Genomic DNA, 144,179 nt, shown 5'->3' with positions numbered 1-144,179 from the left:
TAAAGAGTGGGCGACACACATGAACAGAAACTTTTCAAAAGAAGACAAACTAATGGCCAAGAAACATATGAAAAAATACTCAACATCTCTAATCATCAGGGAAAGGCAAATCAAAATTACAATGAGATGTCACTGAACTCCACTAAGAATGGTTTTTATCAAAAAATCCCAAAACAACATATGTTGGCATGGATGTGGAGAGATAGGAACATTCATACACTGCTAGTGGGACTGAAAACTAGTACAACCTCTATGGAAAGTAGTATGGAGATACCTCAAAGAACTAAAAGTAGAACTACCATTAAATCCAGCAGGCCCACTACTGGGTATCTACCCAAAGGAAAAAAAGACATCTGCACTTGAATGTTTATAGCAGCACAATTCACAATTGCAAAGATGTGGAAGCAACCCAAGTGCCCCTCAATACATTAGTAGATTAACAAAATATGGTATATGTATATCATAGGTTACTACTCAGCCATAAAAAATGATGAACTACCTATTGTATTATCCTGGATGATGGCGCTGGAGCCCGTTCTTCCAAGCGAAGTATCAAAAGTATGGAAAAACAAACACCACATGTACTCACCATTAAACTGGTACTAATTGATCAACACTAATGTGCACATATGGGAAGTAACATTCATAGCATGTCGGGCAGGTGAGGGGGGCGGAGGGGATGGGGAAATCCACACCTAACAGATGCAGTGTGCGCTGTCTGGGGTATGGGCATGCCTCACAGGTGGCACAAAGGCAATTTATGTAACCAAACGTTTGTACCCCTGTAATACTCTGAAAATTTTTTAAAAATAGTCCACTTAACCAGATAATATCCCTTCTCTGTCAAAGCCAGTGACAAAGTGGCCCTCTCCTTTCTTAACTTTCTGATGTCTTCCATATCATCAAGACTCTCCCATGAGGAGAGTTGTTTTCTTTGAAAGATTAGAGAAGTTTTCAAAGGGATTTATACCATGGGAAAAGGGCCAAAGTGCTTTCTAACTAGGACTTTGCCAGAGTTCTACAGGAAGCATCAAAGGCTGGCAGGCCTTTCACAGAGAGGGGTCTTCTCCTGTATGTCCCCCATTCCAAAGATCTTAGTGCATGGTCTTTCCAGGTCAATCTCAACCATCTCTCAGGCAGCCAGCCCCTACCGCTATGAGCAGTCATAAATCCTAGATCCATTCTCATCCCCACCATGCATTTTGCCTAAGCCTGAGTCATTTAGTCTGGAGGAGTTCCAGGGACTGGGCAAGGCTGTCAGTGGTGGTGTACTCAGCTCACACTGCAAGGACCAGCCAAGGATCACTGCTGCTCTAGCTATTGAGGTCTGCTGTGGGGTTGTGTTCTAATTTGCTTCTCAGTATTCTCTCCTATATGACCTGTTAGCATAGATGTTCTTTAAGCATGAAACCTATTAGAATAAGTGTTGAGCCTAAGAATACTGAGTTATAGAAATGCCCCCTGTATTTCTGGAGACAAGATTTGATTTCAGAAGTCACATAAGGCTTTGCCTTAAAGAAAAAATAAATGTGTTAGTTCAAAAGCTGCCTCATCTCAGGAGGGTGTCTCGTCTTGTTGGTCAGTAATAGCTGCACTTCAAAGAGACAGCTGTAAACTGGGCCTATGGTTCTCACCTGTTTTGAAAGACAAGGCAGGCCTCCCTTAGAACCAAAGGTTGCTGGATGAGAGCTAATCAGATAGATATGCTAATGCCCAAGCTGGGCCCAAATGGAACTATGCGGTCAAAGTAATCAACACAAAGCACAGCCCATGTTGACTTCTGGGATCATCTTTGTCTCCAAGAACACAATTACCAGAGCCAAGATGTCTCTGTTTTTTGCTAAAGTAATAGCCTTATCATAAAACTTAGAAGTTTGCCCCAAGACGATTTTATAACTCATTGTTCCCCTAGTTAGAGTTAGTTAAAGGATCTGTAGTAGCCTTTTAGGAGACTTTGACCCTAAAGCAAACTGCCTGTTACTATGTAAATCTCGTTGCCCTTGGCAACTGGAGCCTGTATCTACCCTATATAATACCTGTGTGGAGTTTCAGTTGGGGATATATTTTATGTGGATAAAAATATATCCATCTGGATACCTTCCTTTATCTATTTTCATAAACCTTTACTTTATAAACTATATCTTTGGCTCTGTGTATTATTATTGCCATTACTTTATTTTTTATTTCTGTTTCCTACTATTTTTTTCATCCTTTGCAATGACCCCTGCCTGAGAGACCTGATTGGAAGAAAAAACCTCTTTGTGGGGAGCGTAGCTAACTCCCTGCAAACTGGTGTAGTCAACTTAGAGACCTGATCGAAACAAAGAGAAAAAAACCTCTTTGCGGGAAGCGTAGCTAACTCCCCGCAGAATAAGTACATGCATAATTTTCATAGACAGCCATTACTTTTCAGAGAAGAGATTAAAAGAGGAACTATTTCCTTACTGTTATAGGTTGAATTATGTCTCCCCCAAATTTCATATGTGGAAGTCCTAACCCCCAGTACTTCTGAATTTTCTATTTGGAAATAGGGTCATTGCAGACATAATTAGATAAGATGAGGTCATACTGGAGTAGGGTGGGCCCCGAATCCAATATGACTGGGGTCCTTATAAAGGAATGCTGTGAGAGGAGACAGACGCACACACAGGGAGAATGCCATCTGAACAGGCAGGTAGAAATCTGGATGATGCATCTACAAACCAAGGAACACTAAAGATTTCCAGCAAACCACTAGAAGCTAGCAGACAGGCATGGAACAGATTCTCTTACAGAGCCCGCTGAAGAAACCAACTCTGCAGACACCTTGATCTCAAGCTTCTAGTCTCCAGAACTGTGAGACAATACCTTTCTATTGTTTAAGCCATCCAGTGTGTGGTACTTTGTAATGGCAGCCCTAGCAAACTAGTACACTGTTATTCTCCTCTGAAGTTAGGAACCCCATTGTTATGTTGGGTTTCTTCCCCCTACTGCATTGGGGCCCACCATAATAACATTAGCTGAAATGCCCTTTAACAATGAGTCTGTTACCTGTGTCACCTAAAATGGGCTCTGGACTGACCATTGTTGCAAGGAGTCCATTGAATTTTTGGTTCTATGAAGTCTTCTTTTGGGAGAGACTTGGAGTGAAAGGTGGGGTAGCACCTGGCCAGTACTTCCTACAATGCTAGATGATGTGTGCACTTGAGGCTGCTTTGTTTCTTTCTAAAAAGCCAGTGGCCAGGAACAACTTGTAAAAGAGATTGATGGAAATTATTAACTCTGTAGCCAACACTCCCACCTACCTTTGACCCTGTCGATGGGGCTGAATTTGGTCAGTGGAATTAAGATCTCTTGAGGAGAGGCTAATCCCAGCAAGGGCTTCCTCCAAGGGGAGCCAGCTGGCATGCAGTGCTCCTTGTGTGCCAGAAGGTGTTGCTCCATCACAGCCGGCACTTGAAGGAGTGATCAACTGCTCCTCCCTGAATCCATTTCTTTTAGATCCACAACCAAGTAGTTACCAGGCTGTGGCCAAGGCACATATTTTCATCATGCCATTATCCAGAGAAGATTTGATCAGGTTTTTAAATTACTTTTAAATTTTTGAGGTAGTTTTAAAATTAATTTTACAGTCAGATATTTTAAGATTCTCAATGAATTAAGCATATATGCTAGTGCTAGAGTAGTGGACTAAAAGACAGGGCCAAGACCTGCTACAGGAGCTTGAAGATCAGGTGGAGGTATTAAAATAAATAACACTTAAAAAAAAAAAAAAGCAATAAAGTTAGAAAATTTACACTATGTGTAAGTTAAATGTGTTCCTAAACAAATAATAAGAGAAAGGAGAAATTAAAAATTAAACTTAAAAGAAAAAAATAAATAAATAAACAACACTTATGCAGGCAGGAACCAGCTTCAACCGGCTCGTCAGCTATCTCTGTCACCTTACATGAACTTTGGCTCATTATATAATTTACATTGTGGTTTTAAAATTTCCCCACCCTTGAAATCATCATGCCAGTTCCAAGACAACCATATGAAGTACAAAAATGGAAGGGAACCCAATTTTAGGAATTACTATCCAAATTCTTAGTAAAAGCCAACCCGTTGGCCTTGAATATTCCTCCCCTCCATTGGTAAGGCTACAAAAGATCTAAGACCACTTCCTCCCAGTGCAGCTGCTCTCTTTCTAGCCTACCCTCTTTCCTCCCCGAGAGTATACGTTCACTTTCAATAAAAAAGCTGTTGCTTCCTTGCCTTACACGGTTAGTCCTGAAATCCTTTTTCCAAAGAACAAGAACTTGTACAAACTTCCACTCGGAGGCTGGTAACACCAGGAGCTTTTCCAAGTGGTGGGGGACAATGTATGTTTTGCTTTCTTTCAGGATAGGGTCACTATGGCGAATCTAGTTTTAAAGAATAAATTTGTCAAAATGCTTTGAAAAGTAAAGCCAACACTTGGCATTAAAAGGACTGTTCCAGAAGCTGGGGCCACGTAGACTGACCACCTTTGCGTGGTGGTCTGATGTGGTGAAAGCAAAAGTGCACACAGGTGGACAGGCAACAGGCTGTCGAGGTACATTTGACTACTATTAATACGTAGATATGTGGCACATTTTTCCTCAGATTGTTTTCTTCCCCTGGGGGGAAAATGGTCAAAATGAATGGCCTTCATAAACTGTATAGAGATTATACACACAGAAAGAAAAACACACCTCTTTAGCCCAGCCCCTCTAGAGTATGCTCTGGACAGAGAGAAAATAATTATTTGAACTGCTCATCTTCTGCTTATAGAGACTAGTTTTTGATTTTGTTCCAAGTAAAGGCAAACTGACAATCAGTGCTTCTGCCTGGACTATACATAGCTAAAGAGTAGCCATCATTTGTTCTCTGTATTATTAGAAAGATACTAGAATGGGTCTGATTTTAAAAAATATATATTAAAACATTAATAGCTTCCTGGGCAAGGTCTAGAAACAAAGAATGAACAAAGAAGAAGGGATCTGGGTCTGCGCCGTGAAGTACCTTTCTGTCGAGGGAAGGGAAATCTGCCGGTGCGGCTGCACTTGGAGAAACGCTTCTCATCCTTCATATGGATGTAAATTCTACCATCCCGGATTGTTCATCATCAAGGGCTGTGCATATGGGGGTGGGGAAGAGATCTATTAGGAGCTTGCGGGAGGAATGAGGAAGAGGCACAGCCACACTTCCCACCTGTGACTTCTCAAAGGAGACCTCAAGACTGAGAGTGCCAAGGTCCACCTGGGGCCAGTCTGATAAGGCTCCTCCTCTCACTCCATGTTAAGCTTTGGGAAACGTTTTATGGCAAGTTATTGTCTTAAAATGTCCATTGGAGAAGGAATGGGAAAGAGAGCTTTACCTCTGCTGAAGAATAGTGTGATTTCCACTGTGATATACAGGAGAAACTGTTTTTCTCTCTTTCTGAAGACAGTGGACACCAAGACAGGGAAATGGATTGTGTCCAGGGAAGGGCTTAATTATTTTTTTTTAAAAAAAATCTATATTTTAGGCCGGGCATGGTGGCTCACGCCTGTAATCCTAGCACTCTGGGAGGCCGAGGTGGGCGGATCGTTTGAGCTCAGGAGTTCGAGACCAGCCTGAGCAAGAGCGAGACCCCATCTCTACCAAAAATAGAAAGAAATTATATGGACAGTTAAAAATATATATAGAAAAATTAGCCAGGCATGGTGGTGCATGCCTGTAGTCCCAGCTACTCGGGAGGCTGAGACAGGAGGATCGCTTGAGCTCAGGAGTTTGAGGTTGCTGTGAGCTAGGCTGACGCCACGGCACTCACTCTAGCCTGGGCAACAGAGAGAGACTCTGTCTAAAAAAAAAAAAAAAAAATCTATATTTTAGGGACAGTTATAATTAACATATAATTTAAGGTTTTCCCCTTACATTGAAATTTCCTTTAATCACTCATGGCTCTTCAGTAAAGTTCCTTACACGAGCAGTCTTCTGTTGGTGATATTACCATTACCCCTAATATTCAGAACACCTGAGAAATAAAGCATTACAAAAGGACAAGTGAAGATCAAATATCAGCTCTATTACTAAAAAACCAACCTGGAGAATGGGATTCCCCGGAAGAGCCCAATCAGACCACAGAATCATGAGAAATAATAACTTGTTGTTATATTATTATGAGAAATAATAATAACTTTATAATAATAAATCACTAAGTGCGGGGTACTTTGTTATAACAGCAGCAAGGGGTGACAGCTTGGGAGGAGGTGAAGTGGGAGGTGTGGAGCCAGCTGTTAAGCTGTATAAGCTTACTATGAGGAGAAATGGGTTTGGGCTGGACCCTGCTCTAAATATTTTTGAAATATTCTCTTAGGCAGGCAGGACAATGTGAAGACATTCTGATGTTACTGTTAGCTCGGGCTGGCCGTTGGCCCAGTGAGTGGTGAAGATCATGGAAATTTCCATGTTCCCTGTCATCATTCCTGGCAGACCAGGTGACCATTGTCCCTTTTGTAAATGAGGTCTCCCTGTTCTTCTGTGGTCATTCACTTTTAACCATCTTTATCATGTATGGTCACAAATAAACAATCCAGAACTTCACGTTCTGGGTCAAGCTCTGTTGCTTTCATCAGATGTACATTGCCAGGAATTTAGATTCTCACTGCATTAGTATGTACCTAGTCAGGGAGGCTACAACCCACCAGTATCACCATCCCCACTTCACAGGACACTGAATTTAAGTAAAGGATCCCACATTTTCCACAATTCTACACTATTTTTCATTTAGTAGCTCATTTATGTGCTCTTTTAAATGTCAATTCTGTAACTTAGATAGAAATCTGGTTTCTGAAAATTAAGTTTGGGGTTGAAATATTTCAGGGAAGTTCTTGTTTTAAACAAAATCTGTGGCAGTACTAAAAAATGTAGAAGGTTTTGTTAGTGGACCAGAGGCGTTTAGGAAATTCTAGAAAATATGAAGCAGAAGGGCTTGGAATGAGGACATGGCTGATGAACATTAAATTACCTGTGATTCCATACAAAGATGCTTAATAGAGCACTCAAAACCTGCTAACCTCGGAATTGCAGGGTCTGAGACCACGTTGGGCAGTTAATCCACAGTGGCTGGTTAAATGATTTCACCAGGCTTCCCTCACCAGACACCACGGACTGAAGGAAAGGGAGCTCTGCTGCCACAGGTAGGAGTCACCTGCCTAGCTGGAAGGGCCACCTACCCTTTTGCTGCAGACAACTCACTCAACAGGATCACTTCTCCCAGGATGAGACACAGGATCACTTCAGGCTTCACCTACCACCGCCACTCCTCCCACCCACAGGAAACAAACACCCGCTCCCAGCTGCTGTTGTTATTTATTTATCAGTCTAAACTGTTGCATAGAAATCACCTGGGCATTTTGTTAAAACGCAGATGCTGATTCAGTAGTTCTAGGGTGGGCCTTGAGAGTCTAATAAGCTACCATGTGACTGGACACACTTTGAGCAGCAAGGGTCTGCAACAGAATTTTGTTTCTTTCTTTTTTTTTCTTTTCTTTTTTTTTGAGACAGAGTTTCGCTCTTTTGCCCAGGTTATCGTGCCGTGGCATCAGCCTAGCTCACAGCAACCTCAAACTCCTGGGCTCAAGCGATCCTTCTGCCTCAGCCTCCCGAGTAGCTGGGACTACATGTAGGCATGCACCACCATGCCTGGCTAATTTTTTCTATATATATTTTTAGCTGTCCATATAATTTATTTCTACTTTTTAGTAGAGACGGGGTCTCGCTCTTGCTCAGGCTGGTCTCTAACTCCTGAGCTCAAGCGACCTTCCCGCCTCAGCCTCCCAGAGTGCTAGGATTACAGGCGTGAGCCACCGTGCCCAGCTCAGCAGCATTTTCTAAAATGGGTTCCCTGACACTTTTTAAAAACAACAACAAACATTTCATCAACTGCAAAAGTCATTCTGAAACCCTTCCTCAAAATATACTGTTAAAATTTTGAGGAAGCCTTATGTTAATATTAGCAATTACCTTTGAACACTACCCCTTAGTCCTTGGACTTCCCTTTCCATGGCTCTCTGAGGACTAAAAGTTTCTAAATTCTTAAATAAGAAGGTGAATCTAATTATAATTCTTTTTTTTTTCCCCCCCACTCTGGAAACAATGTTTACACTTTGTTTCCTGAGTTGTTATGAAGTTAGATTGGCTCCTCCTGGAGTCTTTGACGTGACAGAACACAAGTTTCATCTTGTGCTTTAATTGCCAAAGAGTTAACAATAGCTACAGAACCTGTTCATCAGTCAATTGCATTTGCTTTGCTCACCCAGTAAAAATCCAAATAATAACATCCTATTCATTCACCCTGGGTGCAACTAGAGGCACAAAGCTTACCCTGGAGGATAGGGCACTTTGGAAACTGGTAGACAGTTTAGAACCTTTCAACTCATGGCACATATGATTAATTAGAAAGGAAGGAAAAAGATGCAGTGAGGCAGGTGAGGACTGTTTCTATTCAGCAACCTCTTTAGATGTAGGAATGGCAAGCCCAGGCGGAGAGAAGCTCATTTAAATTCCTGACTGTCCTCAGTGCTCTCTGTTGAAGCTTAAGTAGGTGTCACCTCTGGATTTACTTTCCTTGATGGTCAGGGACAGCTGACAAAGCTGTATATCAAGGGTAGAAGCAGAGATTTGGGGGAAGACCAAATTAGACAGGAACTTTGGCTCTGATAGATGCTTTTTGGCAAGTTACTTTTCTAAGCCTTTACAATGAGGATAATAGTATCTTCTGCCTGGGACTACTGAGAGGATTATATGTAATGATGTATGTAAGATTCACTTGTGCAAGGACAGGGAAACTGTTCTTTGTATTAGTATTAATACTATCAGGTATTAATGAATGGTAGCTATTCTTTGTATTAGTATTCATACTATCAAGACCTGCTGATAGTATTCATACTATCAAGTCTTGGCAGCCAGATAGCCCAGTCTTGGGGTCTCTACTTTACCGCCCTCTTCCTATCTTATCAAGAAGCTTGGGTGGAGGTGGCCTGGCGGAGGGCAGGCTGGATGTCAAACCTCAGAGAACAGAGCCACAATGCAAGACCAGTGCTGCGTTAGGTCACAGAAAAAAATGTCAAATTGTAAATTTTTTTAAAGTTTTCAAAGTTTTAGTATATGTATATGTGCATGAGATCATCACCATAATCCAGATTATGAACATATTTATCTCCCCAAAGTTTTCTTTTCCTCATGTCCCTTTGTCATCCCTCCCTCTCACACCTCCCTGCGTACTTCCTCTGCCCCTCCCAGGCAGCCGCTGAACTTCTTTCTGTCTCTATAGGTTGGCTTGCATTTTCTGGAGTTTTATATAAATGAGATGATAAAGTATTACTGTTTTTGGTCTTGCTTCTTTCACTCAGCATAATTATTTTAAGATTCATATATGTTGTTTTTGCACATATCAATAGTTCTATTGCTCAATTGAATAGTATCCATTATATTAATACATCAAATTGTTTCTCCTCACCTGGTCTTTAAGCCTTTATTTTATAAGAATCCATTGAAGAATTTCAACATGCTAGGTTCATTAGCTTATAGTCTAGTAGGGCAGCGATTGTCCTGTGAAATAGGACTTGCTTGATTCCCAGAAGATTTTGTTAATTAGCATCGGCACACTAGATTTGTAGTGTTTATAGCTACTCCTTAACAAATTCTTTTATTTTTTCTTAAGGATATAGATATGACATTTAATCTATTAATGATAAAATTTAACCAATTAAAAATACATTAACCAGATGTAAAAATCAACAGCTTAAATGGACTTACATCAAGAACTCCAAAAGGTGTCTTTAAAAATGTGTGTGCATTTATTTTATTTTTTAACTTGTGACCAAAATAAGCAAAAACTTTCCCTAAAGGATTGGCAGCAGAGAACTAGCAATATCATCAACAACATGGTAAATGTCTTCTGCTAATTGCTCTTGGATTACCTTTCTCTTCCAGCATCTCTTATACTGGACGCTGGAGAAAGAAAAGGACAGGTCAGTAAATGCTAAGACCAAGATACACTACAGCTTTACAGTCTTCTATTAATGTTATATTACTACTTTAAAAGGAACTCAAATAATAATATTCACATCAGTTCAAGGAAAGTGCAAAATTGCCAATGAGATTTTGGTAAGATAAACTTATGAAGGTAAAACTGCCATGTGGAAATCGTTCTTAATTATTTTCTTTGTTGAAACATCTGCTTTTATTTAAAATACTCTGACAAATATATTCGCTTCTTATTTTCCAAAGAAAAGATTTACCCGTATATTCATTTACTCTCCCCAAATTAAGTCAGTGTGATAGTAAGATTTCTAGTGCTGTTTCTTGTCCTGTCCTCTTTTTCATATAACTCAATACATTTTTAAAACAAATATCACTTATTTATAATAGTTTAACTTTAAAATGCTTTATTATTGAAAATATAGAGAATACAGAAATAGAGAAAGAAAAAAATCACATATTGTTTTATCACTCAGTAACAATCATTGTTAATGTTCTGTACTAACTTTTTCCAGGTCTTTTTTCATAACGTGCTGTAGAAGTTGGCAGATGTGGAAACTCATACGTTTTTCTTCCATCGGCATTTAGGTAAGTGCTGCTGGCATTTCCATGCACTCATTTTCAATTTTTTCATCTGCTTCCTTCTTATTACTATCTCTTTTAAAATTGCATTCCTTTCCTCTCATTTTTTCTTACTGTTTTTTCTGTCTGCCTGTAAGTGACATCAACAGGCTTGAAGCATTATTTAGTCCCAATGTTATTTGAGGACCAATGTGTTGATCATCATGCTATCAGAAATCACTAATGTTTAATATATTTGCAAAATCAGGCTCAATAATTAGGTGAAGGTAGAAATAGACTACTTCAAGTAACCAACTATCTACTCCTAGTTGTTTTTTATTAATGTCATCTACAGAGATTAATGATACAAATCTCCTCTCTAGCCTTTCTCATTCAAATTTGGGACATTTGTTGAAGCTACCCTTCTTACCATAGAATGAATTTTTTCTCTCTCGTAATTCACCAAGCTGCCAATAGTAATAGTAATCCCTTTCAATTCTGTTCTATCACTAGACCATGATGGCAGCTCAGGTTAATATCTATGTGAACATTTTTCCCTGTTCTATTAATATTAGAATAAAATATTTCAAGGCTCTGTTGTAAACTGATTAACTTTATTTTTTTATTTTTATTTTTTTTGAATGACAACTGTGTTTATTTTCAAAGGTGGAATCCCTCCCTGAGCTTGTGATGGGACAGGCACCTTGGGCCCGAGCAGCGGAGCCATGCAGGGCAGGGGATGGGGCAGCTGGCCCAGGGGGCCGACAGGTCCTTGGGGACGACTCACACGGGCTCCTTCTGCAGCTCCTCCCCGTCCACGGGCTCCATCTGGTGGAAGGCAGAGTGGGAGCCGATGACCACCAGGGTGGCTCCCAACACCCAGAAGACAGCCGAGCCGGCACCAGCCAGCCAGAAGAAGGGGAAGGAGATGCCTCCGGCCAGAGCGTACTGATGGGCCGGGCTCACCTCTTGGCCAAAAAGCACAGGCCTGGACTGCAACGTGCGAAGATAGAGAATGTAACAGGCGCCAAAGAAGACGGCCAGAGCCACCAGCAACATGGGGGACGTCACCCGAGGTTGCGGGGCCGCGAGAAGCACCGCTGGTCCACGAAGGTGCCCCAGGGCCGGATGGTCGCGCGGCGCCGCTCCAGCCACTCACGGCCTGGCCGGATGCAATCAGCTTCGGCAGCAGGGTGGTGGCACTCAGCCCTTCAGCCTCGGCGTCCTTCTGCTGGTCTTTCTGGGCCGCCATGTCTGCCTTGTGAGGGGTAGAACTGCGGTGACGAGCCTCCGGCCCTGCGGGACCCCGGCCTCACCCCTAAACTGATTAACTTTAAATTAAATGTTCTTGTTAATCATTTAAGGAGAATCAGTAAGTTATGACTGCCCTTTGGAACATACATATTCCCTTGGGTTCAATACTCTTGTTTCCATAGACATAGGATTTCTATACTCTCAGAAGCATGTTTGGGGAAATGGTCTTACTTCCTTTATTTTTAAGCTTCCTTTTGGAATGAAAATTTGTTCCAACATAGATTCTAAATATTTAGCAAAAATTTTCATGGGCGACTGGTTTTAGAAGAATCCTTTGATATTTTAGAAATCTCTATTAATTAAATAGTAACTCTGGTCTCAGGGATATTCAAAATTGGTATTTTACATATTTTATAATATTCAAAATCTATAAAAATTACTTTATCTTTTTTTCTTGAAGAGATACAGGCTACTTCTTTCCTATTTTTTGAATATTCTTTCATTTTATTATCCTAAAATTTTTCTCTTGTCCACAAAAGGGGAACTTCATATTGAAATTGCATCCCCCTATAAATCAAATTGCTTATAAATACAGTTTTGAAATTCATCCAATTTAAATTTTCAATATTTTTATCCTATATTTTTAAAACTCAAAAATAAGAATGCTGTAAGAAAAAAAAGATTATACTTAATCATAATTTTTTTAATTTTAAAAGATTGAGATATAATTCACATATCATAGCATTTACCCTTTTAGTAACACAATTCAGTAGTTTTAAAAATATATTCACAAGGTTGTACAAAAATCACTGCTATCTAATTCCAGAATATTTTCATTACTCCAAAAAGAAACCACATATCCATTAGCAGTCATTCACCATTCCACTCTGCCCCCAGCTTTCTGTTCCTATGGATTTGTCTATTTTAGACATTTCATAGAAATGGAATCTTACAATATGTCACCTTCTGTGTTTGGCTGCTTTCACTTAGTGTAGTGGTTTCAGGGTTCGTCCATGTTGTAGCATAGATCAATTCTTTGTTCCCTTTTACGGCGTGAATAAGATTTCATGGTATGGGTATACCAAAAATTGTTTATCCATTCATCTCTTGGTGGACATCGGGTTGTTTCTACCTGTTGCCTATTGTGCGTGGTGCTGGAATGGACATTTGTGTGCAAGTACCTGTTTAACTCCTTGGGGATATAGACCTAGAAGTGGCCCATGTGAAAATGCTATGTTTAACATTTTGAAGAATTGCCAAACTATTTTCCACAGAAGCTGCACCATTTTACTTCCCGTCTGCAATATACAAGGATTCCAATTTCTTCAGATATATAACTTGACCATTCTCTCCCACATTTATTTTGCTTTTCTTTCTTTCTTAAATCGCCATCCTCATGAGTATGAAAGGGTATCTTATTGTGGGTTTTTTTTTTTTTTTTTTGAGACAGAGTCTCACTCTGTTGCCCAGGCTAGAGTGAGTGCCGTGGCGTCAGCCTAGCTCACAGCAACCTCAAACTCCTGAGCTCAAGGGATCCTCCTGTCTCAGCCTCCCGAGTAGCTGGGACTACAGGCATGCGCCACCATGCCCGGCTAATTTTTTCTATATATATATTTTTTTAGCTGTCCATATAATTTCTTTCTATTTTTAGTAGAGATGGGGTCTCGCTCTTGCTCAGGCTGGTCTTGAACTCCTGAGCTCCAACGATCCGTCCACCTCGGCCTCCCAGAGTGCTAGGATTACAGGCGTGAGCCACCGCGCCCGGCCTTATTGTGGTTTTGATCTGCATTTCTATAATGACAAATGATACTGAGCATCCTTCATCTGCTTCTTGGCCACTTATATATCTTATTTAGGAAAATGTCTTTTCAAATCCTTTGTCCATATTTTAATCGGTCTGTTTGTATTTTTGTTGTTGATTTGTAAGAGTTTTTTTTAATATATTCTGGATACTAGACCCTTATTTTATATATGATTTGAAAACATTTTTCCTCCGTTCTGTAAGTGGTATTTTTACTTTCTTGATAATGTTCTTTGATGCACAAAGGTTTTTAATTTTGATGAGATCCAATTTATCTACTTTTTCTTTTGTTGCTTGTACTTTTGTTGTCATATAACTAATCCATTGATAAATCTAAAAACTTTAAAAAATAAACCTCAATAAAAATCTTCTTTCTTCTTCCTCACCAATACCAGCAACTGTTCCAGTAGTACTTTAATGAAACCGTGACTCTTTGAAAAACATGTATGGATGAAATTGTGCCACCACCCCCAATTTATATGTTGAAGCCCTGACCCCCAGTACCTCAGAATGTGACAGTGTTTGGAGATAGGGCCTTTAAAGAGGCAATTAAGTTAAAATGAGGCCTTTAGGGCTAATCCAATCTGACTAGTATCCTTAGAGAAAGAGGAGGCTAGGATATATAGGGAGAAACCAGCGATGCACATGCACAGAGAAAAGGCCATGTGAAGACAGTGAGAAGGCCACCATCTGCAAGCCAAAGAGAGAGGCCTGATAAGAGACCAAACCTGCCAACACTTTGGTCTTATACATCTTATCTCAAGAACCATGAGAAATAAATTTCTGTTGTGTAAGCTACTCTGTTATATTTTTTTATGACAGTCCTAGAAAATTAATACATACATAGTGGGATGTATATCCCAATTCACTTGAAGATAATTATAATATTGGTAATGTCAAGGTGCACGTTTATTCTTTTCAGTGCTAATGACGTTTTGTGTCAATTTGCTCCTTTTTTGACAAAAGATTTGGAAAGTGACCAAAATTTCCCTTCCATTTCAAAATTTTCCCTCTAGACTTTGGATACTTTTTAACTTTGACGGCTTCTGACCTGGATGTGAACTGTGTGAGTTGGAACTCAATTGAAGTAAGTAATCATTGATTGTTTAAAATATTTTGAGAAGGCCGGGCGAGGTGGCTCACGCCTGTAATCCTAGCACTCTGGGAGGCCGAGGCGGGTGGATTGCTCAAGGTCAGGAGTTCGAGACCAGCCTGAGCGAGACCCCGTCTCTACTAAAAATAGAAAGACATTATATGGACAACTAAAAATCTATATAGAAAAAATTAGCCGGGCATAGTGGTGCATGCCTGTAGTCCCAGCTACTCGGGAGGCTGAGGCAGTAGGATCGCTTAAGCCGAGGAGTCTGAGGTTGCTGTGAGCTAAGCTGACGCCACGGCACTCACTCTAGCCTGGGCAACAAAGTGAGACTCTGTCTCAAAAAAAAAAAAAAAAAAAAAAAATATTTTGAGATAAGTAAATAAAATAAATTTGACAAATCAGCTGCAGCTAATCTGTAGTTCCATATAAGTCTTCAGATTGCCTACTCCTTTAGTCCATTTAGTGTTGCTCTAAAGGGATATCTGAGGCTGGGTAATTTGTAAAGAAAAGAGGTTTATTTGGCTCATGGTTCTGTTGGCTGTACAAGAAGCATGGCACCAGCATTTGCATTTGGTGAGTGCCTCAGGCTGATTCCCCTCGTGGCAGAAAAGGAAAAGGAGCCAGTGTGTGCAGAGATCACATGGCAAGAGGGGAAGAAAGAGAGAGAGTGAGAGAGGAGGTGCCTGGCTCCTTTTAACAACCAGCTCTTGCAGAAACTAATAGAGCGAAAACTTACTCATTACCATGAGGGTGGCACCAAGCCATTCATGAAGGATCTGTTTCAATCACCCAAATACCTCCCATTAGGCCCCACCTCCAACACTGTGGATCAGACTTCTTCGTGAGATCTGGGGGAAAAACATCCAAACTACTGCACCTACACAGACCCATTTGAGTTTGTGGCCACTTTTGGAGAAGGTGGATAGGTATTCCGGTGTGGGCAAAATAGCCAAGGAAAAACATCTACCTCAAAATATCTAAACTGTTCAGGTGGTAACTACATTTAAAGCATAAGTGTAATTTGTCTTAAATATAATCTTTTCCAGCAGGTTTTTTTTTTTTTAACGCAAATGCCTTCTGAGAGGCATATATTATTGACTTATTGATCTCGTCACTATTTCAGTGTCCTTGAGTTTAACAGATAGTTATACTACTGGGACACAGGATACTTAGCAGCATTAGATTCCAGGGATGGTAACAGAAGCGAGTTCCAGAGATTAAAAGGGGAGTTGGGGGCAGGTAAGGGGGTAAAAGCAAAGTTATTACAATTGTGCTGACATATTTGTATAGTATTTTATGTTTTACAAAGCATTTTTTGAGTCTTGGCTTCAACTAGGCTGTAAGTAATAATCCCCATCCTCTGCTACTCTAAACAAAGAAATATAAAAATGCTTAAATGTCTGCAATAAACCCAAAGTTCCAAAACTTCACTTACTTGAGAGTTTGACAATCCAAGCTATCTTTGGTTTGATTTTCGTAAAAAACAGTATTATACAGCTCATTCTAATAATGACAGGCTAGGTTATTCAGATCAATGCTCCTAATGAAAATTAAAAATATTGGATGAAATACAGAAAAATTTTCCTGAAAATAGTTAAGTGCCTAGCCACACAATTTGAGCTTTGGTTTTGAAGAATCACATAGCAAAAGAAACAGAAAGCGAAACTTGATCCTGCCCAAGTGCAAAGTCTTAGGATATCCTCTTCACATCAAACTGGGACCTCAAAAAACTATACCACAACAACAATAACAACAACAAAATAATTACTGCAGATTTTTAAAGAGATCACTTCAGGGAGCGACATCAAAATGGCAAAGCAGCCAGCTCCAAGCTCTCATCTGCCAACAGAAACTTAAAAAAACAAGCAGAAACTATTAGAAGCAACATTGTCAGAATTCTGGAAAACCATCCAAAGTTTACAGCACCCAAGCAAATGCTGAATGAAGAAAAACACAACCTAAAAACAATAGGAAAACAATGGTATTTTTACTTGCCTTTGCTCCACCTCTTTCTAGAGTGGTGGCAATCTTGAAGACAGCCGCCCTTATTCCCAATGTGGAATGTCGGCACCTGATTCTAAGGGAGCAGAGCAGCCTCATTTACCATTTATTGCTTAGTTCTGTTTTGACCTGTCTGGGGCTACCTGAAGAACTGAGGCAAGGTGTTTGTCTCTCTTTCACCTAATATGGAACTTACTCAGGCTAGAAAAACAGCAGGCATGGCTCAACATCAACGGTTGGTAGACAAGCAATCGACGGCTGCCTGGGGCAAAAGATTATGGTTGAGGCACACAGTAGGCAGTAGAAGAATGGCTAAGTGTTGGAGGACTGCCTCAGCACAGAGCCCATCTGTAAAGAGTGAGATTAGACTTGGCCAACGGTTTCTTAGATATGACACTAAAAGCATAGGCAGTAACAGAAACATGGATGGAACTGCAGGATGTTATGTTAAGTGAAATAAGCCAGGCAGAGAAAAACAAATATTGCATGGTTTCACTCATATATGGGAGTTAAAAAAAAATTGGTCTCATGATGGTAGTGAGTAGAACGGTGGTTACCAGAGGCTGGGAAGAGTAGGGGGACAGGGAATGAAGAGAGGTTGGTTAATGGGTACAAATACATAGGTAGAAGGAATAAGTTTTAGTGTTCAATAGCACAATAGGGCAACTATAGTAACAAGAATTTATAGCACAGTTGACCTTTGAACAACATGAGTTTAAACTGCACAGGTCCATTTACAAGTGGATCTTTATCAGTAAGAGTTACAGCAAGTGCTCCTGTCTCTCCTGCCTCCCCTTCTACTTCCTCCACCTCTGCCACCTGAGACAACAAGACCAACTCTTCTTCCTCCTCTTCCTCAGCCTACTCAGCATGAAGAAAATGAGGATGAACACCTTTATGATGATCCACTTCCACTTAGTGAATAGTAAATATATTTTCTCTTCCTTATGATTTTCTTAATAATATTCTCTTTTATCTAGCTTACTTTATTGTAAGAATATAGTATATAATAGATATGTACAAAATATGTGTTAATCAATTGTTTATGTTATTGATAAGACTCCTGGTCACCTAGTAGGCTATTAGTAGTTAAATTTTGAGGGAGTCAAAAGTTATACTTCTACTTTTGACCATTAATCCCCGCACTGGTCAAGAGTCTCCTGTGTATTTCAAAATAGCTAGAAGAGGCTGGGTGTGGTGGCTCACGCCTGTAATCCTAGCACTCTGGGAGGCCAAGGCGGGAGGATTGCTTGAGCTCAGGAGATTAAGACCAGCATGAGCAAGAGTGAGGCCTTGTCTCTGCTAAAAATAGAAATAAAATGTGGTGTATGTATATCATGGAGTACTACCCAGCCATAAAAAAAAAAATGGTGATCTAGTATCTTTTGTAACAACCTGGATGGAACTGGAGACCATTCTTCTAAGTGAAGTATCACAAGAATGGAAAAACAAACACCACATGTACTCAATACTAAACTGGAACTAATCAATCAACACTTACGTGCACATATGGAAGTAAAGCTGTATGGAAATCAAGCAGATGGTAGAGGGAGGAGCGGATGGGTAAATTCACAGCTAACAGGTACAATGCACACTATCTGGGTGAAGGGCACACTTATAACTCTGACTCAAACTGTACAAAAGCAAATTTTGTAAACAAAATGTGTGTTCCCCATAGTATTCTGAAAAAAAAAAAAAATATATAACCAGGAGTGGTGACTCACACCTATAGTCCCAGCTACTCGGGACGCTGAGGCAGGAGGATCACTTGAGCCCAGGAGTTTGAAGTTGCAATGAGCTATGATGCTGCTGCTGCATTCTACCCAGGGTGACAAAGAGAGACTCTGTCTCAATAATAAAAAAAAAAAAAGCTAGAAGAGATTTAGAATGTTCCCAACACAAAGAAATACTAAATGTTTGCAGTGATGGCTATTCCAATTACCCTGGTTTGATCATTGTACATTGTACGCATGTATCAAAATATCACATGTATGTCATAAATATGTACAACTATTATGGATCAATAAAAAAAAACCCCACACACAAACACATAAAAACACCTAAACAAAACTGACATAAGTTGTAATTGTATAAGACTTATTGGGAGTTGGAGAAGCAATGATGATCTTATGCGGTCCGGTCTTGTCTGGGTTTCCCCCTTAAATTCAGATTCTTTAAATTCACATGTGCTCTATTTCCTCTGAGGTTCTTTAAACTCCATGGCCTCTACCCACCTCTCCCTCTTCTGAACTTGTCTAAAACTTAACTGACTATTTACTTCTAAACATATGAATTTATTTTTGCCAAATCTTAATGTTTCAGGATAAAGAATTAACTCAAATGGATAACAGATTTAAATGTAAAATATAAAATTATAAGACTTTTAGAAAAAAAAAGAAGAAAATCTTTAGGATCTAGAACTTAATGAACAGTTCTTAGACTGGACACAAAAATATGATTCAAAAAAGAAAATGTGATAAATTGGACTTGATCAAAATTTAAAAATTTGGTTCTGCAAAAGACCCTATTATAAATATGAAAAGCTGGGCACCATGACACCAGTCCCAACTACTTGGGAGGCTGAAGTGGGAAGACTGCTTGAGCCCACGAGTTTGAGTCCAGCCTGGGCAACACAGTGAGACCCCATCTCTAAAAAAATAAATAAAAATTTTTAAAAAGATGAAAAGACAAGCACAGACTGGGTAAAATATTTGGAAATCATATATCTGACAACGAGTAATATGTAGAATATATAAAGAAGTCTCAAAATTCAAGAGTAAAACACCAAACAATCCCATTAGAAAATGAACAAAGTACACGAAGGGACATTTTCCTGAAGAGGATATATAGATGGCAAATAAACACATGAGAAGATGTTCAATATCTCCAATTATAAAGGAAAGAGAATAAGCTATCACTACATATCTATTATAATAGCCAAAATTTTAAAGATTGATAATACCAAATGTTGGTGAGGATGTAAAGGAACTCGATTTCTCATACATTGCTTGTGAGACTATAACATGATAAAACCACTCTGAAAAGTAGTTTGGTAATTTCTTGCAAAATTAAATATAAACTTACATACAACCCAGCAATCATACTCTTGGGCATTTATCCCAGAGAAATGAAAACTTACATTCAACAAAAACCTGTACATGAATGTTTATAGCAGCTTTATCTGTAGTATCCCTAAACATAAACAACCAAAATTTTTCTCAATAGGCGAATAGTTAAACACACTATGGTATATCTGAACCACGAAAATACTACTCTGCAATAAAAAGGAAAGAACTTTTGATATACATGAACACTTCGATGGATATCAAGAACATCTTGCTGAGTGTAGTAAACCAACCTCAAAAGGTCCCTTATATCATATTTTCGAAATGACAAAGTTATAGAGATGGAAAACAGATTTGTGGTTTCCAGGAATTAGGAATGGTGGAGGAGAGAGGGAGAATAGGTGACTATAAAAGGGCATTCTTTGTGGTGATGGAAGAGTTCTGTACCTTGACTGTAGTTGTGGTTATCCAAATGTATACATGTGATGAAATGACATAGAACTGTGTATACACATTGTTTCAATGCTAATTTACTGGTGTTGATATGAACTTTAGTTATGTTTAAAATGTAACCATTCAAGGAAACTAGGTAAAGGGTACAGGGGACCTTTCTGTACTACTTTTGCAACTTCATGTGAATCTGTGATTATTTCAAACTAAAAAGTTTTAAAAAACATCACACCATAAATATAAAAGTTTTTTTTTTTTTTTTTTTTTTTTTTGTTGAGACAGAGTCTCACTTTGTTGCCCAGGCTAGAGTGAGTGCCGTGGCGTCAGCTTAGCTCACAGCAACCTCAGACTCCTCGGCTTAAGCGATCCTACTGCCTCAGCCTCCCGAGTAGCTGGGACTACAGGCATGCGCCACTATGCCCGGCTAATTTTTTCTATATAGATTTTTAGTTGTCCATATAATGTCTTTCTATTTTTAGTAGAGACGGGGTCTCGCTCAGGCTGGTCTCGAACTCCTGACCTTGAGCAATCCACCCGCCTCGGCCTCCCAGAGTGCTAGGATTACAGGCGTGAGCCACCGCGCCCGGCCAATATAAAAGTTTTATCAATTTTAAATTTGTATAAACCTATAACTTAACCTCTAAAACAATAATATATAGAATTAAAACTCTAGGTCCAGAGGGTTTCTCTGGTGAATTCTAGCAAACATTAAAGGAACAAATAATACCTATTTTACAAGAATAGACAAAGAAGTAACACTATCTATCTCATTTTGTGAGGCTTGTATAACCTTGAGACCAAAAACTCACAGGGACATTACTGGAAATTAAATATTTAGGTCAACGTACTCATGAACATAAGTGGAAAAATCCTAAACAGTATATTAGCAAACCAAGTCTAGCAATATATAAAACAGATATTTTGCATTTATTTGGGTTACATCATGACCCAAATTCAAGCATTATAAATTGATAACTGGTCTTTTTTCATTTAGTCTGCCCCTTCACTTCCACTCCTTTCTTCTTTTGCCTTAAGGATTTCAGAAATGTGTTTACATCTTCCACCACTAGGGTACTTTCTACATTTCTATTCACTTGATTAGTGTATGTTGTCTTTTGTGTGTTCAGCACATACAAACCTTAGAAATCAGAAGGCATTCACAGAAAACCTGATTAAAAAAATAGTCAAAAACAGAACAAAAACAGACAGGGCTAAATATGTATCATGATGAAGACAGAGGTGTGGATTCAATAAACAAACTGGATCAGAGTAATGGGACTTTTTTTTTTTTTTTTTTTTTTTTGTCTTTGGAACCACAAAGCTGCAAAGGACTCAAGGCAGCCCCTTGTCAGAAAACTGTGGCCTAGACTGCATAAGGTAGTCCTGAGTAAATCATTATGGACTTCACAAGAATCATGTGAAAGACAAAGAGTTAATCACTTCTCACAGTTGGCAAGAAGGGAATTGAGATGGAGAAAGAGAGTGAATAAATACGAATGTTGCGGGCCCAATTACAGAATGGGGGATGAACACATAAACATACATATAGACACACAGAAAAAACACACGGACACACATAGACAGTAAAGACTGCAGTACGGAAAGCAGCAGTCGCTTTATTTTTATACTCCTTTTGTCCAGCAGCTACTTCCTGGTACACGACTATCTTTAGAGTCCTGAGGCGACATGTTCCATTTCTTATGGAAATTGCTCAAGGGAAAGCAAACGTTTGCATCTTAACCTTTGGACCTCATTACCTGTGTGCAGGACAATGAGACACATGTTGGCTATTTGCCATAGGAAACAGTTTGTCTATTTCAACAGGCCATTGACCTTTAGCTCCAAGAAGCATTCAGCAGTCAATGGGCCGAGTCCGGACCCATTGACTTCTGGCCTCAAGGAGCCTTCTGGACCCATTGACCTTTGGACCCAAGAAGCACATCCAGCTTCGCTGACTCTGAGCTCAAGCCAATTCTTGCTCAGGGACGATCCCTACATCTCCCCCTCTTAAGTTTAAGATCGAATATGCTCAAAGACCGTCATGATATTTTGATTACGTTGGTTGATTTTTATTTTTCAGTAGCGCCAGCATCTGTAGACTGAAAACAGGCAAAGAATAAAGACAATTAAAATTCTGGCATTAGTTCCTATGTTATTAAGGAAAGATTTAAAAGTTGTTAAACGATTAGCTTGTGACAGTCCATTTGCCAAACCTTGAAAGAAATCTTGTTCATTAAATTCTGGCAAATTTTCTTGGAATGTACTGGTTATTTCTTGTTCTAGGCTTTGTAAATCAGCCGTCAGGTTACGCCCTCCAGCTAGCAGTTGGCGTAGAACTCGCCAATGTTTGCTACTGTTAAAAGGAATGGGCGTAACACAAAACCTGGAAGAATTCCAATCGCAACGCAAAAATGACTGAGTGGTTAGGACTTGAATTTGATCTCCTAGCCATTGGACAGTACTTTTGTTAGAACCGGTTCCCCTTGGCCCCAGGAACAGAGAGGCAGAGTCACCGAGGCTGCAAAAGGCAAAGGAGTTTATTGGCTAGCTCGAGCTGGGGTCTAAGTCCCAGAGCGCCAACGCAGTGGCCTCTCCACGAACCAGGACCCCGCCCTGGGGTAAAGGTTAAGCTTTTATACATTTCTGTATGCTAGTTTTCACACGACAGGTTAGTCTGCACACGACACACTAGTCTGCACACGACACACTAGTCTGCACATGACATACTGGTCTGCACTCCATCCTCCTTTAGTTTATTTGTTCTTTTAGAAGTGGCTGATTGCGTTGGCTCCTGATTGGTTGACTCTAAGCTTTGGGCTTTTCGCGCTGGCGCCAGTTGTACTTAACCTCATTTAGGGGAAGAGGAGGGTCTCTGACGGGGGAGGGGGGCTGTTGTTGCATATCTTCTAGGTTTTGGTTACAAGCGATACTGGGAACACATGCCCTGCACAAGCCGTTCATGCGCTGATCATGTCTTGTCCTTCTTATCTACTTAGTTGTTTGGAGGGCCCCTGGACTCTCCAGCCCTTTATCAGGAAGTAACTTGTGGTTACCTCCCCGGGGCCTTGTTTTCCTTTACTTTAGTGAAGCCTGCTGTGGCTCCACTTACACTAAGCACCAAGCCAGCAAGCCATATATACAGAAGCAGAACTAGGCTGTTAGCTTCTCACATCCAGGAAGCCTAGCCTATCATGGAGTTATCCTTGCTCTTATACCTGTTTTTCATTCTGATTAACTATATTTATCAAACAACTAAAAGCAAGCACAGTCACAGAAGCGAATAGCATCAGTTAGAATCAAAGAGAGCACACATTTTTCTACTATCAATTCCTGTTCTTCATATGTTTTATTTCAGAAGATAAATGTAAAATGAATAAATCTGTGAAACTAAGTTAACCATATTATGATCTTCCTCTAGAACTTGCCTAGCTCCAGTCTGGTTAAAAATTACATTTCTTTCTTTCTTTTTTTTTTTTTTGAGACTTAAATATACAGTTTAGTGAATTACAAAAAGGCAAATACCTGTGTCATTATCATCCTGGTCAAGAAATAAAATTTTGCCAGCACCCCAGAAGCTTCCCATATGTTCCGTCCACATTACAAACCTCTCCCTTTCCCCTAAATTAATCACTAGCCTTATGGTAATCATCACTTCCTTGTGCCCGTGCCGCATTGTTTTAAGTCTTACGGATTTATAAAAAAATTACATTTCTTAGTGAGATAGTAAAAGACATCAGATCAGCCCCAAGCTTTTAGTGTAAGCATCCCTGGGGGCTTCAGGGCTTTGGGTAGCAGGGAGACCTGTAGAAGATCCAGGAGACCTGGGATGACGGGGAGTGCTGCAGCATATCTGAGTTGGGCAAATTTCAGCCTCAGGGGATGAAGGGAAAGAGGCCAAGGAGGGATCTGTGTGGTCACTGTTCTCTTGCCAGGACAATAAGATTCCTTCATAAAGCATTGGTATTTAAGTTCTTGCTTGGGGGCTGCAAAAAGCTTAATATCGGGAAGGGGGTTGGAGCTGGTGGTAAGCCGGAGCTGGTGGTAAGCCAGAGCTGGAGCGAGAACAGCAAGGGAAACAGGGCACCTAGTCATGCAGAAGTTGGGTGAAAACAGGGCTGAGCCATCTGTTCCTGCATCCATCCCTTCGTGGGCGGAGCCTCCTTCATGTCCCGGGTCTGGGCGCCTAGCTCCCCCAGCACCAGGCAGGAAGCTGCGGCCCCGCAGAGTTCGGACCGCTCTTGGGGAACAGAGCAAGCCTTTCCCAGGCCCACAGCCCGAAATGGAGACCCCAGCCCAGGACGTCCTGGAGAGGCGGGGCCGCATCCCGCCGTAGCGCAGGCCGGGCCTGTACTGGTGTGTGCCAATGCCGGCCTCAAGCACGGGGCGGGACTCTCGCGGCCTCCCGTCCAATCCGGTTCCCCGACGAGCGCGGGGCGGGCCCCTTGCGGCTTGGCGTCCAATTCCCGCTCCTTTGCGGCCGGGGGCGAGCGGGCAGACGCGGCTGTAGGCTGTAGCGGAGGCGGCGAGGCGCGGGCGGTGAGGACGGACTGGGCCGCTGAAATAGCACTCCCTCCCTCTCTCCCTCCCTGAACCCTCCAGCTCGCGGCGGGGGAAAGTTAAGCTGGGTAGAACAGAGTTAAATCGTGCAGAACCACGGAGGTGTGCGGATTTGGCGGCGGTGTGGGGTCTTTAAGCGTCTCGCCTGCGGGTCTCTGAGAGGTATCCCTGAGGTTGGGCCGCTAGGCTAGTCCGTCGTGGTGCTTGGCTGGATTTCTCTCACTTGGTGGCTGCTTGTGTGTGCAAAGCTGTCCTTGGGTTGGTGGGAGGAGTCTCCCAGCTCTCTTTCCCTTCTGCTTTGATCCCTTGTCAGTCTGCGACGGGTTGCCGGCACCGAAAGGTACTTTGTATCCCGTGGACCTCAGGGAAGGTGCGGTTGTCTGAAACCTAGGTAGTTAATCCTGTAATTTAATCCTGCTCTCTAGCAGATGGACTTTTTTTTGCGTGTGTTTGCAGTGATTCACAAAAGTTTAAGTATGGGGCCTCCCAGCTCCTAGATTGTTTGCTTTGCGCTTTCACCAGTTTTTGTTAATTTTCTTCTCTGAAATGTTTAAGCTTGTCTCTTCCTTCCCACAGTCACCAGCCTAGTTCAGTTCCCTGTGGTCTCAAAACAAAATTGTTACAACAGGCTCCTGACAGTCTTGAGTTCGTCTTCTTGGTGTACTGGTAGGTGACAGTCTATTCCTTCACTTACTGTTCCTGGTTCTTTTCCACTTTCTGTGAGTTCAAATTGTATTGCCCCAGGAATTCCACTCCAATTAAGTCCATTATCATTTTCTTATAGGGTGACAGTCTATTCCTTCACTTACTGTTCCTGGTTCTTTTCCACTTTCTGTGAGTTCAAATTGTATTGCCCCAGGAATTCCACTCCAATTAAGTCCATTATCATTTTCTTAATGTTATTGGAATTATATTGTTTAACTTAATCTTTGTAGTTGAGAATTCAAGACAACTCTTCGAGAAAGAATCTGATAATTCATATTTTAAAGGTGTACCATCGGTTGGTGAATTAAGCACTCTAGTGGGTATGGAATTAGTACTCTTGTTCCCAGTTTTCTAGAATCTATTAAGTGGCAGGGAGTTACACAGAGAATAGCTTATCTTTTCTGTGTGTATTAGTCTTCTATTGCTGCCATAACAAATTACTACAAACTTATCAGTTTAAACAACACAAATTTATTATCTCACAGCCTCTGTTGATCTGAAGTCCGGGTGGGTTTAGCTGAGTACTCTGCTTAGAATTTCACAGTGCTGAAATTAAGATTTCTGTAGGTCTGGGTTGTTTTCTGGAGGTTCTGAGGTAGAATCTACTTCCAGGCTTATTCAGGTTATTGGTAGAGTTCAGTTCCCAAACATGTGTAGGAAGGACTGCATGTCAGCTGGGGCCATTCTCAGTTCTTTAAGGCCACCTGCATCTTCAAAGCCAGCAACAGCACCAGGAATCTTTCTCATGCTTTAAAACTGACTTGTCTTCTGCCACCAACCAGAGAAAGCTAAAGCTCTCTGGTCCTAAGGACTCAAGTTATTAGATTAGATCCACCTGGACAATATCCCTATTTTAAGGTCAGTTCTGTGGTATGTAATCATAACCATAGGAATAATGATCTCATCTTCACAGGTTCTAGGGATTAGGGGTAGAATTTCGGGGGGGGGGCATTCATAGAAATTCTGCCTACCAGAATGTGATTGTTTCAGGCTGTATTATTTTATTTTTATATTGTGCTTTTGCAAGCATTAAAAAAAAACTTCTGACTTTAATTATGTGACTAGCCACTCTAAGATGAGGCAAATCACTTAAGTTACCTAGGGGCACATGGCTAGTATCTGTACTTTGACCCACATCTACATTTCCATTAGGTCCAAAGCCATGTTTATTGATGGTCAAAATTGAGAACAGCCAAAGTCATCAGATAAAAGCAGAAAAACAACGAGATCATTGTTATTCCTCATTTTTGGGCTGTTTATATTAGTATATAGACTAAGCTCTTCTCCCTAACAAAGAAAGCCCAAAATGCAATGGCATGAATAAAAGTTTTTTTTAAAACAGCTAGAGGTAGGAGACCAGGACTAGTAAGGAGATTCTAACAACCTCGATATATGGCTTCCATAAGTGGATCCAGGTGCTATTCCAGTTGGCACTATGTAGCAGACAGTGAAGAAGGAAAGTGCAGGGAGAATACATGTAGTCCTTTTTAGGGACATGACCTAGAAGTGACATATACATCACAAGACCATATGGAGCTCCAAGGACGGATAAGAAAGATACAGCCGTGGTTGTATACCCTGCTAACATTTGGGATCCTATTAAGAAAGCAGGGGGGAAAAGGTATTGGCTGAAAATGGTTTCTGCCATACCCTTATTTTTGATAATATTTAATTTTGTAACCTCTTATTTTTTTCTTTAAAATTTTGTTTTGATGTAATAATTTTGTAACCTATGAGTAGAATATTTTGTTTAGCTTTTCTGTTTTAAAAAGTAATATTTGAAAGGACAGGAATTTCTAATTCAGTATTAATGTTCCTTGATTTCTCAGTTGCTATTTTAATATATATATGTGTATATATATTTTAATATATATAAAGACTTCTTTGAGAAATCTCATTTTTCATTTAGCACTTGTATACCTTGTTCACATTTTGAATTAATTTCTTTGATGAAAATTAATACATGTGTGGAAAATGTTCAGGATTGCTTTGGGATACTTAAAATCATTCTGTTTAGGCCTTGCATCCTCTGTACAATTAGGTTTCAGCAGCTTCTCGTATGATTTATGTACTCTGTAGCTCTATGGTTGCATAACACTTCTATACCTCTTTGTACTTTGCTTTTCAGTTTTTCTCTCTAACCCATAATCCTTTTATACACATCCACTCTCACCTACCCATCAAGACTTCCTCCAGGTTCCCTCACCCTCTATCATGGTGCGTTTGTGTAGGGCAGAGGTTGTAGTCTTAACAGATGTGGGTTTGAGCCCTGGGTTTGACCTTAGGCAAATCACTAAATCTTTCTGAGTTTTGGTCTATTCATAAGTAAAATGGCTGAGAATGGCATTTTCAGAGATAACGTGAAGGTTAGGGTGGTAACATTTTCTGTATCACATACTGCAGCACCTGGCAAATAGTAGGTGTTCAATAAATGGTCCCACTTACCACTCTTTGACTTCTAGCACTTTGAGTCTACGTTCTCTCTCTCTGTTTAAGTTTGTTTTCCGTATCTGACAAGTTTATAAATTCCATAAGAACTAGGACCAAGTCCTGGATATACTGTGGTCCCTAAATATTGGTTTATTGAATTGGACCTAGCCTATATCAGAACATTAATGAGATTGAAGTTGCGAGGGTTGTCTCTCTTTTATTTAGTTTTCCTATTGTGATTGTATCATGGAAAACCAATTGGCTAAATCAACTGAAGAACGAACATTTCAGTACCAGGATACTCTTCCATCACTGCCTGTTCCTTCACTTGAAGAATCATTAAAAAAATACCTTGAATCAGGTATGTTCATAGTCTTTTGGTATGTGTTAATTTTGTTAGCTATTAGAAAGCTGTTACACTGTTAGAAGTTGATGAGGGTCTAATTGCTTCTTTCTCTAGGCTCATAATTAAAGTTGACCCTTAATGCAGAGGTTAGAGGTGCTGACCTCCACATAGTCAAAAATCTGTGTATGACTTTTGACTCCCCCAAAACTGGACTACTAATGGCCTACTATTGACTGGAAGCCTTACTGACAACATAAACAGTTGATTAACACATATTTTGTATGTTACATACTGTATTCTTACAATAAAATAAGCTAGAGAAAAAATGTTATTAAGAAAATCATAAAGAAGAGAATATATTTGCTATTCATTAAGTGCAAGTTGATCATCATAAAAGTCTTCATCGTCTTCACGCTGAGTAGATGGAGGAGACAGAGAGGGATTGGTGTTGCTGTCTCTGGGGTGGAAGAGGTAAGAGGTAGACAGGAACATACTTATATTCTTATATTACTATTTATTGGGTCTTTTAGTTGTAGATGTTATAAATTCCTAAAAAGATGTATATGTAGCTCTCTTATACCCCCTAACCCTCCCTGCCCCCAACATAAATAAATTCTAGCATACCTACATTTTCCCTCTCATTCTCTCAATCTAGTTGTACAAAATCACCATTTGGAATTAAATCGGTAGGCACCTGATTTAATTCAGGATTTCACCTGATTTTAATTATTTACCTGACTTAATTAACCTGACCAGGGTTTATGATTATGCAGTTATTCACAGGTGAACCATGCATTGTACTTTCATTACCTTTTGCTGCATTTTTTCCCCTTATTTTTCATTTGTTTTGTTTTCATAAATAGTTCATTCCCTAAAACTTCAATACACTGAAAACCCCTGAATACATTTAAATATGTAAGAGATTCTCTCAGTTTCTTTTCTTCTTGGAGACATCCTGGAGCTCTGTGCTCCTCCTCTAATCAGCGTTAGCTTTTCTGGAGCTTGCTGCACAGCTATTATCCTGGGGCTTTCACTTAGCGGTTCTGTCCACTGCTGTCTGATGTTGAAGTCTCTGCTTCCTGAAATTGGTGTCTTCCTCTTTCTTGGTTTACTCCCTTATTTTGATACATCTTCAATAGCTACCTGAGAAAGGATGTTTGAGAGAAAAAGAAATGTAAGACCTAAAAATATATTTACTTGATTGTTTAGGTAGGTATAGAATTCTGAGATGGAAATGATTTTTCTAAAGAGTTTTGAAGGCATTGTTTCTTACTCTTGAGAAGTCTGATGCCATTCTGATTTTTGATGCTTTATATGTGACCTATTTTTTACTTTAATCCTTTTTCTTTATTGCTAGCATTCTGAATTTCTCAGTGATGTCCCTTGGTGTGTAGTTTTTTTCATTTATTTCTCTGAGCACTCAGTGGGTTCTTTAATTTTTTTTAAAGTTGTGCTCTTCAGTTCTAGGGAATTTTAAAAATAATGTTTCTGGCCGGGTGCGGTGGCTCACGCCTGTAACCCTAGCACTCTGGGAGGCCGAGGCGGGTGGATCGCTCAAGGTCAGGAGTTGGAGACCAGCCTGAGCAAGAGCGAGACCCCGTCCCTACTAAAAATAGAAAGAAATTATCTGGCCAACTAAAATATATATAGAAAAAATTAGCTGGGCATGGTGGTGCATGCCTGTAGTCCTAGCTACTCGGGAGGCTGAGACAGTAGGATCGCTTAAGCCCAGGAGTCTGAGGTTGCTGTGAGCTAGGCTGATGCCACGGCACTCACTCTAGCCCGGGCAACAAAGTGAGACTCTGTCTCAAAAAAAAAAAAAAAAAAATGTTTCTTTGATAGTTCTCCCTTCTTTGCTCTCTCCTTTTGGGGCTGAGTCCTTTTGGTCTAAGCTTTTAATTAAAACATTTTCTTCCCTTTCATTATTAGTGACTTTCCTTTTGGGCTTTTTACTCTTTGATATCACCAATCTGTTTGTTTGTTCTCTGACTCACATGTGAAAGACTATCCTTAAATCCCTGGCAATCCTTAGTTATTCTTATTTAACACATTGACTGCCACACTAGAAAAAAATTTTTTTTCCTTGGGGCCACAGTGTTTTAGTACAAAAACAGAATAAACACTTTGAAAAAGAAAGGATCCTTTCTAATTTAATGAAAAAATTTTTTTTTATTGTTTTCTGTGAGTTATATGCAACTTGAAAAATAGTTCATGTGGCTCCCAAGGTAGAGTCGTGTGAGTTAACATATACTTCACAAGGCCCCAGACTCAAAACTGGTGTGAGTTAAATACAATTCACTTGGCAGTTAATGTGTTAGTGAGACTCTAAAAAACTGACTAGGAAGTCTGCATGCATGGGTAGGACCTGGGAACTAGTGGGCCTTATTGTTGGGTAATAGGGCAGAGACCTAGTGATTCCATTAGGGCATATCGAAATACCAGTGCCCCTTTCTCTGGAACTGAGCAGGTTCCCCAAATAGGAATCCTCTTATGTCTTGACTAGAGGGGCATAAGTCAGTGTTTTGGGAGCTGACCGGGGATACGGGACTGGAGGACTCCTCATTTAGGGTGTATACTTTTATTGTAATCCCCCTTTTTTTAGTATGGTCTGGAGTCCATGTGTTCTGTCTTGTCTGGTTCAACTTCTCCTATGAGTGAACCACCTGCTTTTTGCTGGCAGTGGGAAGAAATTGCCTGGCTTGATAGAGTAGAGGAAATCTACAAGGGGCAGTGTGGATGAGGTGGTTGCCTAATTGCCGCTTTTGAAGACTTTTAAGCAATTCTCTTGTCTGTAGAGGTACCATGTGTCTTGAATTCTTGAACCTCTCTTGGGTTCTAATGCAGGAATTGGCTTGCTACTTAATCTGCACCTAACCCTCCCCCTATCTCCCAGCACATTCCACTGCCCAGGTTTTATATATTAACTTTCTCTATTCTACAGAGGCAGTCACCATTTTCCTCCGTTTTCTAATTTGTAAAATACTAGCTTAACTTGTTGGCTGCCCTCTTTTCTTTCATTTTCTTTGTCCTTGTGGATTTTTGCCCTTTTTTTTTTAATCACTCAACTGTCATTTTAGTGGGTTTAGAAAGAATGGAGATAAATCTATATGTTTGATTCATTTTGTTTAACTGGAAGCCCTTTGATTTTTTTTTCTTTTTCCCCTGTTTTCTCTCGTGTACTTTCATCTTTCATCTGGGAATTCTAATTTCTTTTTTTTAATCACTGATTATTCACTCTTTTTGAGTATTCACTTGTACTGTCTCTGCATATGGCTATTTAAATTGACTTTTACAGATTGCCAAGATTTTGAGGAGGCACAAATCAAAGGAAGATATTAATGTCTCCTGATTTATTTTATAGTTTAATTTTCAGAAAATTTCTTTTTCATAAACAGGGACTTTGTATCCTCTTTTTTTGGAAGGAAACCATTATTGTCCATGAGGCGCCCTGGACTATTCTGAGTAGTACTTATATTTGCATACATATTGCATTTACATACATAATGTTCAAGGGTCTGATTTGAACATTAATTGAAAGTAGCTTTAATTTCTCTTAATTGTGGCTAAACAGGATTTACTTCTCCACTAGACTAATAGTTAGACAATAGTCCTGCCTCCATAATTTTAACTGTCATCTAGAATGATTTTAAAATAATTTTTTAGGAAATTGTTATCAGATTACATAGTATCCATTGTTTTATTTTTTACAGTGTTTTTCATTGTTGCTTTTCAACCATATTCTTTTTTTTTTTTTTTTTTTTTTGAGACAGAGTCTCACTCTGTTGCCCAGGCTAGAGTGAGTGCCGTGGCGTTAGCCTAGCTCACAGCAACCTCAAACTCCTGAGCTCAAGCGATCCTCCTGTCTCAGCCTCCCGAGTAGCTGGGACTACAGGCATGCACCACCATGCCCGGCTAATTTTTTCTATATATATATTTTTAGCTGTCCATATAATTTCTTTCTATTTTTAGTAGAGATGGGGTCTCGCTCTTGCTCAGGCTGGTCTCGAACTCCTGAGCTCAAACGATCCGCCCACCTCGGCCTCCCAGAGTGCTAGGATTACAGGCGTGAGCCACCGCGCCCGGCCTTCAACCATATTCTTGTTGTGAACTCTATTGTAATTTATTGTACTGCTGTGATGTTTAATATAGTACTACTGTGTTTTACCTATCTGATTCTTAAGGTTTGTGTAAGTAATAATAGTGATAGAAGTGACGTAGTGGTACTTGATGTCCAAATACCTTAATATGTATTTTTTCTTTATAGTAAAGCCATTTGCAAATGAAGAAGAATACAAGAAAACTGATGAAATAGTTCAAAAATTTCAAAATGGAATTGGAGAAAAATTGCACCAGAAATTACTTGAAAGAGCAAAAGGAAAAAGAAATTGGGTATTTGTTATTATACTTATGATTGACAAATTGATGATTAAAGAGTGAGAAGTAAAAATATACTTAGTTTTCATTTTTAAATTATTACTATAAAATTTTTTGTAGTCATTATTGTCTTTATCATCATTCAGAAGAATGAATGAATCACTTAACTCTGGGGAGTTTTGAGTGTTGTGGGTGGGTCCCTGTCTTATCGTATGGGAACTTAAGATGCAGATTTCCTGGGATCATTGATTCTGATTCAGTATGTATGGAATGGGGCTTAGAAATCCTTATTTTAAAATGCTGGCTAGGTTCCTGAACCGTCATAGAAAGTAACAAGCTGAAATGGAAAAACTAATAGCATTGTAATTCTCAGCATTGTAGGTCTGTGAGCATGTAATGGTTTAAGTGCAAAAAATAAAACATTATAAAAAAAAGAAAAATTCTTATTTTAACAACCACTCCATGTGGTTCTGATTGAGGTGATTTGTAGAACATGCTTAAGAGAAAGATTTTGTCCAGATGACTATAGCCTGAGAAAAACCCACTAAAATACACATCACATATGTGGCATAGAAATATTTAAACCGTAGAAAAGGGAGAAAAGGGGCCATTTAAAAAATTGGAGTGGAGAATGGTTATGAATATTTTGTGTTAGATAAATTGATGGAGAAGCTGTTATAACAATTATTGAGGGTCTAAATAATTTTCCACAAGGAATCTTTGAATTCTTTAGCTCAACCACTTCTGTACTTTGCTGTCATGAACCAGAGGATGAATTTTCATAATTAAAAAGCATTGGCTTAGTCTGTGAATAATAATTGTAACTATCTTTTAGTTTTAGAAATAAAAAGGAAGCTGATTTTTTTCCAGATTCCTTTGTTCTTAGTTTTGAGCCTTGAGTGATTTTAAAGTGAGGTAAAGGTACAGACATTGTTCTGCTTGTATCCTTTTTGCTTATGTCTTTTTCTGAATTACTAATTATAATTTACAACATCAATTTCTTCAAAAAAGGAACTGCAGGTAATTTGCTAAGATGAGCTTACTTACACATGAAATTCAGTTGCATATTGTAAAAGAGGGGCACATGGAAAACAGTGTCCGGGAAAAATGTAAATTGGTTTGAAGCCTACTAAAAAGTTTTTCTAATTTAGTATTTCAGTTTTTGTTTCGAAAAGGAAATTGTAAATGCATTAATAACTGCCATTATTAGGTAGGGATTTATAGGCTCCTATCCTACCTCAAGCACTCTGAGAAAACACCTAAGTACTTTGTTGGGTATTTTTGGTTCTGATGTAGGTGATGTGTAGACCATGCTTACAAGTCCTATTTATGACTTTAATATGATGATCTGTCTGAAGGTGCCTTTTAGTGCTTTCCTGTTTCATGCTTTGATAGTGTAGTTAAACCAAGTATCAATAATATCTAAGATCCTACAGTTCCCCACCCCCCAAAAAACAAAGAAATCACAATAGCATTTTTCAATATCTATGATGATTTAAAACAAGAGAACGTGTTTTTTAATTATTTATTTATTTATTTAGAGACAGCATCTTGCTCTGTCACCTAGGCTAGAGTGCAGTGGCATCATCATAGCTTACCTCAAACTCCTGGGCTCAAGTGATCCTCTTGCCTCAGCCTCCCAAGTAGCTGGGACTATAAGAAGTGCACCATGATGCCTGGCTAATTTTTCTATTTTTAGTAAAGATGAGATCCTGCACTTGCTCAGGCTGGTCTTGAACTCCTGAGCTCAAGCAATCCTCCGGCCTCAGCCTCCCAGAGTGCTAGGATTGTAGGTGTGAGCCAGTGCACCTGGCCTTACGTTTAAGTGTTGAAGAATAATTAAAGAACAAATGTAGCTTGCTTCTTTTATTGCCAGTGGTTACACATTCAGGTGTTATGAAGAACTTTAAGCTGATGTTCTCAATTTCTTTTAGCTGGAAGAGTGGTGGCTGAATGTTGCCTATCTGGATGTTCGTATACCATCACAACTGAACGTCAACTTTGCGGGTCCTGCAGCTCATTTTGAACACTACTGGCCTCCAAAGGAAGGCACTCATTTAGAAAGAGGAAGTATAATTCTTTGGCATAACCTGAACTACTGGCAGCTATTAAGAAAGTACGGACACTTACGTGAATTTATTATAATAACAGGTTTACCTGAAGTCTCAGGTAGCAACATGTGGAGAAGCTTAATTTACTTATTTGAGGATGAATACGAGAGTTGTGACTATTTGGTTTTTAAGTTTTACAATGACTTCTTGATCAAAATACCTTTTGTTTTTTTAAACAGAGAAAAAGTGCCTGTTCATAAAGTTGGAAATACTCCTCTAGATATGAATCAATTCCGAATGCTGTTTTCTACTTGCAAGGTTCCAGGAATTACTAGAGACTCAATTATGAGTTATTTTAGGACTGGTAAGTAAAAATGTGGGTATGTTTTTTAGTAAAGGCATTAGAATTTGGGTATTCTTGCTACCCAAATTTGGGTAGTTTTCTACTATGACAGTGTACAACACACAATTTTGAAGAATATTTCTGTTTGGGCTTTGACAGATCGAAGTCTTTCTGTGAATCTTATCTTTGAGTCATTCTGATTAGTTTGTATGTAATTTATGGGAATGGATTTTCTTTTTTTCTTTTCTTTTTTGTTTGTTTTCTTGAGACAGAGAGTCTGTGTTGCCAGGTTAGAGTACAGTGGCGTCATCAAGCATAAGCCACTGTCCTGGCTGGGAATAGATTTTCTAAACTATGTTTTGCATGGTTCAACACAAACCTGACGCTTATATTGTATCATTTGAGAAAATGTAGTTGGAAGAAAAGAATTATGAATCAGCATTAAGGAAATCCTAGAGCATGTGATCTGAATGTTTCTACTCTCATTTTTTATTATCCAAATTATCTTTTTGTTCACTTATATGTGCTCATGATGCCCCATTTCCCTTTGTGAGTATGCTTTTTTTTTCCTTCTTATATGGGGTTAAAGCCTGGAGTCACTCTTCTTGGGGGCACATCACTTCAAATTAACTCATCAAATTTTTGTTTTTACTGGCAGTTTAATGGCAATGTCTGCTTGGTGTCCTAGCATATTTTGAAACGGAAAATTCTATGGTAACTGCTGGGTTCCAGTTACTTCAGGAATTTTTACGTTTTATGAATTTAATCACAGTTTATAATTACTGCAGAGTATAATTATGAATGATTATTTTTCTTATATAAAATTTTCTGTAATGTAAAAATTTTGGCTCATGCCTGTAATCCGAGCACTTCGGGAGACCCAGGTGGTAGGATCATTTGAGGCCAGGAGTTCAAAACCAGCCTGGGCAATATAGTGAGACCCCATCTCTACAAAAAATGAAATTAGAAAATTGGCCAGACACGGTGGATCGTGGCTGTAATCCTAGCACTCTGGGAGGCTGAGGCAGGAGGGTCACTTGAGGTCAGGAGTTCATGACCAGCCTGAGCAAGAGTGACCCCGTCACTACAAAAAATAGAAAAAATTAGCCGGGCCTGCTGGCGAGTGCCTGTAGTCTCAGCTACTGGGGAGGCTGAGGCAGGAGGATGGCTTGAGCCCAGGAGTTTGAGGTTGCTGTGAGCTAGGCTGATGCTATTCTGTACTCTAGCCTAGGTGACAAAGCAAAACTCTGTCTCAAAAAATAAATAGTTAAAATTTAAAAAATATAAAATATTAGCCAGATACGGCAGCACGTGTCTGTAGTCCTAGCTACTCGGAAGGCTTAGGCAGGAGGATCACTTGAACCCAGGTGTTCAAGGTTACAGTGAGCTGTGATCATTGCTACTGCTGCACTCCAGCCTGGGTGATAGAGCAAGACCCTGTCTCTAAAAGAAAAAAAAAATTAAGAAAAAATTTATAGCCAATCATGCTCATATTGTGAGGGATATGAGTTTACTTTCATGTAGAACTCAATTCTTCTTTATAAACCTTTTTAGATGCTTGAGATATTTAGTGCCCTCAAGCCCACACACATTTACCTTGATGTTGTGAGTGAAAGAATTGAAGGGATTACAGAAACTGGTTTATTCATGGCAAAAAGTTTAATGCCCAAATATGAATGAACAAGATGAACAGTCATGCCTTTCGTCCCTGTTTACCTCATTTTGTCCAAAAAGTTCAGGCTTCCTCACACCATCCCTTGACATCCGGAGTTAGGGATTTGTGCCTATTCTCATTTAATCCAAGCTCCCCACTGCTCTGACCCACTCTTACCACTTCCCCAACCCCTTCTGCTATATTTTCTGGAGCTCATGATCTGCAAAATCCATTATATTCTCAACTTTTTCTCTGAAAAGTACTGTTACTGAAACTTTGTTATTTTTTAAGCTTGCTAGTTGCCCCGTAACCATCTCATGGGGTATTTTCTTTTTCCTTTATATGGCACTACAGGGCTTGTGGGAGGTGTTGGTATCCTCTTTGTTCCCCTTTGCCCTTTCCATTTTCCCTTCTTCCTTAACAACTGAGCCTTTTTTTATGGGAGTCGGGGCGGGGGGGGGGGGGTGGGGGGAGAAATACCGTCAAATTATATCACTTTTTGCCGTGACTTTCCTGCTGATCATTCCCCTTCATCCATAGCACTGGTCTCACTGTCATTCTTTCCATTACCAACTCAGTCACATTCTTGGTAACTTTAGCTTTCAATTGTAGATGATTCATGGCCTCTCATTTCCTTCAGTTTCTAGCTCTAGGAAACTGTACATCCTTGGTACTCCAACTCAGCTACCTCTTTGGCCACGTAGTGATTTACAGTTCAGTGATGCTATCGCTCTTCGCAGGTGCATTCCTCCTTCCCCCACCCCCAATCTTCACTTCTTTCTGTGGTTCTTCACCATAATCATTCCTTTGCATGCACATTTAAATCTTTGTCCCTCTCCCTCAATAATAATAATTTTAACATTGTTTAAAATTTAATCTCTTTCCTCTACATACCAAAGATACCTATCCTAGCAATTTACTTTGCCAGAAAAAAACACAAAACCTCACTGATCTCAGTTAAATCTCAAGTGGGCCCACAGCACTATTTTGTTATGGTCCCTTAGCTTATTCTTTTACTTCCAGAGAAGACTATTTCATGCCTTTCTCCCTCCTTATTCTCAGCTAACAAACACTTTTCTTATTTTCAACAAACATAAGCAATCTTTTCATCACAAGATTTATCAGCCTATCTGTGGTAGTCAGAATAATGGCCCTCTAAAGGTGTCACTTTCTAATCCCTAGAACTGTGAATATGTTACATTACACGGTAAAGGGGAATTAAGGTTGCTGATCAGTTGACCTTGAGATGGAGACATTATCCTGGATTATTCCCATGGGCCCAAAGTATGTAATCTCAACGGCTCTTGTTAGTGGAAGAGGGAGGCAAAAGACAACCAAAGAGATGGCAGCATGAGAAAGCCATCTTGTTCCCTTGATGGCTTTTAAGATGGAGGAATGGGTTCGTAAGCCAAGGAATGTGGGAAGCCTCGAAAAGCTGGAAAAAGGAAGGAAACATATTCTCTCCTGGAGCCTCCAGGAGGAACAGAACCCTGCTGACACCTTCATTTTAGCCCAATAAGACACATTTCAGACTTCTGGCCCTCAGACCAGTAAGAAATTTGTGTTGTCTTAAGCCACTAAATTAGTGGTAATTTGTTATGGCAGCCATAGAAAACATACTTATTAAAATATTTGCCCTTCCTACTATCCCCTTGCAGTATATATCATTACACATTCATATACTTTTCCTTCCCTTTTTAAAATTAAATGAACTGTTACGACTTCTAAGGACTACTCTATGTGTGATTTGAATCCCATTTCCTCTTGCCTAGTCAAGGACCTTGCTTCTGCCTTATCCTCTTTGCTGCTGATCAGTTTTTTCTCTTTACTGGGTCATTCCAATCTATATATAGTATCTCCCATCTTAAAAGAAAAAAAAAAAATCACCCCTTGCCTCCTTCAAGTGTCACACCCAGTCAAAGCTAGAAAGCCCTGCAGTACTTTGGGATTTAAATGATTCTCAGGGTGTACAGATATTTGAAACTCTCATGGATTTCTAGATGTCTCACAATGGACAAGTTTCAAAAGTATGTGTTTATATCATAGTAACTGAAATTCCATTAGTTTAAGTTGTTTTTGTTCGTGTAATATATTTGATGAATATATGGTAAAATTTTGGAGGAATGATTATTTTTTTCTGTTGGATGTATGCAGCTTTACTCCTGTTTATCTTTGGGAGATTTGAGTCTTGTTTTTTCTGTTTCTTTTTTCAGAGAGTGAAGGGTGTTGCCCAAATCACATTGCAGTGCTATGTCGAGGCCGAGTTTTTGTCTTTGATGTAATACATGAAGGATGTTTGATGACCCCACCAGAGCTGCTCAGGTTTTCACACGACTTTTTTAGTCTCATTAGGTCTTAAGCTTTTGCTTGAGTTAAAACGTAAATGTTTAGGATTGCCTTTCTATAAGGTGACGATAAGCTGGAAAATAAGAATTTTATACGTGCTTATTTAAAAATATATATTTGTATTTTATTTTTAATTTAAATTAATTTTTAATTTTACTAGATATATCTGAATATGTTCTACTTGGAGAAAAGGAAAACATTACAGTTATTACCAATTCCATGCCCTCCCCAGAATTGTTAGTAGTTTGGTGTGTTCCACATTTCCAGATATTTTGCAGTGAATTTACATGCACATACAGCTTAAAATATATATATATTTTTCATATATAGTATGTATTCCATGTATGGGTATGTATGGTATTTATTATTTTGAATATATATATTTTTAAAGTGTATTATGAAAAATTAAAAATGTACAAGGAATTATATAATGAAGAGCCCCTGTGTACCCATCCTCTAGCTTCAACAGTTACCAACTACCAGCTTCAGCAGTTACTAACTCATAGTCAGTGTTGTTTCAACTATATGTCTTGTGCCCCTCCCCTCACTCCCCCATGGATATTTTGAAGCAAATCTCATACATAATATCCTTTCACTGTAAATATTTTAGGATGTATAATATCTCTAAAATATAAGGACTCTTAAAAAAATATACAGTACCATTATCATATGTAAAGACTTCTAAGACATTCAGGCTGGGCGCAGTGGCTCATGCCTGTAATCCTAGCACCCTGGGAGGCCAAGACAGGAGGATTGTTTGAGCTCAGGAGTTCGCCCAGCCTGAGCAAGAGCGAGACCCCGTCTCTACTAAAAATAGAAAGAAATTATATGGACCGCTAAAAATACATATAGAAAAATTAGCCGGGCATGGTGGCACATGGCTGTATTCCCAGCTACTTGGGAGGCTGAGGCAGAAGAATTGCTTGAGCCCAGGAGTTTGAGGTTGCTGTGAGCTAGGCTGACACCATGGCACTCTAGCCCGGGCAACAGAGTGAGACTCTGTCTCAAAAAAAAAAAAAAGGAGTGAAAAAGACATCTAAGACATTAATAATTCTTTCATATCATTAATATGCAATCAATTGTTCTGATTTCCTAGATTATTTTATAATTATCGAGTTGTATATATCTATTTATAACTTAAATTATTTTTATTAAATATTACAAACATATACAAAAGTGCACACAGAAGTGTGCAGCTAAATACTCACGTAACCACCACCCCCGTCAAAAAATAAAACATTTCTACTATTCCAGAAGTCCCCTCTCATGCCTCTTCTGTGCTTTCACTCCTTCCCAAGGGTAATCATTTCAGTTGTTTACAGTTTTTATTATGAAAAAAAGGTGCAGTGGAAATCTACGTGCAAGTCTTTAGTGCACATGTACATGCGTTTCTATCTGGATTATACCCAAGAGAGGATTTGCTGGGTTGTAAGGTATGTGTACAGTCAGCTTCAATAGATAATGCTAGTTTTCCAAAGTACTTGTACTAATAAGTCCTTCCTCTAGCGTATGAGTATTGTAGGAGTTCTGTACACATTCTGGGTAAGAGCTCTTTCTTGGTAGTGTGTGTTTCAGTACACAGAATTGGGGATGTTTCCAATTGCCCTTTCATTCTATTAAAGGCATCTGCTTGATGAACAGAAGTTTTTATTTTGAATGTAGTCCAGTTTATTGATCTTTTACTTTATGGATTGTACTTTTTGTGTTCTGTGTTAAAAAATTTTCTCTAACCCAGTACCAAGAAGATATTTTCTTATGTTCTAGAATTTTGTTTCGCCTTTCACATTTATAGTCTGCCTAAAATTGATTTTTGCATGTGGCACAAGGTAGGGCTAGTTGTACATTAAAAAAGTGGCGGTAATTTAGATTTATTTATTTATTTTTTTTTGAGACAGGGTCTTTCTGTGTTGCCCAACTAGAGTACAGTTGCATCATCATAGCTCACTGCAGCCTCCAACTCCTAGGCTTCAGCAATCCTCCTGCCTCAGCCTCCCAAGTAGCTGAGACTATAAGCGCATACCATCACACCTGGCTAATTTTTTCTATTTTTTGTTGAGACGAGGTCTCGCTATTATCCATGTTGGTCTTGAAATCCTGGGTTCAAACAATCCTCCTCCCTTGACCTCCCAAAGTGCTAGAATTATGGGTGTGTGTCACTGCGCCAGGCCTATTTTAGGTAATTTTTTAAACTTTTAATCAACAATAAGATGGATATTTTCATATGGTGCAGGTACATCTACCTTATTCTTTTAAACTTGCATGGAGTTCCATCAAATGGACATTCTATAGTTTATTTGATCATTTCTCTATCAGTACACATTGAAGTTGTTTCCATTTGTTGCTGTAACAAATAATGAACACTGTCAAACATGCCTCTGTGTATTTGGAGAAAATATCTATGGTTTGCTGTTGGAAGTGAAATTTCTGTGGCATCAGGTATATACATTTAAAATTTTTAACTAAGTCAAATTGTCGTTCAAAGTAGCATTATTTTTTCTGCTAGTATTGTGTAAAGACACCGACTTCCCCACATTTTTGCTGACATGGTGTTATTAAACTTAAAACATATCTGGGGAACTGACAGTTGAAAAATGGTTTCCATTATTTAAATTTGTATATCCCTCATTACTAGTGAGGTTGAGCATTTTTATATATGTTTATAGGCCATTTATTTGTATTTTCTGTGAGTTGCTTTTGCATATTTTTCTATTGGCTATTTTATGTTTTTCTTACTGATTTATGGTAGTTGTTTATATGGTCTCTACACTAATCCTTTATTGATTATATGTGTTGTAAACATTTTCCTCTAGTTAAATTAAAAAAAATTTTGGAAATTGTACATTGTTAATGTTGATGCAGGCAAATTTATCTTTTCTTTTAAATCTTTTCCTAAAAAAAAAAAAAAAAAAAAAATCTTTTCCTTAGATAATATTTGTGTATCTTTCAGCTGTATTTTAAAATTTGTTTTAAAATTTACATGTAAGTATTAGATCGGGCTTATTAATTGGATTACTCAAAGCCACTCTTCCAGAAATTGAATACATGTGTTGCATAGGCTAAATTCAGCCTATGACCTATTTTGCTTGGATAATAGAATTTGAAACATTATTTAAAAATCAGGAGAATTCTCATAAAAATTGGTGAATCTGTGAAATCTGTGAAAAATCTTTTTAAAAAAAATAAAAGTTCTAACATCAGGCTGCATTCTGGCACAGCAACAATGGTCTGGATCTGGGGAGTCTAAAAGTTGTCCATTTTAGACTGCATGTTCTTCTTTCAGCTTGCCACCAGCCTTAGCACTTGCTACACTAAGGCCACATATTACCTCCACTTATTATTTCAGTTACACTGGTTTATTTTTGTAGTTGCTTAGTTTTAATAGAAAAATATTAATATTTCTCTATTTCCTTGTCTCTTTCAAAAGAGGGGTAACAGTAACTTACATTGTGAACATGGTAGGCTTCTTTTCCCATCTGTTTACTTCCTCTTATATTTTTATCTTCCTCTGTGGTACAAGTGTCTATCCAGTCATCCAAATCTGAGAACTTACTGGAGTGACACTCAGCATTTCCCACGTTAATCAGAAACAAAGCCTTCTCCATTTTACTTCTTAAAGATTTCTTAGGCCGGGCACGGTGGCTCACGTCTGTAATCCTAGCACTCTGGAAGGCCGAGGCAGGAGGATTGCTCGAGCTCAGGAGTTTGAGACCAGCCTTAGCAAGAGCAAGACCCCGTCTCTACTAGAAAAAAAATAGAAAGAAATTAGCTGGACAACTAAAAATGTGTGTGTGTGTGTGTATAGCTGGGCATGGTGGCGCATGCCTGTAGTCCCAGCTACTTGGGAGGCTGAGGCTGTAGGATCACTTGAGCCCAGGAGTTTGAGGTTGCTGTGAGCTAGGCTGATGTCATGGCACTCTAGCCTGGGCAAGAGAGTGAGACTCTGTCTTTTTTTTTTTTTTTTTGAGACAGAGTTTCACTCTGTTGCCCAGGCTAGAATGAGTGCCGTGGCATCAGCCTAGCTCACAGCAACCTCAAACTCCTGAGCTCAAGCGATCCTCCTGTCTCAGCCTCCCGAGTAGCTGGGACTACAGGCATGCACCACCATGCCCGGCTAATTTTTTCTATATATATATTTTTAGCTGTCCATATCATTTCTTTCTATTTTTTTAGTAGAGATGGGGTCTCGCTCTTGCTCAGGCTGGTCTCGAACTCCTGAGCTCAAACGATCCGCCCACCTCGGCCTCCCAGAGTGCTAGGATTACAGGCGTGAGCCACTGCGCCCGGCCAAGACTCTGTCTTAAAAAAAAAAAAAAAAAAAAAAAAGATTTCTCAAATGCTTCACCACCTCTGTTGTCTTTCTTCAACTTTTCATTACCTCTCTGCTTGGACTGTTAACTCAAACTCCATAATGATTTTCTTGTCTCCACACATCCTCCACATTGTCCTCAGTCTTATGGCTTTGAAATTCAAATTTAAATGTATCTCATCTTTTAATTCTTAGATGGTTCTTTGTAGTCTAGGATAAAGTCCAAATTCCTTAGCAGTAGTCTATATTTGACCCTTGCCTATCACTTCAGCTTCTCTGTGCATCCTGTACTTCTACCCCATTGCTCTGCTAGCAGTCCTGGCCAGATTATCTCCTGATTTCTGCACATACTAATGCTTTCTATTTGGAGTGCCCTCTCCTGCCTCGTCCACCTAGTGAATTCTTACTCATGCTTTATGTCTCTGTTCACATGTTAACTACAAGGTCAACTATTTGCTATTTCCTTCTCCCTTTCCTCAGCCCAAACTCCAATGAGTTAGCCTGCTTTAGGGTTTTTGTATACCTTGTACCCCATTGTGCTTATCTCTGTTATGTTGATTATAATGTTGTATTGAAATCATTTATTTCTGTTTTCACATGTAGCTGGAACTCTTAAGAGATTAGTTACCAGGTCTTTTTGTTTTTTTAATTCCTCGTTGCTTAATACAGTGCTTAGCACCACAGTAGGATTTCACTCTGTATGTGTGTGTATATATGTGTTTGTATTTAAAATGTATAAGTGTGTGTATATGAATTAGGTGATCAGGCCAGACCTGTGCAGTATGAATTTTTCTCTACAAACATAAGATACATATTAGAAGATAGATTGGTCAGATTCTGAACCTTAGTGAATTAGAGTCTCAAAAGAGATGTATGTATTAAAAGGTACTGCAGTAATTCAGTTAAGAAGTAAGAGACTGGCGTTTTAGAAGAAGAGACAAATGCAGGAAATGTTTTGGAGATAAAAATAATAAGAATTGGTGGCTAGATTTAGAAAGAAAGGAAGGAATTAAATATGACTGAGGTTTTTCAACTTGCATGGGTAGGCTGATAGTACTATAACAGGAGGAGGCAACAGGAGAGGTAGAACCATTTCAATTCTTTTTTTCTTGTTTTTAGTCACAGCTTTATTGATAGATGATTCACATACCATACCATTTACCCATTTATTTATTTTTATTTACTTATTTGTGGAGATGGCGTTTCACTATGTTGCTCATGCTGGTCTCGAACTCCTGGCATCAAGCAATGCTTCTGTCTTGGCCTCCCAAAGTGCTGGGATTACAGGAATGAGCAACCATGCCCGGCCATCCATTTACCCATTGAAAATGTACAATCCAGTGTGTTTTTTAGTATTTTCACAGAATTGTGCAATCATCACCATAATCAATTTTAGAACATTTTTGTCACCTTCAAAAGTAACCCTGTACCCATAAACAGTCACTCCCCATTGTTCCCCAATTCTCTTCCCTACCCCTTCACACATCTCCCAAACATTCTTACTCCACCAGCCCTAGGCAACCACCAGTCTACTTTTGTCTCTAAATTTCCTGTTCTGTACATTTTATATAAGTGGAATCTTACAACATGTGGCCGTTTGTGTCTGGCTTCTTTTACTTAGCATAATTTTTCAAAGTTCAGCCATGGTTTAGCATGTGTGGGTATTTTATTTCTTTTTATGGCTGAATAATATTCTCTTGTATGGATATGCCACATTTTATTTAACCATTCATCAGTTGATGGACATTTGGGTTGTTTCCACTTTTTGTCTATTATGAATAGTGCTGCCATGAACATTGTGTACATGTTTTTATATGGACATGTGTTTCTATTTCTCTCGGGTATATTTTAGGAATGGAATTGCTGGTTCATATGGTAACTGTGTTTAACCATTTGAGAAACTACCAGACTTATTTTCCAAAATAGCTGCACAATTTTTACATTCCCATCAGCAGTGTGTGAGGGTTCCAATTTCTCCACATCTTCACCAACACGTATTGTTTGCCTTTTTGATTATAGCCACCCTAGTAAGGGTGAAGTGGGATCTCATTGTGGTTTATATTTGATAATGATGTTAAATATTTTTTTATATGCCTTTTGGCCATATGTATATATCTTCCTTGGAGAAATGTCTAATCAAATACTTTACCCATTTTTTAATTGAGTTGTCTTTTTATTATTGTGTTGTAAGAGCTCTTTATATATTCTAGATAGAAGTCCCTTATCAGATATGTAATTTGCAAATTATATCTCCCATTCTGGGGTTGTCATTTCACTTTCTTGATTGCCTCTTTTGAAGTACAAAAGTTTTAATTTTGGCAAAGTATAGTTTTATCAATTTTATTCTTTGGTTACATGTGCTTTTGGTGTCCTATCTAAGAAACCATTGCCTAATGCAGGGATGTGATGATTTATACTTTTGTTTTCTTCTAAGACCCTTTTAAAAAAATTTTGTGAGAAGGGGGAAGATAATTTTTAAAAGTATGCTTAGTTTGAAATGTTGGCAGAAATTGAGGTAGAGGTATCCAACAAGCATTTGGAACTTTGGTAACAGATTTAGAGAGAAAATGGGGTGAAGTTAGACATTTGATTGCCTCTTACATAAAGGTAATGATTAAGGACTATGGCATTTCAGACAAGAGTCTCCATCCTCCTCATTTGCTGGCAAATTAATAAACTCCTCTTTCCTTCTTCTCAAACCACTTGTCTTCTTTCTTCTGATGTGGCCTCAAAGATAAGTGCTGAGTTTTCGGTAACAGATTTGGTGTTCTTAGGTAGGCCCATTGGCACCCTGCTCACCCAGGGAGCAGCTCTGGGTCAAGCTTTGGGCAGGAGTATTGCCTTTCTGGGTAAAAAAGAAAGGGATTCTTCTAGCAGTTGCTGGGGCTCGTTTAGCTCTAGGGAAGTCACATCTCTTTCTCCCCGAATGGATGCAGCTGCAACCAACCTGAACTGAGTTGAGGGAAAGGAAACAGATTTGGGAAATGTCCAGACACCATGGCCATTTGTTTGTTTGGTAAATTCCCTGGGGTGCACCCCAAGACCGTGATTTCACCCATTTGGGAGGTTTTTACATCTTCCTGTGGGTTTGTTTGTTTGGAGCTGTGCCGTTTTGGTGGTGAAATTGTGAGGTTGAGTGGAACTAGGGAACCTGGTTTGAATTTGGAGCTCATTTGTAGTTCCCAGGGAATGGGGGGACTAAACCACCATGTAGGGTGGGTCTTGAACCTTCCAGCCCCATAGCAGGGCATTTTGGGGTGGCATCTGAACCCTTTGGGTTCTCATTTGTTTGATAGTCTTGACATTTTGTGTTGGGGATTCTCTGTGTGTGTGTGTTTGAAAAGTTTTGTAGCAACATAAGAAAGTTCCATCTAAAAGTCCCTTGGGAAAAATTTTGGCTCAATGGTCAACTTGTATCTATGAACTTATGTCTAAAGAGAATGGTTTTATTGTAATCCATTGTATGTGCTGAAGCATGAGGAAAAAGTGGCTATTAAATGAAACCTTGAATTATACTGTCTTATAACTGGAGTTATTTTGTCAAAGGTCAGGTAAATGGGACAAGATCACATACGTGTTGGGTTACTGGGTAGGAAATGTCCTGTTTATTGGAGGTCAGACATTCTGTGTTCAATAACCTAATATGATCTCAAAGGCCTAGGATAAAGTTAATGGTACAAGAAAAATAAAATGATAATTAAAGCTATTAAAGAAGTGGATGAGCTTAGCAAGGGAGAAACTTGTAAGAGGATTCAGGGAGGCTAGTGAAAGAAATTTGGGGAAAGACACATTTGGCAGTGGAAGGAGGACAAATAGTCAATGAAAAAGACTGAGTAGTCAGTGAGGTAAGAAGACCACAATGGAACAGTGCAAAAAAGTCAAGGCAGAAGATAATTTTAAGAAGATTTATACCTGGGTGTCAAACATTCTATAATGAGGAAAATAAGACTGAGATAAAGCTACTAAGTTTCTTTTATGTGATGTTACTGGTGACTTTCAGAAAAGCAGTTTCAAAATAATCACTGGAGGACAAACCAGATTATAGTAAATTGAAGAGTGAGTGGGAAGCAATGAAGGCAGAAACTAGACTGTGTGGAGACATCGTGTAGAATATTTTAAAAAATGTATGATTCTGTAATGCTGATATTTTTAATACAAATCTTTGTGTTTTGAAATATAAAAAACTGAATGTATAGCCGAAAAACAGGTGCATAGATAGCCAAGTTAAAGGAAAAGAAGGATTATGCTAGTGACTGTATGTGTTCCTCTTACTGAAGATTTGGGCATTATGTGACCTTTTACTGTCAGACTTAAAATGTCATTTCAGGTTTAACACATTTTGCCTTGTAATTTCTCCCTAACAATGACCACCTTGTAAAATGAGTGTGAAAATGGTCATTTCAGGGAGCAGGGAGAAGTTTCATAGTCAAAACTGGTGCATGCAGATGGTAAGGAAAGGGTAGTAATAAGTAGCATATGGGAAAAAACAGTGAGGTAGATTTTATTTGGAAATTCAGAATTTGTGCTAGTTACTATGTCCACCAAGTAGCCAAAAACTGCAAGGGCTTTATAACTGGAGTAAAATCAGTAGTTAGCAAAGACAAGTAAGTAGGAAGAGAGGCAAGGCAAGTTGTTCTCACCACAGATGCAGATTGGTGAAGAAACCCTCATCTGTTCCACAGGACACCATTAATTTGCAAATAAAAGGGGCTGATTTTGCAGCAAGGAAATTTCTTCATCAGTGTTACAGATATAATTAACAAATATACAAATTTGTACAAATCGATAGCTGTGTTTTTTCCAAGTTTGAATGATGAAACCACAAATAAGGGATGGCTACTAGTGATGTTTTTTGACCATTTATTAAGCTACCTTAGTTTGCTTTCCAAGGAATCTTTGGAAGCTTTTAAATTGAAGTAATTTCTTAGTGTGTGCCATGAATAAGTAGGGCTAAAACTAAAGCTCTGTGGATTTTTGACTGATGAAAATTTATTTCTTTATGGAAGAACCCTGCTATTTAGCTGCTGTATGTTTAAAGAGACATGAAACTCATCAGACTGGGACCATAGAATGATATGGGAGGCAATAGTTTATCCTCAGCTAATAGTGTCTTTAAAATATAATGGTTAGAGGTAAAAAAAAAAAAAAGGCCCATGTGAAAACATTTAACACATGATACTTGTGTTTTTTGAGTAAAACATATTGATTGGGTATGCAAAAAGTCCTCTCATTAAGTATATATGCACATAGTTTTTAGTTAGATATGATGTACATAATATTTGTGAGATTGATTACTGGGATATTTTCCAAGTTCTCCATTGTAAAGGGTATTTACTTGGAATCTGGAAGTGCATGCACATTTTCAAAGTATAAATAAATATCAGACAAACTCAAATTTATTTACTTAAGTTATTGTCTGGTATACTTTTTGTGTTAATAAAACACATAATCATCTTTCTAAAAAAAAAAGATGTGATATAGGAACTCTATTGCTGTTGAGGTCATAATTGATTTCTTTGGGTATATATCAAAACATTTAAATACTGATCAATGTTATAACCTGTTAAAGTCCAAGGTAGCTCCTATCTGCATATGCATTCTTTGAATCCTCTTTCTTTAATCTTTCATAAGACAGTTGACGTACATCCACAAGAAGTGCCACAGTGAACCTGATGGACCTGGGATAGCAGCATTAACTAGCGAGGAGCGAACTCAGTGGGCTAAGGTTATGATTTACACTTTTCTTAATGAATCTTTTCTCTAACAAACTCTTTTTGAGATTTTTCTGGATATATTGTATTTAAATTGTAACATGTAATCATTATCTTCTTACCCTTTAGGCACGAGAGCATCTGATTGGTCTTGATCCAGAGAACTTCATTTCATTGGAAAAAATTCAGAGCAGCTTACTGGTATATTCCATGGAGGATAGCAGTCCACATGTAACATCAGAAGATTATTCTCAGGTACTCAACTATCTTGTTCTGTTTTTTTTCTCGTAAATTTTTCTGGAGGACTCTTATGTGTAATGAACATGAAATTTTTTTCTTTTTTTATATTCAGGATCCTAAAACTTTTACTTATGAAATATATATGTACCAAATTGAAGCTTATACATAGATAGTGCTTTGTAAATACTTGCCACATTGTTTAGGATTATTTAGATATATTTTTTACTTTGTTTAAAGAAATATAACCATTGTTTATGTATCCCATGTCAGAGTTTCTCAACCTTTTCATTGATGGTCTACATAGAAAATTTGTACAGAACACTGGGTTAAATTAACTTTTCTTGCCAAAGGTGACATGAGAATCTACGTATAACCCACACCAGTGTATCTTGATATCTTGGTTGGGAGGGTGTGCCCTACCAATTGTATCACCCTAGTACGTAATTTATTATATCATTTGATTTTATCAAACACACTGACTTCAGTGAGTTTAAGGGTAAATGTGGCCTTACTTTTGTGTTCTTCCCCCCACCCCTGGGTCATATTTCCTTTCCTGGGAAATAAAAAAAGGTAGTAATTATATTAATAGAAGTCACATAGTCTTTTGGAAACACTTAAATTGTTTTATAATGCATTCATCAATATTAAATAATAAGAAAAAATTATCCAGGATAATTTTTTTCAAGGATTGAAAAGCCTTGTAGCTAGAAAACAACTTTATTTATTTTTTTGGGATGGGAAGAGAATCACCAAACTTCTTAAGGAAGAACATGTTTTAATGCAGTGTTGTTCAAACTGTTTTGACCATAATCTGTAGTTACAAATATATTTAGATTGCAGCCCACTATATATACACACATGTGCGTGCATGTATACACACATATATATAACAGAAGTTTCACAAAACAGTAATTACTTTTACTCTCTGTGATGCATTCTGATATTGCTATTCTATTTTTATTCTAATTTTTTTGGTAAAGAATATTGATTATGATGCACTAATTAATTTTATGACTCACTGATAGGCCAAAACCTATAGTTTGAAAAACAAGTTTAGTGGAATATGAATTCTTAAAATATTCTCCCCCTAACTAGACTTTAATGTACTTATCAAGATCTCTCATATTATCCAAGTTACAAAAGTTTTGTTCTTTCATTTGTATGTTTTCTAAACATTCATGAATATTGTCCCAGTATTCTCATTTCTATTAATAGTAGAATTTTCTGAACTTGAGATTTTGAGAAACAGCTAAAGTCAGGGCCAGAATTACTCTCTTGAATATAACTATATTATCATTTTATTAAATCTGGTTCACCTGAAGAAGAAAGGTGATATGATCTATATGTGTTTAAGATGTAAATACTTTACAAACCAATGTTAAAAATCCTTTTAATTTGGAAAAATTAAATTTATTTTAGATAACTGCAATGGCCCTTATTGGAGATCCAACAGTACGCTGGGGTGACAAATCCTATAACTTGATTTCATTTTCTAATGGAGTATTTGGTAGTTGTTGTGATGTAAGTAAACTGTTCAAGTTTTTTTTTTTTCCTTTTAATCTTTTAGCTTAATTTAATGCCAGTAAACCACAAATAGTTATGCTGTGCTGTAGTGTAGTATAAATAAACACTAATTTAGTTTTATGGCCTTATAATAAAAAACTTGAGTTATGAATTCTCAGTAAAAGTAGAATGTTATTTTCTTCTGTAGTAAGCTCAACAGTTTGGTGTGTACTGTATCTGCAAAATGGAATTTCCCTGTAATATTTATATAGTATAGGCTCTTAAAACCCACTGTTAACCTGCTTGCTGAGAATACCTATTTTAAAAGATATTCTGTGGCATTACACGTAAGTTCTGTGCACAGGGAAATGTATATGGATATATTTCTAGATTTCAAGGTTTATCTAGTAACTATTTTCTTAAAATTTCATGTGCTCTTTGGAACTGTGGTTATTAAAATGTCTGGCAGTTACTATCATTGGTGACCTTCCTCATAAAAAATAAACAGGCCGGGTGTGGTGGCTCACGCCAATCCTAGCACTCTGGGAGGCCAAGGCGGGTGGATCACTCGAGGTCAGGAGTTCGAGACCAGAAAGAGTGAGACCCCGTCTCTACTAAAAATAGAAAGAAATTAGCTGGCCAACTAAAATATATATAGAAAAAAAAATTAGCCGGGCATGGTGGCGCATGCCTGTAGTCCCAGCTACTCGGGAGGCCGAGGCAGTAGGATTGCTTAAGCCCAGGAGTTTGAGGTTGCTGTGAGCTAGGCTGACGCCACGGCACTCACTCTAGCCCGGACAACAAAGCGAGACTCTGTCTCAAAAAAATAAATAAATAAAAATAAAAAACAACTTTTCTTGTTTCTCTTCTGTTTTCCTCCATGGTCATCTTTACTAGCTGCATCTTGTAACTTTCTGGTAGGCATTCAGGAGGTCTGTGAACCAAGAACACTTTAAAAACAAAAGTTCATGGGGGTGGGGAAAAAAAATACAACAAAAGTTCAGTAGTTACATTAATCAGTGTTCAGTTTTAGGTGATAGTAACTTAAATAAAATTGGCATAAACTTAATGAGATACTTATTGGCATAGGGTTACAGCTAAATTTGCGTAAGGCTGACTTCCATTGTCCAAATGCTTTCATTAGCAATCTCTCTGTCCCCATTTTTTTTATATTACTTTCCTCTGTTTGGCTTCACTTTCAGATAGACTGCCCAATGTGATTGTTGTACCTACAGTCAGTCTCATGTCTTCATAGCTTAGTGACTGCCATGGAAATAGCCAGCTTCTTTTTCCAATGGTTCCAGCAAAAGGCCTGGGAATAATGCTTGGTTGTGATTGGCCTATGTGAATCATGTGCCCATCTGGGAACCTAGTGGGTAGAATCAGTCTCATTCAGACCACTACAGAGTGGTGTGGTGGTTGCCTGAAGAACAACAAAGTAGCTGTTATTTCAGAAGGTGGATTGGTTGATGAGCAGGTGCTAAAACTAAATGTCTATTATAGTAGCTCACCAGAACTACAGTGAAAGGTTACCATGAGTCATTTTGAAGATTTGTGTTCTTTACTCTTCCTTTGAGTCTACTGTTGACTATTTGTTAATTTTCTAGTTTTCTTCTTTCCAGCTCCTTATTTGATTCTCTTTGACCTTCTTCAGTCTAATTTATATCTTTCCTATTCCATGTAAACTATCCTTTGTAAGGTACTTAGCTGCCTCCTGTCTTCTTCCCTCAATTTCTCTTTGACCTGTCAGCTGCAGACACTCTTTTTTTAATTTAAAAATTTTTTTAGAGACAGGGGCTTGCACTTTCACCCAGGTTGGAGTGCAGTGGCCATAACACAGCTGCAGGAAGCCCTCCTGTGGCCTCAGGAAAGGCTGTACCCGGTGTTTGCCACAGCCAGTTGGCTGGAGGTCAAATCAGCCTAGTGACTTCTTGTACCTTGGGGCTACACTTGACTCCTTGCTCTGTCCCTGCTCACCAGGTGACCAGGCAGAGCGACTGCATCTCACAATAGGATATAATAGTAGCCCCTCTCAGAGGATCTGTGAGGCTTAAGAGAAATGTGTGCAAAAAAGTACTAACTAACCAAAAGCCTCATACAAGTGTCTGTTAATCAGAAGAATGTACCAGTCATAGCAGGAAAATCCCAAATGAGCTTTCTGTCTACTGCCACTGCTGAGCCTTTATAGAAACACATTGTGGCAGCTAATGAAGAGAAAAAAGGCTAAAAATGCAGAAAACTGCAGTGAAAGGAAAATATATAAGTGGATTATCTAATTTATAATATCTAATTGTTAAAAAAGTTCAACTCATAAAGTAGTTAATTATGCTGGCTTTGAGATAGTGTTTAAAAGTTAAATCTGTTGATCTTTGAACACATTCAGTCTTCCACTCTACCTACCATGTTTATTGCTGGTTAACTTTCAACATCAAAAGAATGAAAAAAAAGAGATAGTGTTTAAAAGTTAAATCTGTTGATCTTTGAACACATTCAGTCTTCCACTCTACCTACCATGTTTGTTGCTGGTTAACTTTCAACATCAAAAGAATGAAAAAAAATTCCCCCATTCATATACATATGAATTATATCTAACAAATTTAGCTGATATAGTTCTAGTCTTATAAACTACCATAGTGGAGAGATTTCAAAAGCAGTTTTTAAAAAGGACATTTAATTTTGTTTCATAGAAATAGCCATAGAATGAGAAATAAACACACACACATTCACATGTGTTTAGTTGTTGCCCAGTACATCTTAGCCAATGAACTGCCTCTCATAATTAAAAAATGAACCTATAAAAATTCATGCATATCCATGATGGGATTACAGTCAAGCAAACATCATGTTGCCAGGTCCTGGTTTCCATATGAATCCAAAAGATTGAGCAGAAAGGCAGAATTTTCCCCAACACACTGCATGATTGACTTTATATATGCTCTGGATAACTCTGGAGACAAGACAACATCTCTTGAGTGGGTCTGCCTTCATAGCAGATCTGATATACTACAGTAAAGAATAGAAACTTGTTCACCAGTCCCTTCTGCTTGAGGATGCGGTACACTTTAGTGGAAGTCTGAGGTCCGTGCAGCTTCTGCCGGTTCAGCATGTCCTTCTCTAATTCTTCAATGGTCTTCGCAATTCTGGCAAATGCCTCACGTACCCTGTGGCTCTGCCCTCTGTAGCAGGTGGTGATCAGGTCAGCCACCCCGCAGCTGTCTAGGACTCTAGGAAGGTGGCTGTGGACACCTGGCCCTTGCAGGAGATCCTGGCAAAAGCAATCATTTGTAAAGGAATTTTTTACCATTGCACAGCTAGGAAGTGGTGGGGTTTGGATTCAGAACCAAAGCCTACATTCTTAAACACTATGTTACACATATTGCCTCCTTATTAGTGAAGAAAAGGAAAGGTAAAAATTATTTGAACAAAGAAAGCATGAGGAAAGCATTGGAGTTTTTCAGATTTCCTAACTTTTTAAAGGAATTATTAGCTTTCTATCAGGGGATAGGTGGATAGAATTATAAGTCAGAGACTTATATCCTTCATTCTTGCTATTTCTTACTGGTTCCAGTAGAATAGTTAGAAATCGATACTGTTGTCTTAAATAAATATATGTGATAATATATGAAAATTCTATGTAAAATTACTACACAGTTGTGAGATGTGGTTAGAAAATGGATTTATAGTGACCTTTGAGTCTTGTTATATGTGCTGTTGCTGGTGGATGAACTGCTTGTACATCTTATAGCGACCTCTCCCAAGAGTCTTCCCTGATGATGTAGCTGCTACATAGTTGGTAACAATAAACTGTGCTTCTAGGCTTCATTGGGCCATGATTTAGGGCAGCAGTGCTATAGTGTTAGGGTTACATTTAAGATACCGAGTTACTCCTCTGAAATTGGGCCCATATCTCCAGCCTTTCCTTCTTTCCCTCCAAGACTTGCAGTAGTAATACATTCAGTTCATGAATGACAACTGTATATAATGTAAAGTAGTAGCTGTAAGAGAAGGAACCAGCTGATATAATTGTTGTCAAAGGAACATGGGGAAAATAAGGGCAAAAAAAGGTTGTCCTCCAAAATAAATCATGGAAAAATCCACTAACTGCATTTCCTTTCTCCAAATATAGCTGTCAAATCTGTAATACCCCTGTAATATTAGCCCGTCTTTCTCACATTTCTTAAACAGTGACAATTATTTATGCCATATCTGGACACTCTTGTGGAGATATATACACAAAATAGTTATGCCTTCTAACCATTCTCTAGTAGCCTATGTCTTTATCTAAAGAAGTTTGTGCCCATCCTAAATGCCTTCGGATGGTCTCCCATCCCAGTCTGCTTTTCCACGCTGTTCTTCAAATTCCTGAACACCCTAGCACTGCATACACTTGCTTTGACTTCTAGTAAAAATAGCAATTTCTGTAGATTGTTCATGTTTACTTTACACACCCACAATGACCCCAAGAGCCTCAATTAGATGCTTCCAACTTCAAACATTTTTTCTTTTTTCAAAATATAAAACACAGCAGTTACACTATATACTGTAGGGTATCCTATATCTTTATCAGTAGGAGGTGAGTGATTTGAGGGTTCTATACTGTATTATCTGTTAAGAGTGGAAGCAAAGTGAAAATAAAATATGGGATCAGGTTTTAAGTTGACATAAAGTCTTCAAAATCTTGTGTATTTTCGTTTTAGCATGCTCCTTTTGATGCAATGGTTTTGGTGAATGTCACCTATTATGTGGATGAGAACATTTTGGAGAATGAAGGAAGATGGAAGGTAGAATAAATACTTCATCTTTTTTCCCCTAAAAAGACTTTTATAGATAAAATATTGTTAAGTCTTTCCTGTTTTCAGGGTTCAGAAAAAGTACGGGACATACCACTTCCAGAGGAGCTTGTTTTCACTGTGGATGAGAAAGTATTAAATGACATCAACCAAGCTAAAGCCCAGTATCTCAAAGAGGTAGATTTTTCACTTTTCTCTTAAATAATAATGCTTTCTCTTTTAATAAAATTTATAAAAATTTGTCCGTCATTCAAACGTGTCAGCATAAAACATTTTAAAATTATAGCTTTAGTGCCTTTAATTCCTTATGTCTGATGGTTACTTTAATGCAGATAATAATTTGGTTCTGTTTGGTGTATCCTTTTTAGTTGATTTTTCACTATTCCCATTTAATTCTCTTTGTTAGGCATCTGATGTACAAATTGTGGCATATGCTTTTACATCTTTTGGCAAAAAGCTTATCAAGAAGCAGCAGCTTCACCCTGATACGTTTATTCAGCTTGCACTTCAGCTGGCCTATTACAGACTTCATGGACGGTAAGGACCATTCATTTTCTGTTTCCAGAATCTTGAAGTCCAAGGGTCAATAGCTATTCGATCCTAACTCCTCAGTGTTTTTGGTTACTTCTTTTCCAACTGCACTGTGTCCTACTTTGTACTTCTATCAAAAGTATATTGGAGTTTTGATCCGTGACAGTGTCACAGTTTTTTCTTGATACCTTATCACAGTATTCACTTGATACTTATGAGATGCCTGTTCTCTTCTATGAGATGGTTTGTCATTTTTTGGCATTCAAATGACTTGGTTTTCTTGTAACCTCAGTTTTCCTATGAGTTTCATGAAAAGTTAAGATTTTGTAGATTATTTAGCCTTTACTCATTTTTAGGATAGGAGAGACATTATGTTGTGACTTTCTAATACATCTTAAGCAGAAATGAAAGCCCTTCAATCTTGTTTTTTTCCTAAATTGATATATAAATAATAATTGTACGTATTTATGGGGTACATATGATATTTTTAATGCATGCATACAATGTGTAATGTTCAAATCAAGGTGATTGGGATATCAACTACTGCAATCATTTAACATTTCTTCATGTAGGGAATGTTCCAAAATCTAGCTGTTTTGAAATATATAATAAATTGTTAACTATAGTCACCCTACTGTGCTGTCAAACACTAGAACTTATTCCTTCTACGTAACTGTAGTATTATACCCATTAACCAATCTCTCTTCGTTCTCCCCTCACCCCTACCCTTGCCAACCTCTATTAGCCACCATTCTACCTTTCACCTCCTCCATGAGATCAATTTTTTTAACTCCCACATATAAGTGAGAACATGAGATATTTGTCTTTATGTGCCTGGCTTATTTTACTTAATATAGTGTCCTCCAGGCTCATCCATGTTGCTGTAAATGACAGGATTTCATTCTTTTTTTTTTTTATGGCTGAATAATGCATTTATCCATTCATCCATTTATGGACACTTAGGTTGGTTCTATATCTGGGCTATTGTGAATAGTGCTACAATAAACATGTGAGTGCAGCTATCTCTTTGACATACTGATTTCCTTTCTTTTGAATATATACTAAGCAGTGGGATTGCAGAATCATACAGCATTTCTATTGCTGGTTTCTGAAGGAAACTCCATACTGTTTTCCATAATGGCTATACGGATTTTTATATTCCCACCAACAGTATATGAGAGTTCCCTTTCCTCTGCATCCTTGTCAGCATTTGTTTTTGGTAATAGCCATTTTAACTGGAGAGAGATGATATGTCATTGTAGTTTTGATGTGCATTTCCCTGATCATTAGTGATGTTGAGCATTTATTCATTTATCTGTTGGCTATTTGTATGTCTTCTTTTGAAAAATATCTACTCAGATCATTTGCCCATTTTTTAAATTGGGTTATTGTCTTTTGCTATTGAATTGTTTGAGTTCCTTACATATTCTTATTACTAATCCCTTGTCAGATGGATAGTTTGCAAATATTATCTTCCATTCTGTAGTTGTCCCTTCACTCTGTTGATTGTTTCTTTTGCTATGCAGAAGCTTTTGAACTTGATATAATCCCATTTGTCTATTTTTGCTTTTGTTGCCTATGCTTTTGATGTCACCCAAAAACTCCTTGCCCAATGTCCTGAAGCATTTCCCCAGTGTTTTCCTTCTATTAGTTTCATAGTTTCAGGTCTTATATTTAAGTCTTAATCCATTTTGATTTGATTTTTGTATATGGTGAGAGATAAGGATCTAGGTTTATTCTTTTGCATGTGGACATCCAGTTTTCCCAGGATCAGTTATTTAAGAGACTCTTGTTTCCCCAGTGTATATTCTTCATGCCTTTGTCTAAAAGGAGTTGGCTATAAATATGTGTATTTATCTCTGAGTTTTCTGTTCTGTTCCATTGGTCTGTATGTCTGTTTTTATGCCAGTACCATGCTGTTCTGGTTACTATAGCTTTGTTTACATATATAGATATATATATTGAACTCGGGTAATGTGATGCCTCCAACTTTGTTCTTTTTTTTTCAGGATTTCTTTTGGCTATTCTGGGTCTTTTATGGTTTCATGTGAGTTTTTGGATTGTTTTTTTGTATTTCTGTGAAGAGTGTCATTGGTGTTTTGATGGGGATTGTGTTGAATCTACAGATTGCTCTGGGTAGTATGGACATTTTAACAATAGTAATTCTTCTAGTCAATGACCATGGGATTTCATTCCATTTTTTTTTTTTTTTTTGTATTGTCTTCAATTTCTTTTATCAGTGTTTTATAGTTTTCCTTATATAGATCTTTTACTACTTTGGTTAAATTAATTCCTAGGTAGTCTATTTTACTTGTAGCTATTGTAAATGGGATTGCCTTTTTTGATTTTTTTTTTTTCAGCTAATTTGATGTTGGCATGTAGAAATGCTGCTGATTTTTGCATGTTGATTTTGTATCCTGAAACTTTACTGAATTCATTTATCACTTCTAACAGTTTTTGGTGGCATCTTTAGGCTTTTTAAAATATAAGGTCATGTTATTTGCAAACAAGGACAATTTCACTTCTTCCTTTCCAATTTGGATCCTCTTTATTTCTTTCTCTTGCCTAATTGCTTTGGCTAGGACTTCTAGTGCTATGTTGCATAAAAGTGCTAAAAGTGGGCTGCTTTGGCTTGATCCAGATCTGAAAGGAAAGGCTTTCAACTTTTCCACATTCAGTATGATGTTAGCTGTAGGTTTGTCTTATATGGCCATTGATATTTGGAGGTATAATTCCTTCTTTACCCAGTTTATTGATATATTTTATCATGAAAGATGATGAATTTTATCACATGGTTTTCCATAATGTGTTGAAGTGATCATATGGTTTTTGTCCTTCATTCTGTTGATATGATAAATTAAGCTTATTGATTTGTATATGTTGAACCATCTTTGCATCACTGGGATGAATCCAACTTGATCGTAGTGATTGATCTTTTTAATATGTTGTTTAATTAAGTTTGCTAGTATTGTTGAGGATTTTTGCATCTATGTTCATCAAAGATACTGGCCTGTAGTTTACTTTTTTGTTGTGTCCTCATCTGTTTTTGGAATCAGGATAATGCTGGCCTCGTAGAATGAGTTTGGAAGTATTCCCTTCTCTTCAATTTTTTAGAATAGTTTGAGTAGAATTGGTATTAGTTCTTTAAATGTTTGGTAGAATTCAGCAGTGAAGGCATCAGGTCTTATTAAGCTTTTCCTTGATAAGAGCCATTTTATTGCTTTGATTTCATTACTTGTTATTGGTTTGTTAAGGTTTTCTGTTTCTTTATGGTTCAATCTTAGTAGGTTGTATGTGTCTAGGAATTTATCCATTTATTCCAGGTTTTCCATTTTGTTGGCATATAGGTATAATAGTCTATGATTATCCTTTGTATTTCTGTGGTATTAGTTGTAATGTCATCTTTCTGTCTCTTATTTATTTTGCTTATTTAGGCATTTTGCTTTTTTCTTATTCCAGCTAAAGGTTTGTAAATTTTGCTTACCTTTTCAAAAAACCAACTTTTCCATTATTGATATTTTCTATTTTTTTTTTTCTTGAGTCAGATTTGGTAGTTTGTGTCTCAAAATATATCCCTTTCATTTAGGTTATATAATTTATTGGCATACAGTTTCTTACAGTATTCTTTTATAATCCTTTTTATTTCTGTAAAGTCAGTATTACTGTCTTCTTATTCATAACTGATTTTAGTAATTGGAGTCTTCTCTTTTTTTTCCTTAGTGTAGCTAAATATTTGCCAATTTTGTTGATAATTTTAAAAAAAACAAATTTTTGTTTCATTGATTTTTCTCAATTTTTCTACTCTATTTTGTTTGTCCCCACTCCAATCTTTATCATTTTCTTCCTTCTGTTAGCTTTTGATTTAGTTTGAATTTCTTTTTTCTAGTTCCTTAATATGGTCACTTAGCTTATTGATTGAGATTTTTCTTCTTTTTTTCATGTAAGCATTTAAAGCTATAAATTTTCTTCTGAATACTACTTTTGCTGCAACTCATACCTTTGGGTATGTTGTATTTTTGTTTTTGTTCATCTCAAGGAATTTTCTAGTGTCACTTGTGATTTCTTAGTTGACCAATTGGTTGTTTAAGAGTGTGTTATTTAATTTCTACGTATTTGTGAATTTTCCAGTTTTTCTTTTATTGATTTCTAGCTTCATTCCATTTTCACTGAAGAAGATACTTTGTATGATTTCAATCTTTGTAAATTTATTGACTTGTTTTGAGGCCTAATATATAATCTATCCTGAAGAATGTTTCATTTTCACTTGAGAAAGTGAAAATTCACTTCACTTCATTTTCACTTTGTATTCTACAGTAGTTGGGTGGCATGTTCTATGTTTGTTGGGTCTAATTATTTATTGCTTTGTTCAAGTTCCCTATTTAATTATTAATCTTCTGTAGAGATTATTCTACCATTATTGAAAGTTGGATGTTGAAGTTTCCAACTATTTTTGAAGCTATATTTCTCCCTTCAATTCTGTCAATGCCCATAGAAGGTAGCAAACTAAATTGATAAATGTGGGTGTTCTGACAGCACCGCCAACCAGCCGTTCCCAGGCCTTCCTACTCATTGAGACACAATAGTATTGAAATTAGGCCAAGTAATAATCCCTACAATCTGTTAGTCTTTTTTTAAAGAAGAAGTGAAAATAATTTTAATAATATATTTAATGCAATTGTCTTAGTTCATTTTCTGCTGCCATAACTGAGTGCCTGAGACTGGGTAATTTATAAAGAAAAGAAATTTATTTCTTACAGTTCTGGAGGCTGGAAAGTCTAAGAGCATGACATTAGCATCTGCTTGGCTTCTCATGAGGGCCTTCTTGCTGCTTCATAACATGGCAGGAGACATCACATGGTGAGAGGGCAAAAGCATTCCAGCTCAGATCTCTCTTCCTCTTTTTATAAAGCTACCACTCCCATCATGGGGGTCATACTCTGATGACCTTGTCTAAACCTAATTACTCCCCAAAGGCCCCATGTCCAAATGCCATCAACATTATTCTAGGGATTAAGTTTCCAACATATGACATGTTCAAACAGTAGCACCAGCATATCGAAATATTACTTCAATTTATAAACAATATAAAAATTAATGAGATATTTTCCCTTTTTTGCAATAAATCTTCAAAATCCAGTGTCCATTTTATACTTATAGTACACCTCAAATTGGACTAGCTACATTTCATATGTTAATATATATGGTTAATAACTACAGTATTAGCACATTCATTGTCTTTTAAAGGGCACAGTTGCCCCCAGTTGAGATTTGGCAATGTCTGGAGACATGTTTTGTTGTCACAACTTGGGGAGAAGGTGCTATTGGCATTTAGCGAGTGGAGACCAGGGATGTTGATAACCATCTTACAGTGTGCTGGACAGTCTCCCAACAAAAAAATTTAGTCTAAATGTCACTAGTGCCAAGAAGATTTTCTTTATCTTATGGTGGGCAGTTAGAGTATTTTATTTTATTTTATTTTATCTTAATCCAGTCAGGGATTGTATTGGTTCTAGGCTGAATTTTAGAGTCTTTTAGTCTGATCTATTTCTATTTGTCATAAAGTCCTAGGGTGTTTAACAGGGTCCTCCTACTGTAACTCTTAATTTTTATCTTCTTAAAACCATGAAACAACTGATTGCTTCAGTTATCTTCGGAGCCTGTAAGCAACCTTGGTCTCTCCCCCTTGCATCCTGCTCCATTTGCCAGTCAGCAAATGCCTGAGGGAAGAGCAGCTCAGACTGTCAGGCTCATATCTCTGGGCTTCCCTCTTTATCTGAGATCCTGGCCTCTCACATCCTGGTTGCCAGTGTTAGCCCTAAACTCTAACTTTTCTTTCAACAGCTTCATGAAATTACTGAAAGCCCTGTTCAATGTCTTTGGCTCTTGGCAGTAATTTTCTGTTCAGTTTCTCAGCCTTTCTGCTTACGGATCTTACGAAACATCAGATTCCCCGAGGGGGGAAAAGCTGCATTAAATGAGGTGCCTCACTTCAAAGAGTTGCTCTTCTCACTGGATCTTGGCCCTTACATCTTGAATGCCTTGACAAGTCTGCAAAGCTTTCAAATAGATAGTTTTTTAATCCAGTTTTCCTTGTTTCTAACTGGACTGGCTTGCTGCTAGCTAGCTCATCATAGCTAGCAGGCATTGCAAATTTCACATAATATTTTTTTTTTTAGACAGGAGGTATGTTTAGATTAGATTCTAAATAAATTTCACACATTGCATTTTATTGATATGTCTCTTAAGTCTTTTTTAACTTTAAGAATCTTTTCCCTCCCTTTTTCTAATTGCATTTTATTTGATGAAGAAACTGGGTCATTTATCCTGTAGAGTTTTCTAAATTTTCCTGATTGTATACCATATTTAACATGTTGTTCAGTCTCCTGTATTTCCTGCCACTTGGTAGAGGTAAAGACTTGGTAAGGATCAATTCTTATTTTTGTTATTTTTTACAACAATAAATCAAACAGTTAATGCTGTTTGCTTTCTATTTCATCTCTTTAGGATTGAGAGTGGGCTCACTCCTCAGCCTGCATCCATTATAAAGTTTCTCCCCAGAATTTTTTTACCTAGTGTTTTAGTAGTCATTGAGGGTTATCGCCAAGATCTATTATTTCATTAAAGGTTACAGAATGGGGATATTTTATTACTCATTTTTATTTTAATTTTTTTTTTAAAGAATGTTATTTTAGTGCCATTTATAAATGTTATTTGCGTTTTCTCCTTCAGGCTTTGAAAGGATACTTTTTCACCCCAGAGTGACAGCAACACTGAGTAGAAGAGGCTCAGTAACTGCTGAGTCCTCCTGGTGCCCGAGTTCAGACCTTTTATTCTCACGCCATTTGATCTCTTTACTTTAAATTCTAACCACCAGGAAAGGAAGAGTGTTTTGCATCTAAAATTGTTATATCATTGTCTAGCCTGGGAAGACAGATATCCCTCTGGGGAACTTCTTAAATAATGCTTCTACTTAATTCTAGTCATTCATGTTCTCTATAAAGGAACTTAAAGGCCAAGGACTCTGTATTATCTATTGCTGTGGAACAAATTACCCCAAAACTCAGTAGCTTAAAACACAAACATTTATGTCACATTTTCTGTGGATCAGTAAATCAGGTGCAGCTTAGCAGGGTACCTCAGACTTAAGGTTTTTCAGGAGGTTGTAGTCAGAGTGTCAGCCAGGGCTGTGTTTTCATCCAAAGGCTCTCCTGAGGGTGGATCTGCTCCCAAGCTCACTCCCATGGTTCTAGGCAGGATTTAGTTCCTCCCTAGCTGGAATCCAGACGGCCTCTATCAGTTTTTTGCCACCTGGGCTTCTCCATAGGGCAGCCTCCAGTATGGTAGCTGGCTTTCCTCAGAGGAGGTAAGAGAGCAAGAGAGAGCTCTCTTTGTAACCTAATTTCAGATGTGACATCCCATCACTTGTGCTGTATGCTCTCCATTAGAAGCAAACCTGATTACAGAACCGGGGATGAACACATAAACATAAAGAAACAAACAGACACACAAAAAACACACACAGACGCGCGAAGACGGTTCAAGGCTGCAGCACTGTAATGTGCCAGTCGTTTTATTTTTGTACTCTCAGCCCGCAGCTACTTTCTGGTGCGTGACCTTCTTTGATGCCTTGATGTAACCTGTTCCATTCGTTAAGAGTGCTTGCTCAAGGGAGGTGAATGTTTGCATCTCAACCTCCTGACCTCATCACTGTGTGCAGACAATGAGACGCCTTGGCTTGTTTGCAAGACCACAGGCCCTTGGCCATCAGTCATAGGGAACAGGTTATATGATCAGCAGGCCATGTGTGGACCTACCGATCATCAACAGACCGTGTGCAGGACCTATTGATCTCTGGCCTCAAAAAGCACGTCCAGTTTCGCTGACTCTGGGCAAAAACCAATTTCCTGCCAACGGGCGAGGGGCTCCTACATAATTTCAGATGTGACATCCCATCACTTGTGCTGTATGCTCTCCATTAGAAGCAAATCGCTAAGTCCAGCCTGCACTCGAAGTGAGGGGTTCCACCAGAGCATAAATAGCAGGAGGCAGGGCTCACTGGGGGGCCATATTAGAGGCTTCCCACCACAGACTGCAGTGTATATACCTGGCAGCAGCCAAGCTTTTGAAACAGCCCGTATTATCAGTATTTTTTGCTCTTTGCTACTGAAATCAGCCTCTTTTTTTATTGAAAGTCTCAACTCTAGTCTGTATATTATAAGGCTTAGTCTCTGAACAAAGCTAGCTTTATTAAGAAACTGTATTTGTAACGACATTAGGACATTTTCTTTCTTATGATACACTCTTAATTTTTTTCTTGTAGCCCTGGTTGTTGCTATGAAACAGCTATGACAAGATACTTTTATCATGGCCGTACAGAGACCATGCGATCATGCACACTAGAAGCAGTCAGGTGGTGTCAGTCCATGCAGGATCCTTCTACTAGCGTGAGTATTGGAAAAGAAAAAACTCAAGAGATTTGTTTAAGTGTTCTAAAGGAACCCTGGCCCTTGAATAACTAACTTCTTTGCTTCAATTCCCCTGAATCATTAAGCTACTTTGAGATATCTTTTCTGAAGTTTTCAAAGCATTTGTTCATTTGCCAGAGAAGTAGGTACTTGGAAAGGCTAAGAAACAGGGAAGACCTAAAAAGAAGCCCATTTGTGTCATTTTCTAGGCAAAGTGTCTTCAGTGCTTTGGATATCCCAGTACTTCTGATCTACCTTTAGAACAACACCAGTAAAGTGCAGAACACCCAAAGTGCCTTTAAAAGGAAGCTTTCCTTGATGTGGTTAAATGTTTCTGAAATCAGATTCTTATTTCATATACTAGAACCAGAACAGTGGTATGTTTTTGTTTTATATCTCTATTTTGAAGAATTTAGACAACAGCATATTTCATTCCCACTGCTATTTTAGTATTACATTTGTTTCTTTAGTTTTGATAGACATAGTTTTGTATATGTTAACATTTTAATTTCATAGAACTGTTTCACTGTCATTTTTGGAGATATGCTTGGTTTTCAAATCCCAGTTGCTTTTGTCTTAACACTTAATGACACTTGAGTACTGTCAACAAGTCCTTATTTTCCTGTTCCAGGAAAGAAATAATCAAGAAGCAGGTATGTAGGGAAGAACAGGCAATAGAAGAATTAAGGAAAAGAGACATAGAAGTGTGGGTCACAGTTCTTCCTAGAGATCATCTTTTCTTTCCCAAATTACCCAAATCCTAATTACAATGAGCTCAGGTTTTTTTTTTTCAGGTGAGTTTTGTACATTTTGTTATTAAAGTGTTTCTTGATTTTTACAGCTTCATGAACGGTGGCAAAAAATGTTACAAGCTTTTACAAAGCATAATAAACTGATGAAAGATTGTTCAGTTGGAAAAGGTACTTATGTTAAAATTATTCTAACTTGGAAAAAAAGGTCTCTCATGTTGAAAACTTTTTTTCTAATTTCATATTTGGGGTTTCATTGCAGGATTTGACCGTCACCTTTTAGGTCTCTTACTCATAGCAAAAGAGGAAGGTCTCCCTGTTCCAGAACTCTTTACAGACCCACTTTTTGCCAAAAGGTAATATAGTGTAGTGTTTTGCAACTTCATTACTTTCTTTTTTCTGAATGTTAAAAGCTTTTCGGAAATAATATAAGCATCTGTAGGCCTAGTAAAATATCCTTTTATTGTGCTACACAGTGGAGGAGGTGGAAATTTTGTTCTCTCAACAAGTCTGCTTGGTTATTTACGAGTCCAAGGACTGGTGGTTCCCATGGTACACAATGGATATGGATTTTTCTACCACATCAGAGATGACAGGTGAGGCTTCTCTTTTTTATTCCTTACTGTGCTATAGAGTAAGAAAGGTATCAAAGTTTTGTTATTTAAATGCCTTCCTACATTATGATTCTGATTATGTTTCATCTATCACTTGCTACATATAACTATTTTTTACCACTGAGGCACTTAATGTGTATTTATGTTTCTCTGTCCTGCTTTTGAGACACATGGCAAATCAGTCCCTAGATGTTTTTGTGCACAACACTGTATCAGGATGACTCACTGATCATATCATCATAATCCCCAAAATTAGTATACTCTTTAACATATTAGTCTATACAAGATATTTTATAGTTTAATTTCAGATAAAATTTTTAAATATATAGTGGTTCATATAGTCATAGACAATACTACTAAGACAAACAAAAGAGACTGGGGAAATCCATTTATATTAAAAAGGAGAGAGTGTTTTACCAATTCATCATTATATACTGGGCCAGCGCATATTTTTATTTTATTCTGCTTAACCTAAAGCACACGTGGAAGATACAACTTACTGTCTTTTTTTAGTGATGTGAAAATTGCATGGTTGTCCAGAAACATTGTATTGCACATTTCAATTTTGAGCCTAATTCATGTGTTGCTGTAGGAACTTGTGAAGGTCTGGAAAGAGGGAGACTAGTTCTAAGAAAGTTATTAGCCCAGTTTCTGCTCTGAGCCCACCAGAAGCCAGGCTTCTCGTCCATTTCCTTCAGCTTCCTGGGGCCACTTTTTTCACTTGCCAGATCTGGGATTTCTTCATCAGGGGGCTCTAGAAGGAGATGGCATGACTTGGTCCCAAGAGTTTCTTTCGTTGACTCTTCTAGAAAAAGCTTTTCTCACCTCTTTTCCTTTTCCTTTTTTTTTTTTTTTTGTGCTATACTTTTCTTTAAAAATAGTTCAAATTTCACTGCAAACAGTAGCATGAATTCATATTCCAACTCCAGTGGCACTTTAGGAAGGAGGTTTTTGTTTTGTTCTGTTTTGAACATAATAGACCTTTCTCCAGAGCATTCTTGGGATCTAGTTAATTTTTTGTTCCCTTTTGTCCCCAGGCTCTAGCCATCTAGCAAATGAGGGGTTCCTATCTATAAATAGACTTTACCTTCAACTGTGTCAGGTTATATTTACATAATGCTAGCAAGAATTGACATTTCATGTATGAACAACGAGATGGAATAAAGGCTCTGGCTCTATTCACCATCATTATTTAGAGCCATTTGTGTAATCTTAACATTTATTATTTATGCTTCACAGGTTTGTTGTGGCCTGTTCAGCCTGGAAATCATGTCTGGAGACTGATGCAGAAAAGCTAGTTCAGCTGACTTTTCGTGCTTTCCATGATATGATACAGCTCATGAACTCTGCTCATCTTTAGAGACTAATCATTTATTAATCACGTACCAAAATATATCATTGAACTGGGTGCTGGGAGTGGGTTGGTGATATGAGATGGGAAGGAATGTTGACTAGTAAACATTACTTTAACAAGTTAAAGGAAACTTAAGTGTAGGAATTAGTGGAATCATGTGCTCTAAATTGATTCTGCCATAGAAGGTAGGAATATTTTTAAGCTTCCTCTGATGCAGCATCAGTGCACATTAAGATATATTGAATATAGAACTATGCACTGTTTAAGCCTCAACAGTGCAAACCTACAAATTTTAATAATGCAAGTCTTACTCTAATTTTTAAATATTTTGTTGGTACTTATATAGGTTATAAATCCTCTCTGAACATCATTGTAGAGTTCATATTTGAGCACTTTAACGTTTTCTAGTTGCCAAAGGGTATGAAATACACGATTGGATGCTAATTTCCCTGAAATCGATGCCTTCTACATTTACCGCAGGGATACAAGCCTATTATGTTTGATGGGAAAGACCACCTCAATTTAATGGTGATCTAAAATAATACTCTTGGACAGAAGAATTAGGTTGTAGGGAGATTGACACCCTCTAATGAATACAAAAACGACTCTAACAACCCATTATAGTATACTGTTGCAATTAGTTTTGTGAATATAAAAGCACTTATATTTAAAATTGTTATAGTAATTTTTTAAAGAGTTAATGTTGAATCAGATTCTCAGAATTTTAGAGTTTTTTCTTCTTGCTGTTCAATTTTGTAGTTTCTACTCAAAAAATAAAATGCCCAAAATCATATAGCTCATTTTGTTTGAATACTGTTTGCTTTCCTTGTACTTTCTGATCTTAATCATATTTTGGTATATAATAACCACCCAAAACCTAGTGTCTTATAAGAATTTATTATTTCTCATGATTTTGGCAGTTGATTATGCCCAGCTAGACAGTTCTGCTGGTCTTGCCTGAGTTTGTTTATATAACTGTAATCATCAGGGTGCTAGGACTGAGGCTAGAAAGTCTACTCCAGTCCTGCTGTCTGGGGAGTTGGTGGCTGGGACTCTTGCTCCTCACATGATCTCTGATTATTCAGTATTCAAGTCTGGGCTTCCTTACTTGACAGTAAGAATGTTCTAAGTCAAAGTGCAAACTGCAAGGTCACTTGAGGCCTAGGTTCTGAAGTCACATGTTACTTCTGCTGCATTCTGTTGGTTAAAACGAGTCGAGGGAAGTCCAGAGTCAAGGGGTGGGGGAAAAGCTACATCTCTCGATAAGAGGAACAAAGTCACTTTATAAAAGAGTGGGCACAGGGAACATAATTTATTTGGGACCATTTTATAGCAATCTACTGCACATTTTAATATAAAGATTATACTTACTGTACTGGTTGTACACATCTTTCTAAAAACATTTTCATATGTTGTGAATATGGTAAGACTAGTTTTTTAATCATTGTTTATACTAACACTTAAGCTCTTTTACACTGTGCCAGGCTCTATCCTGCCAAGTACCAGTACTATTTCTTTGTGAAAACATCCAGAGCTGGCTTCTATGACTTTTGATGCATGCTTCACAGTTGCTATAGAAAAGGAAGATGAAATCTGACCTAAGGACCTTTTTTCCTTACTAGTACAGTTTTGTAAACTAGATAGCCAGGGCACTTAAAATTATTTGGTTTGATTTTGTTTGTTTTTGTTTTTCCTATCTCAGAATATTATGAGGGTACAAATATTTATTACATGGTTGACTCAAGCAGTACAAAAGCAATATGCTGCTTTTGTACTGCTTGAATCAAAGTTATAAGTATGCCCATCATCCAGATAGTGTACATTGTACCTGTTAGGTATGATTTCACCAATCCCCTCCTCCCCCTCCCACCTGCACAATTTCCATTGAGTTTTACTTTCATCTGTGCACTTGAGTGCTCATCAGTTCCAATTTAGTAGTACATGTGGTGTTTGTTTTTCTATTCTTTAGATGTTTCACTTAGGAGAATAGTCTCCGGTTCCATCCAGATTGTTGCAAAAGGTATTAATTCATTTTTATTATGTTTGAGTAGTACTCCATGGTATACATACACCACATTTTATTAATTTACTCATGAATTGATGTGAATTTGGGTTGATTCCACATTTTTGTGATTGTGAATTGTGCTGCAACAAATATTCAAGTACAGGTGTCTTTTTGACAAAATGACTTTTTTTCCTCTGGGTAAATACCCAGTAGTGGGATTGCTGGATCAAATGGTAAGTCTACTTTTAGTTCTTTGAAGAATCTCCATACTATTTTCCATAGAGGATACAGTATTTTGCAGTACCACCAACAGTGTGTGAGTGTTCCTATCTCTCCACATCCATGCCAGCAATTGTTGTTTTGGAACTCTGATAAAAGCCATTCTCACTGGGGTTAGGTAATATCTCATTGTGGTTTTTATTTGCATTTTCCTGATGATCAGTGATGTGTTGAACATTTTTCATATGTTTATTGGCCATTAGTCTATCTTTTTAAAAGTTTCTGTTCATATCTTTTGCCCATTCTCTATTTAATGGGGTGGTTTGATATTTTTCTTGCTGATTTGCTTGAGCTCTTTGTAGATTCTGGCTATTAGTCCTTTATTGGCAGTATAGCATGCAGATATTTTCTCCCATTCTGTAGGTTGCCTGTTTGCTCTGTCGATTATTTCCTTGGCTGTGCAGAAGCTTTTTAATTTAATCAAGTCCCATTTATTTATTTTTCTTGTTGCTGTACTTGCCCTTGGGTTCTTCATAAATTCTTTTCATAGGCCAATATCTAGAAGAGTTTTTCCAACATTTTCTTATAGAATTCCTGTGGTTTCATATCTTAGATTTAAGTCTGTTATCCATCTTGAAATAATTTTTGTTAGTGAGAGATATAGATCCTGTTTCAATCTACATATGGCTATCCCATTTTCCCAGCACCATTTATTAAATAGGGGTTCTTTTCCCCAGTGTATATTGCTGTCTACTTTGTCAAAGATCAGATGGCAATATATGGAAGGTTTTATATCTGGGTACTCTGTTCCATTTCCTTGGTCTATGTCTCTATTTTTGTGCCAATACCATGCTCTTTTGGTTACTATTGCCTTGTAGTATGTACTAGCTTGAAGTCAAGTAAAGTGATGCCTCCAGGTTTGTTCCTTTTGTTTAAGTTTATTATGGCTATTCGTGTTCTTTTCTGGTTCCATACAAAGCGTAGAATTATTTTTTTTCTAGGTCTTCCAAAAACGATGTTGGTATTTTGATGGGGATTACATTGACTCTGTAAATCATTTTGGGTACTATGGACATTTTAACAATGCTGATTCTAATGATCCATGAGCATGATGTGTTTTCCCATTTGTTTACATCATCTGTGATTTCCTTCCTCAGTGTTTCATACTTCTCTTTTAGAGATCTTTCACCTCCTTTGTTAAATATAGTCCTAGGTATTTGATTTTCTTTGTAGCTGTTGTGAAAGTTATTGAGTCTTTGATTTGATTCTCAGCTTGGTGTATAGGAATGCTACTGACTTGTGTACATTGACTATGTAACCTGAGACTTTGCTAAGTGTATTTAGCAATTCCAGGAATCTCTTGGCGGAATCTTTGGGGTTTTCTAGATATAAGATCAGATCATCAGCAAAGAGCAATAGTTTGACCTCCTATTTCCCAATTTGGATACATTTGCTTTTCTTCTCTTGCCTCATTGGTCTGGCTAGGACTTCCAGCACTTTGTTGAATAAAAGTAGTGTCAGTGGGCACCCTTGTCTTGTTCCAGTTCTGAGTGGGAATGCTTTCAACTTTTCCCCATTTAGTACAATTTTGGCTGTGGGTTTGTCATATATGGCTTTTACAATTTTGAGGTATGTTCCATCTATGCCTATTTTTTTTTTACGAGTTTTTATCATAAAAGGGTGCTGAATTTCGTCAAATGCTTTTTCTGCATCTATTGAGATTGATCACATGATCTTTGTTTTTGCTTCTGTTTATGTGGTGAATCACATTTATGGATTTATGTATGTTGAACCACCCTTGTATCCCTGGGATAAAGCCCACTTGGTGGTAGTAGATTATTTTTTTGATGTGCTGCTAAGGTCAGTTTGCTAAAATTTTATTGAGGATTTTTGCATCTGTATTCTTGAGGGATATTGATCTATAGTTTTCTTTTTTTATTGTGTCCTTTCTTGGTTTGGGTATTAAGGTGATACTGTCTTTATCAAATGAGTTGGGGAGGATTCTTTCTCTTCGATATTATGAAATAATTTCTGCAATATGGGTACCAATTCTTTGTAGGTCTGATAAAATTTGGCTGTGAAACCATCTGGTTCGGGACATTTTTTATTGGAATTTTTTTTTTTTATTGCTGCTTCAATGCCATTGCTCGTAATTGGTCTGTTCAGTTCTATTTCTTCCTGAGTGAGCCTTGGGAGGTTGTATGTTTCCAGGAATTTGTCCATTTTCTCAATGTTTTCGAAGTTATGTGCATAGAGATTTTTATAGTATTCACAGACGATATTTTGTATTTCTGAGGTTATCAGTTGTAATATCTCCTTTTTCATTTCCAATTGAGCTTTTTTGGGTCCTTTTCTAATTGTTGTTAATCTAGTGAGAGTTTGTGAATGTTTATCTTTTCAAAGAACCAACTTTTAGTTTCATTAATCTTCTGTATTTTGTTTCGATTTAATTTAATTCTGCTCTGACCATAGTTATTTCTTTCCTTCTTCTGGGTTTGATTTGCTCTTTCGTTTTTAGCTCCTTGAGACAATTCATTAGGTTCTTAATTGGTGATCTTTCTGTCCTTTGAAATGGCATTTAAGGCTATTTCCCCTTAGGACTGCTTTTGCTGAATCCCACAGATTTTGATAACTTGTGTCCCCTTTGTCATTTAATTTGAGGAATCTTTTGATTTCCACCTTAATTTCCTCCTTGACCCAATATTCATTCAACAGGAGGTTAATTTCCATGACTTTGTGTAGAATTGAGCATTTCTATTGGGGTTGATTTCTAATTTTATTACACTGTGATCTGAGAAGATACATAATGTAATTTCTGTATTTTTGAGTTTTTTGAGACATGTTTTGAGGCCTAAGATGTGATCTGTCTTAGAGAATGTTCCATGTGCTGATGAGAAAAATGTCTATTTGGTAGTTTGTGGGTAGAATGTTCTGTAAATATCTATCAGGCCTATTTGCTCTAGAGTCCCATGCAAGTCCAGTGTTTGCTTATTTTCTGCTTGGAGGATCTGTCCAGTTATGTAAGTGGGGTGTTGAAGTCTCTAGCACTTACAATGTTGCTGTTTATCTCTGTTTAAATCTAGTAAGGTTTACTTTATGAATCTGGATGTACTTACCTTAGATGCACAAATATTTAGGATTGTTATGTTGTCTTGATAAATTGTTCCCTTTACCATTATATAATGACTCTCCTGTCTTTGCTATTACGAGAATGGCTATACCTGCTTTCTTTTGATTTCCATTTGCATGGAATATTTTTTTCCATCCCTTCACCTTGAGTCTGAATGAGTCCTTGTGGGTAAGATGTGTTTCCCAGAGACAGCAGATAATTGGCTTGTATTTTTTTTTTTTTTTAATCCATTCACCCAGCCTATGTCTCTTGATTAGGGAATGCAAGCTGTTTGTGTTTATTAAAAGGACTGGTAAGTGGGATGCACTTCTGTTCATCCTTTCGGGTAGGACTTTGTTTCACCTCTTGAGCCATTATTTTATCATGGGCTGTGAGCTTTAGTTTTTGGGTAATTTTACACTGGTGCGTTTCTACTGTGATCAACATATAATGCAGATCTGAGTACTTCCTCCAGGGCAGGTCTGGTCTTGACAAATTCCCTCAGCGTTTGCTTGTCTGAAAAAGTCTTTATTTTTCCCTCATATAAAAAAAAACTTAGCTTTGCAGGATACAAAATTCTAGGCTGGCCATTATTCTGTTTAAGAAGACTAAAGATGGGGCCCCAATCCCTTCTGGCTTGTTAGGTCTCAGTTTAAGAGGTCTGCAGTTAGCCTCATGGGTTTTCCTTTGTAAGTTACCTGATGTTTTTGCCTTATAGTTCACAGGAGTTCCTCCTTTGTGTTAACTTTGGCCAGTCTGATGACTGTGTGTCATGGTGAATTGCCTCTTTGTGATGAATCTCCCAGGTGTCTCTTGAGCTTCTTGTACCCAGATATCTAAATTTCTAGCAAGACCAGGGAAATTTTCCTTTATTACTCCTTCCAATAGTTTTTCCAACCCTTGTGTGATTTCTTCTTCCCCCTCAGGTATGCCTGTAATTCTTAATGTTTGGCTTCTTTACATCATCCCGTATTTCTTGTAGGCTTTGTTCCCTTCTCTTAACTCTCTGTTCTTTGACTTAATTCTAAGGTGTTATCCTCACAATCTCTGAGATTCTTCTGTCTGGTCTAGCCTATTCTTAAGGCCTTTCCACCATCTTTTGTATTTCCTTGAAAGAATTTTTCATTTCCAGAAGTTCTATTTGATTTTTGTTGTTATTGTTAATTCTATTTCTTTAGTGAATTTTTCTCTTGTATTTCACTGAGCTTACTTATAATCCATGTTTGAAATTCTTTATCTGTCATTTCAACATTCTGATTTTGGTTGATAACCATTGCTAGAGAGCTGGTGTTCCCTTTGGGGGGGTGACCTTTTGCTCTCATTCTTCATACTTCTTTAGTTCTTTTGCTGATTCCTTCTCATCTGGAACAGCTATTGCTTCTTATTTTTGGATTTTCTTTTGTTTGGATAATGTCATGCTCAGTTAAATCTGAGCCAGTAGGTGGTGCTTGTGGGTGAGAATCAACCCCACCCTATATGATTGAGTTAGAATATGCTATAAAGGGCAAGCAAATTGATCTCCCTGTCAGCAGATGTCACTTGCCAGAAGGAATAAGCTGCAGTATTGTTTTGGGTCCTGTCATTAGCTCTAGTCCTTCAGGAGCAGCACTCAAATGCCCCAGGTGGTGGGGAGGGGTCCTGGAACTTCAGGTGAGTCCTAATTCTCTGCCACAGCAGAGGCAGGTAGGGCTGGGTTGGTTGGGTGAGCTTGCCTTCAGTCCACAAAAGCTGGCAAGGTATCTGTTTCACCAGGGGTCAGAGATCGCCCAGTTTCTGGACAAAGCTGCCAGGGAGGGGCTGAAGTGTGCCCACCCAACCAGTCTGCTTGTAGAGGTGGGACCATCTGAGATTCACAATCTGCCAGTCTGGAGCAGGCCTCCCTCTTCTCTGCCCTCACCCGGTCTCAAGGTGCCCATAGGATGCCCAAGCAGGTTCAATGTCCCTCTGCCTCAGGGTGTGCTGCACTCTGATGGAGTCATTGGGCAAGCAGCACCGGGGAGAGCTGGTTGGGCAGGGAGCTCAGTCTGAGCACCCGTCAGTCTGCTGTAGGACCCCAAGAGGAAAGGTCTGAGCCTCTCTCTGTGGAAGCCTTGGTGTGGTGGCTCAATTGCCTCTCTCAGCAACCACAGGTGGGAGAGGGGTGGGGAGAAAAAGCCTGGATGGAGGAAATTAGCACTCTGGTGGTGCCTGTCCCTCCCTCGGGGAGGGCACCCACCCAAAACGTCTATGCACTAGAGTCACACAGGTCACCCAGAACCCACTGGACCCCCGTGGCTCCTACAGTCTGTGCTGGAGTTAGAAGATGTCTATGTGGGAACAAGATGAAACCTGAGGCGTTGAAGCTCCTGCGGATGACAAAGGTGCATGGTGGATAGAGAAGCAATATGGTACCTGCCATCCCAGGTTGGGTCTGTGGGGCGGGAAGCACCGCAGTGGGGCTGGGATCCTGGGGCCCTGTCCACAAAAAGCTGCCAGCTCACTGATGGTGGCAGCCTCTGGGCTCGTGTGGGTAGGTTTCTCCAGAAGCTCAGGAATCCACTGTCCATTAGAGACATGAGGGGGAGAAACAAACCACTCCAACCTACCCTTCTCACAGGACTCCAAGGCGCTTAGGGGTTGATCTCCGACACCTTGCTCCTTCCTGTTCTCTGCAACTTCTTCCCATGGAGTCTGTGGTAGGTTCTGCCATGTTTCCATCGAAATTGTACCTGATCTATGTTTGTTTCTTTTCATCTAAAACTTTTCCTTCTTTCTGAGACCATCTGGCAGCTGGTGTCTCTGGTCTGCCATCTTGATTCCATTCCCACTTGGTTAGTTTTAAATACAGATTGAACATCCCAAATCTGAAAATCCAAAATCTGAAACTTTTTGAGTGCTGACATGATGCTTAAAGGAAATGTTCACTGGAGCATTTTAGATGTCAGATTTTCAGATTTGAGATGCTCAACTGGTAAATATAACGCAAATGTTAAGTCTGAAACTCACTTCTGGTCCCAGGCATTCAAATAAGGGATACTCAACCTGTAATATAACAAGTTGGACATTTTGGAAAACTGTATCACGTGCAGAGAGATTTCACTAACACTTTCCCTAACTTGCCTGAAGTGAAGAATCATACAGTGTTTTCTAAAAACAGATTCCTGGGCCTCAACCCAGACCTACTGAATCAGTTTTCAGGAGCAGATGCCCCATGATCCTTATCAAGCATGTTAGGAATAATTATACAGGAATAAGTTGAATACTGCCCACTTTGGATCACTGCAATAATGTACTCTTTTCAGATTGTCTTAATTAATCTAAAATTCAGTCCACTTTGAAAAGTTCTTTGGTTATATATGGTTTATTACAGGTAGAAGAACTCAGTTTGGACGGTTTACTGACCTAAACCTGTTATAGCAATGAGAATTGATACTGTTGTGAAAAATTATGGAGAAAAATGGAAAATTATGAAAAACATTTCAGTGTGGTTAGCTCCCAAGAGTTGCCTGGGATATTTTTTACTTTTCACCTAAACACATCTTTCCTTGTCAAAAAAACAAAACAAAACAAAAAAACCCCCCAAAAACATGTCTTCCCCTGTTGTAAGAAAAATGGATTTTCTGGGAAAAGTAGTATGTTTAGAAAAGCATCAATGCAGTTGCTATAGAAACTCAGCATTTTATCATCAATATGTCCAGGGTTTCAAATCATATTGAGAGAACTGTATATTTTAAATTAATGAGTTTTGATGGGGTGGCTCACACCTGTAATCCTAGCACTCTGGTAGGCCAAGGTGGGAGGATGGCTTGAGTTCAGGATTTGGAGACCAGCAGAGCAACACCCTGTCTCTACTAAAAATAGAAAAATTAGCCAGACAGACGTCATGACATTTGCCTATACTCCCAGCTACTCTGGAGGCTGAGGCAGGAGGATTGCTTGAGGCCAGAACTTTGAGGCTGCAGTACCCAGACCAACAGAGCGAGATTCTGTCTCAAAAAATAGTTTTAAACTTTTTGTAAAAGAAATACTTGCTTTAGGGAACAAATACATGCTTGAAAAATTATCTAGTCTAAGTGTGATTTCATTTTCTCCTGAACTTGGATGATAAACCAGGCAATGTATTAACTTAAAAAACTTCATTTCCACAATAGAATAATTTAGAAATTTACCAAGGCAGATATTAGGCTATTGAGACGTGTTTTTTTCTTTGTACTTGGGAAAATTATTCCTAAACCATCCTGTCACATACTCACCTCTTCAGGACCTTAAGAATTTTTCCTGTGACTTATATTAATTCTATACCTGTTTATATCCTGAACTTCACTGTTCTTTCTCTAGATGTTTCTAATAACTCAAGGAGAGCGAGGCTGCTGTTTTTGTACTTTATCAAGACAGCAGGTGTCACTTCTAACTCTCGAAGTTGAAACACCAAATTGGATCTCTTAAATTAATCTGGAATAAGATATATTCTGATAACAAACTAGAAACTTCTTTGACAAGTCAGGTAATGATGTAAAATTATTTGAATTTATTTTTAAGATATACCATAACAAGAGTTCATAAGTTCTGTATCCCAGCCTGGACACTGACCATTGAAAAATAGATGCCTTTCTGCGCCAGCAGCTGCTGGTGCGTGCCGTGCTCCTTCACTTTGCCGTTCTGAAACACCACTATCAAGTCTGCGCTCTGGATGGTGGACAGGCGGTGAGCGATCACGATGCAGGTGCGGCCTTCTCTGGCTTTGTCCAGGGCTTCTTGGACAACCTATTGATAAATCAAACAGAATTCTTATCCTAAAAATTGTATAAATAAGCTTTAACATTAAAGAAATTTGAAAGTTTTACCATTCTAATAAATCAACTTTTCATTTCTTTTCTAAACTCTTTGAATCGTTGGCTTTATACACGTACATATTTTGCATATTCGACAATCTACAGTTATGTTCTACTTTATAATACAAATGGATTCTCATGCTGCAAAAAATTTTCACAAGTACTTAAAATGATATGGTGATTAGAAACTCTAACTCCTTTTTGAGTATTCAGTTTTTTACTGTTATTGTTAATGTGCTAAAAATGTGACTTATGCAGTTTTCTTTTGAATGATTTAACTTTTTTCTGTTTATAAAAGTAATACGTGGGCCGGGCGCGGTGGCTCACGCCTGTAATCCTAGCACTCTGGGAGGCCGAGGCGGGCGGATTGTTTGAGCTCAGGTGTTCGAGACCAGCCTGAGCAAGAGCGAGACCCTGTCTCTACTAAAAATAGAAAGAAATTATATGGATGGCTAAAAATATATATATATAGAAAAATTAGCTGGGCATGGTGGCACATGCCTGTAGTCCCAGCTATTCGGGAGGCTGAGGCAGAAGGATCGCTTAAGCCCAGGAGTTTGAGGTTGCTGTGAGCTAGGCTGACGCCACGGCACTCTAGCCCGGGCAACAGAGTGAGACTCTGTCTCAAAAAAAATAAACAAAATAAAATAAAAGTAATACATGATCCTTTTAGAAAAGTTAGATTAAAATATTCTATTACCTCAAAATAAATACTGTCTTAATTTCTGTGTTTACCTTTTCCCCTCTGTGCTTACATGTTTCTCTTCTTACTGTTGACAGCAAAAAAAAAAAAAACCAACAACAACAAAAAAAAAAACCAAAACAAAACCCTTCTATAAATTAAATAGGACATAAGGTGAGAGGGCACACCTTTTCACTTTCAGTATCCAGAGCTGATGTGGCTTCATCCAGCAGTAGGATTCGAGGTTGTCTGATGAGGGCTCGGGCAATAGCAATCCTCTGTTTTTGACCTCCTGAGAGCTGAGTGCCCTTATCTCCCACTCTTGTTTCATATTTCTGCGAGTTAATAAAGTTCTTTTACTTAGTATTCGACAGTTCTATTTATAAGGAAAATGTTTAGGATCAATAAAAGTTTCTATAACAAGATAGTTGTCCACTTAATATTTTTCAACTTAACAGAATGTTCATTTTTCAAAACCAAACTAGAAAGCTAGTGACTTTAGTTCTCACTAGTATTCTATGATAGAAAGTTGAGCAACAAGTTCTTTCATTCTTGCTATTAGCGTAGTACCAGTTTATCTGATGTCACTGGAGTCCTCTAAAAGTTAAATGCTGATACTTTCAAAGGTTTTTTTAAAATCTGAAATACTCATATGACCCACCTGGAGACTAGTTTATTCTCTTTTAAACTCATATAGTCACTTAAACATTTACTGAGCATCTGCTATGCCTAGAACTGTGAGAAAAAACGAATTCAGCTTTGTTCTTGCCCTAGAAAGAAAAAAATATAGAGCAAGCACTCAATAGAAGGTTAAGTACCAAATTACAGTCATGTGTCACTTAATGGCCAGGAGATATTCTGAGAAATGCATCGTCAGGCAATTTTGTCACTGTGTGAACATGAGAGTATACTGACACAAACCTAGATGGTATGGTCTGCCACACATCTGTACAGCATGTCACTGCACTTAATACTATAGGCAATTGTAACAATGGTAAGTATTGTGTATCTCAAGATAGAAAAGGGACAGTAAAAAATACAGTATAAAAGTTAAACAGTATACCTATATATAGGACACTAGCCGCGAATGGAGCATATAGGACTGGAAGTTGCTGGGTGACTGAGTGGTGGGTGAATGTGAAGCTGTAGGACGTTACACTTCTGTGGACTTTATAAACACTTAATAAATCTTTCTTCATTAATTTAGCTTACTGTAACATTTTTTACTTTATAAACTTTATAATTTTTTAAAATCATTGACTTTTGAAATAACATTTAGCTTAAAACACATTGTACAGCTGTATACAATTTTTTTCTTTCTTTCTTTTTTTTTTTTTGAGACAGAGTCTCACTCTGTTGCCCAGGCTAGAGTGAGTGCCGTGGCGTCAGCCTAGCTCACAGCAACCTCAAACTCCTGAGCTCAGGGGATCCTCCTGTCTCAGCCTCCCGAGTAGCTGGGACTACAGGCATGCACCACCATGCCCGGCTAATTTTCTCTCTATATATTTTTAGCTGTCCATATAATTTCTTTCTATTTTTAGTAGAGGTGGGGTCTCGCTCTTGCTCAGGCTGGTCTCGAACTCCTGAGCTCAAACGATCCGCCCACCTCGGCCTCCCAGAGTGCTAGGATTACAGGCGTGAGCCACCAGGCCCGGCCCAATTTTTTTCTTTATATCCTTATTCTATAAGTTTTCTATTCAAAATGTTTTACTTAAGTTTTTTGTGATAAACAAAGACACAAACACACACAGGGTCAGGATCATCAATCTCACTGCCTTCCACCTCCACATCTTGTCCCCCTGGAAGGTCTTCGGAGGCAATATTACATGCATGGAGCTATCATCTCCTGTGATAATACCTTCTTCCGGAATACCTCCAGAAGGACCTATCTGAGACTATTTTACGGTTAATTTTTTTAAATAAGTAGGAATACACTTTAACATATAAAAGTACAGAATAAATACATAAACCAATAACAGTTTATCAAGTATTTTGTACTGTCCATATTTGCATGTGCTATACTTTTATAGGACTGGCAGTAGTTTTGTTTATACCAGCATCACCACAAACACATGAGTAATGGTACTGTGGTATGATGTTATGATGGCTGTCACTAGGCAATAGGAATTTTTCAGCTCCATTATACTCTTATGGGACCATTGTAGTATATGTGGTCCATTTTTTACCAAAACATTATGTGGCATATGACTGTAGTATATACAACATGCTATGAAAGATCAGAAGAGGGAGAAAGAAATTGGGGGGACAAGGAGAGAAAAGGGGAGATAAATGAAGGAGAGAAACCTTTGTAGAGAAGTTTGGGAAGCTGGATTTTGTGAGAATATTCTAGGCAGAGAAAGACCATAGAATGAAGAGATGCAAATTGAGTCAGTTCAGTTTTCAGAGCTTAGGCAGTAATGTACAACATGTGAATGAATTTCCTAAATTCCAATGTCATACTAGAAGCTGAAGCTTTAAAGTTTTTCTATTCATAGTCCAATCCAAATATTTGATTCAAGTCAATGCCCAAGACTTGAAAGTTTTTAAAATTTTATTTGTGTGAGTAATTTCTAATTATAGCAGAATATAAAGGCAAAAGTAATTAAGCTCTACTTCAGTTTAGTCCAGTGGAACCTCAAATGCTGGAAGAATGCCATAAAATGAATTGCCCCTACCATCAATTTTAGAGACTTCAAGCATCTTTCCAAGACTACAGGTGTTTAAAATGGACTCCAAATGGATCATGGACTTAATTGTAAAATCATAAAACTTTCAGGAAAAAAAAAAAACAGTGGAGAAAATCTTTGGGGCCTAGGACCAGGCAATGAGTTCTTAGACTTGACACCAAAAACAAGAGCCATAAAAGGAAAAACTGATGAACTGGATCTTATCAAAATTAAAACTTGCTCTGCCAAAGACCTTGTTAGAAGGATGAAAAAACAAGCTACAAACTGGGAAAAAATATTTGTAAACTACATTTCTGACAATAATGAGAATATGTATAAAGAAAACTCAAAACTCAATAGTAAAAAGCCAATTAGAAAATTGGCAAAAAACATGAGACATTTCACCAAAGTAAATATTCAGGTAGCAAATAATTACATGAAAAGACTCTGGGTCAGCATCATTTGCCATTGGGAAATGCAAATTAAAACCACAATGATATATCACTACACTCCTGTCATAATGGTAAAAATAAATAATGACAGTAAATGCTGGCGAAGATTCAGAGAAACTGCATCACTCATACACTGCTGGTAGGGATGTAAAGTGGTCAAACCACTCTGGAAAATAGCAGCGTCTTATAAAACTAAACATGAAATTACCATATGGCCCAGCAATATCACTCCTAGGCGTTCATCCCAGAGAAATAAAATCCTGGGTTTGTACACAAATCTCTATAGAAGTATTTATAGCAGCTTTATTTGTAATAGCCTAAAACTGGACATAACCCAGATGTCCTTCAACAGGTGAATAGTTAAACTGTGGTACATCCATACCAGGGAACACTACCCAGCAGTAAAAAGAAATGATCTAGGAATACACGCAAGTTCAGGGAATCATGCTGAGTGACAAAAAGTTGATCCCAAAAGTTTACATACTGTATGTATTTTTATATAACATTCTTAAAATAGAAAATCATACAAATGGAGAAGAGATTATTGTTTGCCGAAGGTTGGGAGGAGTGAGGGAGTGAGGAAGGGGTGTGTGGCAATACGAGGCCAACATGAGAGACCTCAATGGTGATGGAAATGTTCTGTATCTTGACTGTGGTGGTGGATACAGGACTGTATGCCTGCAATGCAACTGCACAGAACTAAATACACTCATGTACAAAGGAGTACGAGTAAAACTGGGGAAGCATGAATAAGACCAGTGGATTGTGTCAAAGTCGATGTCCTGGTTGTGATATTGTATTAACGGTTTTGCAGGATGTTGTCACTGGGGGAAACTAGGTAAAGGGTACATAAGCTCTCTGTATTCCTCACAACTACATGTGACTCTATAATCTCAAAATAAAAAGCTTAATTTTTTAAAAAGTACAAGAGCTAAACCAAACATGACTGCAGTCTACACGTAGCCCACAAGGCAACCTGAGGTATGGTGCTTTGGACTTAATATCACCTCGTTTGCTTTTCGCTGTGTTTGTACGAGGTAGGCATGATGTATTCCCCTTTAAAAGATAAGGGCACTTGCTATCCTCAAGTGTCTTGGTTCAAGGTCACAATGCTGGTAAACCAAAACATTTTTTACAACACTTTGTTAGTGTATCTTTGGGAACTGTTTTGGGGATTGAAAACTGTAGTCTATTCTGATTTCAGCTAAGAAGTGACCAGTTAACTCACTTGGGGCAACGTCTCGATGAAAGGATGTATGTTGGCTGCTTTAGCTGCAGTCACAATTTCATCCTGTGACACAGTCCGGCTGTTGTCTCCGTAGGCAATATTCTCCGCAATGCTGCAGTCAAACAGGATGGGCTCCTGGGACACAATTCCGAGTTGAGCTCTGAGCCACTGGACATTGAGTTTCTTTGCTTGTTGACCATCTAGGAGCTGAAAACCAAAGTCCACAAACTATAAAAGGGCTCAAAAAGGAAAAGAAAAAAGACTAAACAGTTACCAGATGGTTTATTTGGAGGACTGTTGCATGTGGGCATCAGCAGTTGCTAAACACCAAGCCTCAGGCCTCTAAGACTTACACTGCAGAAGGCCAACATGGGCGACTTATGGTGATTATGCCATCCCTATCTTATTTTGATCTAACTGGCAAAAAGAAGCACATTTGGCCCTGTTTTTTTCCATAATCCTCTCTGTCCTTATCTGCCCTCCTTCAGGGCTCTGTGCCATCCTCTACCTTTAAGAAGCCTGCATCAACATGTCCCATTCAGATCTGCTGTCCCCAGAATGACCCCAACCCTTCAACTTGACTTAATAAAAGCCAAATATGAAAGGGCTGCGGGTTGAGGATCTAGGTCAAAGTTAGAGAGCCTAGGATCAGGGTTTGAGAGAGAAGGCACAGCGGAAGGAATAAGCAGGCACAGGCCTGTCCTGGGAGTCTGCTTTTAATGCTGGAGGAGTTTGTGGTTCACCTTTATATCCCAGTGAGTGAGTGAGCAGGAAAATCAGGCTGGCTGAAAGGCCCAAGGCAAGGTAGAGGTTAATCTATAGTCAGTATTTTCTGAGCTACACCAAGTTCCAGACACTCTGCTCTACTGTTCCCATATGTTTGTCTGACATGGGTGCCTCTTTGAGGTTTGTAGAATGGGGTCATTCTATCAAACAGGGTTATAGTCTTCACTTGTCCAGTTTTTTCCATTATAACAATATTGGTTTGGCCACTTAAAATACAGCCTTAAATCAGGTTACTAACTAAGAAAGTGTGCTCACCACTGTCCCAGACAATGGGTCGTAGAACCGCTCCAGGAGCTGGACCACTGTGCTCTTCCCACAGCCACTGCTGCCCACCAGGGCCAGCGTCTGGCCCTTCTTCACCTCGAGGCTCAGCCGCTGAAGCACTGGCACTTTTGGTCGAGAAGGATAGTTGAACACGACTTCATTAAATGTCACATTTCCTTCAAACTTATCCTAAAAAAATTTTTACATGTCGCTCTTATAATTGATCTGATAATTATTGGAATAAGTAGTATCATTTCAAGGAAACTTTACCCAAGACTATAGTAGAGAAACATAAAATTCATATTCAGTGTAGTTCTGATACCAGGTAATATCGATACCAAGTTGTTATGTAAAATGAAGATGGGAGATGGGGGTGTAAGTTAGACAAGAAAGTCATCATAGAGAGTTGTCATCTAAACTCGATTTCTGATTCACTTGAGACATTGATTTAGCTTTCCCACTGCTGATTCTGAGGCTAGAGTCAAGCCAGAGTTCAAAGGCTCAAAGGCTTGGGAATTTAGCAACAGTTTCTACCTGCAGTTTCAGTGGACAGCCTTGTCTCAAACCCTGGCAGCTTCTTAAGCTTTCTTTATTTCAACTGGGCACAGCAACTTTCTCAGAATGTGAAACACCTGGTAAAGTCCTAGAAAGATGGTGGGAGTCCCAATCTCTTTACCTACGAGCTTCGTGTACCTGATGTGCAGCAGCTGTGTAGTACAAAGAACACTCAGATCCAAGTTTGAGTTAACTTTGTAGATGATAAAGTATAGGATTATTTCTCTCATTGTGAATAAAATTATCTTCTTACCAATGATAACTTAGCCATTACAAAATGTGATTAAAGCCAAATTGCCAATTGCATTAACATGACAGAATTATAGGCATATACCTTTTATGTAGAAATGACTAAATTTTCATGGAAATTATTTAGTTCTAGTACATCAGGTTTTACTTTTTTAAAAATTTTGGTTTGGTAATCTTTAGAATCCTTGAAATTGCCTGTGGAATTTTAAAATGCCAAAAAAGACGGTCAAATATTAGCCATGTAAGTATCACAAAGCAAGCTAAATATAAGTCAGTGTAATCACCACACGTTTATCCTGTAGCTACAATCCAGCAGAGAGCAAACCGAATTAATCAAGCATTCGTCAGGCAGCAAAGAACTCACAGGCCTCAGCCCCTCTTCACTGTAGCTGTCAATCAAAGGTTGTCTTTCAAACAGCATGAATAGGTGGGCTGCAGACAGCTTGGCTTTAGCATAATCTGGAGCAAATGAACTAGCATGTCCAAGGGCCACTGCACCAAACACAATTGCAGAAAATACCCTAGGCAGAAGTAGAGAATTCAAACCATTAGCTTATATAGTTAGCTCCACAATGTTGGAAAGTCTAAAGGCATACTGCATACCAGTATCTATCTTTATTCCCGTAATCATCCCCTTCCCCCACCCACCCACACTTCCAAGAAATTCCAGTAACAGAAGAAACTTAGGAGAGGCAAGATCCCCTGCCTGAGGGTTTGCCTTTTCTCTACTCCCCTTCTGGCTTCCCTTCCTCTAATTAGGGAGCCCTAATTTCCTAGAGGTAAAGTAACTTTCAGGAAGTGGCTTATAATTGAATCTTTGATCGCAACCAAATTTAATGCTGGATATGCGCTTTTTAGAGTTTAGGGAACTGAAACACAAAGCGCTTAAGGGGCTTGATCAGGTCCAGACGAGCAGTGATATTTCCTATTAAATTTATATCCCTGACTTTCAGTTCTGTGGTTTCTTCTATACTGACACACAAATGATAATAATCACCACTGTAAAGAATTTTTATTAGGGAAAATAAGCCTTTACCAGAAATGGCTTTTCTTTTACAATTAAAACAACTACTAATACTACACTGAAAAAACAGGTGTTCTAAAGGTCTGTTTGGTAATTATATGTTATTTAAAGGATGGATATTGACTACGGCAACTTTTAGGACGGGCTAAATACCCTGAGATCTTGGGAGGCTGAGGCGAGAGGATTGCTTGAGCCCAGGAATTCGAGGTTACAATGAGCTGTTACTGCACCACTGTATTCCAGCCTGGTGACAGAGCAAGACCCTGTCTTTAAAAAAAGAAAAAAAAAATTCCCGAGATCTACATCTCCACAAAGCAATTTACTTCTGACACCAGCGCTCCCCGCCAGAGAAAAGGACAGCGGGATCTCCATCTAGTAATAAATAATAAAGTTCTTTAAGTTTTCATCTCCCAAGCTTCTCAATCTATTACAATGTGTTTTTAATGCCCTGGGGGCCAAGATTGTACACTTGACAGTAAAGTTACCAAAAATTAAGTTTTAAAATAGTGATGAACAACCCCTATGTGGCTGCCTAGATTCCCTATACATCCTGTTATCTAGTTTTAGCATAAAAGATTTAAAAAAGTTGTCTTCCAGTCATCCCAAATTTAATATTTCAATGATTTAAAGAAAAAATAGCAGGGCCAATTTTCTCAATGATATTTCTGTGGACAATACAAGTTGTACTCTAAGTTGTAATTCTCAGCTGATATTTCCATTTGTCCCTCCAAAACTACTTCTCACTCTATCCATCTCTACCTTGTACCAGCCTAGTCTATGTTCTGCCTGGGAAGCTGACCGTCTTAAATTGCACCAAAAGGTTTTCTTGTTCTCTGGCTTCAGGTGGGGTTTGGCCAGTGAAAGGTGCTAGGAGAAGTTGGGTGGGGTGGAATTCCGGGCAATCTTTCCCTCTTCTTGCCTCTAGTCTTAGGGTGGTAGCAGCTCCTCGCTGGATACTGCTTCCCTTGACACACCTTAGTAAATGAACCCTTTAGCAAACTCTTCAGTTACCCTGCTGGCAGTGCCATTTGTTTCCTGCTGGGATCCTGACTTATACAAAGGTTTTCTATATTTTTTTATGGTAATCTTTTTTTATTTTTGCGACAGAGTCTCACTCTGTCACTTGGGCTACAGTGCCCTGGCGTCAGCCTAGTTCACAGCAACCTCAAACTCCTGGGTTCAAGTGATCCTCCTGCCTGTAGCTAGGACTACAGGTGTGCATTACCACCCCCAGCTATTTTTTTCTATTTTTAGTAGAGACCAGGGTTTCACTCTTACTCAGGCTGGTCTCGAACTCCTGACCTCAAGCAATCCTCCCACCTCAGCCTCCCAGAGTGCTAGGATTACAGGCGTGAGCCACCGCAGCAGCCTTTCATGGTAATTTTAATTTTGAATGAAAACCAAAAAACTGCTCTTAAACACTTTCACTTTTTTTTGTCTTGACCCCGTTTCAAAAAACCTCATTCCCCCACAGCTTTAAAATCATCCCATCAGAGCACAAATACACCAAATGACTTAAAAAAGAATGGCCGACTCTTTCAAGCCTAGATTGCAGCCTAAACGAAGGTACCTAGCATACTTTGAAAAGGATAATCCATCAATCAGAAAACCACTGGCTAGCCTTGGAAACCAAGAAAAACAGGAGAGGCTAAAAAGGCAAATGTTGGCAGGACCCTCTCAGGCCTGGTTAGAGGGAAGAGTGCCTTTGCCAGACTTCAGTCAAGCACTCCCGTCCCATTGCCAAGGCCATGTTGTGGTTGCAGATAAACAGCAAGCTATTTAACCCTCTGTTTTGAGTCCGTGGTCACCAGCAACTTTCCAGTTATGATTTGTGTCTATATTCTACAATGAGAAAATTTGCTGTCCTCCTGGACTGGGGTTATAAAGGTAACTAAAATTATACTTTATGACCATTTTCATGAGCTTGGTTAGTATTAGTCCACTCTCTGATTAAAGTGATTTTGGACAAGATCAGATTTCTTTGCCTGCCAGGGTGAAGACTGGTAAATTTACCTCCCTGACCTCATCTTCAAACAAATGAGTAGTTTTTTCCTACTCCAAACTCTTATATAAACCTATTGAAACCTTATTACAGAGTAACCTTAATATTTTTCAGGCTACTTACAGAATAACATCTCTGAAGCGCGTATGTCCATTCACAATGAGATAGGCACCAAATCGAAAACAACCGGCATAGGAAAAATACATAAATGCTTGTGAGACACTAAAAGTAATTCCATAGACGTGTGCCTTCTGCACTGAATTCCTGAAAAGCAAATTGGTATACTCATAACCATCTCTTCAGTCCCTCTTAGCTGTATAGTGGAAAGATCATGGCTTTTAAGTCTGGCCAACCTGGGTTTAAATTTTGCCTCCTATTATATTAATATTAGTTTGAGTAAATGACTTACCCTCATGAAGCATCAGCTAATTTCTACCATGCAGATAATCACTCCAATACAGAATTGTTTTGAGAACTAAATACAAATGTCTCATTATAGTGCCTAGTTCATAATTGCTCAAATAATAGCTGCTATTATTATATGTTAATACTTGATGTCTCAGATGTTCAAACACTATTATGTAAACATGGTTGTTGTCAAAAATACCCAGGATGTCAAAGTTAGGACTGAAGTTTGATTTATCTGAATGTGGTTTCTTAGTATTCTTTATTATCTTGTCTCTTAACTGGCTGTAGTCTCTTAGGTCCAAATTCATGTTTCAGATGAATTATGAAAAGTTTACATAGACACACACAAGAAGTCCTTCCCCGTGCTAGAGCCTACCAGCCCCATATATAATTCATTTTGCACCATTTCTAATTAGACCTCATGTTATACTTTATTACTTTATACTTTATTAGGCTTCTAAAACTTCCTAAGAGCCATAATTTAGTCACTCTCAAATTAGAAGGAAGACATTTGGCAAGAGAAAAAATTCAAAATATCACCAATTTGGATTATGTGCTGTGAGCATAGTGTTACAATACTTAACATTACTGAACAATTTACAATTTATAACCAAATTAATGATTAGCTTTATCTTTCTATTCTTCCTTCATTCCCTTTGAAGTTCAAAATAAACCATAAGGTCATAGGTAATGGTGTGTATTTATATGTCAAATATCAAATAGACAGAAAAATGTAGTTGCATGTTCTTTAGTATCACATGAAGTATACATAACTCAGGAGATGGAATAAATTGAGAAATTTAAGGATCTCTGTTCAAATTTGCAAATGTTCAAAACTATTGTTCCAGTCTAACAAAGTTGTAATCTAAGCTGTGTTCAATATTGTTTGTGTTGAAAATATATTCATTTATAAGACCAGGCCATGGTAGAAACAAGTGGCAAATAGTGTCACTGGGAATTTCTTGAATTGCTCAACTGTAAACCAGTGAAATAGGCTGCACATCTTTGTCTTGACAATTGGTTGGATCTGGTCCCCATTCAGAGAACAAATGAAATACTTTTCTTTGGACTATACCAAATAACAAGTCTCATCTTTGGTTCAAGTCTACACACTCCAAAGAAAATAATGGCTTGAGCAATTCCCTAAAAGAATGTTTATCCTGAATCACCCAGGTGGGTTATCTGTGTTTCTTGCGCTAATGACTAAATACTTGCGCAATGCTCTGTACCTTTTAAGCTCTTGGAGACCTAATCTTATTGTTTTTATATGATGTAACAATCTAATGTTACCCAGTCACATCAAACAACTGCTTATTTGCAGTGAGATAATTATCGAAAAAGGGTCATCCTTATAGTTAATCATTGTTTAGAGCAACAGGGTTTTTATTAACTTTAATAATTCAGCCTTAGGACAGCACTAGGTTCTTAGTAGCAATTGTATGTTCATTACCTGTAAGGTCTGTACAATTTTTCAACATACATTGATTCAAATTTTCTTTCCTGGGTCAAAGACACAACTGTCCTAATATTTTCTATTGCCTCAGTCGCAATCTGTAATACAAAACAGATTTTCATCAGAAGTTGTGCTTTTACTTCCGAAATAATGAGGATTATAAGCTCCGGGGCTCTGTCAAAAGTATCCTGAAGGTTATGATGGGCTTTAAATTCCTTCAATTAAAAGCAAAATGCATAATGTATTCTTCAAGACCCACTTTATGACAAAACTGGTACCTCTGGTTGTGCTAAGTATGGTAGGCAAGTCCGTGTGTGCCCAGGGAAGTTGACCAGCTTAAGGCAAGAACAAGGACCTTGACGCCAAGGGTCTGGTTCTATTCCCAGCCCTGCCACCCGGCAGTTATATGACTGGCTTTAGTCATAAACCCTTTGTGGCCTTGCTTTCTTCATAGGGTTGGGTCCTAGAAGTAAAGGATTAGGCTGTGACATCTAAGGGCCTGTTAGAGGTGCCAATTATTTCCTCCCTGGATATACTATTTCTTAGAAAAGCTGTCTGCCCACAATTGGGAAAGAGATTCCAATTGTAAACAACATGACCCTGTTTTAAATCCCTGGTTAAATCAGGGATGGATACCTGACTAATCTGGGTTAATCAGATTGGGTTTCCTGGCCCTGGAAACAAGTGCTTGAACCGGGAAGCCATTCGGATTCAGAGGCTGATGTCATCGTTTGAAGAGTCCCACTGGGTATGTGTAGGAAGCCGGTCTGAATACTCAGCAATTGAGGAACGGAAGCACAGATGCATAGAGACTCAGAGACAACAGAGCTAATGGCTGTAAGAGCCAGTTAAACCACCTGTATTTCCCACACTACCCTGTGTCCTTATATCAAATCTCTTTTAGTCCAACCAGCTAAAGCAGTTTTCTGATTCTTGCAGCCAAACCACCCTCGACAAACGTATATTGTCTGTGACTTAGCTATTTAAATTATAGTTCTGCAGTTGAATCATCCAAACCACCAATGCAGGGAGCATAATATTTTATAAGTTTTTGTTTTATCAGCTTTAAGACTTTTACCTCAGTTCTCAGCTTCTGTAATCAGTTAAAAGCAAGACATTTGATACTTTATTATAAATGAAAAAAACTAACAGATAGTAATCATGGCAAGAATAGAATATATTTATTGAGTTTTGTCAATAAATACTTGTGCTAAGTATTACACCATTTTCTGATGTGATCTCATTTAGCCTCACAACAAACACTGTAAGGTAAATATTATCCTGTTTTCACAGATGAGAGAACATGAGACACAGAGAAGTTCAACGATCTGCCTAAAGCTCTGCAGTTAATACGCAGGAGACCAAGGATTCCATGCCAGGCTATTTGATGCCAAGTCTGTGTTCTTAACCCATTGTGCTATTCTGCTACCGCTGCTTTGTAATTTACACCAGGAGAAGCCAGTTGTTATGAATTTACACTCAACTCTTGATTTTCTGATCATGGATTAACTGCTTTGTGGGTTAGCTCGGGCACAGCAGGCCCTCATCTTAGTAACCAGCAGGGCCCGAGTCAAGATGGTTACGAGGCAGCCTCCCCTCCCCCCTCCCTGCCCAGCAACCAACACCATCGATATCAAGCCATTTGGAAAATTGGGATGGGACTATCCCCAAATCTTGATGTGATTTAACCACAATTAATCTGTACCCAGGTAAATGACAGCATTTCTTTTTGAATAAACAGTGATTTCAGGTTTTTGCAGGACTTTCTTTCTAACTCTTATTCTCAGTTAATCAGGTGTCGACTGGGTAAACAAAATGAAACTATGATTGACTTGGTGATAATTAACATTCAAAAACTTTGACCTCTCATATTTTTTAAAACTCTATTAGGTTAAAACACCTACTAAAATAAAAAGGTTAAGCCGGGTCAGGCATGGTGGCTCGCACCTGTAATCCCTGCCCTTTGGGAGGCCGAGGCGGGAGGGTGGCTTGAGGCCAGGAGTTTGAGACTAGCTTGAGTAACACAGCAGGACCTGGTCTCTACAAAAATACAAAAAAAAAAAAAACCAAAAAAAAAAACAAAAAAAAACAAAACAACAAACAAACAAACAAAAAGCCAGGTGTGGTGGCCATGGCGCACATCTGTAGTTTCAACTACTCAGGAGGCTGAGGCAGGAGGATTGCTTGAGCCCAGGAGTTCAAGGCTGCAGTGAGCTACGAATCCCACCACTGCCCTACACTGCACTCTAGCCCAGGTAACACAGCAAGACTCCGTCTCAAAAGAAAAAAAAAAAAAAAAAAAACTGGCCAGCCCGAGTTATTTATTCTCTGATCCCTAGAATAATAAGGTTTTAACTGGAAGGAACTTAGCACAGTATCTGGTACAATTTCTCATTCCACTAACATGGACAGTGAGGACCAGAGAAGTTGAGGTCCTTTTCCAGCATCACACACTGAACAGCAAGGCCAAGACTAACAACCCAAGATGATGTTTTGCTTCAATACTGCTTGATTCTAACTGCCCTACTCTGCCAAAATTCTGATAATTTTCAGTGTTACCATTTTTAATAGAGTTAAGACTTAACTAGAGTCAAGAGTTTTCTTTCATATAACTTGTCTAAGAATAATTTATTTTCATTCTAACTATTTTCCCTTCTCAAGTGTGGAAAGAAGCAGGGGTGGGTTGGGGAATGAACAGAACTACAGGATATTTCTTCAGCAGTTAGTGGACACATGGAAGTCAAAGATATGATGCCCTACAGAAGTGGTCCCCAACCTTTTTGGCACCAGGAACTGGTTTCATGGAAGACAATTTTTCCACAGACTGGGGGTGGGAGGGGTGTGGAGCTCAGGCAGTGATACGAGGCCCATTTCCTAACAGGCCCAGTGGGGGTTGGAGACCACAGGCCTAAAGCACCCACAGCAAGCAGCCAAGAGGATCTTCAAGACATTTGAACACCCAGGGGCTCCTAAGTCCAGGAACCATGCACTGTCCTAGAGAGCTGCAACTCCAGGAGAGGATGCCAAGTGAGAAGTATTCAGATGGAAACCTGGGGTGATGCTAACACTGTAGCTGACACCAGTTACCAGAGGAGGGGAAAGGATTTCATGGTATATAATTGGTTTAGTGGAAACACGCTTGGTTGGAATTCTAATTTTACCCCTCAATGCCACATATCAAGGAATTCACTCAAACTCGAGGCTTTTCTCCCTGTAGAGATGCTATCTGTCCCAACTCTCATAACTGTCATGAAGGCCAGTTGCAGTAATGTTTGTGAAAGGGCTTTGTAAAAGTGCAGTGCCATAGAAACTACATCACAATTTATATTCATTTTCTGCTTCACCTCCTAGTGTTTCAATGAAGCATATTTCCATAAACAAATGTGTTCATGGCTATAATCTACATTTAAATGCATGTATAAGCAAAGTATTTATATGTGGATTTAGATACACTTAAACACAGATAAAGAGGCTACATAGTAGTGATAAGAGCTTTGAAACTAGACCTGAACTTCAATCCCAGCCATATTTTTAACTTCTGTTTGAGTCTTAGGTTTCACGTTTGTAAAATTCAGGTAACTTTATTGCCTACCTCATTGGACTATTGGGAAGATGTGATGAACTGGCACAAAGAAATTCTTAGCACAATAACCAGCACATAGTTAGGCTCAAGCGAATGTTCGCCCAAGTGCCAGTGTAATGACAACCAAAACTTGAGGCATCACTGCCCTCTGGTGGCTGCCCACCTTCATTATAGGAATCACACCAAGAAGAACCCTCTCTGAAATACCAATGTCCAACCTTGAACAATTCATTTATATTCTTCTGACTTAAGCTCTCCTTATCCGTAAAATAGGGGTGATGTGTGTCCTAACAATGGCACTGGGACATGAAGTAAACGATAAATTATACTTTGAAAATTCAGAAGTTCTATATAATAACCACCATGTTAAGTGTTTTCTATGGACTAAAAGCTTTACATTAACCACCTCATATTCAAGTTCTAGGCAGTAAAATATTTCATACACAGCACTCACAATTACTAAAACCTAGTAGTGAGCACAAGTATTAAAACCTGCATACTGTGATAAATAATCCAAAAACCAAAAACAACACATACTAACTGGAGCCTTATTTGACCTACCTTTCCAGCAGTTTCCAGTTCTTTTTTGTCTCTTCTGGCATTTCCAGCCAACATTTTCATCTCAACAATTCCTGATATAGCAATAATCGGTACAACCGATAACAGCAAAAGGGTTAACTGCCAACCGTAGATAAATGATATGATAATACCAGTTCCGAGGTTAGCAGTATTCTGTGCAATTAAAGCCAACCTGGTCCCCGTGGCCTGGAAGAGAAAAAGAATAAAGAGGCTGTGTTTTAAGTTCCAAATCCACGAGATCCAGCCCTGGGCTCCGTGGTCAGCATGCTGAGGGGGTTCTGTGCCCGCATTCGCTCACGCTCATTCCAATAAACCCGTCACACCTGTGCTCAGCCCGCGAGGCTCTGCGGGCTTTTCTTGGTTGTGCCTTAGGCTCGTGTCCTCGCTTGCCTGCACGAATCAATATCATAGAACCATAATCAACTGTTCTGCTCTGTGGATGGGCTGTGGGGCACGTGCACTTTTTCATGGAGGCAACATTCAAAGAGGAAATTAATTCCAGTGCACCTGGGTACTTTTAGGGGCCATTTGCTTCAAAAAGTGTAAAATTCATACACTCCCAGAGACCGTCTGTTACAAAGAGTACCTATCCTCAGAGACGGTCCACCACAAAACACACGTACGCATGAAGCCGTGTTTGCAACACTCAGAAAACGGGGGTGACTGCAGTGGACGTTGCCGATGTTGCTGTCAGCTCCCTGGCGCCCGTTCTCCCCTCTCCTGCGCTGTGGGGAAGCAGAGAGCTTCGGAGCGACCGACCGACCTCAGCTTCCCGGGTGGGGGCCGAAGCCGCCCAAAGCACCGCCTTCCCCTCAGACAGTTATTGGTTCAGGGTTGGGCATGTGACCCAAATTAGATTTCAGGGCGGGGCTTTCGTTTGGTGGCTGAGGTAGAGGCATGCTCTCTCTACCCTTTCAGTGGATGGGAGACTAGGAAGCTTGTAACTCTAATTGCTCCTGGCAGCCATCCTATGACCGTGGGGGCACAAGCCTTGGGATGAAGCCAGCACTGAGGATGGAACTCAGAGCCACAGTCAGGGGGAACCTGGATCCTTGATTATATTTTTGAGGCAGTGAATCGATCAATCGTGAAGCCTAACCCTCCTCGTATTGTTTAGACAGTTTGAGTTGGGTTTTCTGCTATTTCTAACTGAAAGCATATTAATGGATGCAGCTATGCCACATGTTTATTCTAAACGGTGTTCAAGGAAAATATTAGTATAGTCTACGTACTCCTTGGACTTGGGCAGCATCCGTGGCAAGTCTTGTAGAAAGTGCACCAGTACTGTTCGTAGGGTCATCAAACCAGCTCATGTCCTACGGCACAAAATACGTCCTTAAATTAGTTCAAAACAAAAACAAAACAAGCAAACAAAATCAGATGAAACCTCCCAAAGTTCCAGTGCTGAGGAAATACCCACACTTAACCCGAGTATGCAAGTTTAGGAGAGAGCTCCCATGCAAGGTAGAGTCCTTGGCCTGCCCTGAGCACACCCCCCCACAGTGCACCAGCACCCAGCTCCCTGGCAGCTCTGTGGGGGCAGGGAGAGCGTCTCTGGTCTGGGGGTGCTCACCCAGAGGGCAGCCACGCTTCCTGCCAGCCCCACCCGAGGCTGGGGGCCCCGTGGGCAGCCCATCCACCCGATCGTCACAACTTGCACTAAAGACACTTCTGCCCTTATGCGGTGCCATTTCTTGTAAAGGATGGTGAAGCTGTTTTCGAACATGCTCTTTTTGTAAATTCTAGGCACGAGAAAATAAACACTGGCTTCTCACCATACTTTTATTCATTTTGTATTTTTAAACATGATTTAAAAGTATGTCCGAGATTTGACTTTTTTTTTTTTTTTTTTTTTTGAGACAGAGTCTCGCTTTGTTGCCCAGGCTAGAGTGAGTGCCGTGGCGTCAGCCTAGCTCACAGCAACCTCAAACTCCTGAGCTCAAGGGATCCTCCTGTCTCAGCCTCCCGAGTAGCTGGGACTACAGGCATGCACCACCATGCCCGGCTAATTTTTTTTTTTTTTCTATACATATTTTTAGCTGTCCATATAATTTCTTTCTATTTTTAGTAGAGATGGGGTCTCGCTCTTGCTCAGGCTGGTCTCGAACTCCTGAGCTCAAACGATCCGCCCACCTCAGCCTCCCAGAGTGCTAGGATTACAGGCGTGAGCCACCACGCCCGGCGAGATTTGACTTTAATTGTATGCTCATCCATAACATCTTTCACTTTCAAATAAAGTAATTTTCCCTACCTAGCAAGAGTTTAAAAGATACTGAAAAAAGATTTACAAACTCAGACTTGCTCAAAATATACTACCTGCTATGTGCCCTCCTGTGAACAGGAGTTCACGTAATCAATTCCCGCCAATTGGATGGACAATATTCTGGCCCTCTCTTGGGCATTCTCTACAAATATAGAAAATTCATGTTTGCACATTTTCCCATATGTCCTGCACTAGAACGTGAACTTACCAAGAGAGAAGATAACAGACACTGTTAGCAGACAACACTCTTGTCTGGTACATAGATAGTAAGTCATGTTTGAATGAATTAACAAGTAAACTAGTGTGAAAACAGAGCTCAAATAAGAAAATAAAACTCAATTACTAACATTTGGGAAAACCTACAGTTAATACAGTCAGGTGTGGTACATGAACTTAAATGCTACCAACCACCTTTTTCTTTATTTAAAGGCATCCCAGCGTGTCAAAGGACTCACCGGGGCCTGCATACAATCCAAAGAAGAGCTACAAGTCCTTGAAACGGTAGTGTTCACATGGATACAGAGAGTTGCAAAATAAGCCAAAACTACCAAAATTAAGCCTACTTCCATGAAAAAACCCTGAGAGATCTTTGAATGTTGAAGGACCCTGAGCAACACTTGTGTGAATACCCTGGGCAGAAAACGTGCATATCAGCACACCAATAAGAACAGGCAGAGGCTTAAAATGAAAGAAATCAGAAACACCCGAAGGCATTCTCCAGCACACACCTACCTGTCTCAGCATTGCTTTAAAGGCCTTTGACCGAAGCCTCGTGGTAAGGATCTCTCCAGCTTTCCCAAATGTGAAGCCCTGATCGAGAAAAAAGGCTACAGTTCCTTTTGATTCCCACTAGTATTCGGACACAAGTGCATATATGCACATTGACTTTACATTTCCTGTATTTGTATGTTGATCAAATACAGGCAATATATTTGATTAACCTGTAGCAAATATATTAAAGTCTCCACTGAAAATTCATGCTGCTGCTAAATCAATAGTATGAATTAGAATCATAAGACCAAAAACCTTGAAAGTGTCCAGTTCTGGCTTCTAAACCATTGTAAATAGGTTTATTTTTCAAAACTTTCAAAGACAACATCTCAGGGACAAAGATACCATATTTAACCACAAATTTTTAGTGCACTCCTAATACTTTCAATAAAACAGTTGAAAGCAGAAGTCACAAAACTCTACGCGGGAATACATTTTGGTTCCTACAGTGCAGAGGGAGGATTAGAGAAGCAGGCTCCAAGGGAATCTGCTGCCTCCCAGTCACAGCTCCACCTGCGCTCAGATTGGGGCACAATTAGGCTACTCTTCCTCCCCACGCCTCCTTGCCAGACAATTTCCCCCTAATTACCACGTCCAGACTGGAGAGTAGCCCGGACATCCAGAGCTGGGCTTGCTTCTTGGACATCCAGAGCTGGGCTTGCTTCTCGGGCACCCGGGGTGGGTGGGCCTCCAGCCACACTGTGAGTGTTGGGGCGGGTGTGGGGAGGACACATCTGAACTCTAGCCAGGATGATGAGAGATCAGGGCCCGGGGTGAGTCTGCCCCAGGTGTTCCTTGTCTGGAACCAGGCTGCCCTCCTCCTCCTCGGCCCTTTGCTGGCAGATTGCTGGGGGCGCCACAGCTCCTACGCATCGGCCCACTGTTCCTGCAGCCCCTGAAGCACATTCTTCTAACTAGCTCCACTCACATGCCGGGGGTGGGGCAGGGCCAGATAACTGAGTTGCTACCAGCAAGGCAATGATTTCTAAATAAAAAGCTTGGTTTGCTTTTATCATTGGTTCAACAATAGTAAAAGAGAAGCACGCAGGCACAACTAGGAAATAGTATTTTGTTGACTTAATGGATTATCTCTGAAAGGCCAGTGAGATGCCCACTGGGTTAAAGAGAGAAAAGAAATTTGGGGACAGGTCTACGTAGAAAAGGACAATTAGAGCAAGTTTGACTAGTTAGTTCATTTTGGCCAGGTCTACAACATCAAAACACAAAATGTATGTTCTTTCAAATAGTTCATCAATTAAGTAGGACAAGATCAGAGAAGTTACTTGGTATTGTGTAACGGAGTAGCAACGAAAGAGAATGCTAACAGGTACAATGCACACTAACAGGGTGAAGGGCACACCTGTATAATAACTTTGACTCAAACTGTACAAAAGCAAATTATGTAACCAAAACGTGTGTACCCCTGTAAAATTCTGAAATGAAAAATAAATAAGTAAAAATGGAAAGAAAAGAAAAGAAAAAAAAGAAAGAAAATGCTATTGTACTGCATTTTCCCAGTTTGCAACCAGTTGAATTTAAGTGGCTCTTATGTTCTCCGGTGAACTCAATTGAGCCTCTTTTCTTCCTTGGTAATGAATGTTTGCTGAGGACAAACCAGTTAGCATGCAGGGAAGTCACAGTTCCTCCTGCCATGGGGTCCACCCTCTAAAAGAGCCTTGTGCCAACTGTGTTTGCGATTCATTTTAGCCTACGGATTTGGAAGCTCCATTAGGTCGTAATTAGTTTCTCTAATTGAATTATAGGCTTGATGAGAAGGGCAAATCATGGGTACCTACCTGAAGGAAGAAAGTAAAAAAGGAAATAATTCCTAGACCTAAAAAAAGCAACGAGAACATGTTGCACTTGTGCTGCTTCACCGCATCGTCCCCTGGTCCAAAAACCTACAAAAGAACATTTAAAATGCCCACTTGGATTACAAGACCCTTGTTTATTCCTCCCATATATAATGGCTTCACATTTTTAAAACTAGGCTTCAAATATGTGGGGCTTTTTTTACTGTGGTAAAATATACATAACAAAGTTTACAATTTTAACCATTTTTAGGTGTAAAATTCTGTGACATTAAGTACACTCACATTGTTGTGCAACTTTCACCGCCACCCATCTCCAGAGCCTTTTCATCATCCCAAACTGAAATTCTGTACCCCCTAGTCCTGTGGTCCCCAACCCCTGGCTGCGGACCTGTACTGGTTGGTGGCCTGTTAGGAACCGGGCCACGCAGCAGGAGGTGAGTGGCGGGGGGCGAGCAAAGCTTCATCTATATTTACGGCCACTCCCCATCCTCAAATCGCTGCCTGAGCTCCACCTCCTGTCACATCAGCAGCAGCATTAGTTGCAGGAAAACAATTCGGGGCTCCCACTGATTCTGCATTATGGTCAAGTTGTATAATTATTTCATTATCTATTACAATATAGTAATAATAATAGAAATAAAGTGCACAATAAATGTAATGCTCTTGAATCATCCCCAAATCATCTGCCCCCACCCCCGATCCGTGAAAAAATTGTCTTCTATGAAACTGGTCCCTGGTGCCAAGATGGTTGGGGACCACTGCCCTAGACAAAGACTTCCCTCCTCCCCTGGTAACCTCTGTTCTACTTTATGCCTCTATGAATTTGAGGACCGTGTGGTTATTAACAAGGGTGAAAACACTACGTGTGGACTGGGGTTGGTTGCACATTTTAGCATTTGTTCCTCTTCCCCTGCACTTGCTGTTCCCTCTGACTCCTCCCTGCCCCAGCCTGGCTCTGGCCTCAGCCCTTCACCTCTCACTCCTGTGGGCCTCGGCCCAGAGAGGCCTCCCAGTACCATATTTTCTGAAACAGCACCCTCCCCCCCCAGGTCTACTGCCCTCTCCTGCTTTTAAAACACTTGTTATCCCTCAACACATTATATATATATTTTTTGTTTGTGTCTTGTGTGTGTGCCTCAGTAGAAAGTGTGCTGTTCGAGGGCACCTCTTGGCTTATTTTGTGGGCTGCTGTCTCCAGTGCCCACCACTTGGGATATATAGGAGATGCTCCAAAATATAAACACAGTCCATGTAGCTCTTGAATTACAAGAGACCTGCTGGGGATTGCTTTGTTTTGAAATTTAAAAAGATTTGGAGATACAAATGGATGAGGCATGCAAAAAAAAAAAAAAAAAAAAAAAGATTTGGAGGGTCCTTTCCAATTTATTTATTTTTTGGCTTCTGATCTTAATTGTAGAGCAATGTCCAATGTCACAAAAATAATAAACTCTTAACATGATGGAGAATAATTCATGCTTTACAAAAAAAGTAACTCTGATAATGTTAGAGGTTGACTAAGGTGGTTATACAATATAAATTCTGGATGTGATGGAGACTTAGATATTTCTGATAACTTCCTATAAATATCCCCCAATAAATTTAATGATCAGATAGTGTGAGTTTTCTTTCTTAGTCTCAGACTCCCTTAGTCTTGGAAGGAGTGCTAAAACAGTGAGGTAGTGGCTATCACTTTTTGAATACTTACCATGAGGCAGACACTCTTAAATGCATTCCATATAGTTACCTATGTAATTTCTTTTAATCCTTAGCCATCTTATGAGGTAAGTTTATTTTATAGTTGAAGAAACTGAGGCACAGAGAGGGAAAGCATCAGGCCCAAGCTTGCACAGCTATTCAGTGGTGAGGCCAGTCTGTGCCCAGAGCCTGGGTTCTTACTAAGCACTGTGACCTTAACCCTCTGTCCCATCCCCACCTCCCCGTGAGACCCCACCACCCCCCAGCTCCTCTCCACAAACAGAATGAGGGTCACTGTCAGATACCAGTTCCACCCAAACGAAGGGAGCTAATTAGAAGGCCTTCTTTATTGATTTTACATTTTACAATTTCATTAATATCATAATTCAGAGTGACTCAAAGGCTACTTTTCTTTTCCCTCACAGCTTTTCTCAAAAGGAAACTGAGGACTTTGGCTTAGTGTAACGTGAGGCTGCTTAACCCCAGAATGGAGCCAGCTGGTGAGGCTGGAAGAAGAAGCAGCTGACGAACTGATTTAATTCAAGCTGTTACGTGATGTTTGCAAACTTACCGCTATCATCTCCGAGAATATGACTGAAAATGCCGGCTGAAGCCCCCCGTTGGCAACGGCACATACTGTCCCCACCACAAAGTAGGGCCATTCTGTTTTATTCAGTTTCAGGACCTTCAGAAAAGACACTGGTGGCACATTTTCATCCTAGAACATATAAATAAAAGGACAAATTGGTGATGACACGACAGTTGTCAGGGTTCATAGACAGAAAAGGCAGGGCCATTGCCCTCAACTAGGTACAGAGAATGACCAGCAAACTACTGGCGAGTAGGACCATAGATTATAAAATGTTAACAACGTCCACAGATGACACAGCATAAGCTGAATATGAATTGTTCACCCTACTGCTACTGTGTCACTAGTACGAAAATAAATAGGCCGGGTGCAGTGGCTCATGCTTGTAATCCTAGCACTCTGGGAGGCCGAGGCAGGAGGACTGCTTGAGGCCAGGAGTTCAAAACCAGCCTGAGCAAGAGCGAGACCCCATCTCTACAAAAGATAGAAAAATTAGCCCGGCATGGTGGTGCACACTTGTAGTCCCAGCTGCTCGAGAGGCTGAGGCAGGAGGATCCCTTGAGCCCAGGAGTTTGAGTACAGTGAGCTATGATGATGCCACTGCACTCTAGCCCAGGCAACAGAGGAAGACTCTGTCTCAAAATAAATAAATAAATAAAATAAAATAAAAATGAATTGTTTACTCGGGGCAATCTTCATGGTGTGACCAGCCTGTCTTTATTCTAGCCTGAGCAGATTGAGAGGTAACAGGATCTGGGCACAAACTGCCCTAGAATCCGAGTGCTAGCTCTGGACTTGCACAACTCCGTTGGCGTGACGGTCAGAGCCGGGCCCCATGAGCCGAGCAGCAGGTTTCTCATATACAATGATGCAGTCCTGCCTCCCTAACAGGGGTGAGGTCAAGGTCAAATGAGACAATACACGTGAGCAAATGGATGAATGTCCTTACAAATGTAGGCTACCATTATTAACCAGAGAACATGGGCTTGTTCTCCTTACCCCAGAACCTTGCCCAATTCTGACTTTTCTGTGATACGTTCCCAACTCACAAAACCAAATTAATTATATCCCTTTTCTTTTACCACTGTTCCCCCTGCAGATTTCTCTTATTTCATAGCTTAACTTATTTTGTGATTTTTTGACTGTTTGGTTTACATATCTCCATTTCCAGTACATGAGGTTTTTTTCCTCAAGTCATTCCAGAAAACAGGATGTGAGGTGGGTTTTTTTTTTGTTTGTTTGTTTTGTTTTTCTTTAAAGATGAAGCTTATATCTTTATAGTCCTAGAAACTAACCAAATTCCTGGCATATCAATTCCCAGCAAATGTTGAACTAAATGTCTGGTCAAGCATGGAGAATTTCGGTTTCATAAAGAATATTTGGACTACGGAAGCAGTTTAACATTACACTTGAGACAAAAGTGATTGCAGAATTCCAGAGCCTTAAAATCACTTAAATAGGTTATGTCTGTGTCTCTGTGAAATGGAGAACATAGAAGTAGGTCCTACCCAGCCCTCTTCTTTCAAATTACCCATTTTCTCTGTAGTTTAGATTTTTTTTCCTCCCTAGTTAACATTATCTTTAAGTCCTTTCCCCAGGGTTGCTGCTCTTCAACACACACAAACAGGTCTTCCCAGGTCCCTCCAGTCATATGTAACTTCTCCCTCTCCTTCCGCACATTGTTTATCCCTCCCTGATGGTACTCAGGACAATCCTATTGATTGCAGCATTTTCTGCCTCCCCGTCTTCTCGTTGCATTTCTTCAAGTGAAGTGCTTTTCTAAAATACTGGTCACTAAAAAGACTTAGCAAAGTAACTCTCACAATAAATGAGGAAATGAAAAGTGGATAATTCCATAGCCAAAAGGGGGAACCTGGCCGGGCGCGGTGGCTCACGCCTGTAATCCTAGCACTCTGGGAGGCCGAGGTGGGCGGATCGTTTGAGCTCAGGAGTTCGAGACCAGCCTGAGCAAGAGCGAGACCCCATCTCTACTAAAAATAGAAAGAAATTATATGGACAGCTAAAAATATATATAGAAAAAATTAGCCGGGCATGGTGGTGCCTCCCAGCTACTCGGGAGGCTGAGGCAGTAGGATCGCTTGAGCCCAGGAGTTTGAGGTTGCTGTGAGCTAGGCTGACGCCACGGCACTCACTCTAGCCTGGGCAACAGAGTGAGACTCTGTCTCAAAAAAAAAAAAAAAAAAACAAAAGGGGGAACCTGTTTACCCTACTTATAATAATGAAGCTCCACAATAGTATAATTGTTATTCTTTTTTCTATAAATATACCAAGATTAAGACCTCTAAGAGAGCCCTTGTAATTTCTGCAGTAATACCGTGAGCAGAGAAAACCACATGCAATATCCTCTCAGTTTAGTTTCCTCAGGCCAACACAAAAGTAAAAGCAAACTCAGCTCTTAGCAACAAATAACACCAAAATGCATCAAAATCATATCTTGAAATAAGAAAATATCTTTTCTTGGAGTGTGTTCCCTCTCTATTATAAAATTATTTGTTAACCTGAATTAATAGTACCCTGTATTGTTAGGTGAGGAATGTTAATATACAATTTTGCTATTTCTGGCCATTCCCCCCTTTTTCTTAGTAAGAGAATTCTAATCTAATTTAGTGTGTCAATGCCTACGGCAAAAAGATTCAATTTTCCAGACTCGCTTGTAACTACGTATGGCCACATGGTTAAATTATGGCCATGGAGTTATAAGTAAAAGTATTGGGTGGGACTTCCTGCTACTTGGAACGTGGATGTGAGGCTAGAGCTTCAGGAGCCATCTTAGATTGTGCAGTGACCTTGAGGACAGAGCCACATGTCAGGACAGTGAAGGTCAAGACGAAAGGAGCTTGAGTCCCTGGGGACTGTGGAGCCATTTTATCCCTGGGTTTTTCACCTCTAAGATTCTGTTTTTCATATGAAAGAGAAACAAAAACTCTTAATTTGCTTAAACTGATATTATTCTGGGTTTCCTAGTATAGGTAATCAAATGTAATCTTAACCTAATAGAGCATGTAAATATCAGGGCCTTTTATTTTGGACTAGCCTTATTATCTCTGGACTTAAAAGATGAATGTAAGATTTAATTTTAATATTAAGCATCTCAGCACAAAAACTACATTTTTGGATCTAATTATTATTATTACTATTTTGTCATTGTCTGATTTCAGTTCACTGTCAAATATATTTAAAATTTGAAACTTCCTTTTTAAAAGAAGAGCAGGGCTCATAGTAGTAATCATCTGTGCTTGAAAAACACTTGCAAGGCTAAGAATTTCAGCAGCAAAACTATAAAGTAAAAGACTTAATTTAAGTGACAAGCAACTTACAAGTTCATTGGTTTCCACCTTAAAGCCATTCTGATACATTCGAGAATTTCTAAGGCTTTTATGAGTAGAATTCCTAAATGTGCGAGATTTCCAGCCATTCGGGGTCAGACCAGTGGCAGCCTTTTCATCACGGAGTTCAAATTCTTCTGACTGGATCTGGTTTCCTGATGTCTGAAAGAATAAAAAAAACATTAAAGTTTGTGAGTGTGTGTGTCTACCAGATGGATGTAAGCTCCAAGGTTAGGACGAGAAAGCAATTTTGAATATTACGTGTGTCAAGATGTTTAGATTCCATAACAACTTCTCACTCAAGATTAGCTGGAAAACTATAAAGAAGTATATCAACACACATAAGTAAAAAAAGTTAAAAATGACAGAAAGGTCAAATTTAATTTGAACAATATGAAAGCTGGAGTATAAAAGAGTGTTTTCTAAAAAATTTGTTTGTTTGTTTTTGAGACAGGCTAGTGTGCAGTTAGCATCATCAGAGCTCACTGCAACTTTAAACTCCTGGGTTCAAACCATCCTCTAAGCTCAGCCTCCCAAGTAGCTCAGACTACAGGCATGAGCCACCATACTGGGCTAATTAAAAAAAAATTTTTTTTCTTTTTAGAGACTGGGTCTCACTATGTTGCCCAGGCTGATCTTGAACTCCTGGCCTCAAGTGATCCTCTCACCTCCCCAAATGCTAGGATCAGAGGCTTGAATACAGCCCCTGTTCCCAGCCAGTATTTTATAAAAATTTAAAGACACATTTTTCATAATCCAAAGGGTATGTAGGAATTTCCTCAAGATGCAAAAATCCAAAGAATAAGTAATGATTGCCAAAGGGAAGAAGAAGAAATAGAAACATTACCAAGGGCTTATTTTTAAAGCTATGAACAAAGGAAAGCTGAATCAAAGGGCCTTCTCACCACCTAACCATGGGAGACAAGACTGGTTTCCTCAACTTGCTGAGTGCATCTTACTCCTTCCTTGTAGTCCTGCTCTGACTCACACCTCATCCCAGGTGGCTCAACACGAAGGCTTAGCCTCATTACCAGGTCTGAGAATTCTCTCCTCAATGGGAATGGGGTGGGGAGTGGTGAATGAAGGATTTAAGCTCACTGCCCTGTGAGGGAAGATCAAGGCTTGCTGGAGCTGGACTTTGGGTCTGTTTCCCTGTTTGCTTCTCCATGTCTAAGTACACATCTGAATGGTCTGTCCAGGACCTTAGTCCTTGTAGTATTGTCTTGTTCTGGCTCCTCCCTTCAGTTCCTGCCCTGAACCCAATCCCATGGCTAGTGTCTTATTGTACCTACAGTAGCGTATCTTGATCTCTCAGCTTTGCTGTTGCGCTTTCAACGCCTGACAGAATGTTGCCCATGTGTTTATATTTTGCTTTGAACCACACGGCAATATATTCTGCTTGGCTTTCTTATTACTGAAACAATTTTACACCATCTCACAACCAAAACCCAACCTAGGCTAAAGACATCACTCCCATCTCTTCCCACACCGCTACCAGATTAATTTTCCTAAAGGCAGCTCAGAATCATCCACAGCTTCCCACAACTTGCTTAAGTGCGGATCCTCAAAGATCTAGCTCATGGCAAGTCAAACTGGACCACTTCTCATGAATGTCTCCCCTTATCTTCTCCTCTCTTTGTAATCTCATCCATGCTATCTCAGTGGACAGTTCTTCCAATAAGCCCATTCAGATTTTAGCTCCCTTCTATGATCTAATGAACATTACCTGTCTCTCTTGTAGTATTTTTTTCTGTGCCTTACCTAAAGCATTTATTTAGTTGGTGTTGGGTCCAGCTGAGAGGTCATTGAGTTTCAAAGCCAGGATGGTCACTTTTCACCAGTTGATAAAAAGTATCTATTTAAAAAATAGCCCTCATTTCTTCTACCCAAACATATTTCAGTTGGCTCAAATATTTAATTGTAAAAAGCAAAACAAATGCTGAAAGGAAATATGGTTGCATATCCTAAGAACAACCGTAAATCCAGAAGACATGGAGGAAAAATTAATCTAATTACAAGCAATGTTAATACTACTTTATGGCAGCCAAACAAACAACAAAGTTAAACTGGAAGGAAGAAGGCAGGAAAAAAGAATCTTCCCAATACATGCACGAGAAAAGTGTATTTCCTTTTTATCCAAAGAGTTCTTATAAATCAATAAGAATATTATGAACAACACAACAGAAAAATGGCCTAAAACAAGAACAAACACTTTCACAGAGGAAAAAATATAAATGGCCAATGAAAATGTGAAAAGATACTCAATCTCATGAATAGTTAAAGAAATGTGGAGATACTGTTTAGCTCTTTTAAGCAAGCAAAGATGAAAAATAAATATTAAATGGCTGCCAATGGCTATTTGTAGGGATCTAGATTATGATCAAGTTTCTAAGATATACATGTTTGGATTTTTTTAAATTCTTGGATTTTTAAATATAAGAATACATTACCTTTCTAACCAGAAAAAAATTAAGATACATTTAAAGAGTCAATAGTTTACCTAATGGAGAAGCAGTAAAAATTCTTGTTAGAAACAAAACCCAAACAAGGTTGAATTAAAGCCAGGTTGGTCTTTGAGGTTTGAGAAAAGAGAGCAGCATTAGCTTGAGAATCTAGTGAACTTCAGGCTCATCACAGTTCTTCCCTCCACCTCCCCAACAGCACTAACAAGTAAGTGGGAAGGCAAAACCCAAATCAGAAGTAGGAATGGTGGGCGTAGCAAGGTAGAAATGTTCAAAACGTGTAAGAATCATGGAATGCCTGAGCTGGTACAAACATCAGAGGTCATCTTAGTCCAAGCACCTGCTCATTTAACAAGTGAGGATACCAGAACCCAATCTGGTTGAATGATTTGCCCAAAAGCTATTGCCTAGTTGGTGACAGGTTTCTATCACACCAGGCCACTGTTCAGTCTTCAAATGTACAACTTTTCCTGGGAAAGAAATCTCAGGGAATATGATACAGAAAGATCAGAGTTGTCTATATCCCCTTGGCAGTCTCATAGCCTAAGTCCTGATGAAGTGAAAGGTCATTCTTACAGGGGACACAGCAATAGGGCAGCTGAGGGAGAAAGTGGTTACCCATTTGAGGATCCAACATGTCATTATAGGCAAAATCATAGATCCTTGGTAACCATTAATGAAATGAAAACTAAAATGGATTTAAAGTGACATTGTATCTATTCCTAACTAGTGAAATGATAAAGACCCTTTATGGTGGCTACGCCATATGGTAGCAGCTGGCAAAGAAACTGTGACTGATCCCCTCCTGCTGGAGAACATTATCTGGCAAATGCCAGCTTGAGTTATAAAATTTTCTATCATTTCATTTGGTATTTTCAATTGGGGGAATCTGCAAATTTCAGTAATTATCATTTATCATGCCTCTGTTGTGTGTCAAGTCCTTTTTTGTAAAAAAAAAATAACAGCTTTATTAAAATATAGTTGATATATCATAAAATTCGCCCTTTTAAAGATTTCAGTGGTTTTGTTAAAATACAGATACATTCAAGTGTTTATTTCTTAAACGTGTAATAACCTCTCACGGTAGGTTTAGTATTCCAAATGTAGAAACTGAGAAAGTTAACTCAGAGTTACTTGTCAAAAAACAAGGCAAAGTTTTAACTTTTTTTGACCCACATATGCTCACAGTGGCAATATTTAGAATAGAGAAATACTGTAAACAAACCAAGTTTCTAACTTTAGAGAAATGACTAATTTCACACATTGATATAATGGATGGCTGAGTACCCATTAATGACAGTATCTGGATGATGTATATGTGAAATGTTAAGGAAAAAGAACAAAAATATGTGTATATACTAATTATAGTTATATCAAAGCAAGTGTATATACATCACAAACATAATAATCATGTTTATAGAATATTTTTAGGTTATTCTACAGAGTTGCTCAAGTGACTGATCACAATAAAATGTCTTGTTTAATAATAAGACAAACCAATAATTATCAGTATAACTTGTTATAGAACTAAAGTGAATGATTTTTCTTTAAACCAAACTATTCACTTCCTAGAGCCACCAATCTTGCCATTGGTCTTATTAGGATCATCTAAGAACATCTTAAAATCACACAGGACCTCCCCCAACCACTAGAGATCCTGGCTCTTCAAAAGGAAACCTACAGAAGTGCTCTGAGAGGGTTGTCAATTGGCAATGACGTCCCTAAAATGTTTCCACTAGTCTCTAGCATTCCATACAACTCAGAGATAGGGCTCTTCAGACAAGAGTGAAACAATTCTCTTGTCCTCTGACTGCTACCACTCTGATCATCCCTAATCCTGTGGTAGAAAGGACCTTTTTAGTTGGAACACATCCCCCAGGCAATTAGGAATCTCTGTCCTAAGGAATACATACATTCACAATGTTTTTAGCACCTCCCTTTATTTTCTCCCTGCCCTAACCCCTTCACAGATTCTAAATTAAAGTCTCAGACATACACTTTTAGGCATCTTCCTGAAGTTTCTTATTTCTCAGTATAGAATTAGCTACATCATAACTTAATAATTTAAATACTATGTTGAGGAGCAAACAGAAAAACGTCCTGGGAAGCAGATACCTGCATGTTAACAAGTTTGTAGTACACCCCTTCCTTCTTCATCAGCTCGCTGTGGCTTCCTTGCTCCACAATGACTCCATCCTTTAACCCAGCAATGACATCTGCATTTCGGACTGTAGACAGTCGGTGAGCTATCACAATGGTGGTCCTGCCTTCTCGGGCCTAATGGGGAAAAGGACAAAAACCTGGTGACACTGTCAACATGCACAATTAAGCACTTGGATGGATGCTGTTTGCAGCTGATGAGACAGTTTACATTCCAGATCTCCATGTGGTTATGGCAAAGGCATCACTCCTCTATGAAAGATAACAGTCAGACTTGAGTTCAGGACCAGACAGGTAGCCAACCCCTTCCGTATGAGGATAGAGTACTCTGGAAGCTTACCGTAGTGTCAGTGTTTCCTCAAGAAAAACAAAAGTTTGACCCTTCTTAAGTATTTACACTTGTCTGAGTTGCCCAAGCTGTGCGTTACATGGAATGCTAGAAACCATAGCAGAAATATTTTAGGCAAGTCATTGACAAGTGCCAATTTTTCCAGTGCACTTCTGTAGGGTTCGTTTTGAAGAACCCGATCTTAGCTGTAATTCTGATGGACCGCGTGCAGGCAGTTTAGGTGAAAATATATTATGGATAGGTATTGTTCAAATCGTAGTTCAAAAACCATCTGAATCACAATCTCTAGGTGGGTCCAGTTACTTTGCTCTTTAACAAGCACCCTAGGTGATCATTACACATGCTAAAATCTACAAATCACCCCTCTAAGTAGTTCAGTGAGCTCATATGTCTGCTTGGTGGGTTTGTGAATGGGCATTTAAACGCTGGATAATGCCCATCAAATTATTGATGTTTTAACATTAATAATGGCTGCTCTTTCTGACACTTACTAGCCCTATAAGGCCAACAGCTTCTTAGGACCACACCTACTCAGATAGTAAAATCACGTCATTAGGATGGTTAGCAGAGTCTAATTCACCTAAGTGTTAAAATATATATTTAAAATGAAAGCCTAGATTCATAATAGCCAAAAAGTGGGAATAATCCAAATGTTCACCAATAGATGAACAGATAAACAACATGTAGTATATCCACACAATGGAATATTATCAGGCCATATAAAGGAAGGATGTTTGATGCATGTTACAACATAGATGAACCTTGAAAACACTGAGGTATGTTAAAGAAGCCAGTCACAAAAGACCACACACTGTATGATTCCATTTACATAAAATGTCTAGAATAGGCAAATCCATAGAGACAGAAAGTAGATTAGTGGTTGCCAAGGGCTGGGGTGAGGGTGGAATGTGGAGTGACTGTTTTCTTTTTGGGGTGGTGAAAATGTTCTGGAATTAGATAGTGGTGATGGTTACACAACCTTGTGAATATACTAAAAACCACTGAATTGTACACTTTTAAAGGGTGACTTTTATGGTACGTTATTTATATCTCAATTTTTAAAAGAAGAATAACCATGAAAATTCTGAAAAAGAAGTTAATGAGAGGGGAATATCCTGATATTAAAGCATAAAAAGCTACAGCAATTAAAATAGTAAAACCTAGGAGAAGCTAGCACATGAATAGGCAATTTGATCAATAGAACAAAATGTAGAGTCCAGAAATAGAAATGTGGTATTTCTATTTCAGTCCTTAGAATAAAATAAACCCAGATGAATCAATTGTGTTTAAGGAAATATAAAAGAGTAAAATTATTAAAAAGAGAGGGAGGCTAGAACATAGCCCTCCTGAACAACATTTAAGGCAATTCTTTGATTTTTAGTATATAAGCCCTAAAGAAGCATTCACAATATTAATATTTACTTATATGCAAGTTGCATGGCTTTGTCCACACATGATAAGATACAGGAAATAATTGGATTAATCTAATTATATTCATGATGCTAATGTGCTGAATAAATTCCTAACTGTGACTGTGTTACCATTATGATGATAGAGGTTGATGATATGTCAACAGATCCATGCAAAGGAGCTGGAACCAGACTTGTATGTGAATGACTGGTGTGTAGGAGAAATAAAGTATGTGTTTCTGAATTTAAAAGTAAGCAACCATCACTCTTGACCAAGAAAAGTTTGCCAAAGTAGAGTTTTGGCACAAAGATTTTTTTTTTTTTTTCAGAGCTCATTCCGACACCCCAATGATGACAAGACATTGGCAAAGAAATATCCTAGCTTCAAGAACATCAACTGTTAGGAAATCTGGACCCTCTACTAATTTTTGATGTTCAGGGTTGAAAGGTAGACCTGAACAATGGGAGTACTAATCCATTAGCCTTTCTGGAACTTCAATAAAACAGCATCACAATGAAACCTTTTCAAATCTTTTTATGAAAATCAAAAGTCCTTGGTGAAGGACTGTTACCATAGTCCTTCTTCTGTGGTAACACCATGTGTAGGAATGTGCATGTAGGTATAAGACTTCATGATTATTGGCTTTCTTTAATTGTTTACATAGCATTCACACACAAATCTTCCTGAGAAAATAAGGTTTATACAACTTGTCTCTAAAATTTCGAGAGGTAGTTTGGATGGAATTTGTTAAGGAACTTGCACATTTTATTACTAAACTTTCTTAAATCAAATATATTTACGTATTTATGTTTTTGAAACCCATTTCTAAGTTGTCATTTGACTTTGGTATTTATATTGTGTTGTTAGTACAGATGACATCAGCATTAACCCCAACAGTGTACCAAGATAAGGTTCTTCCTGTGATCTATGAGCTTAGTAAAGATGCTAGTGAGAGACTTAGAAATATGTGAGCATTTGAGATTCCCAGGACTTGGGAAAAAAAAAAAAAAAAAAAAAGAAGAAATATCTGAGCATGACAAATAACCTCAGCATCCTTAAAATGTGTTGCTTATTTATATGCTTAGGCAAATACACAATCTGAACTTTATTTCCAGAAAAGTATCCAATCACCTTCGTGAATAAATAAAAATGATGTTACAGCCTACAAAATAGTTTTGAGTATTTTGAATGATTCCTCAGATGGACCAGTGTCTGGGTAACTAGATTTCTTTTCTTTTCTTTTCTTTTTTCTTCTTTTCTCTTTCTTTTCTTTTCTTTCTTTCCCTCTTCTTTTCTCTTTTCTTTTCTTTCTCTTTCTTTCTTTCCTTTATCTTTCTTTCTTTCCTTTCCTTTCCATTTCTTTCTTTCTTTATTTTCTTCTCTCTCCTTTTTTCCTTCCCTCTTTCCTTCTTTCTCTTTCCTCTTTCTTTTTTTCTTTCTTTTCTTTCTCTTTCTTTTTTCTTCCTTCCTTTCTCTCTCTCTCCCTCCCACCCTCCCTCCCTTCCTTCCTTTCTTTCCTCTTTCTTTTTTCTTTTCTTTCTTTCTCTCTTAAAATAAGCCCTTTGCACTCCTATTTAACACATCTACTTTTGATCAAAGCAATAGCTCATGTCTAAGAAAAAAACAAAGCTAAATGGCTCGTTGCACAGGCCTGGATCTGGGCTCACTGCACCATGGTCAAAGCAAGCCACAACCATTTACCTGTCTCTGAAGACAATGTAACCTGACAGAAAGGCGAATAAGGCTCCATGAGATAGCTTCATTTGCCCTTATGTTTATGTTTCTCAATCCAGATTCCCAAGCATTGGCAAAAATTTTCAATAAGGCTCTAATTTGGTGACCTTAGGGTGTTTAGGGTCTACTGACCTTATCCAGAGCAGCCTGTACCTCTACTTCACTTTCTGTGTCCAAGGCTGACGTGGCCTCATCCAGCAGAAGGATCTTGGGGTTGCGGACCAGGGCCCGAGCAATGGCGATCCTCTGCTTCTGTCCACCACTCAGCTGGGCCCCTCTCTCTCCAACCAGGGTGTCAAATTTCTATGACATAGAAAACATGGACGTGCTCTTGAAGTATGTTACATAAAATAGGCTAGGGAGTCTACAGAAATACATGAAGACAACATGGAACTTTATCTTGACTATTGTATCATAAATTATAATAAATAAATACTGAATTTTTAAAAACTACTGCCACACTCTGTATAAAGTTTTATATTTGTCAGGGACCAGGCTATACTCCTTAACCCCCTAACTGAGTCATTCAAGGGATTTACCTAGCAAAGTCAGAAAAGCTTTCATCTCAAACATTATTAGTTAAGCCATCAAAGGAGGAATGAACTTAGTCCAATGAGGTGAAATTCTAATGTTGAGGACAACTACATTACCAGGGCCTTTACCTGTGGTAAGTTCATGATAAACTCATAAGCGTTGGCAGCTTTGACAGCTTTCTTTATCTCATCCATGGTTACATTTCCACGGCCGTAACGAATATTTTCAGCAATTGTGGTAGAAAATAGCACTGGCTCCTGACTCACCACTCCAATTATTTCCCTCAGATACCTCACATTGAAGGTCCTAATATCCTGCCCATCAATGTTAACCTGAAAGAAAGAAATAATTCCTATTAGATATTTTAAACCACCTGATATCTAAAGTATTGGGACTATTTGTTATAAAAAAGTCTTAGCTAATATTTAACTTATTTCAGTGATCAGAAATAACAAACATAAATAGCAATATGTAAGAATAAAAATAAAAAGCTGCATACTTATATTTATTTTCTTATTTATAGTTTTTTCATGAGTGGATTATTCTTCATAAGCTATATGGGGTTTTATGTGTTTGGCATGCCATTATTTTTACTTACCAATATTAAATTTAAATAAAAATGCCCACTTACCTACCTAATCTACATATCATTTTGATGGCATTATGATATTTTATTATTTTTAACACACCATGATTTACTTTATTTCCCACCTTTTGGACATTTGGCTTCCTTCAAAAATCATTGTAAAAGTAGAGAATTACCAAGTTGAAGAGTATGATTTATTTTTTCTCCTTTGGTAACAATTGTTTATGTCTACAATGACTGGTATTTGCTAGGCATTTATTGCTTGTTGAATAAACAATCCCTTAAAATACTTTAATAATTTACAATGTCAGCAGGAATATATAAATATATATCTGCTTCACTGTAATTTACTAGCAATAGGTTTTATCATTTTAATCTATCTCTTTCTAATTAATAGGTGTGAAGTGATACCTTATATCTGTTTTCATTTGCATATATTTATAAGTGAAGCTGACCATTTCTTGAAACTTTTTTACAAATCTGATTTATTCTCAGAAGATTTACATGGTCATACCCTATATCCTATACCCTATACCCCATATCCTATAATGAATAGGATGCCTTCATAGTCATATTAATTTCTCAAATATTAAGTATAATACTTTTTCTATATATATCTCATAAATCTTTTGCTCCAATTATTGCTTTTTTATCACAGTTTTATTGATTTTTATTAGAAAGAGGTTTAAGGAAAAACTGAATTAATCAACTGTACCATTGGGCATTTCTTCTGTTATTTCAGTGGTAAGAAAATTATTAAATCATTACGTGAACACTGAACATCTCTAAGTTATAGAATTTCTGAAGACCTTTTTGTGTTGCTAACATATTCTCTAAGAAAATATGTATTACTCCAATAATAATACTAGATACTTTTAAATCACCCTCAATGGTTGTATTTTACTAGGTTCTTTTTTAAAAATAAAGAAAAATATTTATACCTGAACTAACATAGAGTTTACTTTAGTAAATGAGGATGGACCTACATTTCCCCTTAGTAATATCAGATTTTTTTCCCAAGAATACTTATTAATTTTATCAAATAAAATAAATAATTTCATATAGCCTAGAAAACTTTGTATTCATTCATTCCTGAGATCTCTGTTCCATCCCAATGCCTTTTTATGCTTTTTGGGGTTTTTTTTGCCTTGTAGTCTTCTGTTTTCACAACTGTTGTGTTATAATACATTTTAATATCAGGTAAACTTGGTGCTCTCAAGTTGGGACAACCGAGGAAATTCTGAATACAGACTGTGGACTAATATTGCATTAATGTTAAATTTACTGATTTTGATAATTGTTTTGTGGTTATATAAGAGAATGTCTTTCTTAGGAAATACATTCTGAAGTATAAGTGTATATATAATACACACACACAAACACAGAGAAAGAAAAGATAATAAAGGAAGTAGGCCAAAATATAAACAATTAGTAAATCTGGGTGAAGAGTATATTTGAGTTCCCTGCTTGCAATTTTCTGTAAGTTCAAATTTATAAAAAAATTTTTAAATGGTAAAAAAAATACACCCTATGCAATTATTGTCCCCCATGTTTCCAGAAGTTTCTTAAGGGACTATCCCACTTTCCCCTTTAGCTATTCCAAAGTTTAAGAAAACTCAACTGTCTTTGATGAATTTAATTGCTATCTTAAAATATCTGGTGATCCTGATTGTCAACAATTGTTGTCAACAATTGCTATACAGAATACGTTTGACCAAACCCAATAACTCTTTGAAAGTAATTCTCTCAGTGGTTTGGATGACTGTTTTCCAGTAATTTAGTGGGTTATGAAAAGCTTAGTTGGAACAGAAGAGAGCTGTCTAGCTTCTGTGGCCTTTAAGGCTTTTATTGAATACATTTGTTACATCAGCCCAAAGCTGTGACTGCATTATCCATATGCATTGCAAGTCCTGGCCTCTTTACAAAAATTGGATTCACATGCAGATTTGTTACTAAAAAAACCAATTTCAAAGGGCCAGTTTGTATCCAGCTCCCCACGTTGGAGACCTTGGTTCTTCCCACTTACCGTACCCTCATCAGGGTCATAGAGCCTCTGTATCAGCTGAACCATTGTGCTCTTCCCACAGCCACTGCTCCCAACCAGGGCCACCGTCTGCCCACTCTGCACCGTTAGGTTGAGGCCCTTTAAGATCTGTGAGGGAAAAGAGAAAAAGAACACACTTCACAGCAAAGCCCTAAAAGGAGAGTAACTCAATTCAATTTGAAATTTTAAAAAATGTATCAAATAAGGAATATAACCCCCAAAGGAAAAAGCATGTCCATATCAAAATAATAGAGACTTTATTCTTTGAGATAATTAAACAATCAACTGGAGTTAGGAATTCCTGTAAATATTACTTACAGTACCTTGACATTAGGGCGAGACGGATAAGAAAAATGAACATCATTGAACTCCAAATTCCCTTTGATGCTGTCTGGTTTGTGTCCTCTCTCTGAAAAACTGTCAATTTTAGGATTCTAAATAAAACAAAATTTAATGACTATTCCATCATAGGACAAACAATTACATTTTTAAGGAATATGATTCAGCAAATTCCAAAAACAGGACCCAGAATGGCACAATCTCCCTCACGTGAGACAGACCCCAAGGTAAAGACTATGTGTGTACATGTGTGTATGTGTATGTGTTGTTTACGGAAATATTCCTTTTCAGATAACAGGCTTTTCCTGAAAAGTGCCTAAGAGATATTCTATTTCATCTCACACAATACTTCACTTTAAGTTTTTGGCATATCCTCATAAATTTTCTAAATGGTCAGATATGCATATTTATACAACTGCAATAACAAAAACATAACATAATTGATATAGCCAGGTATTTCAGCATTTAGTGTAAACTAGTTTATTAATAAATAATGAATGGAATGGATTGGGTTGAGAAGACTAATTGAATGATTACAGCAAAATTATTTAGGAACCATGTAAACTTTCAATACATTTGGAAGCTGAGCACTTTTTTCATGACCTGGATCAATAAAAAAGGAGATGTGGCTTAGATTAAATTATAAAATTTCAGTTGTCTACTTTACATTTTATCTGTATAAATGCAGTGACATACTTTGGTATGTCAAAACTATTTTCTTTTTCACTGTAGTCAGTTCAATTTATTCAATATAGTTGATTCAAAATCATATTAAACATGCAGTGATCATTTTGGGGAAGGCCAACCTACAGCAAAACATACTGTCAAATTTGGTCCCACCAATAATTTATCTACCACCCTATCCTATGTAGAAATCATAATATTCTCAATCTGGCTACAACATGAAAGTGATAAAGAGAAAAACTAGGAAGAGAAACATCTTTGCTCTGTCCTGTAATAATAATATGTTAGTGCAGATGTACTTTCCCCAAATGAGATCAGTGTTTTATTATCTCAAGATAAACTTACAGAAATATTAATAAGAGGCATTTTGTTTCATTCATTACTAAGAGGAGATCGTTAATTTCATATAATTAAATTTCACTGTAGTCAGTACAATTTACTCAATATAGTTGATTCAAAAATATATAATGTAAAGCCAGATTTAATTATCCAAGCCTCAAAGACTTTTTCAGCATTAAAAAAATACATGACTTACATTATCAATAATATCAAAGATCACATACGCTGCTCCTCTTGCATTGGCAAAAGCATCAATACACGGGGCAGCCTGACCAACACTGAAAGCTCCTATTAGGATTGAAAAAAAGACCTGAGCAAAAGCACAAGAAGAAAAGTTACAAGTCACGTTCTGGCATTCATTCTTATCTACAATATTATTTTTTTTTTTCAAACATACTACACAAAGGATTGAGTTTAGGTTTATCCTTTAAAAATTTTTTTTTAGCAAAGGAGAAAAATTTACAAGGTTAATACAGCATTTCATTCCCCAAATGTGTTTCTCCAACCTCAAAAATAATTTTTGTTGTCTAGTTTGCCAGACTGTTGCTCTTGTCCTGAATGTACACAGTCAGACAGATTTTTCAAACTTATTTTGTTGACTCTGAAGCTAATGCCATCACAGAGAAACACTTTCCATCAATATTATCGCTCTGTCCTATATGGCTTCCTCTAACTCTTGCATGGAATTACACAGAATGTTTGATATGAAACACAGTAGATTCTGGCCTCATGGAATTTTCCTTAAAAATGCCATTTTACATATATACATATATTTTATAAGATTTGTAACATAAAAAGTAACAGTTCATACATTATTACACACTAAATCATTCCAATGTGCACTGGTTAGTAATTCCTTTACATGATTATTCTGTTGTATAGCACGCAAAACTTAACACATTTCCCTTCATATTTTTTTCACTAGGAAAATTAATTGATATAGAGAAGCCCAGAATATAGCTTCAGGAATCTAGATTAGTAGCATAACTTAACTGAGAAAAACACAGGTGAAAGAAATTATTCTTTTCTCTTTGAGCATGGTAAAACTCCTACATATAGTTTGGCTTTTCTCAAAAGATAGTAACACTTCACATACCCAAAACTCAAATATCAGTCAAACATCTATCCCCTATTTGCAGTACAGATAAGGACCAGTAGGAAAGAAAGAAACCTCCACCAAAATAGATGTGACAAAGCGAATGCAATAGAGACCCTGCCCTTTTATGCAGAGGGCTTTGCTTGGATCCCTTCACTGGGGAACAGCACTCTCAGCCCTGCAGGGCAGTGTCATTGTCCACATACTCCAGAGAGGAAACTAACACCAGACAGGACCAAGTCATCACAAAAGGTGAATGGCAAAGTCAGGATTCAACCTCCCTCCTTCATAAAACATCACTAGTAAATGAGCAAGTGAAGATAGGTGGAACGCTTCCAAACTGACAGCCAGAGAGGACACAGAAGTGAGAAAAAATAGACTCAGCAGTAACGCAAGCTCATCTGGCCAAACAGCCTTCAACCCCTCAATGAAGTCTGAAGACACCACTAAACAAAGCATTTTGAAAACATTAATTTTCATAATGACCCTAAGTCATCATCAAAGAGCCAAATTATGTTCAGTATCCTCTGTTTAGGAAGATTGGGAAGTGCAGGTTTTAAAAGATTTCTGTTTAAATGGTTACATGTTTTTCTGATTGTCACTGACATGGAAAGATGATCACAAAATATTGCTACTTTATAAAAAAGGTTACAAAAAGGTATACATAATATGTTTATTTAAAAGGTTACAAAAAGATATACATAATATGATCCCCATTTTGAAAGAAAAAAATGTGTGTATATATAGAAAATGATCTGGAAGATAAACACTAAAATTATCATCAATCGTATATAAATTATTAGATTATAAGTAATTTAATTTTAAAGATTCTGTATTCTAATCCTTTGTATAATTAGTATATATTACTTTTATTATCAAAAAATGAGGCTGGTCCGAAAGTAGTGAGTTATCTCACTTGATTGTTCACAGTCAGTTACAGATTGAACTCCTTGTTCTACTACTTTCCCCCCTCCTCACTACTGCACTTGACTAGTCTTAAAAAAAAAAAAAAAAAAAAAATGAAGCTATTTTCATTTTGATAAAGAAAAACAGCCAGGTGTAGTGGCTCATTCCTATAATCCCAGTGCTTTGGAAGGCCAAGGCTGAAGGTTTGCTTGAGGTTAGGAGTTCAAGACCAGCTTGAGCAAAATTAGCGAGTTGCCACCTTTACAAAAAACAGAAAAATTATCCAGGCACAGTAGCATGCACCTGTAGTCTCTGCTACTCAGGAGATTGAGGCAGGTGGGTCGTTTGAGCCCAGGAGTTTGAGGTTGCAGTGAGCTGTGATGATGCTACTTGCATGCTATAACCCAAGCAACAGAGTGAGACCCTGTCTCACAAAAAAAAAAAAAAAAAAAAGAGAGAGAGAAAGAGAGAGAGAGAAAACGAAAAACAAACTAACACAACTTCTCTTTCTGTATTTCAGATAGCTGATGTTTGTTTGTCTGTTTGTTTTTTGAGACAGACTCTCACTCTGTCACTCGGGCTGGAGTGCCATGGCATCAGCCTAGCTCACAGCAACCTCAAACTCCTGGGCTCAAGCAATCCTCCTCAGCTTCCCAAGTAGCTGGGACTAGAGGTGTGTGCCATCACACCTGGCTAATTTTTCTATTTTTAGTAGAGACAGGGTCTCACTCTTGTTCAGGCTGGTCTTGAACTCCTGAGCTCAAGCAATCCTCCCGCCTTGGCTTCCCAGAGTGCTAGGATTACAGGCGTGAGCCACCGCGCCCCACCCTGATGTTTTAAGTAATGTAAATTTAATGTTCTCTTGTACAGTGACCTATCTATAATAATAATGTTTACTTTATTATATAAGAAACTCAACAGCAGAATAAAGATGGCTTCAATTCATATTTGTGCATTCATAAATTTATTCCATTCTTAGTTCCTTTCATATGTTGTATATATTTCTCAAATGGTCTAACCACATGCTTTCTTTCTTCTCCACACTCATAATAATTATGCTTTGTATATTCTAGAATGCCAGCTCTGCCCAAAGGACAGAGCAAAGATTCACCAAAAGACCAAAACCAATAATTATGCTCATCCTTCAAAGAGGAGGGATATAAAAGAAAAGAGAAGGTAGATGGAGAAATAATCTTTTCAGAATCCTCATAAATATTGGAAAACTACTTACTGTCATAGCATTTCCAATAGTATATTCTTTTGCTATCACTAGAGTGGATCCATACCAGAAGGCCAGTGCATATGATGCATATATTAACAGGAAGGCGATGCCCATGGAAATGTTTGCTGAAATAGCTTTTTTAATTCCGATCTCTTTGGCATTTTCCAAATGTTTCTGATACCTACCAGAAAACAAGATGGGAAATGTTATAATGAAGAATAACAATACATAATCTGAGCCAATGCTCACCTCCTATATAGTTGGAGGTTTAAGTAACAAAGCCATCAGTGTAATAAACCCACCATAAGACCCAGCTTTCTGGGAGTTGAACCAATTCAGGATCAGCCAAGATTAGAACACATCCAAGCCTTCCCTTTACTGGCCTGGACCCATCTCTTTTGGTGCCTACCAGGCCAACCAATGTTCCTTTGGCTGTTCCAGAATTGAAATCTCAGCCCTGGGATATGAAAGAGCTTTCCCAACACCTTCATGGCCAGCATCACAAGTCAGGGTTAAGAGGGAAGGAGAGAAACCAAGCCAATCAAGAATTGATTGTAAACACTACTGGGCCTCTTAAACACAGTCTTAACTTAGGTCCATGTGTCTTCTCTGAAGAACGGAAAATTTCCCTCATACCCATGAGATGAGGGATAGAAATTTTACTTGTCGTTATACACAAACCTGGGCTTCTCTCTTTGATTTTCCTTTTTTTAAAATCAGGCTGACCTTCATCTTTTAAGCCAGTACAAGATTATAAAGTGGTCACTCCTTAATAGATAGAGGTTCTTACCCAATTTTTCTAGATTTTACTTTCATCATCTGTAAAATGGAGTTAATAATGCCTGCCTTGCAAGATAACTGTGAGGTTGATAATTATAGAAAGTAATTAGTACAGTACAAACTTGGTAATCCCTATTACTATTATTATGAGTGTATTTGTGTTAGATTTTCATTTCTTCTTGAATTTTTCCCATTCTATTACTGTCACATTTTTGAATAGTAATTCAAATGCATATTACTGGCTGCTTGAATTTGATATAGTTACATATGCCTAAAATGGTTTTGTTAAATTACAATATTTTTTGCCTCAAATTAAATTAAATCTACTTTTCCATGCTTTACCCAAAGAGAGTGCAAAATTTAACTTGGGCTCCCTGAAATTGGGGGAAAAAAAATCCAGCAGATATATAAGGAGACGTTAGGGGGGGAAATATCATGCAAATTAGGGTGTTTCTCTTTGTATCCAAAAAACCAACGCCACTACTTTTTTTACAGTTTAACGAAATGATATGGGAATTCATTAATTTTTAAAAAATATATTCTGCCACCAAAATGTTTGTCTCTTTAGTTACATAAAGCACCCAGCTTTTCAGAGTACTCTCCTGCAGGTCGGGTGCCGTGTTCGTGTAGAAGAGCGCATCTCTGGGGAGACAGCCAGAGTGCCACGTCCACCGCTGTGGCTACTCCTGTGTGGCTGGGCCTTAAGGCGAATGCAGGAAGATTTACGTCTGCCCCTATGTGACACAAGGCTCCAGTGACAGCAGTGGACATGTCGTCATTACCTTCACTGAGTCAGCTTGCTTACCAGGGCTAATGGAGCGGCACTGATTACACTGACATCCTGAGGTCCAACTGAGGGTTAGTGTGGTCTGTGTGGACTATTGTGTACAGGAAGCAGCAGTGAGAGAGAAAAAAGGAAGAGGTTAGAGAACCAGAAACATGTTGGCTTTGAAGAGGAATTAAGGAATAGAAAAGTAGAAAATGAAATGGAGGGGACTAGGGAAACTTTGTTTTTAATGCTGGACAATTTCCAGGCAATTTTTATTTCAAAGAGTTGTGGGTATCAGGAGTTCCGTAGAACAGCCAAAGAAAACACTTCACATGGAATCATATCTCAACTATATTAGGGAGTATTACTATTTAAATAAAATATTAAATGTTCATTAATATATTTACAGAAAGCAGAATAGCTTTTTTCATGGGTGTATACTTATCTCCAAACTCATTGAGATGTACACATTAGATACCTGTACACAGCTTTTCATATGTCCATGTCAATCATACCTCAATAAATTTTTTTTTAAAGCAATTGCCCAGGGTCTCAAGCACAGGGCCATACAGAAGAGCTTACAGCATCAGAGGCTTGTAAGTTTGCCAGGCTTATCTTGGACCATTGAGGCCAAAAGCCAGAGGCCAAGACGGGAAGCCTTGCCTCATCCTATGGATGACCTACATGGCCCCGCAGAGAATCCTGGGCTAGCACTGGGAGGTCCACATATCCTTAGGTTTTTGTCTTCTATATTCTAGTTTATGGTCATCAAAGGACTAAAAAATAAAATAAACTATGTTGACAACTATTCTTTAATATAATTGGTTTCCTTTGTAACCCTACGTTATTTGTTCTATGCATTTAAAAACATTATTCCAAAACGGGAGTCCATTTGTGTTACCAGATGGCCAAAGGAGTCCATGGAACATAAAAGGTTAAGATCCCTGCTTTATATAGCCTGACATTAAATTGCAGCCACCAGTAAAGGGTGCTTTTATTTTGTGGGAGGAAGGGTTAATATTAGGAAAGGGAAAGTAATAAACACATACCACAGAAGAATGAGCAACAAAATATAAAAGTGCATTCTTTGCACTAGTGGACAAAGAACCTTCCTGACCTTTCCAGCTCTTTGTTCTGGCCCCCGAAAGCTATCACGGTCTTGATCGCCCCCAGAGCCTCTTCTGCCACGGCACCTGCTTTTGCATATGCAGCTAGTTCTTTATCACTAAATGTCGAGAGTATCTGGACAGAAAAGAAACAGTAATGACTTTTGTATGGGGAGAAAAGTTAAAAGACAGTCTGGTCAACGCTTTAACCTACTTTTTCTTTCCAAACCTTATCCTTTACCAAATGTTAAAGTCAGGCAGCAAAAGACAAGCAGTGTACTAGATCCAATGGCTGCTTTTACCTCCTACAAAGGCTAGATCTGATCCACCTTGGTGACAGACTCCCCAAGAATGGTTGGGGGGGAAGGAAATCTACGCATGATTCTCTCAATAGCATTTCTGGCAATGTTCCACATCTACTATGTTTTTCTCTGTTAATTGTAAGGTAAGATAAAATAAAACTTTACTGCTTTGAAAGGATTTACCATCTTTTCCTTTATTGTGTCACAACTATTAATTACTATAAAAATAATACTTCCAGACCTACTCATACACATTCTGTTTAGCTATTCTAATAAGATAGCTAAACAAGATGTTTCAGGAGAAAAGTAAAGGAAGAATCAAAACAAAAGAGATACAAGTAGTTCACTAAGTAAATCATCAACCTCAGAATGAGCAAAAATTTCCAGTAAAATTACTCAAGTTTGAAGTGTTGGCTGAAGTAGAGCAGGTTTTCTATATTTTATTGCCAGGCAAAACTGGCAGAGTGCCACTCGACTATCACAGGTAACAATTAGAAACAAATAATACAAATAATTTAAAAATTGTATGTTCATGTAATATTTGGGAGAATGATATATTTTAAAATTGTGTTTCCTTACATAAGGACATAACCCATTTAAACTACTATTAATACTATGCCAAAAAGATTTACCCAAAGAAAAAGAGCAGTGCCAAACACCTGTATTTGAGGTAAGAACTGTGAAATTATGAATCATGTTAAAAATTAATTTCCTTACTAAAAGCACCATGTTAACAACATGCTTCTGGATATGGTTTCAACTGATGTTTAACACAGATCTGTATAAGTACCAGACTCCTGTATATTAAAAATGACTATATGTGGGGGTTAGCACACAGGAAAATGCCCAGGTTTCGCATACCTTTGCCCAAACGGCTGTAGAGAGTCCCAGGATTGGGCTGATGGCCATTATCACAAGGGTGAGTTTCCATCCTCTAATGAACCCCACTATAAATCCTGCAAAAAACGTGGCTACTGCTTGAAAGAACATTCCAACCTTGTCACCAATTCCTTCACTGATTTTGGAGATGTCACTAAAAAAGATCACACCTAAATGGTTACAGGCAGGAGGTCTTCAGCTGAAAAGATGAAGCAGACATCTAACAAACACATAGATAAGTAAAACTTGTTCACACTACTGTAAGCCGCTTTCAGAGTCTTAGCCTCTTTAATAATATTTTCCCCACTGAAATACTACACAAAAAGGAAATTCAGGATTAGTTATGCTTCTAAGAAGTTAGTATCATTAAAATTGATACTATTAAATGAGTCAATCCTATTAGAGAAGCATTAACATTTTGAGTCCATTTGTTCAAAAGCAGGAGTTCGGAAGAGCATTGCAATGGTAATAGGGAACAGTAATAGGGAAGAATTACCGTATTTCCTATTATAGGGAAATAATAGGTAAGATGTCTTTGCTTCTACCCTTGTCCTTATTCTCAATCCTATCTCTTCTCAACATAGCAGCCAGTGTGTGATCCTTTGAAAATAAAAGTCTGGTCCCTGTTATTCCTCTGCTCAAAAACTTCTAACGGCTGCCATTTCACTCAGTGAAAGCGGAAGTCCTTACTGAGGCTTACGAGGCCCTACATGCCTTGATCTTCCCTCCTTTTTTGACATCATTTGCTTACTATGCCCTTGCCAGCACTCTTAGTCAGAAAAAATTTATCATCTATCTCCCCCTACTGGAATGTAAGCACCAAAAGGACAGAGATCTTTGCTTTGTTCACTCGTATATCACAAACACCTAGAATGGTGCTTAGCACATAATGGGCCCTCGAGTATTTGTTAAATAAGTGAAGAGTCAACAATTACTAAAGCAAGTCTCTTTGTGAATTAGTTCGATCATTTATTCACTCATTCACCATCTTTACTGAGCGCCTAGCCCCTGTCAGACCCTATGGTAGTAAGCTCCATGAGAAACAAACAAGTGTAAGATGTGAGCTCAGTCCTCAAATGAACCTACTATATAAATGGGGGCCAAGCTAACAGATATGGAAAACACATGGTGGCATAGGCTGTAGATGCTGCTAGAAATGGCTAGAAATGACTGTCACATGATCTATTTCTAATATATATCAAATGCTTAAGCTAGTTTTTCTTTCATTTAAAATCTTCCCTTGACAAATTTTCACAGTGGTTAATTTCTTTTTGAAAGGGTGACATTAACAATACACTTACTCTGTTAGACGCGTATTGAGTTCGGCGATGTCATTGACGTCAAACCAGCCTATTTCCTGTCGTAGAATAGCATGAAAAAACTTTTGCCTAATTTTCCTAATCTGTCGGCCAGCTGCCAAAGTCCAAAATGAAACTTGTATATAGGCAGCAACAAGAACTCCAGCACCTAATCCTGAGTAGTAATATGCATATCTGGAAAACAATTGGAAAGGTTCTTTTAAATACTGTGCTTTATTCATCTCTGTCAGGAGAAATTTTTAGAATTGGGAATTGATCTGTTTATTAAGCTGATCACAAAGACTGTGTAGGACATTATAACAAATTCTAATTTACACACATTAAAATTTTTTCCTTTTCTTAAGTTATAAGATAAGCTCCATGACGGCAAATCTATGTATTCACTTGAACTATTAATATTAGCCAAAGAAAACATAAATTTTTGTTGTTAACTTCAAAAAAAGATGTTAATGATTCATTTTTAACTAATATTGATAATTTGTAGATACAATTTAACTCTTATTTGATAATTGTAACCTAGCTTTTCATATCTTATTGTACTGAAAAGTTCACTACTATTCACATACTGCAAATACAGGAATAAACAAATTGAACGTGTGAAATGGTTCTTAGTGTAAGTTTTTCCATATTCTTTTAAAATATTTTTCATATTCTTTATACAAAGAACAAAAAAACTTCTTCCTATTTGTCAGAATTTGGAAATATTTTTTAAAAATACGATAAAATGTCATGAATTCAAACTAATTTGAAATGAATGTTTAACCAAATTAGTAGAAAGTTAGTATCTTTAAAAATAATAAATATACTTCAATACTTAAAAATATATTTTTAATCTAATTTTAAGAAATGTTTCCAGATAGAAGCCTTTCAGGCCTGCTTTTGCATACAGATAGCACTCATCATAATCAGCAATTAATTGATATGCAAACATACAAACGTTATGTTATAGGCTTTTGAGACTTTATTGAGAAGACTAAAGGAGGGAGAAATGCTATAAATGGCATTACTGGATCAGCTGACAAAACTGGAATACAGATAGTATATTAGACAAAAGTATAGTATCAATTAAATTTGCTGAAGTTGATAACTATACTGTGGTTATGTAAGAAAATATCCTTAGGAACCACATTGTAGTAAACGACCATGATGTATGCACCTTATTTTAACTTGGGGGTTTAGGGACACAAATGATAACAATAGGTGAATCTGGGTAAAGACTTTAGGTGCTCTTTGTATATTCTTATAACTCTGTAGTTTGAAATTATTTTCAAATGAAACGTTAAAAAAGTACATCATAAATATATATATATATATACATATGTGTGTGTGTGTGTGTGTGTGTGTATATATATATATATCTCAATTACCTAGTCATTTCTTCTTCCAGAATTCTGCCTGGATTTAGCAGCAACAATGAAAAATTCACTAAATAAAAACAAAACAAAACAAAAATAAAACATTTTACATAGACTGAACTATTAATAGTGAGAAATAAAAATAAAATCTTAAGCCCCTCAACTGACTGAACAGACCCCATCTTGCCCAAGGGGACCCCAAAGAAACCTTAACACTGAGTTCCCAGCCATGATGGGATAGAAAGTTGGACACCACTCACTATATCCCTTCTCCCCTCAACCACCATTAGGCTTTCTCCTCTAAGTGTTAAACAGAAACCAGCCCTTTGGAAAGACTTGCTCCACTGCTGATTTCAACCGACCTCATGACTGCATCTCCCTTTTGTGGTTTTGGCACAACAACTGACCAGCGTTCCTTCCTGATAACAGCCTACCAACCAGGGAGTGGTGCTGGCCAGTCTGCGGAGGATGAGTGGTGAGGATTTTCGTGAGCTCTGCTTTACCTTTCAACGTCAGAGGGCTGAAAACTCCATCCTTGGATCAAGCTAATACCACCATTTTTTGAACATGGGTCTCATGGAGGAGTATGAAGCTCAATTATGCATGTGCATATTTCTTCTTTCATAAATATTCATCACTCCTCCTATAGCTTAATAAATACATACGTTTGGCCACCCCATTCAACATAAATTCCTGTTCTCTTTACCATTCCCTGAAAGTGCTTGCTTTTGGCTTCCAGCCATAGGCTATGCTTCTTGGCCTGCAAGAAGGTCAGCCTGCAGGCTGTAATCCTTTATGAGAAATAAAACTCTCATTTCCAAATTTATAAACCTCATCATTCTTCAGTTAACAATAAAAGATTTTTAAGAATTGAAATACATGAAAGCAAGATGATGCTTTAAGGTTCTATTTAAAAATCACTTTTTTATTTTCACACTCAGGTGCCCTCTTTTTACTTTACTCAAGTAAAGAGTCCAAGGGTTTAGGTACAGGTCTTCAAGGGCCCAGATGGGGGAAAATAAGCTCCCCCAGGGTCTCCGTCATCCTAGCAGTCTCAGCCTTTAGCAAGTCTCAGCCTTAGGAAAAGGCAGCACAGAGGAGCCGATGAAGGGACAGGGGAGCCACAAGCACACAGCAGGCAGAGCAGGGAAATAGTTAACATAGAAAACACAAAATTTAAGAGGGATTTTTTTTCTTGGTGGCTCAAAGCACTTTACCAATACTTGCTTCTATATATTTTTACCAGAATTCTGGCAGTATTAATTGGAAGGAAATATGTTGTTTATTAATTTGAGCTAATTTGATAAAAATATCAAGGTACCTTTCCTGGTTTTCAGGTTTTAATAATAGCTAACATTTATCAAGCATTTGTTGTATGCCAAGCATTGTTCTGAACACCTTAGATATGTTGATTCACTTAATTCCCTTACGAGGTAAGACTGTTTTACAAATCCTCATTTGCAGAAGAGGAAACTGAGGCACAGAGAAATAAATTACCCAAAGTTACACAGCTAGCAAGTGGCAGAGCTGAAAGTCAGCCCAGGCAGTTTGGCCTGTGCTCGTAACACTAAACTATACTGATTGATTCATGTGGTAATGACTTATTTTTACTTTTTTAAGAATACAAAATAAAAAAATAAAAATAAAAAACAGCCTATATCTACTGCATTCACAAAACAACAGCATAAAATATCACCGTAGCATTGCTGAGAAAACACACCACGGTAGGTATTTCCCATTTCCCATGATCCTAGGAGAGGAACTGGGTCTCTCTGTGTTCCTTTATCATGTGCACACAGCCCAGCGGTCATGTTTTCTGGGTGCTGTGTATATCCTTCTTATCTTTTTCCAAAGTGGAGATAAGGTTGAAATTTATTTAAAACTCGAACTACTGTCAGAATCAACTACCAGGTATGTGGCCCCAATTGTGGCATAATTGTTCCCTCAGGATTATAACTTCTACTGATATTTACAGTGAAATGTTTCTGATTTTTTTTTTTGAGACAGAGTCTCACTCTTTCACCCTGGGTAGAGTGCAGTGGCGTCATCATAGCTCACTGCAACCTCAAACTCCTGGGCTCAAGTGATCCTCCTGCTTCAGCCTCCCAAGTAGTTGGGACTACAGGCAAGTGCCACCACACCCAGCTAATTTTTCTATTTTTTGTAGAGACAGGGTCTCACTCTTGCTCAGGCTGGTCTCGAGCTCCTGAGCTCAAGCAATCCTCTGCCTCAGCCTCCCAGAGTGCTAGGATTACAGGCATGAGCCACAGCACCCGGGCATGTTTCTGACTATTAATCTAGCCCTTTATCAGCTATTAGACCCTCAAGGAGTCATGCCCTATCTTCTCTTCTTATCAGTTCAGTTCTGTGCGGTCATTTCCTTCCTAAGGTCTTAAATATGGCAAATCGGAACTATGTTTGGAACTAGAGGCAGATAAGCTATTCTAAAATCCTGGTATTTGTAGAAATCATTGTGGTTTTTTATTTCCCTGAGCATGGAAAATGGGTAAAATCTTAAATGTTTTTTCTCCTCCAATATCTACCTCAAACTTTTCAATTCTCTCAATGAGGATATCATAACTCAGAGTGACTCTTCCCCTAGGAAATAAAAGAATCTATGGGCATTTCAGGTTTGACCTGTTCCTTTCTCTAAGTCTAGGCCAAGAATGAGAATCAAGTGTTGGCTTAATGACCCAAGGAGTTCCTGAGCCCCCAGGAAACTCAGGGTTTCTGCTTGCTGTGACAAAGGTGAGTCAAATGTCTGTTGGTGTGTTCCCCAAACAGTCATGGGATTCTAGCTCTGGAAAGGGCCTACACCTGGTCTTGTCAGATGCCATCTATTCTGTGTCAGTCTCATAAACGATCTCCAAGTAGTCAATTGGTTTGGTGATTTTCAATGCTGTTTGCCCTTTAGAATCACATGGGGAGCTTTAAAAATACAGATGCCTACACTCCACCCTGGCCCAATTCATCCAGAACCCTTGGCTGAGTCCAGAGCATCACAGTTTTTGAAAGCACCCCAGGTGATTCTAATAAGCCAAGAAGGAGAAACTCCCACTCCAGTCCATCTGAACACCTCCTCTAACAAGGAACTGCTGAACTCTTGAAGCTACCTATTCATTTTAGAGAGCTCCCATATAATCTATCCTTTTTATAGATAAAGAAACACAATCTTAGACTGGTTCTTTCATTTCTAAGTTCTCACAGTTAGTTTTTCCCAGTATTTATTGATCGTTTACTATGTTCCAGACACTTTACATCAATCATCTCATTTAATTCTATTAGTAAATCTATGATTACCTTTCAAAGATAAGCAGAGTAAGGAGTATAGAGGTTAAGAAACATCACACAGCTAATGAGGGAAGGGTCTGAATAATAAGTGTATACATTAAGGATCAGATGGGGAAACACTGTCCTCATTGTCACATTTGAGTCTCAGAGTAAATCAACGTCTGCCTTTCTTGGTTCTGCCTAGAACTACTTTATCGTATAGAACTGCTCAGCACAAAACAAAGAGCTGGTGTTTGTTCAGGCACTTTAGGCACTATGAACAGTTAATTAAGGTGACTCAGGTCTCAAAAATGCCTTTTCACCATCAACTATGAGACAATGCAAGGACATACAGGGTGCAGCAATTTCCCCAGAGTTTTCTAGATTATTACAGTTACATAGACTTGGCATAAAGATATCAAGTTCTTGATGCCCTACAGTAAAACTTTTTTCTATGACTCTGTCCTTAAGGTTTTGGATGCAGAATTTTTTGTGCATAGTTTCTGCACAACTGAATCATTGTGAGGAAACAACTCTATCACTGAGTAGCTTTATTCTGTTGACAAGGACGGGCTCTGTTCACAATAAGTCATTGTCAGACCCTCTTGTAATTTAAACCTTTTTTTCTTCCAACATTCTCTTTTCATTTGGCTCCCATTAAGTCTAGCTGTCCAATAATCCAACAATCCTAAAGAATAGACTCTAAATAAACATCTCCTGGGAACTCAGCTAAGTACTTTATCTGCCCCCAACACCCATGATTTTTCTAAACTCTACAATTCTGAAAATATTAGTGAGTAGTCTGGACTTAACGTGAATATCCTTTAAAGATTTCATTTTTCTCCAAAGAGGTTTGAGAATATTATTTTTACAAACTACCAAAGAGTGAATATTGGAAATTCATAACATTGGAGCTACTTCCCATTCCAAATCCTCCAAGACAGCCATTAGGCTTAATGACAAATGTGGCTACAGATGACCAAGGGTCATAAATAGGAGTGTTTATAATTTGGAGGTTACCGAAACCAAGTTGGCAACTGTTGTGAGTTTCTCTCTCTAGCAATCACAGGTCTGTAAGTGACTTGCTTGTGCTGTCCTCCAGAGAAACCTTGAATTTGGCCCTGAGCACAGTGCGTGGCACCTGTGTGCCATGTCCAACTTCAAAACCATTTGGTTTCACAATTAGAAGTAAATAAATAAAAAAAAAAAAGCAAAGTGCTCCAAATAAGAAAGCTGTGGAATTTTTCTGGTGCCAGTAAAATAATTTAAAAAACCCACAACTAATAAAATTAGTCCAAAAGAGAATGCATCTATGATAAGTTGTATGTACTGTTTCAATATGATTTTTTTTTTTTTTTTTTTTTTTTTTGAGACAGAGTCTCACTCTGTTGCCCAGGCTAGAGTGAGTGCCGTGGCGTCAGCCTAGCTCACAGCAACCTCAAACTCCTGAGCTCAAGCGATCCTCCTGTCTCAGCCTCCCGAGTAGCTGGGACTACAGGCATGCGCCACCATGCCCGGCTAATTTTTTCTATATATATTTTTAGCTGTCCATATAATTTCTTTCTATTTTTAGTAGAGGTGGGGTCTCGCTCTTGCTCAGGCTGGTCTCGAACTCCTGAGCTCAAACAATCCGCCCACCTCGGCCTCCCAGAGTGCTAGGATTACAGGCGGTGAGCCACCACGCCCGGCCTCAATATGATTTTTAAAAAACTTTAATTGTGATAAAATACATGTAATGTAAAATTTACCATCTTAACTATTTTTAAGTGCACAGTTCAGTAGTGTTAAGTATACTCACACTGTTCTACAACCAATCTTGAGAACTTTTTCATCTTGTAATGCTGAAACTCTATATCCATTAAACAACAGCTCCCATTCCCTCTCCTCCCAGGCCCTGCTAACCACCCTTTTACTTTCTCTTTCTGTGAATCTGACTACTCTAGATACCTCATGAAAGTGGAATCAAGCAGTATTTCTCTCTTTTTGACTGGCTTACTTCATTTAGCATATGTTCTTAAGGTTCGTCCATGTTGTAGCATGTGTCAGAATTTCGTTCCTTTTTAAGGCTGAATAATATTCCATTGTATGTATATAACATATTTCGTTTCTCCATTCATCCATTAATCTGATCTTTTTAACCCTAAGTAGAAACCAATTTTTATCTGCACTCCCATGTTTACTGAGGCACTATTCACAATAGCCAAGATTTGGAATCAACCTAAGTGTCCATCAGTGGATGAATGGATAAAGAAAGTGTGGTATATATACACAATGAAATATCATTCAGCCATAAAAAGAATGAAATCCTGCCATTTGCAACAACATGTATGGAACTGGAGAACATTATGTTAAGTGAAATAAGCCAGGCACAGAAAGACAAATCTTGCATGTTCTCAGTCGTATGTGGGAGCTAAATATTAAAAACAATTGACAGAGAGTAGAATGATGGTTACCAGAGGATGGTAAGTGGGGAGGGGGGAATAAAGTGAGGATGGTTAATGGGTGCAAAAATATACTTAGATATTTAGATAGAATGAACAATATTTCATAGTACAACAAAGTGACTACAATTAACAGAAAGTTAGGATATACTCTAAAATAACCAAAAAAGTAGAGTTGAAATGTTCCTAACACAAAGAAATGACAAATGCTTGAGGATACTTCAATTACCCTGATACTTCAATTACCCTGATATGATTATTACACATTGTATGCCTGTATCAAAAATCACACATACCCTATAAAGATATGTAACTATTATATACCCATAATAATTATTCAAATATTCAAAGATGCTTTTACTGGATTTCTAAAAGCCACTAATATTTATCAGTATTTATGTAAACATATCTTATTGTATTAATCAAGCAATCATATTCTCTTAGGAAATTACACTTAAGTCCTACAATGGTAGCTAAATATATAGTTTTCAGTCAGTGAACGCTGAAAGCTCTTACCGAATGCTACCCAAATTATAGAGTGTACATTTTCTCCGGTATCCTTGCTGCCTTTCCTGTATCAGTTTTGTCAAAATGTTCTGCTATCTGTGCACCAATAAAGCTTCACTCAGTCTTTTCCAGCCGAGTGCCTACAAGGTCTCTTAGAGGAACACAGCCTTCAGGCTTGGTAGAAAGTGTGGAAATTTACCTTTCTATGTTGAATTTGGCTAATATGAAAATAACTATGTCCACCGGAACCCCGCTGCAATGCTGTTGCCAGGGACCTCTCTTAAAGATGACTTATGGGGCTCCTTTGGCTGTTCAGTAATTATAGTCCTTTGGGTGATGTCCAAGACATAGCATGCCCACATTGAATCCATTCACTCTTTAGTGAAATGTGATATCAACTTACAGTCAATCTGGTTGATCCAAAAATTAGACAGAAAATGGGTATAATTTTTTACAAAGAAGGATAGGAGACAGAAAAAAAAAATCTGGAAACAGATCTACAAGCTGAGCACAGCTAAGAAGTACTGCCATGTTAACTGATGTGGATTTGAACCTTGTCAGTAATTATTAATGGGGTGGACACTGCAAAGATATACTCTGTATATTTCCACTGTCCTCAAGTAGAGTGACTTTCCTACTTTATTGGATGCAAAGCTTCAAATGTATTTCCTTACGCTATACTAAAATTCAAACAACATACATGTATTTCTTAAAATTTAATGAATATTTGAAGAATTTTCTGAGAATTTTACAACTCCTTCTGTGATATCTGGAGTCATCAGATGTCCAAATCATTAAACAAGTACATAATGAATAGCAAAATCAATTTCTAACCTTTCACCCAGTTAAAGAAATACTATTAATTGAAAAAAAAAATAGAGAAATGCTTACCTGGAATGGAGAAGTTTCCTGTAGTATCAATGAATTTATCAGTCATATCTCCAAACACTATCATCATTAGGGGAAGGCCTGAGCCATGAGCTATGGCCATGATGGTACCCAAGGACATAAACAATTTATCTTGCCAATCAGAGTATCGAAACTAAAAAGAGGAAATAAAATAATACTTAACTGTGGAATGGAATTTCTCTTTTTCCATAATTGTATATTCTTTGGATTTTTACTTTAAGTCAGCACTTTTTTTTTTTTTTTTTTTTTTTGAGACAGGGTCTTGCTCTATTGCCTGGGTAGAGTACAGTGGCGTCATTATAGATCACTGTAACCTCAAACTCCTGGGATCAAGCAATCCTCCTGCCTCAGCCTCCCAAGTAACTGGGACTATAGGCATGCACCACCACATCTGGCTAATTTTTCTATTTTTTATAGAGACAGGGTCTCACTCTTGCTCAGGCTGGTCTCAAACTCCTAACCTCAAGTGATCCTCCACCTCAGCCTCCCAAAGTGCTAGGATTACAGGTGTAAGCCACTGTGCCTGGCCAGCACTTTTTTAATAGTTGCAAATGTATGTATTAGAGAAGGAGAATTTCAACCCAAGTCATTAAAAGAATAATTTCATGATTCTATTTATTTTGTATTCTGTGAAGAAATCAATATAATTCTGTTTAATCAGGATCTGATTTGGGTGAATGACCACAATATAATCAGAAAAGATTAAGGTTTGGTTCTATTAAGAAATATTATTTGATTTCCTAGAGCTCCTGAGATAATGAATTAAGAACAGCTAGAGGCAGATATTAACTTACACACACACACACACACACACACACACCACTCACACACACGCATACACCCCATATCCTTTAAAACTGCATTCAGAATACTTCAGAGGGAGAATCAAATATGGAAAATATAATAGATGCTCTGAGTTTTGAGGATAGGTTAAAAGGTTTAAGTTAGCTTTAAAATGGCAGCTTAGTAGTGAAGTGCAACAAACATTATGGAGCTTCTACATATGTGCTTTAGGGAAGTCTTGCTCATGGAGATAATGCTTATGTAGAGTCTCGAAGAATGAGAAAGAGTTAGCTGGAGAAGAATAGGGGAATGTGGGGGAAGGAGGGGTTCAGGCTTAGAACAGCAGGTGACTAGAAGCTACATGGAGTATGTAAGTAACTCCTGGCAGTGGAATTCATGAAGGTCACAGTACAAAGTGTGGGACACTATGTTAGAGAGAGGTACAGCAGGCCTGGTGGCCCACACTTAAGGATCTGGGACTTAGTGCTACGTACAGAGGGGAAAGGTGATGCCAGTTGTCACACTGAAGTGCACAACTCCTAAGAACTAACCATTAGATCAGTGTCATAACACTTCAAAAGACTTTGATACTCACTCTTTTTAGTCCTTTCCATTGTCTCCCATTTTCTCTGTTTTTGATTGACCCATCTATGGGTCTCTTTGTCTTTGTTATTTTTCCTCCTCTCCCTTCTAGACTATATCTTCCTTCTCTTAAGTTTCCATTTCCATAGCTTTCCCTCTGTCTCTTGCATCTCTCCTGTCTTTTTAAACTTTTTACTCTGCGCATTTCCCTTACCCGCTTTGAGGACAGGGAATGATTATCAGCACAGTGGGTGATGAGTCAGGCTTGGCAGATTGACATCGTTGAGGGCTGAGGCTGAGTCAGATTGGGTCAATACCCCAGCTGAGTCTGAGGCCGCAAGCACGTGGTGAGGAGGGGATGTGTTTGCAAACCATTCTCAGAGAGTTTCAAAAGTCTGGTCGGGGATCCAGGGCAGGGAGCAAATTCCATCATCAAACACACAGGGCAAGCAAGTGTACCAAAAGAAAAAAAAAAAGGGCTCAGAAGCCAGGTAGAGTTTGGAATGAAATAAGGGACACTGGTAAAGTCAAGAGCAAACGGGGGCCAGGCGCGGTGGCTCACGCCTGTAATCCTGGCACTCTGGGAGGCTGAGGTGGGAGGATCATTTGAGATCAGGAGTTTGAGACCAGCCTGAGCAAAAGTGAGACCCCATTTCTACCAAAAATAGAAAAAATTAGCCAGGTATGAAGGCTCGTGCAGCCTGTAGTCACAGCTACTTGGGAGGCTGAGGCAGGACCATAGCTTGAGCCCCGGAGTTTGAGGTTGCAGTGAGCTGTGATGATGCCACTGCACTCTACCTGGGGCAACTGAGTGAGACTCTGTCTCAAAAAACAAAAAATAGAGCAAATGGGGAAGGGTCCCTAAAATTACTCCAAAAGGGACCAGTGTCCCCAAGATTCTTTTTTTTTAATTTAAAAAATTTTTTTAATTTTCATTTTTTATGAGATAGAGTTTCACTATGTTAGTCTCCAAATCCTGGGCTCAAGCAATTCTCCCACCTGAGCCTCCTGAGAAGCTGGGATTATAGGTGGGTGCCGCCATGTCTGGTGCCAAAGTTCATTTTTAATGGCTCCTGGGGAAGAGAGACAGAGCAGTTGGGTCTGTCAGCCACAGTTAAAAGCACAGGGTCAGTTTGTCATGTAATATTCTCTTTATACTAGTTGAATACAATTTTACAGCCTCTTAGCTTAAATTTAAAATTAGGTGAATTTCACAGTAACATCCTAAGTAAACCAAGACTTGTTTTCAGTGATTTTCAACAAAGCAATGTATTTCTAATTCCTGTTAGAACACAATTTTATCCTGAACCTCTTTCAGGACAAAAAATATCTATTCAGAGGTCAAATGAAGATTAAATTTCAGTTCAATTTAATCTAAAACTTTTAAATTCAAATGAAAATTTATGTTTCCACTTCAAGGTTTGTAGTATTTTATTTTCTGTAGGAGGCAGATTTAAAACCTGTGTATTAAAACTAGATTTAGTTTTATAAATAATTTATTCTCCAAAGCACTAAATTTTAAAAATATTTTTACTGTTACTGACACCTTTTTTTTTTTTTTTTTGGAGACATGGTTCCACTCTGTCCTCTGGGCTAGAGTGCAATGGTGTCATCATAACTCACTGCAACCTCAAACTCCTGGGCCCAAGTGATCCTCCTGTCTCAGCCTCCCAAATAACTGGGACTACAGGCATGCGCCACCATGTCCAGCTAATTTTTCTATTTTTTGTAGAGATGGGGTCTTGCTCTTGTTCAGGCTGGTCTCAAACTCCTGGCCTCAAGCTGTCCTCCTGCCTTGGCCCCTCAAAGTGCTAGGATTACAGGCATGAGCCATACCACCCAGCCTCTTACTGAGACTTTTTAAACAATAAACAAACAAAAATCAAGAATAAGGGATAAAAGAACAAAAGAGGGGTTTTGTGGTTACATGAGAAGTATGCAGCAATGTTCAAGAGTGTGGATGTGTGGTTCCTTTTTATCCATTTAATTACTAAGTTGGAGGTTTCAGCAGACATGCCATTTAATTTGCTATTAAATAATGGCTGTCACAGTTTGAAACACATCATATTTACCAAAAATGGGCAAATGCTTTCTTGAGCTGCTTCTCTGAGACATATTACAAATGAAAAACAGATTAGACATCTTCCAAAAATATGTTGGCTTGCCTTGTACCAGCAGAAAAGCACGAAAAACTGTCCTAAGCATAATCAGAATCCCTAATAGTTACCTATATTTAGCCAATTTTCCTGGAAGCCAAATGTGAACACAGATTTCTTAATTATTTTAAAATTTCTGTAGTTAACAATTATCTTCTTTATATGCAAGCATATTTTAAGCCAAATTTGCAGGGGGTATGTGTGAAGCAAATGCAGAGATATTTCCTGAAATTGGTGAGTTTGCATGATGCTAGTAACATAGCTCCTATTTTCAATTTCCTGTATACCAGTTAGCTCTGCCCTGTGTCACAGCCAGCCTGTCCAAGTCTTCTTTTATAGTCCATCCTGAGAATGTGGGGTATTAACTATAATAAGCCAACCTAAGACAGCACAGGTGTAGCCATGGACAGCCCAGGGATAATCTATAGTACTTGCCTGTAGACAATCTGAAAGTACTTGCTCTATAGCTACTTATTCGAGACCCCAAATTTGGATGGAAGGCAAGTATATTCACATTTAATATTTCACAGCTTACCAATGTTAATGGTCCAATCAAATTCACTTTCTTCATTTTTTTCCTGTCTTGGTTGCTGTAAAAAATAAAATTGTTTGAATTTAAAACTGTTACGCACTGTTTCACAGTCAATTGAACATAAATCTGAGTATTATACTCTACTATTACAATGTTTTCAATTATAAGAGTGATGTTCATAAATTGCCAAAATTATCCAGTTTAACAAAACATTGCAAGGCAGTTGCCAAGTGCAAAGGTGACTGTCCAATGTACTACAAGGATATATAGATACATGTGAAATGGTCACCCGCCATAGAGAACTCACAGAGAGAAGATGAATACATCAACTTCTGCCAAATCAATTCAATTCTTAGTTTTCTAAAAAAAGTTTTACATATTGATCTAAAATTAGTAAAGACCACTCTTCTGAAGCACTGTGGGGAATGGTGTCAGGAAATGCTGTTGGTTCTACATTCAAAATACATCTAAAATTCAACCATTTCTCACCACTTTTATTGCCGTCCCCAGTAGGAGCCTCCGGCCTAATCTCCCCACTTCCACCTATGCCTGCTTCAGTCTATCCTCAAACAGCAGCCAGAGGAATCATTTAAAAACAAGTCATGTGTTACTTCTCTGCTCAAAAATCTATGGTGGCTCCCATTTTTCTTAGAGGAAAAGCCAAAATCTTTCCATTGGTCTGTAAGGCCCTAGATGATCAGTATCCTTGTTATCTCTCTGACCACATCTCTCACTCCCACCCCTGCTTACTCTGCTCCAGCCACCCTGGCCTCTCTGCTGTTCTGTGCACACACTAAACATGTTCCCTTCTTAGGGTCTTTGCATTCTCAGTTACCTTGGCCAGGAATGTTCTTCCCTTAGATACCTACACAGCTCTCTCCTCTCATTTCTTTGAAGTCTTTGTTCAAATACTGTCTTAAAAGTAAGATCTACACTAACCACCCTACCTAAAATTTTCCCCTTGCACTCCTGATTGCCTTAACCTGGATTGATGTTTTCCCATACCATTCATTATCTTCTAACATTAGCTGGAATTTACTTACTTAGTATGTGTATTATTTATGTCTGTCCTCCATACAATAATATAAACTCCATGAGGGCAGAGATTTCTTTCTTCTTTTTCTTGTTTAAGAGACGGTGTCTCGCTCTGTTGCCTAGGCTGGAGTGCAGTGGCACGAACAAAGCTCACTGCAGCCGTGAACTCGTAGGCTTCAGCGATTTTCCCTTCTTAGCCTCCTGAGTAGCTGGGACTACTGGTGCACATCAGCATGCTTGGCTAATGTCTTTTATTTTTTATAGAGACAAGATCTTGCTATGTTGCCAGGCTGGTCCTGAACTCCTAGGCTTAAGTGAACCTTCTACTTCAGCCTCCCGAAATGCTAGGATTATAGGTGTGAGCCACTGTGCCTGGCCAGGAGATTTCTTTTAACATAAGATGCATTTATCCAGCCTAGGCAACATGGTGAGACCCCATCTCTACAAAATAAATTTTTAAAAATCAGCTGGGCATGGTGGCATGCTAGCTACTCAGGAGGCTGAGGTAGGCAGATCTTTTGAGACCAGGAGTTTGAGGTTACAGTAAGTTATGATCTCATCGCTGTACTCCAGCAGAGGCTGACAGAGTGAGACCCTATCTCAAAAAAAAAAAAAAAAAAAAAAAAAGATACATTTATCTAGGTAGGTGATCAAGTTTTACTCATAAGAATTGACCTCGGGCCGGGCGCGGTGGCTCACGCCTGTAATCCTAGCACTCTGGGAGGCCGAGGCGGGTGGATCGCTCAAGGTCAGGAGTTCGAGACCAGCCTGAGCGAGACCCCGTCTCTACTAAAAATAGAAAGACATTATATGGACAACTAAAAATCTATATAGAAAAAATTAGCCGGGCATGGTGGCACATGCCTGTAGTCCCAGCTACTCGGGAGGCTGAGGCAGTAGGATCGCTTAAGCCGAGGAGTCTGAGGTTGCTGTGAGCTAAGCTGACGCCACGGCACTCACTCTAGCCTGGGCAACAAAGTGAGACTCTGTCTCAACAAGAAAAAAAAAAAAAAAAAAAAAAAAAAGAATTGACCTCAAATTATGTAGAGCATTTACTAAAATCACTGGACAAACATCTGCCACTAAATATGTTCAAAAGAACATGACATAGGCAATAGCAGCATGATTGGAACAAGCAAAAACTTAGTCTTAATTTGTTCTAGATAACTGAAGTGGGCTTACCTTCCTTTGAATGTATAATCTTTGGTCTGCTTTTATAAAAATTAGTATCATTATATTTAATTTCATAATCTTACAGTCTTAACTTATTCTTAACTTTCTGTATTTCTCCGTTGAGCTATTTTCTTCTTGCCAACAGGCTGTGAGCTTCCCTTCTGAGGACTTCCCTGGTTTCTGGAACGTTACTACACCTTTTGCAGGGACAGCTCCTTTGTACACACATCAAATGTTCAGCCAGTGAGATACATAAATAGCCTTCTTCATGAAAATGCCATCTATTAATAGATTCACAGTCAATCCCAGCTTAAATGGCTAGCTTATGAAAACCACATTTTTCTATTAGGAGTAACACCATCCATTAGTTTTCCAATTCTATATGGCAAAACTAAATTTTCTATGAATAAATATCATGGTATTTAGAAGGAATACAGCAATGTCACTGTATGAATATGTTAACAGACTAAAATAATGCTTCAGTTTAAGCATCAGACAGGCATATTTTCAGTTAGCTAATCAGGCCCCTTGGAGCTTGAGGACAAACTACAGAACCTGATAACTTTGTTCCTCTGGGTGATTACTCGATGACACAGGTCAATTAGTTCTGGGTGGCCTGACATGAACTCAGAGATCATAATGGCCTCATAAACTATTTCAGGCTAAAGGCAAAAAATGATCCACTATTTTCACAGTGAAAGAGGAAACAAAGACACACAACACTGGGCTTCTGCCCCTACCAAAGCCCGTGAAGTGAGCTTAACAAGGGCCCTGGGAACCAAGTCCACAGCCAGAGCCAGGAGAAAGAGGCGCAAGGAAAGGAAGCGATGAAGTTTCCAAACTCGCCTTGCCCTTGAACAAAAACTGATTTGGATTGTACAGGTTTCGGAAGAATAAGACTGTTCAAGATCTCCCTCCCCACCTCACCTCCTAGAAAGGAGAAATACAGAACAAGCCTGGTTATGGGGGGGAGGAGGAGCGGTAAGAAAAGATAAGAAGGAAGAGAAAGAAGAGCAGGGAAGTTTTTGCTTCATTATGCTTGTTCAGAAAGCACAACCACCAATAGCAGATGTTTGATACTCTATAAGCCTGAAAACCAGATGATGTATATATGAAAGTTATTTGTAAAAGTTTTAAGACTTAGATAATACAAGGAATGTTATACAACAAACATACATCGAATCATCCCTGCAGAAAGGTAAGGGGGCACTTTTAAAGACAGCGTTTTCTTCCTGTATCTCTTCCAAAAGAAGCCTCAGTGACATTCCTCCAGGTCACTTAAAACTTTGCTCCAAGGTCAGAACCTCAGACAAGACCTTTCAAAGAAGCCTCCAAAACAAAGGCATCAACCGATTTTCTCGACTTCTTTCCACAGTTGAGCTTGGCTCTGCTGATTCTCAGAAAAGCCAGTGGCTGCTGGTGATGTACCTGCTGCTGCCCAGTTCAAAGTCGCCCTCCGCTCTCCTGGGGTTCCCGGCTGTTCCGTTCCTTGCTGTCTCAAGATCCATCTCAGCCTGGGGAGAAACCACAGGTTCGGGTCCAAGTGCACCCGCTCTGGCTCTTGGGGGGACAACCAGCCTCCTCTCGGCCCCCGCCCGAGGGTACCGAGCCAGGCGCACGGGTCTCGGCTGGGGACTCTGAATAGGGGTCCCCCCGCTTCCCCTGCCCACCAGCCCCAGGGTTTCCCGCCGCGGCCCGGCGACTCCCTACCTCGGACCTCGCGCGTCTCTGGCAGAGCCGCCGGGCGCGTGGGTACTGCAGTCGAGGGGCTTGGACTTTGCTCACCGCGGCCTCGCCCCCGCCTCCCACGCGCGTCCGGCCCTAGCGATGCCTCCCTCTGCCGCCGGGGCAAGGGCCCCGGCCCGCAGGAGCAGCTCCCGCCGCCCGCCCGCCCGGTTCGCTCCGCAGGCCAGGCGCTGGCGAGGGGCCCAGCGCGCCGCCCTCGCCGCCGGGGGCGCCCGGCCGCAGCCGCAGTCGCAGCCCACTCGGGCGCGCCGCCAGGTGCCAGCTGCGGCTAATAAGGCCGCGGCCAGCCCGTTGGGGCCTCGCCTGGTGGGACACCCCAGCCCCTACAAGTGACTGCCACAGTCCTGCGGCGCTCAGTTTTCTTTTTAAACCCAGGCGGGGGAGAGTTTCTGAACGCCCGACAATCACAGGGCGGTGGAGGACCGACAGAGAGCGCGAGACTGGCCCCAGATCTGGTGGCATCAAACCCAACCACCTCCAAGGATGGCGAGAGTCAACCAGGGCCGGCCTGGAGCCATCTCATGCTCCTTGGTGAAGAGGAACACCATCAATGCCCTCTTAGTACTTAGAGACACAGAACGTTAAGAGCCAGGAGGGACTTTAGAGATTGCCTAATTAAAAACCCACATTGTAATGTAGGAAGAAACTGATGCCCAAAGAGGTTAAGTCCTGCCTGAGGCTGCATCAGCGGGACCAGAATCCAGGCAAAGGCTCCTGAGCCCCAGGACAGTGCTCTGGCTCCCTGTTCTGATCTTAGACTTCTCCCTGTACTAAATTGCCTCTACGCCTAAGCACCCACTTGAGTATGGTTTTTTCTTGTCTTTTCTGATTAATTTCATCACACTCTTCCCAAAAGGAAGTGTCTAAAACAGGACATAATAAGGTCTATGGCTTTGAAACCAGTGAATTTCAAACGCAGAGCCTCACATCTTATTAACTACGTGACTTTGGACACTTTGCTCATTTCTCTAGGCCTCAGTTTCCTCATATGTAAACTCAGGATAGAAACATCTCCCTTACCAGGTTATTGTGAGGAACAAATGAGTTAAGAATAAATGCATTAGGAATAAATGAATTAAGTACTAGATAAAAGCACTTAGTACTGTGCCTAGAACATAATACAAGGTCAACAAATATGGCTTTCCGTCCTCCTAATTAGGTAGCAGTACTACCTACCTATTCGTGCTCCTGTATCTTGCAACACAACAGCTGTGCCATGGTTTTCTTGGGTTTCCAGAGAACCTTAAAGCAGACCATGGTATAAGAGATGTTGTCCCACAGACCTTGATGTGAATCTCACCTCTGCCATTTACTGGCTGTCTGGCCTTGGGCAGATTATTGAATTCTTGATTCAGTCTCTGAATCTGTAAAATAAGAGTGTCATTAGGTGTGGAGACAATGTGTGTAAAGTGCCCCCCACGTAGGAGGCACCTAATAAATGGTAACTATTATCATAGTCAAGTGTTCAGAAGAGGCAAATGAGGAAGGACGGGAAGAGGAGCCAGGGGCTCTGGCAGTCACTGCTGAACGTGCTGTGTCTCTGCCCTGCTCTGCTGGCTGCCTGGAGCTGGGGTAGAACTTGACCTGAAGTAGTGTGCTGGAGCAGAAATGAATTTAGTTCAGTATTTTTCCTCAAAATGTTTTTTCTCCTTGTCCAGTTATCATAACCATGAGGACTCTCTTCTTTGATCAACCAGAATTCCTTCCCTTCATGAGGCTAACAGATAGTCAGATCATGATTTCAAGATACTCTCAGACTAAAGCAATTGGAATTGTGTAGTTTGAAGTAAGGCTTTTTTGGGGACTGGAGGACATTATAAAACTCAATCACACATAAGGGTATGACAGCCTCTTGAGTCATCCATACAAGAAAATTTGAGGGCGTAGAAATCACGTACTTGAAAGAATAGGAAGTTTCTGGACTAAAATGAAAACAAACAAACAAACAAACAAAAACACCTGTGAGGAATGAGGTGTGTTCGTCTGAGTCAATTCAGAAGTTTGCCCCTTCAAGAAGTGGCCATTGTGTGTTTTCCGAATCAGAGGACAGAGTGAGGACCTCGGTCAAGTGACTGAGTGTGGGGAGAGCGAAGCCATGCCTACATGGCTGTGTTGACGTGTTTTACCCATATTAGAGCCAATTTCAGGGGCTCCGTTTACATTTATTTGATAATAATGCAACAACCCTGCCTGGCAATTCCATTAAATTATTCATTCATTTAGTTATCAACTAGAAATTGAAGACTTGCCATATTTAAACCACTATGATAAACTGGATTTCTCTATGACACTCGGGCTGTAAGAAATCTTAACTTTCTCTTTGTGGTAGGATATTGAGATACTTATGCATTGATGTAGGTGACTGGAGTTAATGTCCTTCTACTGATCTATCTTACTTTTTCTACTTGTCCTATTAGTTCCATCTTTCTTTTTTATCTTCATTTTTATCTTCTTTTGGATCAACTGAATATTTTTATCACTTAGATTTCCTTTCTATTAGCTTACTAAGTATGCATTATTTTATTGGCTATTTAATTATTTCCTTCTTAGAGATTATGACATGATATCTGAATAATTATTGTACTTTTTCTTCTTCTAGGACAATGTAAAATTTTAGAACTCTTAAGCCTCATTGATTGACCTCTGACTTTTACACTATTGTTGTCATGTACTTTAATTTTCTCTATATACTTATGATTCTCATGGGAACATTATTACTTTATGAGTTGATACTCATTTAGATTTATCTATACATTTATCATTTTCTTGCTTTTTATTTTTTCCTACATCTCAAAACTACTATCTTGG

At 38.6% G+C, this 144,179-nt stretch overlaps 2 protein-coding genes and 1 pseudogene across 7 annotated transcripts; 1 reads left to right on the top strand and 2 right to left on the bottom strand.

The window, feature by feature from the left end:
- Positions 1 to 11,210: 11,210 nt before the first annotated feature.
- LOC138377274 (prenylated Rab acceptor protein 1 pseudogene) lies at positions 11,211 to 11,864 on the bottom strand (annotated as a pseudogene).
- A 12,891-nt stretch (positions 11,865 to 24,755) lies between these two features.
- CROT (carnitine O-octanoyltransferase) lies at positions 24,756 to 68,088 on the top strand. 4 transcript variants are annotated; one of them, XM_069462693.1, is made up of 18 exons: positions 24,756 to 24,775; positions 25,373 to 25,462; positions 28,157 to 28,292; positions 32,542 to 32,666; positions 34,586 to 34,767; positions 34,942 to 35,066; positions 38,913 to 39,021; positions 48,983 to 49,076; positions 49,192 to 49,317; positions 50,722 to 50,823; positions 55,503 to 55,586; positions 55,665 to 55,772; positions 56,002 to 56,132; positions 64,447 to 64,570; positions 65,433 to 65,511; positions 65,603 to 65,696; positions 65,817 to 65,936; positions 67,194 to 68,088. In XM_069462693.1, exons 3-18 carry the CDS (start codon positions 28,178 to 28,180, stop codon positions 67,312 to 67,314), a joined length of 1,839 nt encoding a protein of 612 aa, XP_069318794.1. In that variant the 5' UTR covers positions 24,756 to 24,775; positions 25,373 to 25,462; positions 28,157 to 28,177; the 3' UTR covers positions 67,315 to 68,088. The 4 variants fall into 4 exon arrangements, with proteins under 4 accessions (XP_069318794.1, XP_069318792.1, XP_069318791.1 ...); XM_069462691.1 differs by having other exon boundaries at positions 24,756 to 24,898; XM_069462690.1 differs by having other exon boundaries at positions 24,756 to 24,958.
- A 9,039-nt stretch (positions 68,089 to 77,127) lies between these two features.
- On the bottom strand, positions 77,128 to 141,487 carry ABCB4 (ATP binding cassette subfamily B member 4). Of its 3 annotated transcripts, none has more exons than XM_069462410.1 (28): positions 141,336 to 141,487; positions 141,054 to 141,139; positions 137,421 to 137,475; positions 133,347 to 133,497; positions 126,250 to 126,307; positions 124,865 to 125,056; positions 123,546 to 123,717; positions 122,394 to 122,518; positions 119,737 to 119,908; positions 116,700 to 116,813; positions 115,465 to 115,575; positions 115,124 to 115,249; positions 112,640 to 112,843; positions 112,110 to 112,280; positions 108,440 to 108,601; positions 103,854 to 104,024; positions 100,498 to 100,644; positions 98,214 to 98,318; positions 96,379 to 96,456; positions 94,616 to 94,699; positions 93,366 to 93,569; positions 89,219 to 89,319; positions 87,484 to 87,624; positions 84,699 to 84,855; positions 83,522 to 83,719; positions 82,481 to 82,708; positions 78,323 to 78,469; positions 77,128 to 77,384 (listed from the first exon to the last, which is right to left on the bottom strand). In XM_069462410.1, the coding sequence occupies exons 2-28, from the start codon at positions 141,131 to 141,133 to the stop codon at positions 77,178 to 77,180; spliced, it is 3,861 nt and encodes a 1,286-aa protein (XP_069318511.1). In that variant the 5' UTR covers positions 141,134 to 141,139; positions 141,336 to 141,487; the 3' UTR covers positions 77,128 to 77,177. The 3 variants fall into 3 exon arrangements, with proteins under 3 accessions (XP_069318511.1, XP_069318512.1, XP_069318513.1); XM_069462411.1 differs by having other exon boundaries at positions 82,481 to 82,687; XM_069462412.1 differs by lacking the exon at positions 87,484 to 87,624 and having other exon boundaries at positions 82,481 to 82,687.
- Between the last annotated feature and the right edge of the window lie 2,692 nt (positions 141,488 to 144,179).

The sequence above is a fragment of the Eulemur rufifrons genome, chromosome 29, assembly GCF_041146395.1.
Source record: "Eulemur rufifrons isolate Redbay chromosome 29, OSU_ERuf_1, whole genome shotgun sequence".
Taxonomy (NCBI): domain Eukaryota; kingdom Metazoa; phylum Chordata; class Mammalia; order Primates; family Lemuridae; genus Eulemur; species Eulemur rufifrons.
The sequence above is the reverse complement of the archived record's forward strand: the minus strand, read 5'-3'. Positions and strand labels throughout refer to the sequence as shown.

Coding starts and splice junctions, on each gene's coding strand:
- CROT (XM_069462693.1), top strand. CDS start 28,178: ATGGAAAACCAATTGGCTAAATCAACTGAAGAACGAACATTTCAGTAC. Junction 32,667..34,585: donor CAAAAGGAAAAAGAAATTGG/GTATTTGTTATT, acceptor AATTTCTTTTAG/CTGGAAGAGTGGTGGCTGAA. Junction 49,077..49,191: donor AGCGAACTCAGTGGGCTAAG/GTTATGATTTAC, acceptor CTTACCCTTTAG/GCACGAGAGCATCTGATTGG.
- ABCB4 (XM_069462410.1), bottom strand. CDS start 141,133: ATGGATCTTGAGACAGCAAGGAACGGAACAGCCGGGAACCCCAGGAGA. Junction 94,700..96,378: donor TTAAAGCAATGCTGAGACAG/GTAGGTGTGTGC, acceptor TTTGTGCCGTAG/GACATGAGCTGGTTTGATGA. Junction 87,625..89,218: donor AAATTGTACAGACCTTACAG/GTAATGAACATA, acceptor TTTGCTTTTCAG/GAATTCAGTGCAGAAGGCAC.